The 144,179-nt window shown below is 43.3% G+C and overlaps 1 protein-coding gene across 2 annotated transcripts; it reads right to left on the bottom strand.

The window, feature by feature from the left end:
* Positions 1-1,135: 1,135 nt before the first annotated feature.
* On the bottom strand, positions 1,136-93,145 carry IPPK (inositol-pentakisphosphate 2-kinase). 2 transcript variants are annotated; one of them, XM_075833734.1, is made up of 14 exons: positions 92,859-92,948; positions 69,924-70,025; positions 44,566-44,613; positions 36,571-36,666; positions 35,344-35,410; positions 27,115-27,233; positions 23,986-24,075; positions 15,415-15,473; positions 14,461-14,533; positions 14,076-14,358; positions 12,194-12,344; positions 5,375-5,477; positions 4,454-4,533; positions 1,136-2,875 (listed from the first exon to the last, which is right to left on the bottom strand). In XM_075833734.1, the coding sequence occupies exons 4-14, from the start codon at positions 36,664-36,666 to the stop codon at positions 2,650-2,652; spliced, it is 1,347 nt and encodes a 448-aa protein (XP_075689849.1). In that variant the 5' UTR covers positions 44,566-44,613; positions 69,924-70,025; positions 92,859-92,948; the 3' UTR covers positions 1,136-2,649. The 2 variants fall into 2 exon arrangements, with proteins under 2 accessions (XP_075689849.1, XP_075689847.1); XM_075833732.1 differs by lacking the exon at positions 69,924-70,025 and having other exon boundaries at positions 92,859-93,145.
* Positions 93,146-144,179: the final 51,034 nt, after the last annotated feature.

Below are 144,179 nucleotides of genomic sequence, written 5' to 3' on the forward strand. Positions count from 1 at the left end.
CGAAGCAGGTGTAGTAGCAGTAGTTTATTTGAAGTGACCATCTACAAACCATTAAAGAGGATTTCCATCCAAAACTTAAAATTGGCCATATATTAGTAAATCAGGAGTTAGAGCAGCCGCCAAAGTTTTCTTATTATGATTTATTTACCTATGTTCTGTTCACATCTGCATTCAAAACTTCTCCATCACAGATTCAGTCAAATTGGATATAAAAATAATGCTGCAAGCCAATTTTAGTCAATGAGATCCATCCAGGACCACTGGAATAAGTCGTGAAGCGGACATGGCTATGTGTTGTGGCTTCTGTTGCGGGGTGGTTTACAATAAGTGTGAACAGTAGCAGAGGCCATTTTTCTGTAAACTATCAGTTTGAAAATGACAATACAGCAGTTTCTCAGAAGCCAACTTAAAGGCGATAATCAATATGCCTGTACTTCCTGCTGTCATGTTTACAAAAACGGCTGCCGCAACAAAACGGAGAACTGCAATTGAAAAACATAATTACCAAACATTCTCTCTCATGTCCGATTTGCTAATATATGGCCAAGAAAATGTCAGGTGTCACTGTTCTTTTTAGGCCTCGTTCACATCTGTGTTGGAGGCTCCATTAGAGGCCTCCATCGCAGATCCGGGTGACAATGCCGGAAGAAATAGCGCAGCATGCTGCACTATTGTTTCCGGTAAAACCACAGAGACCCCCGACAAAACGCATTAAAGTCAAGGGATTCAGTTGGCTGTCAACAACGCAACCGGCACTTCCAGTATTTCCGTTGTTCTGTAATGAAGCAGGACAATGGGAACCTGAACACAGGTATGAACCCAGTCTTAGGGTATGTGCACACACACTAATTACGTCCGTAATTGACGGACGTAATTCTGCCGCAAGTACCGGACCGAACACAGTGCAGGGAGCCGGGCTCCTAGCATCATAGTTATGTACGATGCTAGGAGTCCCTGCCTCTCCGTGGAACTACTGTCCCATACTGAAAACATGATTACAGTACGTGACAGTTGTCCTGCAGCGAGGCAGGGACTCCTAGCATCGTACATAAGTATGATGTTAGGAGCCCGGCTCCCTGCACTGTGTTCGGTCCGGGACTTGCGGCCGAAATACGTCCGTCAATTACGGACGTAATTAGTGTGTGTGCACATACCCTTAGGCTTACATAGATTATCCGCTACTTCGTGAACAATATTAGTAAGATTTAATTTTTTTTACACTCGTTCAAGTTAGTGGTTCTTTAATGGCAAACTATGAAAAATACAGACGAGTGCAGCTAAATAGCTTCTTGATTCACCAAGCAAATGAAGGCTATCATTTATGTGTTACCCTGGTGCCTAATGTGTAGACAAAGCAGGGATTAAAAATGGCTTCAAATAGCTACAGATCTATGTATAATACACAGGTGTTATATGAGCAGTCCTCAGGCATTAAAGGGTTTGTCCAAGATTAGAATTTTTTTTCTTTTTTTTTTTTTTTTTAGAAACAGCGCCATGCTTGTCCATGGGCTGTTCCTGGTATTACAGCTTAGCTCTATACACCTCAACGGGGTTAAGCTGCAATAGCAACCATAACCAATGGACAAGAGTGGTGCGGTTTCTAATCCTTGACTAACCCTTTAATATTAGAACCAATGAGCTAAAAATTCAAGTCTTAAAATACAGTTAGCACCTTATTGGGGGCGGCGAGATACAGCACAGATCTATGTTGCATCATGTGAGACTATTTTATGGGTACAGGGATGACGATCAGCAACTACTACAAAGCTCCTTGCTGCCTCCAACATCACATGATCTCAATAGAACATTGCGTAAATGTATTGTTACCACTAACAGCTCACTGATGGGGGGGGGGGGGGGGGGGTTGGGGTTCGGGTTCGAAACTTGAACATTACCTCAGGCTGTTACAAATCTAGGGACTTTCCCGTACACTTTAAAACAGAGGCACCTAATGAATTGTTACACATAGAGAAGGTAAATGAGGACAATTCTCAAGAACAAAACACTTATTGGGACAAGAAGAACAATGGAAGAAGTTATTGGACGCAGTTCTGCTCCTTCACATAATTTATAGGACATCAGCAGACAACCGACCATCTCTGGAACGGATATTAGAAACAATAATGGCTTCTATGGCCTAGAAACATTTCGGAAATCAAACCTGTTTGCATTGCACATTATATAAAACCACAGCCTGTAAAGAGATTCATACACGTCCTTACCCTGATACAGCACAGACCTTTGCATAAGGCTCAGTTAGAGCCTGGACCTCCCCTTAGGCACTCTATATAAAAGCAGCAGAATGAATGCAAAGGACCAGGGTTCGTCTCATTAACGGCAGCTTGTCATTTCTCAGTATACAAAGGTTTGGTAATCTTAAAAAAAATGTATATACAAATATCTTGTAGTTTGTCTTCATGTATCGAACCAACAAGAGAAGCAAAGGCATTATTTACAGTTCACCTCATGCAGCAATGAGTCATTCCCTTATCTGGTTATGGTTCTCAAAAATTCACATGTCAAAATGAATAATCGTTGGTCTCTGCGTTACAAGAATAACGTGTGGTGCTCTGCATGCTGGATCAGCGAGACAAAGTGACAGGATGCGCAACCGCATTCACTGCGAATAAAAAAATCTATCTCTTTAAGCTATACTTGGTGCAGGAGCAGGGTACAGTCTTCACTCTCCGGAAAGATGAGGGACGTACTTGGCTCCTCCCGAGTCTGAATGCTTTTAAGGTAATGGTTAACAATTTTACTGTCCCGCTTGTACTGGTAGGGTATGTTCTCATAGGGCTTTAAGTCCAAGTCCAGGATGGAAACGGAATACATGAAGCTGGATCTTGAGGCTTTTATTATGGGTTTTGAATCAAAGCTGAAACAAGAGACAAGAGATAGAAGTAATACAAGCAGATGAGGGCTTTGTGCTAACAAATACCAATTCAGACATCAAGTATCTGCACACAGTCCAATACACAAGTGCGAGACGTCATTACAGCATTATCTCCCATCGAGCTGCAACCTTCCCAGTACTGCGTTATTCAGACTCCGGTCCAGCCTTTACCATCAGCTTCAGTGTTTTCCATTAAAGGTCTACTGAATGTAACGCTTGACCAGAGGGGATTGGTCCATTTCCACTGCTGTTATCAATAAACCAAGGCCATAAAAACAGCCACTCATACTGTAGGTGAGACAGCCAAAGTGAACCCGACCACTCGAATCTGCTATGCTACCTGTCAGTGGGCAGCTCTCCTGCATCTTATAGGATACCAGTATATAAAGTGCCACTCTCATGACAGGCATTTCCTGCCTATATACACCTTTACCACATGACGTTAAACATCTCATAAAAGCCTGATCGAGTGATTTGACAGCTAAAAACCTTAGCGATCCTAGGATAGGAACCAGATGCAGAAAAGAGTCAAGTGTTTAGTAACTTCTTTATTTTAGTCGGATAATGATATTCAATATGAATCTACTAGACAATTCGCAGTACACTTCCTAAATACGCAGAGAGATTTGACATACGAACAATATTCTGGTAAATCTGTACTATTGTCTACCCAGGTTGACATGGTAATTCTTTGCACCATGGTTAAAAAGGGAATCCGATGTTGTCTTGTATGGTGCTGGCGGTGTAATGTTCACAAGATTTGCCTACTATTTTGCGGCAGATTTTTTTGCGCTAAGGAGAAGTAAAAGTTCACTTCTGGCTTTGGCTCAAAAAATTGCATAAAAACCTGCAACGAATACGCAAGGTGTGAAGCCTAAGGCTGGGTTCACATGGGTCGGATACTCTGCGTAAAAGCCTGCAGCGTATCCAAACTAAAACTCGCAGATTTTTTTATTTATTTTTTCCAAATTTGCGATTTTTGTGTTGGAGTCATAGAGTTTCCATCGCACAAATCACAACATATGCTTTTTGTTGAGGTTTTTACCTCCACATTAAATACAATGGAGAAAATCTGCAACAAAAGAGCAACATTTCTGCAGCATAAATTGACCTGCTGCAGATTTAAAAACCGCACCGCAGGTCAATTTCTGATCATTTGTGCCGCATATTTTTTTTGCAGTGTGTGCATGCTGCCTCTGTAAATGCTGCAGAATTTACGCTACGTGGGAACCCCGCCTTCAGGTAGAGGCACATATGGCAGATTTTACAGACTTTTCTGCTACTGAAAATCTTTTCCATTCATTGGACTGTGGTTGTTTCCTCAACAGGTGCATGGATTTCTGCAAGTTACATTCAGAAGAATAGAACAGATTTCCAGTTGCAGAAAATTCTGCAACAAAATTTGCTTTGTGCAAGTCACTCACATCTTCTGGAAACGTTTATCACAGACGTACTACTGCCCACACAAAAGTGAGAGTAACCAGCTCTGCTATACAACCATGTGGCCTCAGCTAAGCATTAATCTGACTGTCTGTCAAAATGTGAATGCTCCGCTCTTACCATTCTCCCTGAACGGTGGGGGAAAGGGCGATCATTATGGAACAATCCTTGGCTGTCATAGATACTCTGTACTGTTGAATCTGAAAAAAAAAACAAAACAATTTTTGGGTAAAAACAGCTTTATGGGCATGTGCACACAGGTTCACAAAGCACTCTAGTTTTTTTACAATGTTTTTAAGTCCCCCTATCTCAAACTAAAGTACCTCCAAGGCTGTGATCATACACTGTGCTGCACCATCACAGCATGAGCACAGTAGTATAATGTAAGAATTGTAGAGTAGTGGTTGTTAGAGCTTATTCAAGCCGTGTGTCAAAACGGCCGTGAAAAACTGACACTTTGCACACGTGCGGGACCAGTTTTTATGGATCCTTATAGACTGGAGTCTATTGATGGATCTGGGAAAAACGGGCAAACAAAGGACATGTCGTATTTTTTCCCGGTCCGTTAACAAAAACGGCTGTGTGAATAGCCCCATAGACATGCATTCATTTTAATTCAGCCGTGTGACGGCTGTTTAAAAAAAAAGTCTGTCACACAGCAGACTATCCCGGTCGTCTGAATAGGGCCTTAGTCCAACAAATTTAGGGACCTGAAATGCAGACCTTAAAACATGCCCATACATAGATAGGGGCTCTGCACATCAGACACGAGGGCTGTGAGTTGGGCATAACTGTTCTAGAGCCATGGCCTGTACCCTTTTGAGTATATGTGCCACAGGTTGAGAACTGCTTTATAGTAAATTGTTAACACATAGGAAAAGCATGCCCATTACTAGCCATGTATAAAGTCAGATTTTATCTTCTTCCCCCATTAAAAGGGTTTTTCATTCATGGAAGAGATCAATAATACTGATGACTAGCCTCGTAGAGGATGATGCCATTTCCAGTCTAGATTTGAATGCACATACGATATTGTGTTACCTTAGTCACTGCATACTCCACACTGCCATTGTCTTCCAGTGACAGATCCTTTAGCCTCTCAAAGAAGGTTTCATCATAAGGTCCGTCCAGGAGTAGAGTACTTCTGAAAATGAATGCATGGAACAGATTAAAAAAACAAAAAAACTGATGCTCATTCACATGAAGGAGGTTTCAATCTTAACAATGTTTAAAGTCTACCTCGTTGCAGGGCTTACATTGAGCTTTAGGGTGTATTCACACGGTGCATATGTGCCGCAGGGCCAAAAACTGCACTGCAAAGCCACATGTGTTTTTTGCCACAGTTTTCATGGCAACTTCAAAACCAGGGCAAAATCGGTGTAAAAAGACATTCCTTTTTGCAGAGTGTTTTTTAGCCGCGTCGCAAAAAAAAAAGTAGTATAATCGCACCATGTAATTACATCCTAAATGTTGTCTCACGAAGACGATAATCTTATAAAATGAAGCCTGCTTCTTTAACCCCTGGCTAGAAGCCGTTATCGCCAGGGTAGGCCGCCTCAGGCTATACATTTTCCCTGCAGGGAAGATGTAGCATTTTCTGTAGGACGCTGTCCAATCAGCATACAGCTTCTCTGCCCAGCAACACCGCGTGATCATATAGTATACATCTTCCATTCCCGACTGTGTTTTCAACTGGTGATACCTCTGGTTGTGTCACAGTTAGAACTGCGATCCTGGTGTCATATGAAAGATTAGAATCTCCTCTTTCATATGACACCAGTTCTAGGTGGTTATTGTTCTAGGTGGTCCACAGCCGGAGATATGGCTGTTTGAAGTGATCCCCCTTCCCTCGCACTGTGTGATGCAGCTTCATGCTGATAGGACAGCGTCAGAGGCTGTGAGGAGGCGCCACCTCAGGAGAGTCGCTGGTGTTGATACCCACTTGTCTAGTATAGCCGCATTTGCATATTTAGAAAAAAAAGCTCATAACTTTTAATATAATAAATGTTTAGGGAAACAAATTTCACCAGCATTATCAGTGTGACGGCGCCTATTAGATTAGCTAGGAGATGGGGCATTACTAAACTAGTGAGGTTTGAAATGGACACCTGGGCGTGTTTTTTTCCGTATATCCAACTGGGCGTGTATTGTGTTTTTAACTGGGCGTGTTTACTTGTTTTACTAACTGGGCGTTGTGAATAGAAGTGTATGATCCTGACGAATCAGTGACCAATCAGCATCATGCACTCCTCTCCATTCATTTACACAGCAGCATCACGTTCTTGCTAGAACACGATGTGCAGCCACATACACAGACATTAACGTTAATCAAGTGTCCTGATAATGAATACACATGACCTCCAGCCTGGACGTCAGAAAAGATTCAGAAGTGTCAGGAATCTGAATAGACATGACGTCCAGGCTGGAGGTCATGTATATTCATTATCAGAACACTTGTGTATGTGGCTGCACATCGTTCTAGTAAGAACGTGATGCTGCTGTGTAAATGAATGGAGAGAAGTGCATGATGCTGATTGGTCACGGATTCGTCAGCATCATACACTTCTATTCACAACGCCCAGTTAGTAAAACAAGTAAACACGCCCAGTTAAAAATACAATACACGCCCAGTTGGACATACGAAAAAAAACACGCCCAGTTGTCCATTTCAAAGCTCATTTGCATATATATAAAATAGCTCATAACTTGGCCAAAAATTAAAGTTTTTAAAAAAACAAAAACGTTACTGTTATCTACATTGCAGCGCCTATCACATGCAATAGGAGATAGGATGGGGGTTGTCATGGTAAGAAAACACCTTTAAGATAACTTTGTTTGAGAGGTAGAGCAGCAGGACTATTTTACATATTGTAATGGGAAAGGTTTGCCCAGCATTCCCATAGAGCTGTAATTGGCCAGCGTGAATAATGCATTAGGTTTTATTAAAAACGAGATTACCTAGCACTGTTTATACATAACTTCAGGATCTTAATGGTGTCCTCCTTGTTAAAGAGACTCTGTCATCAGTTTATAACTTCCCTATCTCCTACCTAATCTAATAGGCACTTTAACAAAAAAAACGTAATCTACATTAAACTTTTATTTTTGACCAAGTTATGAACATTTTAAGATTTATGCAAATTTGTTCTTAATGCCCAACTGGTCACGCTGTGACGTCACTTCATCCCGTGAGTCCTTCACTGGAGTGATGGAAGACTGAACAGACATCGGCTCCAGCCATGCCAGGACGTTTATCCAAATCTGCAGTGGCTGGAGGCGAAGTCTGTACAGTAGTCTTCCATCGCTCTGGTGAAGGGCTCACGGGATGAAGTGACGTCACAGCATGATCCCGCGAGATCACGCTGTGCTGTGGATCAAGCTGGGCTGGAATGAAGAGAAGTGTATGACGCTGATTGGTCAGCGTTACACATTTTTCTTTACAACGCCAACTTGGTGAAAAGTTAAAAAAAAAAAAACAACACCCAGTTGGGCATTAAGAACAAATTTGCATAAATCTTAACATGTTCATAACTTGGTCAAAAATAAAAGTTTAATGTAGATTACTGTTTTTTTGTTAAAGTGCCTATTAGATTAGGTAGGAGATAGGGAAGTTATAAACTGGTGACAGAGACTCTTTAAGTCTCTCTACCTCCATAGCTTTTCGTATACTTTATTAGACCATGTCGGGTAAAATCATCCAAGCACACCCGAAAGTTTATAGCCTAAATTGATTGGGCTATTTTGGGGGGTGGGTTTTGTTTTTCATACTTTGCCTTGCTTTTCTTAGTCAAGATGGTAAAAAGCTTGTTGTAAAACGATGCTGCGCTGCCATCTTGTGGAAACCTTCATAACTGAAAAGATTTTATATGTGAACTATAAAACTAGTGTATATAGTGTGTACAGTGAAAATATAGGAAAATCCACAAAACATCACAAATATAACCAGATTCCTAGGCAGAAAATATCTAAAAGATATACAGTATGTACTAGATATATAAATCAGACTTGGGAGGTTGAGCGTGTAATGCGTCTGTCAGGCGCCTGCGTATGTGCAATAAGGGTCTATTGACACCTCCGACGTATGCTACTATATAGGCATGCAGTGGCATATGTCACCCTTAAACTTCCATTGTAAAAAATAAATATAGCGCGGTATACATTTTTTTTTTTTTTCACTACTGGATACCTCTGTGGAATAGCGCAGTCGCCTATTATATTCCATACAGAATAAAGAGAAGCTATACAGACATGTCAAATGGACACACTTTGCATCCGGCGGATGAATGAACACTGCAAATGCAGTCTGAATAGGCCCTAATAGATTCACATCTGTTATTCCAGGTTCATTGCTCTTTCCTGCTCTGCTAGGAAAATCCCACACCCATCACTCTCCCATAAACACTGTTGTCTCTCGTCCAAACTCGAATGGGTGTGACAACAAAGGACAAGAAAACTATGCGGCTTTGTCCTGGGAAAAAAATCTTCTGGGTAATCCTTTGAAAGCTATGATGACAATACACACAAGCCAGATCCGGATGATACTCAGACGCCCTCTCCGGAGGACACAAATACTGGAACCATCATCATGAAAAGGATGAGCAGTGAACCTGCCCATTTAACCCCTTCTGTATCGTTTTATTCAACGGTTTCATTGCTGTGTATATGAGGTCCCAGCTCAGGTTAACCCCATCTCCTTTCCATAAAGGTTGTGTGACTGCACAGGGGCTCTATCACTCAACATTTCAAACAAATTTAACAAGTGAAGGGGAAACCACCCTCCTACAAGGGAAGGAGCAAAAAAATCTATGGCTCCTCCTGTCATGAGATGATGAGGCGTGACGCCATAAAACGCGTGCGCACAATATATCATACACACACACACACAATACTTAAAAGTCCTATCTAAATCAATGGTGCTCAGAATAGTGCCACCATTTATTCATTTGTATAGTATATACAAATGAATGAGTATATGGCTGGTTACTCTCCATGTCAGAAATGAGTGCATTTCCCCAAAGGTTTGCTACCCAATCAAGATAATAAAAAAATGTTCCCCAACCAATGACTCAAAAGACATGTGGCATGTGACTCCCCAGCTGTTGGCACTAGTGACACCAATGATGTCACAGCATTACTAGAACTTGGCATTTAGGTCGCTCGTAGTACTTGGTCTTATGTTTAATAGGTTGTTTTTTTTCCCCCCCGTTTTGGGGCCCCATTCACATATTGTTTTTTGGCCAACATTTAACGTATACGCCAAGATAAGCTCTCGACATATATGTTAAATGTAGGCTGTGACGGATGCCCAACAGTGGCATCCATCACCCATAGGCTATAAATCGTATCTATTTAATGGATATGTCCTGAAAAGGTTCATGAGAGTTGAGGTTTACGTTAAACTGACACAATTATAGCCTATGGGTGATGGATGCCACTGATTGGCATCTATCCCCCATAAAATATTATGGTATTCGTTTAACATATGAAAGCCATTGGAAATGCCCATGACGTATAAGTTTAAGAGATGCCTGTGACGTATGCCATACAGTGGCATACACCATCCATAGGACCCCATGTTTAAAGAAAAAGTGTGCAAGATACATTTAGCAGGATCCCCTAAGATGGACGAATTTGGGCCAGTTAGTGGAAGACCCGACTAGAGGTGAAGCTCTGTTGGATCTGGTAATTTCTAATAATGCAGATCTTGTTGGGAATGTCGATGTTCATGAAAACCTCGGTAACAGTGATCACAATATAGTTATATTTTACATATACTGTAAAAAACAAACACTGGCTGGGAGGGCAAAAACACTTAATTTTAAGAAGGCAAGTTTCCCCAGGATGAGGGCTGCAATTCAGGATATAGACTGGGAAGAACCAATGTCGAATAATGGGACAAATGATAAATGGGAGATATTCAAATCTACTTTGGGTAATTATACTGAAAAATGTATTCCTACAGGTAACAAGTATAAACGACTTAAATTAAACCCCACATGGCTTACACCTTCTGTAAAAAGGTCAATACAGGACAAAAAGGGGATTTAAAAATACAAATCTGAGGGTACAGCTGCAGCCTCTGTAAAATATAAAGAGCTTAATAAAATCTGTAAAATGGTAATAAAATCAGCAAAAATACAAAATGAAAGGCAGGTGGCCAAGGATAGTAAAACAAATACCAAAAAATTGATTTGAGTATATAAATGCAAAAAAGCCAAGGTCTGAACATGTAGGACCCCTAGATAGTGGTAATGGGTAGTTGGTCACAGGGGATCAAGGGAAGGCAGAGTTACTAAATTGGTTCTTTAGCTCTGTATATACAACAGAAGAAGAGCAGCTGATGTAGCCGGTGCCAGTGCTGTAAATATATCAGTTGATCTACTGAATTGGATGAATGTAGATATGGTCAAAGCTAAATAAAATAAAAGTGCACAAGGCCCCGGGACCAGATGGGATACACCCTAGAGTTCTTAAAGAGCTTAGTTCAGTTATTTCTGTCCCCCTCTTCATAATATTCAGAGATTCTCTAGTGACTGGTATAGTGCCAAGGGACTGACGCAGGGCAAATGTGGTGCCTAATTTTCAAAAAGGGCTCTAGGTCTTCCCTGGGTAATTATAGACCAGTAAGCTTAACATCCATTGTGGGGAAATGTTTGAGGGGCTATTGAGGGACTATATACAGGATTGTGTGACAAAAAAATAGTATTATAAGTGACAGCCAGCACGGTTTTAGTAAGGACAGAAGCTGTCAAACCAACCTGATTTGTTTTTATGAAGAGGTGAGCAGAAGCCTAGACAGAGGGGCCGCTGTGGATATAGTGGTTTTGGACTTTGCAAAGGCATTTGACACTGTCCCTCATAGACGTCTAATTCCTACTCTGAATGGTCCTCGGTTATAAGTGGTGTACACATGATTAACTTATATAAATATATTAATGGCACATACAAAAAATATGGTGAAATCCTGTTCCATGTAAAACCCCCTCAAAAAACAAGGGCGCGCTCCCTCCGTCTGGAGAAATAAAGGTTCAACCTGCAGAGGCGACAAGCCTTCTTTACTGTGACTCTATGGAATAGCCTACCGCAGGAGCTGGTCACAGCAGGGACAGTGGATGGCTTTAAAAAAGGGTTAGATAATTTCCTAGAACAAAAAAAATATTAGCTCCTATGTGTAGAAATGTTTCCCTTCCCTTTTCCCGTCCCTTGGTTGAACTTGATGGACATGTGTCTTTTTTTCAACCATACTAACAATGTAACAGTCTACTAATGGAGTCTTAAGGAAAAGTTCAGCATGTACTTCGGGAACTTTCCCAAACATACATGGTAAAACGTAGAGTATACTAAAGTGTGGCTCAACATCATCTATAGTATTTGAAAATGGCTCAAGACCTACAAAAAGGTTGGGGACCTCTGATTTATGTGATCTGTATATCACACACCAGCAGATGTTAAAACTTAAGAATCCTAGTTATCATGGCTGCACAAAAGGATTCTGTATTTAAAAGCAAAACAGGTTCCATAAGCCACCTCTATACAGTTATAAGGGCTGCAATGAAATGTGAATTTCACCAACATTCACAATCAGGTCTGACAGGTAATCCGGAGCTCAGTCACCCCACAATACCATCTGATATGACCGGATACGGGTACATTAATTAGGACTGTTCGTTCTATATATTGAAAAGTCTCCTCTTTCAGACACTACTCAATAACGGATTTTTCTAGGCCTGGGGTAGTTTTAATGTCTAGTATTTTTTTTTCCATTTGGCAAATTTGCTTTTATCTACAAAAATGTAAAGACTGTAAGGAACCCAAAACGCAGAACAAAGATGATAGATGAAGGTGAGGAACAATTCTTACCTGTCCTCTGGGCATTCCTCCAGATACTTCTCTACCCTCTTATACAAAGGGTGAAGTCCTTCAATGTCCAGCATGTCCAGCATCTGAGCCTGGAGCATCTTATACAAGATGCATCCTTTAGGCAATCCCGTGCTCTCCGTCTTGTGTTTACCTGCCAGAAAACATTCAATGGTCTCACTCCACAGTAAACCACCTAAATTGCCAACACAAGTGATGGTACATTGCTCTAGGCAGAGGAGAAGTTAGTTGGACAATTTATTGAAGGCTTGGCTCCTTTCTCCTTAGATTACACCCAGTTAACTCCATGGATCGTTTAGCTTTACTGATCTACTAAAAAAGTAAAAAACTGGGACATCTTCTTAGTTTCAATGAAACAGAACCCTGCAAAAATGTTAAAAGGTTCCTGGTTAAACCCTCACGTGACTTACAAGGTCATGAAAATGCCTTGCGAATGTGGAAATATTTAATGCTAATAATTCATATTGAGTCTGCAGATAAACTGCATGCAGATTCCAAGATGGAAACAGCAGTCATTTTTAAGTCCACTTTGGAGGTGAATGGAGAAGAAAATGACATAACTGTCAGTAAGGAAAGTAGTGTTTACAACGATCTGTAGATTTTAACTAAGAATGTTGTCAGGAAGCGTCAGCAGTTCCCTAATAACGTTATAACCTGCAGGGTGTTATTAGAACTGCTGCAAAGAGCATGCAAATCCCAGAATACATATCAAATCAACCTACAACCTGCTGCCTCTTCCTTTTTGTCCCCCACGGAGATCCTTCCATTTTTAATGACTGACGCGTCACATGGTTTAATCACGTTCTGGCCTCTGGGGGAGGAGGTTACGTACTCCCGAGCGCTGGTAACAGCAGCCATGCGCCTTCATATCATCGTCATGATCCAGGTAACTTTACAACAACTTTGATTGGTCGCCCTCCTTTTTTAATACCCCAATTCTTTTTTTATTACGAAGTACGTGTCAGACTGTTTTGTTGGTTCCTGCATTTGGATTAAAATGGCATTAATGGGATTACTTAAACCCCTTACTCTTTCTATTTGTGCAATATTTTTATATGCACTAATGTGAACTTTGGCCTAAAAAAAAAAATAATTCTTTATCCCCACCGATCTAACATTATCACCTAACCAGTGGATGGGGGAACATTTATTTTCCAGAATACCCCTCTGAGCAATTTTCTAATACAGATGACTACATTTTATATTTCATAAATCGCCCACCCTTTCTGACAATAAAAGTTTTACAACATCTCAAAACTGCTCAGTTTAGAGAAAATCGTACTACAGACAGGTTACCTGCTCTAGTCTTACAAGTTTGTTCTTACGACTAAACAGTTCATAAGGGCAAGGAACAGTGCGGATGCAGCAAGACTGCTCCCCCAACTCTAAAGATGGCTGCACACCTTAGATAGCCGAGTGCATAGTTGGCAGATAACTCCCTTCAGATATAGATGGTTGGATCATGGTGGTTTACTGCCATAGGGAGAAAAGGATAAGCCACTGACAGTTGGGCTGCCCCCATACACATTAGATCTTCGGCCAATTTTCTACGACTTGGTTAAAGATGATCGGGTCTTCCCCTCTTTGGGTACCCTCGGCACTTGTACTGGTCCTATTCAGTGTCAGAAAACGAGTTCCAGAACTATTGTAGACATTTATAGACCTGCTAGTCTGTATTTTCTTACACATGTAATAGGACATATTCCATCACTTTTCTGCCGCAACCTCCAACAGTGAGCAGAAACCCCATCATTAAGGGGGAGCCCTTGTAAGAATAGCTTCTGGTACAAGTTTTCCAACTTCTGGCCAATGTATTGAGCCACATTGCTCAATACTAGTACATGACCCCAGCTTTCGTTCTTACCACTTCTCAGATACTCTGCGCAGAAGTGACTAGCCTCGCAATAATTCCTTCCCTGTGATATAGGGATCGGCTTCATGTTTCCAGCTCTTCCAGCGTCTGTGTTGGTACTTAGTAGCGTTGTTGTCAGCACATGAATAAGTTCCTTCAGGACATTTTTTGTGCACGGTGGTCCACCAACCAATCCATTCCCAGGGAAGAAAAATGGCTTCAGCTGGAGAGCGAGCTCATTCAGGTCCGAGAGGTACTCCTGGTCATCCCGACAACCATATATTAATTCTCCATTCTAAAAAAATGTGACAAAACATGGAGGAGAGGGATGAAAACTCATTTTCGAATTCAAATCAAGCAACAATTGTACACAGACCTGGAATAAATGGACTCGTACCTTAAAGACTTTTAAGTTGTTCTGTGACTCCTGAAGTAAACTCATCAAGGCAAAATGCATTCTCTGTTTATGTCTAAACAAAGAAAATTCTTATTATCCTTTAAAGTAAAGATTTAGGTTTTTTTTTCACAGATTGTTATTACAATTGTGGCCTCTACTACTAGAACCAGAAGTCTACTCGGAAAATTTATTGAACTTCAAAACTTTATCCCTAAAAGGCTAGGTACACTTTTGTAAAGAAAAAAAATTGTAATTACTCCTGGAAATGTATGAATAAATTGACAACTGGGCGTCACCATTCCCCTTTTCAATAGCGTTTGTAATGATCATCACTGTGCAGTTTCCCACTGTACAAAGGCTCTGGTAGTAGTGTCAAGGACAACAGAAATGTTGCACCAGATTTCTATCAACTGGAATGGATTGTTTTGGTGTCATAGATAAAAAGATTTCGATTAACAAGAAGGATGACTGATTGTAGCACAAATTAAAATTGGATCTGTTAAGCTGGCAATATATGTAACAGTGATTCATGAATCTTCTGAAACCTATAGGGGGTCTAGTACAGACAACACATTATAAATGCCCTATTAGGGCATTGTGATCTAATAGGAGGGGGAGTCGCTTGGTCGTAAACCCTGCCCCCCCTTTTATTAGTCACAGAGAGCGCTGCTGCAAAGACCGGCCTTCACTCTGGACTACTGCGGTCATTCATTTAACTCATTGATCTCTCTTGCCGACATAAAAAGCTTCACATACGAGCATCAGGCAAGAAGTTCTCAATTCGATAATGCAACGGGTGGCGGAGGCTAAAGCTACCGTTTTACCATAACTTGTCAAAGTAAAGAGAAAAAAAAAATAAATTTAACCATTGTGATGCTGCTGGTGCTAGAATGTCATTAAGTTAAAAAACAGAAAATTAGTTTCAGCTTAAAATCAATAAAAATGGACAAGTACCCAGAGAAAAGATCCAAAGGGCAGTATTTGCTAATTCGCTTCCATTTTCCTTTGGCAACCTATAAAAAGGAAAAGATAGAATTACAAACCAGGTTCTGATCCACTCAAACAATGCCCAGGCTAAATATGTAAGGCTTCGTTCACATCCGCGCTAGGGTCCCGTTTCGATGGAGCTTTCCGCCGGAACGGGACCCAGACTGACACAAACGGAAACAAAAGGTTTCCGTTTCCATCACCATTGATTTCAATGGTGACGGATCCAGTGCCAATGGTTTCTGTTTGTCTCAGTTGTGCAAGGGTTCCCGTCGTTTTGACGGAATAGCGTAGTCGACTAACGAATAGCATAGTTGCACATCGGAGACAAATGGAAACCATTGGCACCGGATCGGTCACCATTGAAATCAATGGCGATAGAAAAGGAAACCTATAACATGCAAAACAAGGTGCCTTTCTGTGCTGCAAACATTTGGCTGTGACAGAACGTGATATTGCTATGTGATGACATCAAATCCTGTGTCGCCATCTAATTCTAGCCTTATTCAATGGTCCAAAGTAATGACCACTCTTGAACACCGTTTTTATTTTATTTTTTTCAAACTAAACTCTGTAGGTCCAAAATTCTGTGTTTGCAAATCAACCCTTTCGCTGCTGCATCAATTTTCACACTCTACATGAACAAATAAAACCTGAATTCCAGAATTTAAAAATAAAAAAAACATATATAAAATATTTTCAAAAATTCCATTTTAGAAATTGTCTAAAAAAATGTAAGAAATAATAATTACTAGATGTATCCTCTATTCATGAGGGGAGAGCAAAACCAGGAAGTAAAACCTTTCATCCTGCTCCCTGACTTTAAACAAGTGCTGGCCCTGAATATCACAGGATATTTTGCAAATAGACCCTGGTATGTTTGAAAGCTCCAATCTGGCCTTTAACCCCTTCCCGCTTTGGTCACTTTTGACCTTCCTGACAGAGCCTCATTTTTCAAATCTGACATGTTTCACTTTATGTGGAAATAATGCTTTTACCTATCCAAGCGATTCTGGGATTGTTTTCTCGTGACACATTGGACTTTATGTTACTGTTAAAATTTGCTTGGTACATTTAGTATTTAAAGGGAAGGTGTCATGATTTTTTTTCATCTCTGTATGTGTCGATTAACGACACATGCAGAGATGGAATACGGCACATACAACCCCATAGAGACTGCGAACGGGAGCCGTTCCATTCTCTGAAGCGTACGCCGTCTGTGTGGGAACTCCCAAACACACCAAAACGAAGCCCGTTTGCAGAGCGAAATCCGGCGCCATTTTCATGTGGACCCGAAGTTGCTGCCGGACAGTAAGACGACAACTTCCAGCCGCAGCTTCTGGCCATATGTTCAAGGAAGCAAAGGCGCAAGGAATGGGAGCGTAGGCGGTGGCAGGAGAAGGTAATTTATGTTTGTGTATGTGATGTGTGTATTATGTTCGTGTGATACTGTCTGCTGAGCCCTGTATCTAATCCTCCTACACTGTGCAGTCGCTCAGAAAATGGCAGCGCTCAGAAAATTGTGTGAGGACACTAGAGAGAGTGTGTCCACCCCAAATTTGCAGCATAAATCAATGACCATGCTGCAATCAATTTTGGGAACGGCTCCCTCTAGTACCCAGCACATGGAAATTTTATAAATTAGAATCTAATTTATAATATTTCCGGACTTGTGAAAAAATTCAAACAATGTGTAATCACTCAAATACTAATTGTTTAACTGAAAAAAAAAACAACATTTCTAGCGACACATTCCCTTTAATTGTGAAAAACACCAACATTTAGTAAAAAATGTCAAAAATTAGCATTTTGTCTAAATTTAAATGTATCTGCTTGTAAGTTAGGCAGTTATACCACACAAAATTGTTACTAATTAACATCCCCTATATGTCTACTTTCGATTGGCATCGTTTTTTTTTTTTAAACATCCTTTTATTTTTCTAGGACGTTACAAGGCTTAGAAACTTAGCAGCAATTTCTTATATTTTCAAGAAAATATCAAAAGGCTATTTTTTAAGGGACCAGTTCAGTTGTGAAGTGGCTTTTAGGACCTTATATATTAGAAACCCCCAATAAGTCACCCCATTGTAAAACCTGCACCACTCAAAGTATTCAAAACAGCATTTAGAAAGTTTATTAACCCTTTAGACGTTTCACAGGAATGAAAGCAATGTAGAGGTGAAATTTACAAATTACATTATTTTTTTTGCAGAAATTAGCTTTTCATTTATTTTTTTTGTAACACAAAGTTTTACCAGAGAAATGCAGCTCAATATTTATTGCCCAGGTTCTGCAGTTTTATGAAATATCCCACATGTGGCCCTAGTGTGGTAATGTACTGAAGCACCGGCCTCAGAAGCAAAAGGAGAAACTAATGGATTTCAAGCCTCTTTTTTATTAGAATATATTTTATATGTCAGGTTTGAAGAGCTCTTGCGGTGCCAAAACAGTGAAAATCCCCGAAAAGTGACCCCATTTGTGAAACTGCACCCACAAGGAAATTATCTAGGGGTATAGTGAACATTTTGACCCTACAGGTTTATTGCAGAAATTATTGGAAGTAGGCCGTGAAAATGAAATCTACACATTCTTTCAAAGAAAATGTAGGTTTAGCTAATATTTTCTCATTTCCACAAGGACTAAAAGGAGAAAAAGAACCACAACATTTGTAAAGCAATTTCTCCCGAGTAAAACAATACCCCACGTGTGGTAATAAACGGCTGTTTGGACACACGGCAGGGCTTAGAAGAAGGGAAAGAGCGCCATTTGGCTTTTGGAGCTCAAATTTAGCAGGAATGGTTTGTGGAGGCCATGTCGCATTTGCAAAGCCCCTGAGGGACCAAGACAGAAAACGCCAAAAAAGTGACTCCATTTAGGAAACTACACCCCTTGCGGAATTAATCTAGGGGAGTGTAGTGAGCATTTTGACCCCACAGGTCAGAGATTTTATTTGAATTGGGCAGTGAAAATAAAAAAAATCCTTCTTCAATAAGACGTAGCTTTAGCTCAAAATTTTTCATTTTCTCAACAAATAAAGGAAAAAAAGAACCACAGCAATTGTAAAGCAACTTTTCTGGAGTACGGCAATACCCCATATGTGGTCATAAACTGCTTTTTGGGAAGACGGCAGGGCTCAGAAGGGAAGGAGCGCCATTTGGCGTGCAGATTTTGCTGGATTGGTTTCTGGTCACTATGTAGCATTTGCAAAGCCCCTGTAGGACCAAAACAGTGGAAACCCCCCAGAAGTGACCCCATTTTGGAAACTACACCCCTCAAGGTTTTCACCTATGGGTGTAGTGAGCATGTTAACCCCACAGGTGTTTTGCAGAAAGGAGTGTGCACTCGATATTGTAGAGTGAAAATGTGATTTTTTTTTTCTATAGATATGCCAATATGTGGTGCCCAGCTTGTGCCACCATAAGACAGCTCTCTAATTATTATGCTGTGCTTCCTGGTTTTGGAATCACTCTACATGGGGCACTAATCTTTTGCCTGGACATTCGACAGGGCTCAGGCGTGAAAGAGTACCATGCGAAATTGAGGCCTAATTTGGCGACTCACAAAGTATTGGTTCACAATTGCAGAGGCTCTGATAGGAAATAATAAAGAGAAACCCCTGAGAAGTGACCCCATTTTGGAAACTACACCCCAAGGCATTTATTAAGGGGCCTCTTGAGCATTTTCACCCCACAGGTCTTTTCCATAAATTAATGCGCTGCAGATGGTGCAAATTAAAAATGACAGTTTTTCCCCAGATATGTAAATTCAGTGGCAAATATGTCGTGCCCAGCTTATGCCACTGGAGACACAAACCCCAAAAATAGTTAAAAGGGTTCTCCTGGGTATAGCGGTGCCATATATGTGGAAGTAAACTGCTGTTTGGGCACGCTGTAGGGTTCAGAGGGAGGGAGCACCATTTGGCTTTTGGAGCGTGGATTTTGCTTGGTAGTAGTTTTCTTTGGAGCATTGCTGGTATTGCAGTTTATAATGTGGGGGCACATGTGAGCTGGGCAGATTACATCAGGGGCATAGTCAGGTGGTATAATAATGGGGTAAACAATAAAATAATCCATAGATGTGTGTTACACTGTGACACAATCCTTTCTGCACAGGCCAGTGTCGCACTGATAAATGGTGTAGTCTCTTATCCCCCTTTTGGTCCACACACCGCACCTTTGCAGTTTGGGGAATTTTGATGGGAAAGTGTTGTCCTGGTATAATACGAGCGCCCTCGCTTCCAGCAGATATGTTTAGACTTTGCCCTTCCTGGTTCCCTAATTTTAGGGCCCCGAAAGAGAATAAATGTTCCCCTCGGGCCTGCACAACCGCATATTTTTATTTCCTGACTTATTGGAGCCTTAAAGAGAACCTTTCACCTCCCCATACATGTGCAACATGTAATGGGCAGGGCTGCACAAACCCTGGGGCACTTTACATTTTTTTTCTACCTCCCACCGTTATTTAGTTATCGGTGCCGTTATATTTGGCGCCCGATATTTAAATAACCCCCTGAACAGTAAACGGGGCGTGTTACTATGGCTGTGACACTGTCCAATCAGATATGAACAGTGCCACAGCATGAGAGAATGTGCGATTGCAGTCTTTTCATCCGAACAGGCAAGGGGGCGTGTCAGTGCTATGGACAGAGCTGTGGAGAACTCATCTCCAGCTCTTGTGAGAGATCAGTCTTGTACTTTGTCTGACGAACTGGCAAGGGTGGCGTGTCACTGTCCGTAGCACTGACACGCCCCCTATAACGGCACCGATATCTAAATAACAGTGGGAGGTAAAAAAATGTAAAGTGCCCCAGGGTTTATGCAGCCCTACCCATTACATGCTGCACATGTATGGGGATGTGAAAGGTTCTCTTTAACTAATTTTATTTTTTCATAGACATAGTGGTATGAGGACTGTTTTTTTTGCGGGACGCGCTGTAGTTTTTATTGGTACCATTTTGGGGTACACGTGACCTTTTTGATCACTTTTTATCCTATTTTTTGAGAGGCAAGGTGACCAAAAAAACAGCAATTCTGGGTTAGTTTTTTAATACAGCGTTAACCATGCGTTATAAATTACATGTTAACTTTATTCTGCGGGTCAGTCCGATTCTAGCGATACAGAATTTATAGCACTTTTTTATGTTTTACAACTTTTTGCACAATAAAATTACTTTTGTAAAAAGAATGTATTTTTTCTGTCGCCATGTTGTGAGAACCATAACTTTTTAAGTCTTTCGTCGATGGAGCTGTAGGGCTTGTTTTTTGCGAGACGAGCTATAGTTTCTATAGGTACCATTTTTGGAAACGTGACTTTTTGATCACTTTTTAAATACATTTTTGTAGGGCAAAGTGACCAAAAAACAGACATTCTGGAATTATTTTTTAAGTTTTTTTTTTACTTTATAGTTTTGGCTGTTACGGTCGTGGCGATACCAAATATGTATGGTTTATTTATTTTTTTCAATAATAAAGGACTTGATAAGGGAAAAAGGGCGATAGTGTTTTATTTTATTACTTGAAAGTTTTATTGTATTTTTTACAACTTTTATTTTTCACTTTCCTTTAGTCCCACTAGGGGACTTGAAGGTCCAACTGTCAGATTTTTTTTCTAATGAATTGCACTACCTATGTAGTGCAATGTATTAGATCTGTCAGTGATTCCTGATAGGCTTCGCCTCCGGGTCGGGCCTAATAGGCTTCCGTAATGGCAGAGCAGGAGGCCATTGTTAGGTCTTCTGTTGTCATAGTAGCAGTTAGCAGCCATGCGATTGCAGGGCACAGCTGCCGATGTGCTGACAACCACAAAGATGCAGCGATCGCGTTCGATCGCTGCATCTAAGGGGTTAATGGCAGGGATCGGAGCTCGCTCCGGTTCCTGCCATTACAGGTGGATGTCAGCTGTAACAAACAGCTGACATCCATCTCTTGAGCCGGCGCCATCTTGCCTGTGACTACGGAAGCCGTTCAGGCCCCGCCTCCGGGCGGGGGCTGTATGTTTTCCGTACTAGGCAGACCGGGAGGCCACTATTAGGCCTCTGGTTGCCATTGCAGCCACCGACAGCCCGGTGATTTCATTGCTGGGTGTCGATGAGCTGCAAACACCTTAAACGCAACGATCACTTTTGACTGCTTTAGTTAAAGGGTTAATGGCGGGGATCGAAGCGAACTGCGGTCCCCGCCATTACAGCAGGGTGTAAGCTGTAAGATACAGTCGACATCCGGGGATGATGGCAGCGACTCAGCTTCTGAGCCGGTGCCTTCAATTTGTCGCAAGTATACGACATTTTGCGGGAAGCACTGGCTTTCCATGATGTATGCTTACGACAAATGTCGGGAAGGGGTTAATATAATACAACACTCTAGCCTTCACATTCTTGTCACGGCAAGTGTTTATAGTCAGGCAAGTGATAAAAAAAAAAAGGGCAGACTACCTGCAGCCACCACTAGGGGGAGCCTAGGAACTTGCTGCATAACGTTATTAACTAGTTCAATGAATAGTTACATATTTAGTACGGCTGAAAAAAGACATGTCCATCAAGTTCAACCAAGGGACGGGAAAAGGGAAGGGAAAAATTTCTACACATAGGAGCTAATATATTTTTTTTATAGGAAATTATCTAAGCCTTTTTTAAAGCCATCTATTGTATCTACTGTAACCAGCTCCTGCGGTGACTATTCCATAGATTCACAGTTCTGACAGTAAAGAAGGCTTGTCGCCTCTGCAGATAGAACCTTTTTTTCTCCTGACGGAGGGAGTGCCCCCTTGTTTTTTGAGGAGGTTTTAAATTTCACCATATTTTTTGTATGTGCCATTAATATATTTATATAAATTAATCATGTCCCCCCTTAGTCGTCTTCTTTCAAAGCTAAATAGGTTTAATTCTTTTAATCTTTCCTCATAACTTAGATTCTCCATGCCCCTTATTCGCTTCGTTGCTCTTCTTTGTATTTTTTCCAACTCCAGGGCATCCTTTTTATGAACTGGAGCCCAGAACTGGACTGCATATTCTAGATGATGCCTCAATAATGCTTTGTAAAGTGGTAATATTACATCCCTGTCCCGTGAGTCCATGCCTCTATTAATACACGACAATATCTTGCTGGCCTTTGAAGCAGCTGATTGACACTGCATGCTGTTATTTAGTTTATGATTTACAAGTACACCCAGATCCTTCTCAACAAGTGACTCCCCCAGTATAGCTCCCCCTAGGACATATGATGCATGCAGATTGTTGGTACCCAGATGCATAACTTTCCATTTATCTACATTAAATTTAATTTGCCAACTGGACGTCCAAACACTTAGTTTGTTTAAATCCTCTTAAATTCACGAACATCTTCCATAGACTGAACTATATTACATAGCTTGGCGTCATCTGTAAAAATAGAAATAGTGCTATTAATCTCATCCTCTATATCATTAATAAATAAGTTGAATAATAGTGGTCCCAGCACTGAACCCTGGGGTACACCACTTATTACCGGGGACCATTCAGAGTAGGAATCATTGACCACAACTCTCTGGATACGGTCCTTGAGCCAATTCTCAATCCAATTACAAACGATACTTTCTAAACCTATAGTCCTTAATTTACCAATTAGACGTCTTTGAGGGACAGTGTCAAATGCCTTTGCAAAGTCCAAAAACACTATATCCACAGCGGCCCCTCTGTCTAGGCTTCTGCTCACCTCTTCATAAAAACAGATCAGGTTGGTTTGACATCTGTCCTTAGTAAAACCGTGCTGGCTGTCACTTATAATACTATTTTTTGTCACATATTCCTGTATATAGTCCCTCAAACATTTTCCCCACGATGGATGTTAAGCTATAATTACCTGGGGAAGACCTAGAGCCCTTTTTTAAAATAGGCACCACATTTGCCCTGCGCCAGTCCCTTGGCACTATACCAGTCACGAGAGAATCTCTGAATATTATGAAAAGGGGGACAGAAATAACTGAACTAAGCTCTTTAAGAACTCTAGGGTGTAACCCATCTGGTCCCGGGGCCTTGTGTACGTTTATATTATTTAGCTTGGACCATATCTACATTCATCCAATTCAGTATATCACCTAATGTGTTAACAGAATTGGCACCGGCTACATCAGCTGCTCTTTCTTCTGTTGTATATACAGAGCTAAAGAACCTAGTGGTGCCAGGTATCCAGGCATACTATTTAAGCAAATTACTCAAATACTTGTATTCATCAAAAGTGATCCTACACTTTAAGTATCTCAGGGTCATCAGTAGTTCAAGTAAAAGTAACTTGGTCGCTTTCATTTCAAGTGCAACAACTAGCAAAATAAAGCTGGGAAATAAAATGCAAATGATCAAAAAGATCCCTTTCCTGTTTGTTAGGAAAATATTTTTGCTCTGCCAAAATATATCTGAGCAAATGAAAATATTTTTTTTCCCTAGGAGCCATTGCCAAACAGTCTGAAAGGATCGTCCACAGTAAGATTAGTAGCGCTGTATCTATTATAGGTCCTTTAGGTTTTGTGACGGATAATAAAGCGGTGTATGGTGTAGAAGCTACTCACCTTCAGGTGCTGGTGCATACAGAACCGACACACCTTCTTCTTAATCTCCTTCGTGATATGTGCGGAGGATGGGATAAATCCACATTTGGGCTAAATGTTAAAGTAAAAAAAAAAAATTGTAAAATTTCAAAATGTGCTTTAGCACAAAGTAAAGACTTAGAAAACATGGTTTTACATTGCACAGAACATGAAAGAGTTAAACACATGTCTGTCTGAGTCTAATGCTGGACGCAGATGAAACAGGAACAGAAATACAGTGCAGCCTATTCAAGGTAACAAACTCAGACGCCTCCAAGTCAGATCACTGTATCACTAGAACATGATACCACTGCGAAGACCTTCACAACGCCATGCTCACTGTATGGGATGAATGCATGTAGTATAAGCTCGTGTTCACATGTAGTATGTTGTGTGTGTATTGAACACCTCCATGCTTCATGACACCTCTGGAAATACTTTTTTTTGTGCTAAACAGAATTATGTGAACTCCATGTTTATTAAACTAAAAGATTTGAAAGAAAACCCGATGCTATGACAGGCCTACTAAAATAAGGCCATTGGTGTAATAAAAAGTGTAGGTCTGTTAAAGAGACTGTCACCACATTATAAGTGCCCTATCTCCTACATAAGGAGATGGGCGCTATATTGTAGGTGACAGCAGTGCTCTTTATTTAAAAAAACGATCTGTTTTCACCACTTTATTAGAGATTTTAGATTTATGCTAATGAGCTGCTTAATGCCCAAGTGGGCGTGTTTTTACTTTGGACCAAGTGGGCATTGTACAGAGGAGTGTATGATGCTGACCAATCAGCGTCATGCACTCCTCTCCATTCATTTCCTCAGCACATAGGGATCCTTTTAGATCCTTATGTGCTGTTTTATACTAACACATTAACAATACTGAAGTGCTTAGACATTCCACAGTGAATAGACATTCCACGGGATGTCTATTCACAATCTCTGCACTTCGCTACTGTTTCTATGGTAGTTACAGCAGAGGAAGCGTAATCTCATTGTAACCTGTCATCAACTGCGCAATCTGGCGAGATTACGGTTCCTCTGCTGTAATTACCACAGAAACAGTAACGAAGTGCAGGGATTGTGAATAGACATCCCGTGGAATGTCTATTCACTGTCTAAACACTTCAGTATTGTTAATGTGTTAGTATAAGACAGCACATAATATCTAAAAGGATCCCTATGCGCTGACTAAATGAATGGAGAAGAGTGCATGACGCTGATTGGTCAGCGTCATACACTCCTCTGTACAACGCCCATTTGGTCTAAAGTAAAAACACGCCCACTTGGCCATTAAGCAACTCATTAGCATAAATCTAAAATCGCTAATAAAGTGGTGAAAACAGATTGTTTTTTTTAAATAAAAAGCACTGCTGTCACCTACATTATAGCGCCCATCTCCTTATGTAGGAGTAGGGCACTTATAATGTGGTGACAGAGTCTATTTAAGTCGGTGTGACTGTACCCAAAGTGCCAACTGCGGGGAGTCACATGGTGTAATCAGGGACACACTGTCCATGAGGTGAGGTGAGCCTCTCGCCTCAGGCGGCGGCCTGCTACCTGAGGGAGCGGCGGCTCCACTGAAACCAACCGCTGCCACCCCGTAACGCCCTAGAATTGTATCTATCGTATGCAGATACAATCACTAGCGCTGGCAGGGCAAGGAACATTAGTCCCTTGCTCTGCCATTCAGTGCCTTTAAATGACGTCATCACGCCGCTTGCGTCGTTCAGCTCCAGTGCACCTGCTCAGGAGAGAGCAGGCCTGCGTTACTAGGACGGTGTAAGAATGGGATCAGGTGAGTATGTCAAGTTTATTTTTTTGGTTAACAGTGTGAGTGGCATTATCTACAGGGGGCTCTATCTATAGGGGGTCCTATATACAGAGGACTCTGGGGGGCAGTATCTTTAGGGGGCTGTTTGTGGGGCACTATCCACAGGGGGATCTATGGGGCCACGATCTACAGGAGGAACTGTGTGGGTGGGACACATTGTATGGTGCTATTATATTCAGAGGTGCAGTGTATAGTTATATTATATTTAGGGGCGGAGCGTGTGGCACCATGAGAATCTTATCTTTGTTTATAGGTGGGGAAATGTTTGAAAAGTAAGAAACTGAAGACATCTGAGCGGCAAACTGAAAAAATGGACCGTGGCCGGGAGCAGTCGGACCGGAAAGAGAAGAAGAAAAAAAAAAGAACGAGTAGAATGTGAGATGTCGTCACTTGTGAGTCACTGAATGTAAATGTTTATTCTGCCTCTAGTCCTAGTCATTATATGATCTGCCGCGAGATGGGTGGTATGTTTTTTTTTTCTAGACAGCAACACCCTGCATATCCTTACCATTGTTCAGGCCATACTGGGAGCTGTAGTTTTACACCGTACATACCCATATGGCAGGGGTAAACAGAATTTGCAAATGATCTCTGTACAGAGCTGTATTTGTGCTGGTGCTGTATAGATCTACTGAGCTTTGTTCGGTTATTGTATTTATTTACGGAGCTTGGTTCTGGTGCTGTATATATGTACTGAGTTTAGTTCTGGCGGCGTCTATATACGTATTGAGCTTTGTTCTGGTGCTGCATTTATGTACTGAGCTTCGTTCTAGTGCTGTATATATGTAGGAGCTTGGTTCTTGTGCTGTAAATATATAGAATATATTTATAATAACAATATTGTAGGACAGATGGAATTATTGCAATTCATTGTATATTTAATGGGAACCGGTCAGGTAGTTTTAACCCCTGGAACCACCCCCATACAGTAATACATAGCCTGACAATATTTCCAAACAATCCCCTGTATGTTTTTTTCAGATGCAGAAAAATCTATAAAATCAACTTGAACAAAACAGTGCACGCTATATGCTAATTTCTCTTTAAAGCCAGGGGAGTGCAAGGCAACGGAGCATCCGCAAGAGTTTGAGGAGGCTGGTGGTGATGTAGAACAGCCAAAGGGATGTCAATTAAGATCTGGGGGCGACATTTAAACTTACGCCTCAGGCAGCAGAAAAGCTAGAATTGCTCCTGGCTGTAATACATGATCTCTCTCTCTGAAAAGGATCATGTGACATATTCCACAATGTATTACAAAACATTACACGTCTGTTCACCTTAATCTCTATGCAAAATATAGGCCTGTGCTCAACGAAAGGGAAAGTCTGCAAACGGGTGAGGTTTGGAAGGCACATGGCATACCCGCTGACATCCATCTCTTTCTCACAACGAGACTCTGCAAGAAAAGGGAAGAAATGTTGTGAGGAATACACATGAAAATCCCACAATATAAACCATTTGCGTAGCTTAAAAGTACAAAAATCACTTTGGAAAGGCTTCATAAAAAAAACAGATCAACAAACCCCCTGGGGAAGCAGGAGGGGCCAACTGTTGTGGCTAATGAGAAAATGAGAGGGGGCACCTATTGCAACTAGTGAGCAAATGGGGGACCTGCTAAGTCTACTGAGAAAGTGAGGCATAGTAAAAAAAACATTGCTGCCACCAGTGGTGTAGCTATAGGGGTCGCAAGAGCAACCGCGCCGAAGCCAGGGGGCCCCGGTCTATTCAGTGTTACTATAATAACTGGGGCCTATGTAATAAACTACACGGGCCCCTGCTACGGTCTGTGGACCCTGTATCTAAGCCTCTCCAGTGGCACAGCTTTAGGGGTCCTAATATATATCTCTATCCATACATATGGGGGGAAAAAATTATAGATTTTTTTTTTTTGGGCTATTGCCCCTGAAATTTTGAGACCTCAGAAATCTGTGGGACGTCGACTATGAAGAGAAGTAAGGGGGGGGCAAGAAGGACTATTACACGGGCCCATGAGCCTTTAGCAACGCCCGTCTGTGACTAGCTCTATTCTGACTACCGGGTGGGGGGATGATTGTGTCAAGACCTCAAGTGACATGTAAGGCACGGCTCAAACATTCCTGGTTGCAGTGCGCTTGCTTGGAAAATAATTTTTCCTAACTTTTTACATTGCCATAAATGGCTCCTCAACCATACTGTGTGGACCCTACAGAGTGTTGTTACTGGCTTTTAAAAGCGGTTGTCCAGTCCCTAAAAATTGATGCCCTATCCTCAGGATATGCCATCAATATCTGATCGATTGGGGTCCGACTGCTGGGACCCCCACCATCAGCTGTTTTGAAGGGGCCACAGCGCTCGTACGAGCGCTGCTTCTCCTTCATTCTGGTCACTGCTCACACTGTGAATCGCCGACACAGCAGTAGCGGCGGTTCACAGTATCACTTCCTTCTCACATACACTTTAATGGAAGAAGGCTTTAATACGGCGATTCACAGTGTGAGCAGTAAAAGAAAATGAAGGGGAAGCAGCACACATACGAGGATATTGTTATTACACACTTAAAGTGACCCCTCCTGACAAAACTTGACTATACATTGCAAATGTATAGTCATCATACCTGGTGCCCTCCTCCTGAATCATCCTGCTACTGTTCCAGTATACCGGTCCCCCATTGTCATCTCTCCAAAATTGCCGAGGTAGTCTCAGACTTTCCTATTCTTAGGAAGTCTGAAACACGCCCTTCCCTTCACTGCCCTTCGTTAGAGCAGCGGCTATGACATCATTAGCGCTGGTCCACCGGAGGGCAGTGGAGAGGCGGGTCTCAGACTTCCTAAGAATAGGAAAGTCTGAGACTACTGCGGCCATTTTGGAAAGACGACAACGGGGGACCGGGACGCTGGAATAGCAAAAGGACTGTTCCGGAGGAGGGCACCAGGTATTACCAGGGCCGCCATCAGGGCAGTACAGATGGTACACCCATCAGGGGCCCGGACTAAACAGGGGTCCACCGCTACCACTGGAGGCGTAGCTATAGGGGTCACAGTGCCCCCCCCCCGCACTACATCTGTTAAAAGTTACTGTAGTAACTGGGGCATATGTAATAAACTACATGGGCCCCTGTTACTATAGTAAAAGAATACTTACCCCCTCATTGCCAGCGCAGTGGAGGTCCTGATGCCTTGGACGTCATGACGTAGCGACGCGCACAACGTCGCTCCGCAGAATGGCGTCAGGACCGTCACTGCACCCAAAGCTGACGTAGAGGAGGATAAGTATAATGTTACTGTCTGCTAAGGGAACTGTATCAAAGCCTACCATGTGTGATCCTTCTGCTGGGCCCTGTATCTACAACTATCTTGTGGCAGGCCTAAATACAGGGCCCAACATAAAGTACCACACATGGGCCCTGCATCTAAGCCTACCACATGGTAGGCTTAGATACATGGCCCATGTGCGATCCTGTTTGCTGGGGCCCTGTATCTAAGCCTACCACAAAGTAGGCTTAGATACAGGGCCCCAGCAGACCGTAAGCTTATCTACACATGGTAGGATTCGATACAAGGCCTCAGCAGACAGTAATCTTATACTTTATAAGATTGTCTGCTGGGACCTGTATCTAAGCCTACCTTGTGGTACTCTTACATACAGGGTACAACAGACAGTATCACACATGGGCCCTGTATCTAAGCACACCACATGTGTTACTATGGGGGGGTTTTTGTGTTTGTGTTTTTTTACAGGTTCGGTTGTTGGACTATATTGGATTCGAGGTCTAGTTCGATGACAGCTTTTTTTTATTTTCAATTAAATGTTTAGCAAGGGTGTGTGTTTTTTTTATTTCAATAAAATATTTTTTCAATCTTTTGGTATTTTTTTAAACTTTATTAGTACCGCCATAGTAATGGCCGTGGGCTGATTGACCGCGTCCATTACTAAGGCGGGGCTTGGTGTTAGCCGATGCAGAGGCCAACACTAACCCCCATTATTACCTCGGTACCAGGGGTACCGGGAAGAGCCGGGTGCAATCCAGTACCCGACTATCTGTAGTGATGGTCGGGCACTGGGACGGCCACAGGATATCAAAATAAATACATACGCACATACATACACACTGTATATGAGAAGGGGTAGGTGAAAGGTGGTTGATGTCGTTCTTTATGATTAAAGGGAACCGGTCACCAGATTTATGCTTCTCTATCTCAGGGCAGGATAAAAGTATTGACAGACAACCTGATTTCAGGGGTCTGTCACTTGTCAATATGGTGTAGTTTTCATAAAATTACTGTTTATCAGTTGCAGCGCATGCGGAGCGCACAGGCTCCTCAAGCCGATTGACAGCTTTCTCCCTATTCAGTGGCGGTGGGTGGGATTAGCCCGCATATAATGAATATGAAGGACTCCAGAATTAGCGCGTGCACATCATTAGGGGGACTCCTGGCTCAGCTCGCGATGAATCTGATAAACTGTGATTTTATGAAAACTACACCATATTGACAAGTGACATCAATGAAATCAGAGTTTCCGGCACAACTTTAAACCAGGTGACAGATACCATTTAAATTCGGTTCAATAGGGCTAGAACTTTAAAAAATAAAAAGGTAATTGTATTTGAGTTTACTGTAAATACTGTGCCGTTCCCACACTCCAGTGCCCTTACTTAGTATGGCGGTTACTGGCTGCCACATTCACGTGACATGAACACATCACGTCATTGTGTAAGCAAGGTAAACAGGGATGACTGGGGACAGGCGGGGTACCTGCGGTGCTGGAATGGCACAGAATTACTAAGATAAGTACATTACATTTTGATCTATTTTCAACTTAATATCCTACTAAACAAATTTTAATATCTCAGAAAACCCCTTTGACAACCTTCCCCAGGAGTCGCTGCTTACTGTGCTTCCCGCTGACCATTCTGCTCACTTCCCTCCCTTTAAAGGCTCAAACGGTAAACCCCCAGGGGCCCTGACCAATCTCACTGTATGGGGCCCCGAAATTTCTTATGGTGGCCTTCGTTATGATGACTATACATTTTCAATATACAGATGTGTCCTCTCTGTTACTTTGTCTCTAAATCCGACATTACATGTAAGGCTCAAGAAAAAAAAAAAACGTTAAACTAAAAACGTATACCTCCGACAGATGCCATCCATCTCCTATGGACTCCCATGTTCAATTTTTAAAAATTTTTTTTTTTTTTAGAACGTATACGTCACAGTCTTCCAGTAAAAAAAAAGTTTTCAAATTCGTTAAATGTAAACTTTCAACTCTAAAAGCCTTTGGGGCGACGTAAGGCATCCGTCAGAGGATAGCGGTGACAAATCCCTCGGAGGCGTGCCAATCATCGCACATAGACTCCCATATTTAACAAAAAAAAAAACACAACAAATTTATACATTTAGTATTTATAAAAAATAAATAAAATATTCCTTCACTGGATGGCGTGATATTCTATTGAGCTGGTATAATAAAATGTATAACAACGCAATTCAAGGAAAATAAATCTCTGTATTGCCCGATTTTAACTTTTGACTGGAGGGTCGCTATAAATTTCTACCATGGATTTATTTATTATGGTAACTGCATTTCCCTGTTCTAATATTATTGTAACTCTTTACAATAATGAGCAATCCAATAAGAAACCGATAGGGATCATTAGCACAATACAGACTCTATTTATGGCAGCCTGTATTCTGTAATGTGCTCTTGATGATCAGCCCTACATGTTACATTACAGTACCTCCTGTGCTCACTCTTACAAGGGGTTTCTCCCAAGTTTTCGCTGCTGCAGTGAATTACCACATGTATGCGATTTTATGACCTTTCTCTTGCACGTTATAGTTAACATTGTGCAAGATGAGGATCCAATATATTTTACTACAACTTTGCATAGAAGAGGCAATAACTCAAAAAATTGTTTACAAGAGTAATGTGTTGTCTGCCAGCTTCATATGCCTGCCCCGAAAACATCTATAACCAGAACAAGTTATTCAAAGAATAGAGAAGCCTGGAAATAAAACCTCCATTTAGTGAGCGGTGGCAATAACCATGTGATCACAAACAAGCGAGCGTTTACTGTACATGGACAAGGGGAATGTGCTATCCGAATTCTACATTTTAAGTAAATTCTCAGATGCTTTATCACCACCACTGGGTTTGTAAAGCAAAAATAAGGATCAGAAATGGACGTAAACAAAGGGTGGGTTATGGGGTTAAATATGGCCCGCCCCTTCCTTACCCACTTACCAGTACCAGACATCCAGGATGCCAGGCTGTGCATTGCCAAACCAGTACACCGGTCATGTCATGCACTGCGCACGAGTCAGGACCGGAGAAAAGGAAGGGAGGTCAGAGGTAAGTGACTGATATGGGGGCTCTGTTATGAGGGCACTAAGCAAGACTATAAAGTGTGTTTGTATGGCTGCATGAGTCCACGAATGTGTGTGCTAACGCTTGTGTGTCTCCACGTACAATCTCCAAACCCCTTAGACAAAATCCTGTGTACGCTCTGGAACGCAATGGTATTATACAGGTGTATGAATAGAAATAACAATACCTTCATATGGGCGAGAAGACTTCTAAGGGAACATGTAAATGTATATTGCATGGATATTTCCCACCATGATCAAGGAGATGCCTCAGAAAATTGCAAATTGCCATGATTAACCCCTTTAGGACACAGCCTGTTTTGGCCTTCAGGACACAGCCGATTTTTTCAAATCGGACATGTGTCACTTTATGTGGTAATAACTCCGGAACGCTTTTACCTATCCAAGCGATTCTGAGATTGTTTTCTCGTGACACATTGTACTTTATGTTAGTGAAAAAATTTGGTCGATAAATTCAATATTTGTGAAAAACTTAGCATTTTTCTAAATTTAAATGTATTTGCTTGTGAAACAGATAGTAATACCACACAAAATAGTTACTAGTTAACATCCCCCATATGTCTGCTTTATGTTTGCATCATTTTTTTTCACGTACTTTTATTTTTCTAGGACGTTACAAGGCTTAGAACTTTAGCAGCAATTTCTCATATTTTCAATAAAATTTCAAAAGGCTATTTTTTCAGGGACCAGTTCAGTTCTGAAGTGGCTTTGAGGGCCTTATATATTAGAAAGTCCCCATAAATCACTCCATTTTGAAAACTGCACCCCTGAAGGTATTCAAAACCACATTCAGAAAGTATTTTAACCCTTTAGGCGTTTCACAGGAATTAAGGCAAAGTAGAGGTGAAATTTACAAATTTCATTTTTTTTGCCGAAATTCATTTGTAATAAAAAAAAAATCTGTAACACAGAAGGTTTTACCAGGGAAACGCAACTCAATACTTATTGCCCAGATTCTGCAGATTTTAGAAATATCCAATATGTGGCCCTAGTGTCCTAATGGACTGAAACACAGGCCTCAGAAGCAAAGGAGCACCTAGTGGATTTTGGGGCCTCCTTTTTTTAGGAATATATTTTAGGCACCATGTCTGGTTTGAGGAGGTCTTGTGGTACCTAAACAGTCGAAACCCCCAAAAAGTGACCCTATTTTGGAAACTACACCCCTCAAGCCATTTTTCTAGGGGTATAGTTAGCATTTTGACCCCACAGTTTTTTTGCAGAATTAGTGGAATTAGTCTGTGAAGAAGAAAATCACCTATTTTTCTGTGGAAACATAGAATTTTTTCATTTTTACAAGGAATAAAAGGAGAAAAAGCCGCCCAACATTTGTAAAGCAATTTCTCCCGATTACGGCAATACCCCATATGTGGTCGTAAACTGATGTTTGGACCCACAGCAGGGCTCAGGAGGGAAGGAGCGCCTTTTGGATTTTGGAGCGCAGATTTTGCTGGATTGATTTTCAGTGCCATGTCGGGTTTGCAACACCCCGGAGGGACCAAAACAGTGGAAACCCCCAAAAGTCACCCTATTTTGGAATCTACACCCCTCAAGGAATTTTTCTAGGGGTATACTGAGCATTTTGGCCCCTCAGGATCTTTTTTAGAGCTAAGGTGACCAAAAAACAGCAATTTTGGCGCTTTAAATTCTTTATTTATTACAGCGTTCACCGTGCGCAATAAATTACGTTTTAATTTATTTTGCCGGTCGGTACGATTACGCCGATACCATATGTGTATAGTTTGTTTTACGTTTTGCAGCGTTTGCACAATAAAATTACGTTTCTATAAAATAATTTATTTTCTGGGACACGCTATTCTGAGCCGTAACTTTTTTATTTTTTCGTCAAAAAAGCTGTGGGAGGTCTTGTTTTTTGCGGGACAGGTTGTAGTTTTTATTGGTACCATTTTGGGGTAAATGCGACTTTTTGATCACTTTTTATTCTATATCTTGGGAGGGGTGGTGACCAAAAAATAGCGATGCTGACAGTTTTCCGTTTATTTTGTTTGCTGCGTTCACCGTGCGGAAAAATTAACATTATAGTTTAATAGTTTGGGCCGTTACGAACACTGTGATACCAAATATGTGTACTTTTTTTTAACGTTTTCATTTTTTCCCTATAATAAATGACTTATTATAGGAAAACAAAACCTTTTATTTTTACACTTTTATAAAACATTTTAATTAACTTTTTTTTACACTTTATATTTTTGTATATTGACTTTTTTTTTACTTTTTACACTTTCTTTTTTTGACAAGCAGCTCTGATCGCTGCTAGAATACATTACACTACCTAGGTAGTGTAATGTATTCCAACTGTCAGTGTGACGTCACAGTCACTCTGACAGTTGGTCTACAAGGATCAGCAGAGGCTGATCCTCATAGGCCGACATACATGGCAGAGTTGGGGGCCGTTGTCTGGCCCCCGGGTGCCATCACAAGCATCAGAAGCCCCCACGATTGCATGGGGGCTGCTGATGCGCTACAAACCCGCTATATGCGGAGATCGCAATCGAGCCCCGCCTGTAACGGGTTAATTGCCGAAATCAGCGACGATGAGCCGCTGATCGGCAACACTGGAGAGTGTCAGCTGTCGGGGACAGCTGATCTCCAAGTTCCCGATGCACACTGTCGCCGACAGTGTGCATCGGGAACGGCACAGTGACTTTCTGTCACTCTGACAGGAAGCCTATCAGGACCAGCCGAAGGTTGGTCCTGATGGGCTTCCGTCCATGGCACACCCGGAAGCCATTGTTTGGCTTCCGTTTGCCATACTAACTATCAGCAGACCCCGCGATTTCGGACGGGGGTCTGCCGATATGCTAGAAACCCCTAAAATTCGGCGATTGCACCCGATCGCCGAATTGAAGGGGTTAATTCGCCAAAATCAGCGGCAAAGGACCGCTGGCCGGCAAGAGGGGAGTGTCAGCTGTCGGCGACAGCTGACCTCCCGGTTCCCGGTACACACTGTTGCCGACAGTCTGCACCGGGATAAACTCAGTAACTATACGTCCTCGTGCGGGAAGTAACCTCCCGCAACGACGGACAGTTACGTCCTGGTGCGGGTAGGGGTTAAGTAAAAGGAAGTCTCTACATGAATAAAACCAATAACAAATGTTTTCATTACTATAATCCGTTACTTGCCTGGTCTTTCAGATTGCACCTTTAAACAGAGGCGTTTCAGAAAATCCAAAGGTAATTTCACCACATCCTGTAAAATATAGAAGAGTGATTGTCACATTACAGTGATCACAAGCCCCATGACAACCCAGTGAATCCACTAATAGACCACACAGGTCAAAATTTGTATTACTGGCTTAAAGGGGTTGTCCACTTCCTGAAAACTGATTGCATATTCACTCGATAGGTCATCAGTATATGATCAGTGCGTGTCCAACATCCGGACCGCACACCGATCTGCAACTCCGACTGCCTCCGTGCACCGGATGTTTGGAACGAGATGCAGTAGTTGGAGCCGGAAGCAGATGGCTCCGACCACTGCATAGCGGCCATTCGGCAGAACTGCAGCTCTGCTCCTATTCAGTTCTACTCAATACCGCAGCTCGGCCGCTATTCTTTGACCGGAGCCATCTGCTTCCGGCAACATTGGCCGGAGTGCCGAATCGGTGCGGGGTCCGGGTGTCGGACACGTACCGATCATATACTGAAGAACGATCCTGTGGATAGGTCATCAGTTTGCAGAAAGTGGAAAACCCCTTTAAGGATAAAAAAAAAAATTTGTGTGTATTTATTGCGGCAACTTAAAATCTCTGCCGCTGCCTGTGAAAAAAAATTTAAATAATTAAAGTTGCAGTAGTCCTGGCTGCACATATTAAGTAGGGCAGACCCCTCCACACCTAGGAAAGGTGTGGCAGATTTTAGGGCATCAAATAGTACAAAATCAGACAACCCACATGCAACCAATTGTCTGATTGGAAGTGGTTCGACTGATGTGTCCCCGCCAACTGCTAGAAAAAAGTGTCAGTGACCTAGGAAAGTGCTGTACCACTTCATCTCCTGTTGACTCTGCTTTTTCACAATGGCCACATGGACAGCCATTGACTATAAAGACTAAAAAGAGATTACTAAACGTTTATAGTACAGTAAAACAACCCAAAATTGCATTGAAAACGGTCTTTCAGAGGGGTGGTCCTCTCAAAGAAGAGGCCAATATACATATAAGGGAATTGAACTTCGCCTTGACTGTACAGGTTGCACTGTATATGTTCTTTAACAAATGTCATTATCTCACCAACATCTAATTGTTATATTAAATGCTGTGGTGGAATTTTCCACATCTATTTCGAGCTGACAAGGTGGTCATGTGGTCAGTATAGCTTGAAAGTTACAGCTTAGTAAGGGTTTACTTACTCCATGGTGAATGTAGTTTTCCCCTAAAAACTGCTTCATTATGTGTTTGCCAAAATCTAGAATATTGTGCAAATGCTGATAAACTTCTTCCGCCATCTGAAATCAGAGAGAAAAGAGACAGACATTAAGGAATATGACGGATAAGAAGAAATATTTTCTCAGCTTAAAAATGGAGCCTAATGGTCAAAAAAAATCGTATTTTCTCATTAAAAGCCTGACTACTGTGGATACAGAGCAATCCCTAAATACAGATCAGAATTCTGCATATATACCTGGTAGCATGAAATCATTTAAGTCTCAATACTTCAAACAAGTAGAAAATATTTCATATGACAGGACACCCACCCATTCCAGAAGGATTGTAGTATCATCAGACAGGAACATTCTACACCCAGTGTCCTACATGTAAGGCTTTATTCAGACGAACGGGAAATACGCGCGTGCAACGCGCGTGATTTTCACGCGCGTTGCACGGACTTATATTAGTCTATGGGGCCGTGCAGACATGTGCGGGAGTTTTGCGCTGCGTTGGTCCGTTGCAAAAAACTCACGACATGTCCGTTGATTCAGCGTTTTCAACGCATCACGCACCCATTGAAGTCAATGGGTGCGTGAAAACCACGCATGCTGCACGGAAGCACTTCCGTGCGAACATGCTTGATTCGCGCAACAGCTGTCAAAAGGATGAATGTAAACAGAAAAGCACCACGTGCTTTTCTGTTTACAAACATCCAAACGGTGTGTCTTTGAGAAGAGCGAACCCTGACAACCGAACCGAACTTCACCGGGTTCGGCCGAACTCGTTTTGGCCGAACCCGGCAAAAAAATATTCGGTACGCGACGTCAGGAGATAGTCACTGTCCAGGGTGCTGAAAGAGTTAAACTGTTTCAGCACCCTGGACAGTGACTTCCGATCACAATATACAAGAACGTGTTAAAAAAAAAAAAGTTCTAACTTACCGATAACTCCCGGCTTCTTCCTCCAGTCTGACCTCCCGGGATGACAATTCAGTCCAAGTGACAGCTCCAGCCAATCACAGGCCAAGCACAGGCTGCAGCGGTCACATGGACTGCTGCGTCATCCAGGGAGGTGGGGCCCGATGTCAAGAGAGGCGCGTCACCAAGGGCGCGTCACCAAGGCAATGGCCGGGAAGTTCTCGGTAAGTACGAACCTCTTTTTTTTTTTTAACAGGTTGCTAGATATGGTGATCGGAATTCACTGTCGAGGGTGCTGAAAGAGTTACTGCCGATCAGTTAACTCTTTCAGCACCCTGGACAGTAACTGACGTCGGCTAGAATCATCTCTATGATGGCGGCTGCGCGAAAATCATACACGGATGACACACGGAGCTGGCAAGTGATTTTTGCGCGCGCAAAACGCCGCGTTATTGCGTCCGCAAAAACGCCACGTTCGTGTGAATCCAGCCTAAGGGTGTTGCAGGATATGGAGTGAGGTTCCAAAAGAGAACACAATAGTAATAGTGGCACCTACTGCTCAGGTCAACTCCTCAATAATAAAAGGAGGTGATGGGAAGCTCTATGAACTTTAATTTATATAAGAATAATAAAAGTGATCAGGCATTACATTAAATGCAATTTAAAAATGCAATAAAATCCTGTAAACACCTTTGACATGAAAAAAAAATATTTGTACATAGGTTAGTGGTTACACTTTCTCTAAACGGCCTTTTACACTGGTCAATATGGGCCATGAAAAGGAGCACCGACCAACGAGAGAGCTCATTGATCGGCGCTCGTTTCCTCCTTTCACAGGCACCTATGATTGCCCTTAAAAATAACTAGAGATCGGAAACAAGTATTCATATGGACGCTCATTTGTCTGGTTAAAAAGAACCTTAAGGCTGTGTTCATATGACCAAGATTTGTTAAAAGGCAAATCCTGACCTGTATTTTAAGGGAGTGGAAGAGTAGTGAGAGCCGTCACAGCCAGGAGTGGAGTGCTATCGAATCTATGTTAGAAGAAGCAGGACAGCCAGCTGGGTGAAGGAGTTAAACAAATTCTTCAGCAGAAAAATGTTAGGAAATGTATAATGAAGATTGAGAAAGTTGCTTAATTTTGCATTCAGGAAGCAAATGAACACTAAAAAACAAATGAAAAAGAAGACGCCAATGCAAAGGTGTCCGTAGCATTCAAACCCAGCACAAAGGAGGCTTCCCAGAAAATGACCTCTTATTCACTAATTCATGTGTAAAGGATTGCCTTAAGACATTAAATGGGTTGTCTCATGACAGACAATTAATGCATATCCACAGAATATGTATAAATGTCCGATAGATGCGGGTCCCCCCTCTGGGACCTGCACCAAACTACCGAACTCTCGCACCGAACTCCCTCTCGCGTCAATGGGAGTTACGGAAACAGTGGAGCTCGGCGAGTATGGCTGTTTAAGGAATCCCATCCTGCTCTGCGACGATTCTCCACCTGGATGCAGCGGCCAGCAGTCGATTTTCCACCAGGATGCGGTAGCTAGCGGCCGCCTCTTCAGACGGGAAAGGGTCAGGAGAACCCAAACCTATTAGACTTAAATGTCCTATCTTGTGGATATGCCAGAATTGTCTGTCATGATACAACTCCTTGTTGCAAGTTTTGCAGGGTTTTTCTGGATTGCTTTAAAGAGAATGTGTCATCAGAAAATGACCTATTATTTAATTTACCGTAATATTTATGTTAAAACAAAAATATAAAAGCTTCTATATAGCGAATATAATGGAAGAGGCATTTAGAGGCAGAAAACCCGGCCTGTTGTAGTCCTGCTCTTATGGCCGTTTACGGACATCTTGCCTATAGATGGACAAAATAGAACTGGTCCATGGTTTTGGAGGACATTATATAGACCAGCACCAACAGCCCCCTCCTCCGTAGTGCCCCTCAATATCAGTATTTGGGGAGTACACTGTAACAGAGGTTACGACAAAATTAGTGGAAGTATAAATTCCGTCATACAACGGAAACCGGCGCTTCGGGCATTTTCGTTGTTCTGCTCCTCTGATGGAGCAGAACAACAGAAGTCCGAACGCATGTGTGAACCCAGCCCTAGCAAGTTAGCTAGGAGTTACGTCACAATATAAAAAGCAAGAGGCCACGGGCAGTACAGGTCATGGAAAAAAAAAAGGAAGGTATTTTATCTACATCACAGCTGCTCCAGAACATCTTTTTAAAGAGTTCTGGAGATATTCACTATTGTTTGATTGAACTACTGGGGCATGGAACTGTATAATACACACTGCAGCTGCTGAAGAATCTCTTGTTAGATAGTCAACTCATTTAATCAGTAGTTGGCACAGGAGTAGGAATGTAAGAACCAAAGTAAATGTTCAGGAAAAGATAAGCAGCATCTAAATAGCACCGCTCATCTCTGTAAAATCGTCAGGTTCTGGCATCAGAATGTGATGTTTATGCAAATAATATTTACAGATACATCAAAGAAATCTTGTGTGTGTATATTGCACAGATCAGTAAACCTATGCAATGTACAGCAGTTTGGTACGGGATAAGGGTACGTAAAAAAGTCATGCAAGAAATCACTCAGTCTGCTGCATGTTATGAATGAATTCTAGCCCTAGTACTAATAGTAGATCATGGCCACGATCTCCAAAAATCCAAGTACCTTAACCGAGACTATAAAATGTCATTCTGCTTCTGCCACGTTCACTCTACAAGATTTATTGTGCAAGATTCTGCGGCATTTGTCAACTAGAGAGGAAGCAACGAGTTACTGGGCTTGTTTAATGCAAATACCGGCTCGGCCACCTCCATGTGCGAACCTGTAACATGACTCGAGGGAACAGAAACAGTCACGTAGATTAGTCCCCAAAACAACATTCATATGAAAAGTTTTGCAAGTCCGCCAGTCCTCTGGTCTAGACAGACCATACAATCTCCTGACAGAGGAAATGAGGGACTTATGTGACAGGTTCCTTAAATCAAGTGCTTTATGAATAATGAGCGACAGATTCTGATGTAACATGTAAGATATCCGCCCAGTTACAGTGACACAAAGTTAGTCACGGGCAGTCAGGATCGGAAGCGCTCGCTACTACACAAGATGGTGCTAACCAGGGTCGCCAACCATCCAGAAATTCCTGCACAGTCTGTAAAATTAAAGCACTTTTATTCCAGCGTCCATAAAAAAAATAAAAAAACAACAATCTATATATAAAAAATGCTTAAAAAAAAAAAGCAGCACTGTTGTCAGACGATCAGTTGGGTGCAAATAAGCCTCGATAGGACATGTGACCAGTGACCCAAACTTCCCGTAGATACTTCCGAAAAAAAATCAAGGCAACACTTCCATAGATAGTGAAAAAGTGAATAGTTTTATTCACCACATGCAACGTTTTTAGCCCGTGGCTAGAACATCACGTGTGGTGAATAAACTTATCCACTTTTTCCTCTATCTATGGAGGTGTTGCCTTGATTTTTTTGTAAAAAAAAAATAAAATAAAAAAATAATAATAATAATAATAATAATAATAATAATAATAATAATAATATAAATATATATATATATATATATATACACACACACACACACGTATATATTCGCATATCGCTTATCACTTAGGCTTCGTTCACACCTGCAACAGGGCTCCATTCATGGGTTTCGTCTGAGCTTTCCTTCAGGGGAACCCATGTACGGAACCCTGACAAATGGAAACCATAGGTTTTCGTTTGCATAACCATGGATTTCAATGGCGACGGATCCAGTGCAAATGGTTTACGTTTGTCTCTATTCTGCAAGTGTTCCGTCGTTTTGACGGAATGAATAGCGCAGTTGACTACAGTATTGATTCCGTCAAAACGACGGAACCCTTAAACAATGGAGACAAACGGAAACCATTTGCACCGGATCCATCACCACTGAAATTTAATGGCGATGCAAAAGGAAACCTACAGTTTCCGTTTGGATTCTGTTCATGGGTTTCCCTGACGGAAAGCTCAGACGGATGCCTGATCGGAGCCCTGACACAGGTGTGAACGAAGTCTTATCGTAATCAATCATTTTGGTTTTGCAATTTGTCCACAAAATAAATAAAAATGTTGGGGAGACATATAGTGGTCTATGGCCATCTTTAGTGACCTTAGGAATTATGAACTAAACTCTGGTTATTTGCTTCTCATCTCTTTAGCTATACGGGGCATGTAACATGCAGCAGAGATAGAACATCATTAGTAATCAGGAAGGAGAGCTATAGCCTTGGTCACGCATTGCTGGGACTATGGGAGAGTGACGATGGTTATGGAGTTGTACAAGTCACATAGTGCTGTACCACAATCTAATTAACTTTGTTTTTATACCATATCTTTGCTTGTTTCTTTCCTTCAACTATCCTTAGGCTACATTGACACGATCGTGACAGATTTCCGCACATAAAAAGAGCGCGCGGAATTTCGAGGCAGAATTTCAGACTGCAAAAAACTCAGTGTGAACATAGCCTTTTCATACCGTGTCTCACCTGCATGTTTGACATATGCACATTTTGTAGACTTGGGAGAGCTTTTTTTGGTCGCTTAATCACAGAGTACACATACGGTTCTTGCTCTTTCCAGGTGGGGTTTTACACAATTAAAAAAATCTTGGCTCCTTTCTTTTAGAAAAAAACAACACTTATCCATAGTTGTGTCCGACATTGGAAGGTCCACTTAAAGGTCCAGGGCTACAAAAAAAACAGGACTGCTCTTTTTATATAAAAATAAAAGAACTTAAATAGTTTCCATTACCAAAGATTGGGTTTTTAGAAAGCTGTGAAGTGTCGTCATATCGACACATCACAGGTAGTTGTCTCCGCTTTTGAATATGTGCCGGCACGTCACTGGTAAGGGGTAGGGCAACAAACTACAGAGGTGGTGGAAGTGCGGGGAAAACAGAGCTGTGCACACATGGGAGGGGAGGTAGCTCCCGGTGACTACGCGTCACAGCTTTCTGAAGACCCCCTAAGGCCCTGTTCACACAGAGTTTTTTTGACGCGAAAAGCGCAACAAAAAACGTCCTAAATAGCCGCCTATTGATTTCAATGGGAGGTGGAAGCGTTTTTTTCCCACGAGCAAAAAAAACAAAAAAAAAAAGCTCGCAGGAAAAAGAAGCGACATGCCCTATCTTGAGGCGTTTTCCACCTCAAAAACCCCATTGAAATCAATGGGAGACGGAAATAAACGCGTTTTTTTTACCGCAATTTTTTGACGCATTTTTTGGGAAAAAAGCGCTCGCGGTAATTCCCTCTTTCTGTTGAAGAAATAGCTAAAAAGAAACGCCTAAAAAAACACTTAAAAAAAACGGAGCGGATTTTTCCAGGCAGTTTTCTGCCTGTTAAAGACCTCGTTGTGAACAGGGCCTAAACCTCCGGGATCACGTGACCGCTTCTACGTTCAGGCAGTCAGTGCATCTTATTTTTTTTTCCCTTAGCCCCCTTCAGTTTGAAAATGTGCTGAGGTGCAAGTTATTCAGGTGTATTGACTTATACCTGGTGCTGTACTCCTCGGGCAGCCGCTCCGTTCCGGGCTGCCGTTGGGTAACATGATCTCCACTCTGACTCCCTGAATCCTACAGTGTCTGCTCTACAAACTGGAGGTCAGTTTCTCAATGCAAGTCTATGAGAGCCTCAATGTGAGTTTTATAGAATTGCATTGAGACACGGATCACCGGTCCCTACAGCCCTAGGGAGTCACAGTGCAAATCATGTGACCCAGCGGCGGCCCGGAACAGAGCAGCTACCCGTGAAATACAGAACCAGGTAAGCCAATACACTTGACTACCTTGCGTTTCATCACATTTTTAAACAGGGGCGGAAAAATAAAGATGGAATGCGTGTCTTAAAAAGTGAAGTATCATGTTTTTTGTGGCTCCGAGCAACCCCTTTACGTGAATAGGGCTGAGCTGCAATACTACAACTCAACCTGTTGATAGGTGTGGAGCAGTTTTCCGAAGAAAGAGGTCATGAAGGAGATATATCAAAACTGGTGCAATGAAAAAGTGGAGTATTTGCCCATATCAACCAATCAGACTCCACCTATTTTTTCAGAGGCCTTTTGGAAAGTGAAAGAGGCAACCTGACTGGTTGTCATGGGCAACTACTCCACTTTTTCTTTGCACCAGTTTTGTTATACCTCCCCCATGTTTTTTCTAGTCCTGTACAACCCCTTTAATCTCAGGCCATGTTCAGACGTCAATTTTATTTTTTATTTTTTGGAAAGTACAGAATAGCTGAGTATTTAAATACTCTATTTCTCACATCAGACCTATGTATACAAGTTATTCCTTTTACTATAGAAGTCAATAAGCAGACTGACCCAAATGTATATCACCCTGTTTCGAGTCTATCTGGAAAAGGGGGAAAAAAATTGTGGATCCAAAATGACAGGTTTATGGGGAACCCATCAACTCTTAAGATTTTCTCATTGAAGGCACAGCCTGGCAGAACATCTATTTAAAAATAAAATAAAAAAATCCTGTTGTATGTATAGCACCGACATGAACAAAACAGCACTGTCAACTGGAAGAGGTAGTGAACAACCATACTCAGCTATTCTTTCCTGCAACTTCTTTATATACATTGTTCAATTGCATTAAAAAAAAAATGCCTAATCTATGCTCACCACAAGCAACTTCCCTGATGATGGCCGGACCTGTGGCGATCAGCTGATCACTGGGGTGGGTTCCCTTTGGGGCGGAGTGTCCAATTAGTCTTTGACACTAGTTATGTGGTAGGAAGTCTGCAACATACACTCCCATAAGGCTGAAGGTAATCTCAGGTCAATAAACAATTAACAAGTACAAAGGTATAGAAACCATAAAAGGCCTATCTAGTGTACCTTTATACTGCACGTTTCCCCTATATCCATAAAAGTATATTCTTTAGTTGGTGCTATAGGAAAATGTAATAGCTGCAAATGCACGATTTCTCAATTGAGGCCAAAAGTGTTCTCTCGGGAGGTCTCCCATACATGTCAAAGGTCCAGAAGAAAGATTTTCTTACCAGATTTCTGTTTGGAATGAACTTCAGAAACCTTAGGACGACACATCTCTGAAAGAAGAAAGAAAACGGCATTACAAGAGGCAACGGTGATATTATAGCGCCAACATACCCTGCAGCTTTTTACACAGTCCCCCGAGCCCAAATGGGACTCACAAAGGGCAGAGATATATCATAACTGTCTTTACATATCCTCCTCAGTTTACATTCTGTCTTATGTTGTAATATTGTATTAGGAGAGTACATGGCTTCCATTTACTACTGCACCACAAATAGTCATATGGAAGCCCAGAAATCCCGTCTTTATAGTACTGTACAAACGTGGTTCTAATAGAGCGTGTTGCACTGCAGAGATTGTCTGCATGAACGGGATTTGGCTTTATTGAAACCAGGTATCAAAGTCAATTTTTCAAGAAAAACGAGGAATAGGACAACCAGAAACCGGATGAATTGATACCATCTAAGAAATCAAACCTTAACCTGAAGGCCCACGTAGAAGACAAAAACATGTGGACAAACACCAGGCATCAAAATTGACTGGAGACTGAACAATTAAAAATTATTCTGAATTGTGGCCACAACATAGACACATACAGCCCAAGATACCCTGATAGCGAGTCATGGTTTTCCCCGCAATAAAAGGGGGTTGTAAATGAATAACAACCATTTTTGATGACTACAACCGCACACTAGAGGAGGCACATGGAAAGTTTAACAACTAAAAGGGTTTATAAATCAATACAATGTATGCGCACCATGTTTACAGGGCTTATGACCCAGTGCCTATAAAGCATTCGTCTATCAGAATAGCCTATGTATTTGTACATTGCACCGAAATATGTAAATGAATCAAGTGTGCCGATACAGCAGGAAGTAAGCCCTTTGGCATCTTTCAGATTTCAGCGTAGGATCTAATGTGTAAAGTGCTGCGTAATATGTTGGCGCTATATAAATAAAGATTATTAATTACAGTTCTAATGCTTTCAATGGGAGAATGCACAAAGACATTTAAATGGCATAGATTCGCACCTGCCAAACACTTTAAATAATGATTGGCCAAACGATCATTCGGCCAACAGCTATTCCTCCTGACTCCCCCATACAGGTTTTCAATAGGGAGAAAGCCACTGCCGGACTCCTCTGGCAGCAGCTTATCTATTATTAAACAAAAGGATCGGGCATGCCAAAATAAGCCTGTTCAGCTGGCATACAATTATGGCCAGCTTAATAGCACCTGGACCCTATGGGCAGCAGCCCCTTGGTTATTGAAAATGGTGGAAAATGAATAATTGCTGACCCAGGGTTCTGAGTAAACAGGTTGCTCAAATTATTACAACACCCAGGTACCCTCTTACATATATTATGGAGTTGCCCTAAGATCCAACCCTTATGGAAAGATGCCCACAATAGAATTCAGAACATTACGGATATGGCGTTCTCAATAACTCCTGAACTAGCCCTACTATTCATTGGCCTGGACAGGTTCCCACCTCCCTATATCACAGTAGTCTCCCATGTACTCATGGCCACTAAATTGGTGATTACAAGACATTGGAAGAAACTGTCCCCTCCCCTTATCCTAGAAGTAGTGACTCTGGTCAATACTACCTATATGTATGAACAATTGTTGGCCAATCAGGACCTGCAACAATCCAAATTCAGGAACAAATGGGAGTGTTGGTTATATAGTTCATACTTCAAGAGCTGATCCTTCACGATTATCTTTCTGGTCCTGGTATGGGCCTGTAGTCCTCCTATGGGGTGCTGACAACTGTCTTTGGGAGGTTTGCCTGATTTGGAAGGGTTTATATATTACTTTATTTCCTGACTACTTCCTTGGTATGATACTTGTAATATCGGTTTCATCTTTACAGGCCATGCACGGTTGTAGAGGAATGATAACTGTACAAGAAACTCATTTAAATCTAAGGTTGCTATGTTACCTTCAGCTTTTGTACAATGTACGAATATTATGTTTGATGTTAATTTGGAAAATTTCAATAAAAGTCTATTGATTTAAAAAAAAAAAAAAAAAAAAAAAAAGTTAATACAAAACCAAAAGACTAAAGTGAGTTTTACACTGGGCAATTATCGGGCAGACAAGCGTTCATAGAATGCTCGTTGCCAATAATTGCCCTGTGTAACAGGGCAGCAAGCAGCAGATGAACGAGCAAACGCTCAATCATTGGCTGATCATATAGTTTTAAAAAAGTTACAAATTATCGTTGTCGGCAGCACATCTCCCTGTGTAAACGGGGAGACGTGCTGCCGACAGAATATATGGTGAGGAGTGATCGGAGTAACGAGCGCTCGTCCACATACTAGCTCCTTGTGACAGGAGCAAACGAGCGCCGATCAACGAGCTGTCTCGTTGATCGGCACTCACTGCACCGGCCAAAATTAGCCGCTGTAATAAGGCCTTAAGGGTGCCCATACACATTATAGGAAGCTTTGGCAAACACGCCAATTTCGGCTAACTGTCTAACGTGTATGGGCATGTTCTAACTCTCCTCCGACAGCAGATGTCTAGGGGAAAATAAGTATTGTGCATGTTAGATGTTCCCCCTGTGAGATAAGCGGCTGTCAGTTCTGAGGTGTGTATCCCTTGTCCTATCTACCCCCAAGGACACCAAAGAGACTATAAGGCCGGATTCACACCAGCGTGTTCGGTCCGTGATATACGGCCTGTACTTCGGCCGCATTTCCCGGACCGAACACACTGCAGGGAGCCGGGCTCCTAGTATCATAGTTATCTATGACGCTAGGTGTCACTGCCTCTCCGCGGCACTACTGTCCCGTACTGAAAACATGATTACAGTATGGGACAGTTGTCCCGCAGCGAGGCAGTGTCACCTAGCGTCATAGATAACTATGATGCTAGGAGCCCAGCTCCCTGCAGTGTGTTCGGTCCGGAAAATGCGGACATACGGACCGTGTATCACAAACCAAACACGCTCGTGTGTGGGAGGCCTTAGAGTTGTAAGTGTTTAGGTCTTTCTGCGCTCTAGCAGTCAAAGCGTTAACACACTCTCTAAAAAAGGCTATGAATCAAGGACCAAAACTTATTAAAGTTCTAAGCTTTAAAGGGGGTTGTGAGGTAAACTAAAATTGGTGGCCTATCCTCAATATCTGATCGGTGGAGGGTCAGACTATGGCCACTCCCGTCGATCAGCTGTTTGAAGGGTCCGCATCGCTCTAAGCAGCGGAGCAGAGTATTACAGCTACCTCCTATTCAACGTCCTGCTGCTTACAGATCTACTTCATTCACTCTACACCCCTATACTGATGTCCGCCCATCATCTCCGCAGTGTATGTCAGTAGCAGTAGCTCCACCACACTGCATAGTCTCCTTATGCATGCTCGTGACAGGGGGATGATGGGAAATGTAGAAACGGCGGCGCAGCGTGAATAGGCGTCAGGACACAAGAGGGAGCCGTTCTGTGAGAGAACAAACAAGGGAGGAAGATGCTGCTGGAAAATGGCTGCCGATGCCGCTAGGCATACCATTAGACACTATTGCGCAATTAGGACGTAATGGTACGCCAGTTTGTGAGAACAGGCTAATTATATAGATGCAAAGAGTAATTATACACTATATACTACACAGCCCAGTTTTCCAATTTATTATATAATACACAGTTTTCCAATATACTTTCTGCATAAATTATATGCAGTTTCCAAGATCTCTGCTTGCAGTCATTCAATATGAACCTTCATTGTTTACTTTCAAAGGAGGAAACTCTGTCCTGGTCATGTGATCGGTACAAAAAGACAGCTTTGATACATTTACTTACTTTTAACAATAAGTTTACTTACCGTGCACCTGTGTATCCATCACATGACCAGGACAAATTTTGATCGCCCTGAAGTAAACAATGATGGTCGAATGACTGCGAGCAGAGATCGTAAAAATCAAGTGTAATGTATAATTATACAAAAAAAACTTTTCATTCTACAATGTAAATTATTAAGAAATTCTAATTTGGAAAAATTTTATTTTGCTACTATAGGAACAAATTTTCACCGGAAAACATGACTCCTCCTATTACTGTAAAAGTAGAGCTCGAATAATTGCCAAAAAAAGAAACTATTGCGACACAGAACTCAACAAAATCTGCGTCCAACAATATAGGGCAACTGGTAAGTAAAAGGTCTGGTACAGATCAAATAGGGAAGATTAGAAAGGAATGCAATGCTTTTACAGCAACGTGGGGCACTAGCCTCTGCCTATCACAACATGGCACCGGTGGGTGGAAGGAGATAACCCGTGGTAATCAGTAACGTGAGAAAGCAAATACAGGAGGGAGGCTGCCGCACATTCCTCATCTAAGAACCACCATCATTAGAAGGGAAAGGGATGTTTCCTGTATTGTGTTACAGTAAACATAGTGCAGACTACACAGGAGATCATTTTCCGCAAGTATTTCAGTCAGCCATGACAGGGCGACCAGCAGCACGTGGAATGCCAGACAAACCCTCAAAAGCGTAACATAATTACAGCAAGCAATTTATCCATGGACTTCAATGAGACAACACCAGGATCCAGTTTGATCTGAAGGGGGAAATCAGGGCAACAACTACATTTTCCGTTATTGTCTAGAATTTCACTTTGATGGTTTATGTGATTAGAAACAAAAAAAAACAAAAAAAAAAAAAAAAGTTACAACAAAATAGTGAAGAGCTAAATGATCAGTAAGGGTGCAGGTCACGGATGGAAAGGGCAGAGGCCCAGCAGGCTAGAAGAGCATGTTCACACGGCTTATGCGTGACGCAGAAAAAAAAATGGGCGGATTTCAAGAGAAAACAGTCTCTGAAAACTAGACGTTTATAAAGCAGACTTGCTGGTTATTTAAGCTGGGTTAGTACTCGGATCTATATACTTTTGGAAACATTAATCGTATTACAAATAGAAAACAATGAAATTGTGGGAATGCCCCTTTAAGAATCTGCTTAAAAAAATTGCATCGAAAAGTGACGTCACTTTTTAAGAGGGTTTTTTTTTTTTTTTTTTTTTAAATAGTGGTGTCAAATTATGGCTTGTATAAACTTCCATTGTTTGCAATGGTAAAAAGTTGTGTAAGCAGTTTCGGCTCCGACATACGGCGGAATATGAGCCATGTGAACATGCCCCAGAAGAAGCCAAGTGGTTCATGCAGTCTAAATTTTTTAACCTTGCTAGAAAAGTTAGACACTTTCTCCTCCTTAAACCACCTTTGATTTGGCTTATTTTGGGACAGCATTTTAGAGCATTTTAAGCTATGCCTCCTTTAAGGACACTTTATTAAAAAAAAAAAAAGTGCCTAGTGAGGCGCGAACATCTGCTCTAAAATGAAACGTGCCACATTGCACATTTCCCGACACATTGTAGACGCAGACACAGTAGTAAATCTATTTATCTCATATAGGCTGGTTTTCAGAACATTTATGAATTGTACTCCTTGTGCAAAAGAAGTCATGGTGTAAAGTTTATATCTGTATGTTACAGCTGACACCCTGCAGTAATGGCAGGTGCCGATGTTAGCTCTGACCCCCACCATTAACCCCTTAGTGACCACTAATACGCCTTTTTACGTCGGTCACTAATGGGCTTTAGGCTAGGCTGACGCCTTTTCACGTCAGCCTAGTCTAAGTCCTGCACGGGTCTCCCGTGCAGGCAGGAGCCGGGGCTCTGCTGTCTGATGAATGTTAAATGCCGCCGTCAATAGCGACCGCGGCATTTAACTTTGTTTACAGAGGGAGTGCGCTCCCTCTGTCACCCATCGGCGGCCCGCGAATGAAATCGCGGGTCTCCGATGGGGTGTCATGGCAGCCGGGGGCTTAATAAAAGCCCCCAGGTCTGCCCTGGACATATTCCTGTTAGGACGCGCCGGAGGCACGTCCTAACAGATTGCCTGTCAGACTTACACTGACAGGCAATAATGCTCTGGTATACGAAGTATATCAGAGCATTATAGCAGCGATCGGAATATCGCACAGTAAAGTCCCCTAGTGGGACTAATAAAATAAGTCATCAAAGTGAAATAAAGATTATTAATAAAAAGTACAGTAAAAAAATAAATAAAACCATTTTTTTCCATAAAAAGTGGTTTTATTTAGTAAAAGTGTAAAAAAAAAAAAAAAGTACACATATGTGGTATCGCCGCGACCGTAATGACTCCATTAATAAAGTTAATATGTAATTTAAACCGCAAAGTGAACACCGTAAAAAAAACCGCAAAAAACCATGGCGAAATTGCAATTTTTTTCCATTGCCCCCCAACAAAGTCATAATAAAAATGAATCAATAAGTCCCATGCACCCCAAAACAGTACCATTCAAAACTACGTCTCGTCCCGCAGAAAACAAGCCCAAAAAATCACTACATTGATGGAAAAATAAAAAAATTACAGCTCTTGGAAAGCGACGATGCAAAAACAAATAATTTTAGTTCAAAAGTGTTTTTATTGTGCAAAAGTCGTAAAACATAAAAAAACCTCTACATATGTGGTATCGCCGTAATCGTACCGACCCATAGAATAAAGGTAACATGTTATTTACGTCGCATAGTGAACGGCGTCAATTTAAAAACGCATAGAACAATGGCGGAATTTCATTTTTTTTTATAATCCCCCCCAAAAGGGTTAATAAAAGTTAATATAAAAATTATATGTACCCAAAAATGGTGCTATTAAAAAGCACAACTAATCCCGCAAAAAACAAGTCCTCATACAGCTATGTAGACGAAAAAATAAAAACGTTATAGCTCTTTGAATGCGACTATAGAAAAACGAATAAAATAGCTTGGTCATTAGGGCCTAAAATGGGCTGGTCACTAAGGGGTTAAAGGGGTTGTCCGAGATACCAACATTTTTTCAAAAACTCTGTCATACATTACCCCTTATACAGACAACCTAAATAAAGCATTATTTTTAAAAAAAATTCTACTTACCACATTTCTTCTTTGAATTTAGCACAGTTTGTTTACAAGCAGTTCAGGTCTGGTTTGTTGATCTTTCCTTGTTATGAAACTTTTTTCCCGTGCACGCTCATTGCAGGCTGCAATGAGCGTGCACGTACCTTCCAAGAGTTCACGTGAGCTGTCCTTGCTCCTCCCCGCTGACATCCTTCACTGGACTTGTCTTCTTGCTGACATTCTTGAAGGATGATGAGCAAATGTTCTCCCCCTCATTATGTTTTTCACATTTATGTTTTCTTTCTCTTTTCAGGTCTATAAACCTCTTCGTGTCTCCCCTCACCCTCGTCCACCCTCACCCTCGCCCACCCTAACCCTCGTCCACCCTCTTCTATCTCATGTCTCTCTCCACTAAGGCTATGTTCACACAGAGTTTTTTTGCAGGAAGAATATCTGCCTCAAAATTCCGTCTTGAAGTTTGTGGCAGATTTACCTCTCCCTGCACGTTGATTTTTGCGTCGTTTTTACCCGTTTTTTGTGCGCTGTTTGCGTATTTGTTTGCTGCTTTGTTCGGGGCGTTTTTCGCTTCGTTTATCGTGGCGTTTTTTGCTTGTTTGTTTGCGTCTTTTTTTGCGATGTTTTTTGCTGTGTTTTCCATTGCGTTTATCGTAGCCTTTTTCACGTCGTTTATCATTTCTTTTTTTGCGTCGTTGTTTGCGCCTATTTTTGCTGCGTTTTTCGTTGCGTCTTTCGTGGCGTTTTCCCAGTTGATTTTCGCTGCGTTCTTTGCCTCTGTTTGCGGCGTTTCTCGCGTCTTTTTCCGCTATGTTTTTCGCAGCTTTTTCCGTGGCGTTTATCGTAGCCATTTTTGCGTTGTTTTTCGCGTTTTTTTTGCGTTTTTTTTTCTGCGTTTTTCATTGCGTCTTTCGTGTCGTTTTCCCTGTCGTTTTTCGTGGCGTTCTTTGCCTCTTTGTTCGCGGCTTTATTTGTGATGTTTTTCGCGGCATTTATCGTAGCCTTTTCAGCGTTTTTTTTTTGCGTCTGTTTTTTGCGGCATTGTTTGTGGCTTTTTTTGCTGCGTTTTTTGCGTTGTTTTCCGTGGCGTTTTTCGCCCACGGCAATTGAGCGCCGCAGGCATAAAACAACGCGAAATACGCTTTCTCTGCCTCCCATTGAAGTCAATGGGAGGTCAGAGGCGTAAACGCCCGAAGATGGAGCATGTCGCTTCTTTTTCCCGCAAGGCAGTTTTAATGCTCGATTTTAATGCTTGTTACAACAAATTGCAGCATAAATCACGCACCAAACACGCTTGTTTGGTGCGTGGTTTTCACGCATGCATCTACTGGAGTGTAGGTGCATGATAACGCACCAATAGAGGACATGCAGTATGTTTCACGCAGCGGACTCTCGCTGCGTGAAAACGGCCCCATTGAAATAAATGGGTCGCGTGTGCTGTGCGTGGTTTCGACGTGGTGTGAATGGGGCCTTATGCGCGATTTACACTAGCGTGAATCAAGTCTGTGTGCTGTGCTTTGAAAAAACGCACAACACACGCAACCCATTTATTTCAATGGGGCCGTTGACACATGTGTGACTTTTCACGCAGCGAGAGTCCGCTGCGTGAAACATACTGCATGTCCTCTATTGGTGCGTTATCATGCACCTACACTCACATTGAAGTCAATGCATGCGTGAAAACCACAAACAGCACACACGTGTTTGGTGCGTGATTTACACAGCAATTTGTTGTAAAAAAGAAGGTAAAAATGGGCTGGCTTTGTGAGTGCGTGAATAACACATGACAATCGAAAAGCACACTGATGCATAAGGGCGGATTTAAACGAGCGTGTGCGTTTTGCGCACACAAATACGGTGGCGTTTTGCGTGCGCAAAATGCACTTGACAGCTCCGTGTCATGTTCATACGGATGCGCGGCTGCGGTTTTCGCGCAGCCGCCGTCATTATGACACTCTGGATGTTTGTAGCACGTGGTGCTTTTCTGTTTACATTCATTATTTTACTGCTGTTGCGCGAATCACGCTCGTCCCACGGAAGTGCTTCCATGGGATGCGCCTGATTTTCACGCACCTATTGACTTCAATGGGTGCGTGATGCTCGAAAAACGCAGAAATATAGAACATGTCGCGAGTTTACGCAGCGGACTCACGCTGCGTAAAACTCACGAACTGTCTGCACTGCCCCATAGACTTGCATAGGTCTGTGCGACCCGCGTGAATACCACGTGTGTTGCACGGACGTATAGCACGTTCGTGTTAATCCGCCCTAACGCAAACACACGGATGGGATTGACGCAAGTTTTTCACGCGCGGAAAATACACACGCTAGTGTGGATGAAGCCTTACTAATGGACGCTGTTAGACAGTGGTCATTAATAATGAACTAATAATAAATTTTTAAATAAATGAGAAGGACATAGAAAAAATATTGTAATAAAATAACACACAACACTGGTTAACGATTTTATTAAAAATAAAAAAGGTGTCATTGAAGTAGTCCTTGAACTTGATGTAGTACCAAGGACCCAACCTGTAAAAAACACCTAATAACTAAAAAAAAAAAAAGAGGGATGCTTAGATACACTGCTCATGTGTGATACTGTTAGACCATGTATCTAAGCCTACCACAAGGTAGCCTTAGTAACATTACCCAAGCAGACAGTGTCACACATGGGCCATGTATCTAAGAATACCACATGTTAGGCTTAGATACAGGGCCCCAAAACACTAATCTTAGGGTATGTTCACACGGCAGCGTCCATAACGGCCGAAATTACGGGGCTGTTTTCAGGAGAAAACAGCCCTGTCGTTTCAGCCGTAACGGCATGTGCAGGCGCTTGAACGCCGCGTCCATTACGGACGTAACTGTAGCTGGTTTTCCATGTAGTCCATGGAAAACGGCTCCATTTACGTCTGAAGAAGTGACATGACACTTCTTTGGCGCGGGCGTCTATTTACGCACCGTCTTTTGACAGCGACGCGTAAATATACGCCTCGTGTGAACAGACAAACATCAGCCCATTGCTTTCAATGGGCAGATGTTTGCCAACGATTTCAAGCCGTAATTTCGGACGTAATTCGGGGGTTAATACGCCCGAATTACGTCCGTAAATAGGCCGTGTGAACATACCCTAATACAGGAATAAAAAGAATGTCATCTGGGGTCCTGTATCTAAGCCTACATTGTGTTAGGCTTAGATACAAGCTCCATGTGTGACACTGTTTGTTAGACCCTGTATCTAAGCCTAACAATGTAGGCTTAGATACAGGACCCCAGAAGATCTTATCTAGTTCAGGACGGGGCACCGTTTAGCCATTTTTAGCACGTGTTAGTTAAATGGCTATAACTTTTTTATTTGTTGCGCTAACGACAATTTTTGCGGCGTTTTTTCCGTAGACAATGCAGGTTTATTTTTTTATCGTTTTTATACACACCTTTTTTGCCATTTTAGAATTTTCATTCATAAAGTTTGAAAATAATAGTAAAAAAATAAGCTTTTTTACGTTTCAGCTATTTTTTTGGGTAATAACATAGTTTTACCCTAAAATAGACCTTTTATTTGTGATCGTCATTGTCTACCGTAAATTTCTATATATTACATGTCTATATTAGGGTAATTGGGTCAGCGCTAGCGTTACAACAATGATTGACAGGGGGAACGGTATTTTTTTGGGGTGGGTATTTTATGTGTATTTATTATTTAATTTTTTTTTGTACTTTACTATTTTTTTATTATTATTGTCTGTCCCTCAAAGGTCAAAAAAGACCTTTGGGGAACATTATATATTTTTTTTCTTTTTTTTTTACACCATCTTTTCCACTGTAACTGGAGCTGCACAGCAGCCCCAGTTACAGGGGAAATCAGCCCTCTCATAGTGACGATTGTCACTAATAGGGCTGTGCTGGGTCTGATTAGACCCAGCAGCAGTCTGCCACTAACGGTACCCGGTGATCATGTGACCAGTCACATGATCACCGGGAGGAATAGAGACAGCGCCGCTGCTGCTGTCTCTATTCCTATACACAGCGTTCATTGAGCACTGTGTAAAAAGACATCGGAGAAGACAGAAGCAGCGAAAGCTGCTTCTATCTTCTCCTCCGGGTCCCCGGCAGTCACTGACAGCCGGAGACCCGACATTCCCGCATGTGCCGTCCCTCTTCACTTTTTTCACTGTGAACACGCATAGGCGCGCTCACAGTGAAAAAAAGCTGCATAGGCTGGGCGGGCACCCGCAGAAACGACACGTCTCCAGTGACGTGTCGTGTCCCATCCGAGGTCTCGCTGGGGCGAGACCATGTGATCGGGACACGACACGACAGTGGAGGAGGAAGAAAACGTGACGTCAGAAGGCAGGTGATCGGAAGAAAAGAGCTGCCAGAACGGAGAACAGAAGCAAGATTGCACAGGTAAGTATATTAGGGAATATTTAATGTGTGTATTGTGTGTTTAACTTTTAAATAAAAATTTATCTCGGACAACCCCTTTAACACCTTAAATGCAGCGGTCAAAAGCGAAAGCTGCATTTAAGTGGTTTTCAGCTAATCGCCACCAAGGCAACGAAAACCGACAGGGTGCCGATAGCTGCAATGGCAATCGAAGGCCTAATACTGGCCTCCCAGTGGGGCCTAAAAGGCTTCCGGTGCCGACTGCAAGATGGCACGGGTAGTGCAATGTATTAGAAAATAAATTTAGTCCTCTAGTAGGATTATAAAAAAAAAAAAAAAGCTGTAAAAAAAATAATAAAAGTTTCAAGTAATAAAAACCCTTTTCCGCTTATCAAGTCCTTTATTATTGAAAAATATAAATAAACCATACATATATTGTATCGCCATGACCATAATGACCTGAAAATATTAGGTTATTTATTCCCACGCGGTGAACACCGTAAAAAAAACAAAAAACCTAAAGAAAACCGCCAGAATGTCTGTCTTTTGCTCACTTTGTGTGGTATTAGCATCTGTTTTACAAGCAGATACATTTAAATGTAAGAAATGCTAATTTTTGCAATTTTTCTCAAAATTTGGGTGTTTTTCACAATTTAATTCTGAATGTATCAACCAAATTTTACCACTAACTTAAAGTACAATGTGTCACGAGAAAACAATCTCGGAATCGTTTGGATAGGTAAAAGCATTCCAAAGTTTTTACCACATAGTTACTACAGTGTATGCTGTTCCTATTACGAACTGTATTGTTATTACTTGTTGTACGCTGTCCGCTGTTTGTAGACAATTATTCCTCTACCCGTTTTGTTCTGAAAACGTAATAAAAACCAGTGAAAAACAAAGTTATTACCATATAAAAGGGACATGTCAGATTTGAAAAATAAGGCTCTGTCAGGAAGGACAAAAGTGGCTGCAGCCGGAAGGGGTTAAGAATAATAGCATTAAAGAAAAACAAATATGGCAGCCTTTGATGTATACAAAATGTTTCCGTCCTATACATTAGGATGTGACGGATGCCCTAACAATGGCATCTGTCATAGACTATAATAGTATACGTTAAACGAATAAGTCATGAACTGGGAAAATGAGAGTTCATGACGTATCCATTAAACGGATACCATTATAGTCTATGGGTGACGGATACCACGATCAGACATCCGTCACCCATAGACTAAAACGGCATCAGTTTAAAAATCCATGAGGTATACGCCTCTGACATACGCCACCTATAGACTCCCATGGTAAACACCGCGCAGCATTGTTTTTTTATGTGGGATACCGCAGGATGAAATAGCGAAGTCAAGTACACTATTCCATACCTAGAAAGAGAAACATGCAGATCAGCTGAACAGAGGCCAAAGGGACACTCTTTTAGACACAGTTTGGCTAATGAAGCAATACGGACATGCTTTGCGCGTGCACTGGGTGCTTGCCTGACATGCACGCTATACATAGGGACAAAATGTGATGTGAACTAGGTGTTATCCGTACAAGAAAATATCTGTTTCTTTGGTCAGCTGTAAAAGTACAAACTAGCGTCACAGATTTGTTTTTCGGTTTGGTTTTTTTATATGGGTCATGGAGTCTTTTGTTGTTCTCATATTGTAGGCCAATAAACAATCTGAATGGGGCCTAATCTGTTTGAATATGATAACAAAATAGTTTCCACAAGTCTGAAAAAATCAGTTATCGTTTGTTTCTATTGTTACTATCACATCGATATGCTTCTATGGGAAAACAGAATGAGATTTTACAAGGAGTCTCTGCCACGTCGTGTCTCGTATTAAAGTCACCATGGATGTGGCATGCTGAATGTCGTACTAAGTGAACAAACTATTTAAATGGGATTTAAAGAGGCTCTGTCACCACATTATAAGTGGCCTATATTGTACATGATGTGATCGGCGCTGTAATGTAGATTACAGCAGTGTTTTTATTTAGAAAAACTATCATTTTTGGACGGAGTTATGACCTATTTTAGCTTTATTGACTATTTACTTTTTGACCAAGTGGGCGTTGTAGAGTAGTGTATGACTCTGACCAATCAGCAGCTTACACTTTTCTCCATTCATTTACTCTGCACATAGTGATCTTGCTAGATCATGATGTGCAGTCACATACTCACACATTAACGTTACTAAAGTGTCTTGACAGTAAAGACATCACTTCCAGCCAGGACGCGATGTCTATTCACAATGCCGACACTTCGGTTAAGTTTGTGTGGGACTTACAGCACAGCAAGCGTGATCTAACGAGATCACGCTGTAAATGACAGCTTACAGCGAGATCACGCTTGCTGTGCTGGAAGTCCCACACAAAAGTTACCGAAGTGCCGGGATTGTGAATAGACATCGCGTCCTGGCTGGAGGTGATGTATATTTACTGTCAAGGCACTTCACGAACGTTAAATGTGTGAGTATGTGACTGCACATCATGATCTAACAAGATCACTGTGTGATCCATCATTACCAGGACTAGGGCGAGATAGAACACTAACTAGAAGCTGCTGATGCAGCATCTATCTCCCTCCTCTGTGTCTCTCATTTTCTCATGCCTTCTCCTCCCTCCCTTCTCCAAAGATTTCTATGGGCAGAATGTAACAGGATTCCTCAGTGAGTCTCATCTAAATTCAGAGTGAGTAAACCATTTGGCTGGGGCTAGATCTAGACTTTTTTTTTTTTGTTGCGAGCGATAAAAGCCCCAAAAAAAAAACCATGCCCATATAACGCATTAGGTTAGAACGAATAGTCTTCCTACAAGAAAATAAAAAAAATTGAGGCGATAAAACTGCTGTCTATCGGAATAAATTGAGTATTTTTAAAATTGCTTCAGTCAAGTGATTTGCTGGCAATTCCTTTTTTCTTTTTTAATCCATACATGCTGGGATATCAGAGATCCTACCAAAAAAAAAAAAAAAAAAAAAAAAAAGCATCAGGTGTAGCCCCAGCCTTAGGAGACGGGGGCTGATGAAGAAAGAGGCACTTTATTTCTAACAAAATATTTACTTGTACTCTTGATTTAGCAAAGTTTGTTGAAAAGTTAGTGACCTTTTAAGTGTTAAACAATAAATGGAGCGGCAGAAAATTTTATCCGATTTGCAAGTCAGTCGTAATTCACTAATGTGTTTGTATTATATCAGACACGGGTCACAAACTACAAGATCAGCTGCTGGAACATGAATGTACACACGAAGGAAATGACTTGGGGCACAGTTACCGATTAGCAAGCCCAAGAATTTTACCCCTTGCAGCACAATTCCTAGAAGTATCGCCAGGATCAGTCACTCTAACTAACGTCATGTTTAGTTTTCCGAATCATGGGATTTACACTGTACCTGAATTCTTAGTCACATCAGACAATTTTATTGGAATTAAATAAAACTGCATTGCAATATTTTTAAATGAAAGACACTTAGGTCATATCAATTTGATATACCCTACATGTCCGATTGGTGGAGGTAGTGATGTAGTGGTCATGGAGGCTGACGTTTATTCCTGTCTGTAAGGGCTCATTCACACGAACGGGAAACTCGTCCGTGTGACGGCCGTAAAACAACAGCCGTCACACGGACACATGTATTTCAATGGGGCTGTTCACACGACCGCTGTCTCAACGGCGCGTGTGAACGGTCCGTTGAAAAATAGGACATGTCCTATTTTACTGCGTGTTACGCATCCCTCCATAGACTCTGGTCTGTGGGGGATCCATGACAACGCGTCTTGCACAAGTCCACGTCGGACGTGGAAGACTGCAGTTTCACGCCCGAGGTGGGCTACGTTCGTGTGAACGTAGCGTAAAACTATTGAAGAATACGATTGTCCTCAGCGTATCCCCAGTGAATTATCAGGCCCGGATAATGAGTAACTAGCTGCATTAGAATTCAGAACTGCATTCACAATTCTACTGGTTGTTACTGGAAACAGTCTACAATCTTGTCGACCGGCACACCTTTCAACAGCTTTTAACGCAGAGATTTCAGCTCTGAGGACTGCAGAAATGTAAGTATAAGTTTTTTAAAGTTTACGAAACTACGCAACTTTTTATGCATTGTACGTTAATTCTATACTTTAACACTAGAAGTGTCTGCAGGAGAACATACATTATAACAAGTATTTCCAGTTACAAAAGTATTTTTAAAGGGATACAATAAAAATTCCTGGATTACTATAGCACAAGATGCAATATATAAAACTGCTCTTACGTTTTTCCATAGTCTGATTCAATAAAAGGGATCATGATTCAGCTCTGTAAAGTGCCAAAATAAAATAGCTGGGCAGTTCTAGGTGAAACTAGTCTGTAAAGTGAATGTCCACCCTTGAAAACCATTTTTTTTCTAAATAAATTAAAAATTCTGTGATCAATTTCTTAGAATATATCTCGATAGCACTTGAAGCTTTCATATATTGATAGATACAAAGCTCCAAATCCCATGAATGGACAATGCAACCTCAATGCTCTCCTATGGAAACAAGGTCATAAGCAACCGTGCAGCCATTGCAAAAAGTCCAATAAGGTGGGAGCCCCAGCCTACGTTTCAACCTATGTGGCGGGTTTACACTGGCCATAACTGATCGTTTTACTACCGCAGACATAATCTGAAGAAAATGACGATCAATAATGATTATTCTTGTCTAATGTTCTTTTGTCTTAGGAATGGGTTATCTTTGTATTATATGTAAACTATTTATCATTCATGTATCACAGGTTATAAAAAATATGTCATAGCTGCTACTATTCCTAAACATAGTTGTCCCCCTTTATTAAAGAGGCTCTGTCACCAGATTCTCAAATCCCTATCTCCTATTGCATGTGATCGGTGCTGCAATGTAGATAATAGTAACTTTTTTTTTTTTTTTAAACGTTCATTTTTGGCCAAGTTATGAGCTATTTTAGATATATGCAAATTAGCTTTGAAATGGACAACTGGGCGTTTTTTTTTCGTTATGTCCAACTGGGCGTGTATTGTGTTTTTAACTGGGCGTGTTTACGTGTATGACGCTGACCAATCAGTGACCAGTCAGCATCATACACTCATCTCCATTGATTTACAAAGCAGCGATGTACAGCCACATAAACAGAGATTAACGTTAATCAAGTGTCCTGATAATGAATACACATGATCATCCAGCCTGGACGTCATGTGTATTCTGACTCTTTTCTTTGAGACTTTTAGCAAGTGAAACGAAATCTCGCGAGATTACAGAGGTAAACAAGATTTCGTTTCCCTTGCTGGAAATCTCACAGAAAAGATTCAGAAGTGTGCTGTGTAAATCAATGGAGATGAGTGTATGATGCTGACTGGTCACTGATTGGTCAGCGTCATACACGTAAACACGCCCAGTTAAAAACACAATACACGCCCAGTTGGACATAACGGGGAAAAAAAACGCCCAGTTGTCCATTTCAAACCTCATTTGCATAAATATAAAATTGCTCATAACTTGGCCAAAAATTAACGTTTTTTAAAAAAACTAAAAAAACTTTACTGTTATCTACATTGCAGCGCCGATCACATGCAATAGGAGATAGGGATTTGGGAATCTGGTGACAGAGCCTCTTTAATAACACAGTTCCTTATGAACGGCCATGTGAAAGAGTTGTGTCACACCGAGAAGGTGCAAATCTCTGACAGGATGTCATATTTGTCAATACGGCCTGCAGGGACTGTAAGAACAAGTCTATGCTCTGGTTATTAAAAGGGTTTTTCCCAGCTTAAACATTTATGGCATACCCACAGGATATACCATAGATGTCTGATAGATGCGGGTTGCTCTAGTTATCGAGAACGGGGGGTCACCCGACTCATGCTTCGCCCAGTGCGCCGGCCTGCAGATTCCTATCGGGGGTTAGTGGAGGGAGGGCCGCGCATGTGCCCAGCTCTCTCCATTCTGTTATATGGGGGTTACGGAAACAGCCATGCAGCGCTTGTTAAGCGGTTTCCGTAACTCCCATACAACAAAATGGAGAGAGGTGCACGCACTAGTCCCTGTCTGGAATCTGCAGACAGTGGCCGCCGCACCAGGAGAAACGGGGTGGGGTCGGGTGACCACGTTCTCTATATACAGTTAGGGCCAGAATTATTTGGACAGTGACACAATCTTCATGATTTGGGCTCTGCATGCCACCACATTGGATTTGAAATGAAACAACTGAGATGCAATTGCAGTGTAGACTTTCAAGTTTAACTCAAGGGGTTGAACAAAAATATCCTGTGAAACGTTTAGGAATTGCAACCATTTTTCTACACAGCCGCCTCATTTCAAATGTAATTGGACAAATTAACATTACCATAAATAAAATGGTTTTTTTTTTAATACTTTGTAGAGAATCCTTTGCAGGCAATGACTGCCTGAAGTCTGGAACCCATGGACATCACCAAACGCTGGGTTTCCTCCTTTGTGATGTTTGCCCGGCCTTTACTGCAGTGTCTTCAGTTGTTGCTTGTTTGTGGGTCTTTTGCCTTAAGTTTTGTCTTAAGCAAGTGAAATGTGTGCTCGATCGGGTTGAGATCTGGTGATTGACTTGGCCATTGTAAAATATTCCAATTCTTTGCCTTAAAAAATAACTCCTGGGTTGCTTTCACAGTATGTTTTGGGTCATTGTCCATCTGTACTGTGAAGCGACGTCCAATCAACCTTGCAGCATTTGGTTGAATCTGAGCAGAAAGTAAATCCCTGAACACTTCAGAATTCATCCGGCTGCTTCTGTCTTCAGTCACATCATCAATAAACACTAGTGACCCAGTGCCTTTGGCAGCCATGCATGCCCATGCCATCACACTGCCTCCACCATGTTTTACAGAGGGTGTGGTGTGCTTTGGATCATGAGATGTTCCAAGCCTTCTCCATACTTTCCTTTTCCCATCATTCTGGTACAGGTTGATCTTAGTTTCATGCTGTTCCAGAACTGGGCTGGCTTCTTTACATGTTATTTGGCAAAGTCTAATCTGGCCTTTCTATTTTTGAGGCTGATTAATGGTTTGCACCTTGTGGTGAACCCTCTGTATTTGCTCTCATGAAGTCTTCTCTTTATGGTAGACTTAGATACTGATACACCTACTTCCAGGAGAGCGTTCTTCACTTGGGAAAATGTTGTGAAGGGGTTTTTCTTCACCATGGAAAGGATTCTGCGATCATCCACCTCTGTTGTCTTCCCTGGACGTCCAGGCCTTTTGGAGTTCGTGAGATCACCAGTGCGCTCTTTTTTTTTTTCCCAAGTATGTACCAAACTGTTGATTTGGCTGCTCCTGACATTTGTGCTATCTCTCGGATGGATTTCTTCATTTTTTTCAGCCTAATGATGGGCTCTTTCACTTGCATTGAGAGCTTCTTTCACCTCATGTTGTGGGTTCACATCAACAGCTTCCAAATGCAAATGCCACACCTGGAATCAACTCCAGACCTTTCACCTGCTTAATTGATGATGGATTAGCGAGGGAATAGCTCATGCAGCCCATTAAATAGCTTTTGAGATAATTGTCCAATTACCTTTGGTCCCTTGAAAAAGAGGCAGTTACATATTAAAGAGCTGTAATTCCTAAACCCTTCCTCACATTAGGATGTGAATACCCTCAAATTAAAGCGGAGTCTGCATTTTAAGACCATATTGATTATATAACTGTATATTCAATATGTTTTGGTAAACCGCTAAAATGCCAAAACTTCTGTCACTGTCCAAATAATTATGGACCTAACAGTAGGTGCCTGTCACAAATATTTATCAGACATTTATGGCATAGGCTGCGGATATGTTAGATCTAAAGTTGTGAATTCCCATTTAATCATCGGGTTGTCAATGGTCTTCTCAATAAATAAAAAAATAAATTTTTTACTGAGCATTCCTGAATCAGGAAATTATGTAGAAGGTCTCATGTGCACGGCCGTGATTTTCGGGTCAGCCGGCCACGGAGTGTCAGCCGCGAGCCACCCGCAAATCGCGGGCTGTGCACATGGCCGCGGCCATTATTCTCAATGAGCCCGGAAAGGATGGTCGTGTGCATGGCCCCATAGGAATGAATGGGGCCCCAATTCTCCCGTGGATTTTCGGGGGAATTGCGGCCGCAAAAGCACGTTCGTGTGCATGGGGCTTAATCGACGAAAATATTTATACTATTATACTGTGTGGGTGCTTTAACCAAGTTACTGCGGCACAACGTAGTGTTACAGCGTTGCTGCCGGTGCTAACTGTCACAACCGACAGTGTCCAGGGAATGGGAGATCAACTGTACCTGACAGCCAAGATTCACTGGTAGCCAGTGAGGGACCAATCACACTGGTCCTCCGACGATTATTGCAGACACTCCAATCACATTGCGGTTTAGTAAAAAAAAAAGCTGGTTGCAGGCTCTGATCTCTTCAGTTGGCGAAGTATAAAAGATGAGAACGGTTAGAGTTTGCTACAGTTGTCACAGAGCTAGGTCTATACACATACGATACATATAAATCTAAAAAAATAAATAAAAATGGCAGAGAGACTTTATACTGCTGAAGAGGCATACACGATGATCTGTTCGGCTAAGTTCAGATAGCGTAAACACTGCAGAAATTACCACCAGATTTACAGTGCCCAAATTTCGCCACATTTTCACTACAAAAATTGACATGCTGCAGTTTGAAAATCTGAAGTCAGATTCTACACTTTTTTAGGCCAAATTTTGCCGAAAGCGTGTGAATGAGGTTTGTTTAATCTTATCCACTTATACCGAACAGAAAATCAGATTGGATATTTAGCAGTGTTTAGGCTACCTATGAGCATACCCATATAGTAAGCCCTTATTCACACGACAGTGAAAAACGGCCGCGTGATGGCCGTCCTTTTAACGGCCTTCACATGGCAGTTTCCAGAGCAATGATATTCTATGGGTGCATTCACACGGCCGTTTTTTTAACGGCCCGTGAATAATAGCCGTCAAAAAATAGGACATGTCCTATTTTTGGGCCGTTTTAATCGCCTGACGGACCCCATAGAAGTCAATGGATCCGTTTTTAACGGCTGTCAATACATGTAGGAACCGTTAAAAACGGATCTGTTACATGGGGATTGGCAAGCGAACTACTAGTACCCTTGCTGGCTATCGTTGGGATACTCACGGTTGCAGCGCTTCTTCAGGTGTGGTCACTCGTCTACACGGGTTTGAAGGCACCTCGTTTAAGTCATCGACCCGTCGCGCTGCCTTGCCCGATCCCGTGCAGACCAGTGACCACTCCTGAAGACAAGAGACGGCGCTGCACCCATGAGTATGTGGCACCATCTACAGGGAGGCTGGTGTGGCACCATCTACAGGGAGGCTGGTGTGGCACCATCTACAGGGAGGTTGTAAATAGTGTCTAGGTGAACATGTGACCTTCCTTTGGGTGTTTTCATGGGACTGGGACAAAAAAAACCTGACCAATGAAATTCATCAGTTTTTTTTTGTTTTTTTTAACGGCCATGAAAAACTGATGCAAAATGGATGTCAAACGGCCATTAAAAACGGACAGACGGACAGGAAATGGATGAAAATTTAGAGACACACTGATGCAAAATGGCCATGAAAAACTGACAGTTGATCAGTTTTTAATGGACATTTTTTTTCACTGTCGTGTGAATAAGGGCTAAGAGTTTATTCACTTGTCCTCAAGTGATCATGAAAAACGTGCTTGCAGTCACACAGAGGTAAGTATCCAGGTTCTGCCGGACACCATGTCCGTTCCCCCGTGAATGGATGAATTTTATCCACACCCCGTTAAAAAATATAGGGAAAAAAGCACAAAAAATTAGATCTAGCCGTATGAGCGTTGTTTGCGGGATGAGTTAGGCTGGGTTCACACGGAGTGTTTTGCAGGCAGAAAATACGCTTCTTCTGCCTCCCATTGATGTCAATGGGAGGTCAGAAGCGTAAAACGCCCAAAGATAGGGCATGTCCCTTTTTCCCGCGAGCCGGTTTTTCTGCTCGCAGGAAAAAAACACCTCCGCCTCCAATTGAAATCAATGGGAGGAGTTTTCTGCCTTTTTTTGCACTTTTTCCGACGTAGTTTATGCGTCAAAAAAAAAGCGTCAAACAACTCTGTGTGAACTGGCTCTTATAGTTTTTATGGTACCATATAAATGTACTGGGAAATTGGAAAAAGTTTCTTTGTGGGTTAGATTTTTACGCCCGATATTTAACTGGTTCCCGACCGCTGGCTGTGTTTTTACGGCCAGCGGTCAGGGTCCTTAAAACCCGAGCCATAGACTTTTTTATGGCTTGGGTTTTAACTTGCTGCCCGCGCGATCAGGCAGCTGAATGTCGGGTCTCCGGCTGTCAGCGACTGCCGGGGACCCTGAGGAGAGGATAGAAGCAGCTTTCGCTGCTTCTGTCTTCTCTGATCTCTTTTACTCAGCGCTCAATGAACGCTGTGTATAGGAATAGAGGCAGCGGCCGCGCCACTGTCTCTATTCCTCCCGGTGATCATGTGACTGGTCACATGATCGCCGGGTGCCGTTAGTGACAGACTGCTGCTGGGTCTTACTAGACCCAGCACAGCCCTATTAGTGACATTCGTAGGGGGCTGCTGTGAAGCTTCAGTTACAGTGGAAAAGATGGTGTAAAAGAAAGAAAAAAAATATATATAAAAAGTTCCCCAAAGGTCTTTTTTGACCTTTGAGGGACAGACCATAGTAATAAAAAAAATAGTAAAGTGCAAAAAATTTTTTATAATAGATACACATAAAATACCCACGCCAAAAAAAAAGTCCCCCCCCGCCCCCCCCCCCCCCGCCAATCATAGTTGTAACGCTAGCGCTGACCCAATTACCCCAATATAGACATGTAGTATATTACATTTACGGTAGACAATGACGATCACAAATAAAAGGTCTATTTTAGGGTAAAACTGTTCTTACCAAAGAAAAATAGCTGAAACGTAAAAAAGCTTATGTTTTTACTATTATTTTCAAACTTTATGAATAAAAATTTCTAAAAATAGCAAAAAGGATGTGTATAAAAACGATTAAAAAAAAGAAACCTGCATTGTCAACGGAAAAAACAATCGCAAAAATCACGTCGTTAGCCCAACAAATAAAAAAGTTAGAACCATTTAACAAACGCGTGCTAAAAATGGCTAAACGGTGTCTGGTCGTGAAGGATCAGAATAGCCCGGTACTGAACTGGTTAAATAACCCCCTGAATGGTCAATCGGGCATGTAATAGAAAGGGGGGGGGGGGGAGTGTTACTATGGCTGTGCTAGAGCTAGAGAGAGGGGAGCGCATGGGCGTACACGCTCTCACTCTTCAGCTTTCGGCAGATCACAAGAGATCACAGTCTTGTACTCATCTGCCGAGAGCTGAGGAGTGAGTGAGCGCATGAGCGCGCATGCGCGCTCTCCTCTCTCCAGCTCTTGCACTGTCCGTAGCAATGACACACCCCATTGCCATTGCCCGCCCCCATGCCAGTTCGGCAGACAAATACAGGACTGTGAAGAGTGAGAGCTTGCATGCGCTCTCCTCTCTCCAGCTCTAGCACAGCCATAGTAACACGCCCCATTGCCATTACACGCCCCATTGACAGTTCAGGGGGTTATTTAAATATCGGGCGTAAAATCTAACGGCACAGATATCTAAATAACGGAGGAGTGTAGGGAAAAATGTAAAGTGCCCCAGGGTTTGTGCAGCACTGCCCATGCTGGGCAGGTGAAAGGTTCTCTTCAACTTTAGTCTGCTTGACAATACAAATCACAGCGATACCAATTTTTTTTTATTTATGTCTTACTACTTTTACAAGGAAAAAAGGAACGGTTACAAATATTTTGTCGCCATATTCTGAGAGCCAGAACTTTATTTTTCCATTGATCATGCGACATGAGGGCTCACCTTTTGCAGGGGGCGAGATATAGTTTGGTACCATATTGGAATACATGAGAGGTTTTGTTCACCTCTTATTGAAGTTTTTGTGAAGATGAGGGGACCAAAAAACAGCAATTCTGACATTAACATTTTTCTTTTACGCCAATCACCGTGCGGTTTAAATAATGTTATATTGTAGTAGTTCTGACATTTTTTTTTGGATGCTCTGACACCAGTTATGGCAACCTAATTTTTTTTAGAAAAAAAACATTGCTTTTCGGTGGGGGGAGATGGGAAAAGTTTTTTTTTGTTTTTTTAAAACGTAATATTTTTATTATTTATATATTTAACTTTTTTTTATTAGTCTCACGAGGTGACTTGAACAAGTACTAACGTATTGCAGTATATTGTGATTTTGACAGGCTTTTATTAAGCCCGCCAGAGGGCTTAAAGGCTTGTCCGACAAAAATAATTTATTATTTTTATTTTCCGAAATGAAGAAACTTTGTAATATACTTTCCAAACCTGCATGGATCGTATGTTTTAAATCCGTCACATGGACGCGGAATTTCGGAGCTGCTATTCCTGTAGCTAAGCCAGCCCCCTCCTTTGTCACAGCTGATTCAGAGACAGAGAAGGGGGCTGGTTTAGCAGATAAATTGAGCCAGGCAGCCTGCCCCTTCATCGACACAGAAAGTATGGGGGTGAGCGACTCCTTCCCCCGAAACCTGCGTTGACGTGTTACTACAAGAACGGCGGCTCCAAGCTTCCGGGACCATGTGACGGAGACTGAAAAACTGCAATTCGTGCTGGTTTGGAAAATAAAGTATATTACAAAGTTTCCTTGTTACAGAAAAGACAAATAAGTCATTCTTATTATCGTAGGGTAACCCCGTTAATGGGAGTACAAAGGCCCTGACAACCATCAGCACCCTGAAATCGCATCACGAGGGGGCCGCTCCCGTGTTTCTAAAAGCGCAGATGCAGTGGTTGCTATTGACCATGGAATTCCGCTCATTACATTGAAGTGTCGGCTGTAACATAAAGATGACATTCTCATATTATGGAGCAGGCTCAGTCCGCTCCATACTCACACCCACCCCCCCCCCCCCCGACCTAGGAGAGGGGGGTTAAAAGGTTTACATATCCATTAAAGTGTAGCTAAACGTTTGACAAAATTCTGAGATGTCATAATGACATGTCAGAAGTTTGGATTGGTGGGGGTCCGAGCATTGGTGCATTTGGATTGGTGGGGGTTTAGGCTATGTTCACATGGGGTATTTTGCAGGAGGAATATTTGCCTCAAAATTCTGTTTGGAAGTTTGAGGCAGATATTCCTCTCCCTGTACGCCGATTTTCGCCCGCGGCCATTGAGCGCTGCGGGCATAAAACAGAGCGAAATACGCTTTCTCGGCCTCCCATTGAAGTCAATGGGAGGTCAGAGGCGGAAGCGCCCGAAGATAGGGCATGTCACTTCTTTTTCCCGTGAGGCAGTTTTACTGCTCGCGGGAAAAAGACGCCGACGCCTCCCATTGAAATCAATGGGAAGCGTTTTCGGGCCGTTTTTGCCGAGTTTTGCGACGCGGTTTCCGCGTCAAAAAACTCGGCAAAATACTCTGTGTGAACATAGCCTTATGGTGCTAAATATAATCCAACTGATGGAAACCTCCTTGACTATGCATCAGGCATTTGGACTGAAAACTCAGGGAGCGAACTTGACTTTATGGGTATGTTCCCACATTGCGGGGGACAAATGCGAATGAAACTGCGTCCATATGGTCAATGGTTGCACGATTTTGGGAAGATACCCAGTAATAACTCTTATAGACTAAATTTAAAAAAAAAGATAACCCAAATATGTGGGCACCAGTAGGAAATTTCCAAACACACAGGCTACCTGGCCCCTGGGTTTTGTCGAGTCACGAGATGAAGGGATTAATTCTAATAACATTATGTCACTTACTAGATTTGCTTTCTATACAGAGTATTACGCACACTCACCCCTTCTAAGAGGTGTATTAAGCAACGCTCATTAATATATGCATACGTCTACTAAAAAGATTCCGGAGAATTAATAGAAGGTAAGCAGATTAAATATAAACCTTTCAGTAAAATCCCCATTACTAATCTCAAGTGGTTTAACTATCCAACTGCATAATAGTTTGAAACTTAGCACTGACGGGTTTTGGCTTTTTCTTTTACCTTATCCCAGTCATGCTGTAAAGGACAAAACTAGAAAAGGACACGAGTGAGCCGGAAACAACGTTTTTTCCAATCTATAGGAGGACTTGAAAGCCAATCAATCTGCAAAACAATGTAACTTCTGAGGTTAGAAGCTCATTTTTCAAACCTCATCATAGACACTTTAAGGGCCTGTCCACACGTAACAGAATATTTGCAGAAAGTTTCTGCAGCACTTCTGTTGAAAGTAGCAGACATTCCGCTGCAGAAAAAAAACGGCACTATTTCCTGTGTTCTTTACTGCAGAAAATGGTGCGTATTTTGCTGCCTTCTTCTCAATGCTGGGAGATGGTGACATCTTGTCTGAAAAACGCAGCAATTCAGTCCACTTTCCGCACGAAAAATACTTACCGCAGGTCAATTTCTGCTCTGCATTTTTACGCAGCGTGTGGATGAGATTTGTTAAAACTCAGCCACTTTGCTGCTACTGTATTCTGCTGCATATTTGCCATCCGCAATTCCAGAAGGAAAATACGCAGCAATTCCACTACGCGTGGACAAGCCCTAAAGATGATAAAGCAGTTTTCTTTGACCCCCTTCCTGCAAAAAACACACTTATCGCATATCAACAGTCAAACAACCACCAAGAATAGGGGTGCTTGTCCCCGTATAAGGTAGCTAAGCCAGCGTGCTCAGCTCTTTCTGTATACATCAGAACCTAAAACTGACACTAAAGGGGGTTTTACACTGGACGATTATCGGGCAGACGAGCGTTCTAGTTACGCTCATTGCTGATAATTGCCCAGTGTAAACAGGGAAACAATCAGCAGATGAACGAGCACGATGTAAACAGGGAGACGCACTGCCGACATAATGTATGGGGACAAGCGATCAGAGTAACGGCCGCTCGTCCCCATCCACAGCTCCGTGTGACAGGAGCAAACGAGCGACGATCAACAATGTCTCGTTGATCGGCGCTCGCTGCACCGGCCACTTGACGGTCGGTGTAAAAGGGCCTTAACTGTTCAAACAACTTATGCGGATCTAATAGTATACCTATAAAAAGGGAGAATCTTCGTTCACTACTGAATCTATCTGAGCTCAGTACAAATTGTACGGTGCCAACCTGGAAATTTCGATCATGTATATGTAAGAATCATACAGGAAATTGGAAATATACATAAATCCTGTGTGGCAACGGAAAAAAGGGGCTAATAGCCTATTGAATATAATAGCATATGGACTAAAATTACAAAGTAACACCCGTAGACCTAAAGATTATCGCTAAATATCAGATATAACCTATGCACAGATGCAAAATAGTTAACTTGTTGAATATAATGTAGGATACTAGAGAGTATTTTTAGCCACCGAGGACTAGAACATTGGCAGGAATTACATTTTATAGGACATACGCTGAAAAAAATATTTTGTGTGATGTGTGTGTAGAATATATAAGTTATATATTAACATATCATCTGCTGTAAACGCTGCCAAAATGTTATGCCACGCTGAATGCACTTGGGCACGCAACTCAAAGATTGGCTGCTGGCAGCTCCCTTTGCAATTGCCAACCAATGACGTCCCAGATGTGCTCGATGGGAGACAAGTCCAGAGACAATGCAGATCATGGTAGCACATTTAGGCCACGCAGACTGCTCTTGGTAGCCAGTGCAACATGCGTTCTGGCGTTGTCATGCTGAAAAACAGTTTCTGGGACACTTTGGATAAATGGCCGTACCACTGGTTCCACGACCGAATCAATGTAACGCTGAGCTGTTAGTGTCCTGAAACGAAGACTAGAGGGGTTCGGCTACAGTACATTATGCCACCTCAAACCATACCCTGGAGTAGTTCCCTTGTGAAGGCCTCTTCATGGCGTTGCCCTCGTGGTCTCCAGACCAATCTCTGGCGGTCATTGTGTCCGAGAAAAAAGCGGGACTCATCACTGAAGAGGATAGACCTCCATTCCAGCCTCCATTGCCGTCTTGCTGTGCACCATGATAGCCTTCGAGAGCGGTGGTGTGTGGTCAATGGAACACCTATAGATCGACGTCACGCCTTCTGATGGTTTGTGCCGATGCGGGTTGCCGCCCTAGGCTTGGGGGGGTGACGTCCAATTTCACCTGCCGTACAGAATGGATCACTACAAGCCATTCTTCCAATCAGACTATGCGTCCATGCAGAGGTTCGCCTCAACGCACCACTTGCTGTCATTTCCGTTTATTGTTGGTCTCCCAACCTCAGGGACACGCAACGTTTAACAGTGCAACGACATCTTGGCCTAGCCACGTAGCGGTCTGCCGGAGTGATAAACCAAGGTCTTTCAGTTAAAGGATTCTGTCCCTCTCAGGTTGTGACAAGTGTCGATAACTGGCACGTCGGCAAACAGGAGGCATCGCAAAATCATCCCACACCACTTGACCCGATTTTTGACGTTTCATGGGGCTGAAAAAAACTTTGCTTTCAATCTGGCTTTTATGCCCTCCCACGTGCCACAGATTGGAGCGAGGTGCTTAAATATTTTATCATTTACAGATCATAGTGACACCTGATACTTCCTCAATTTGCATAACCTTACGGCTTGCCCTTCTTGGTGTTGCAATTTCAATGTTGAGGCGTGTGTACACACATTTTTATACATACATGACCCACAATGGTCACTGAAATAACTTGAAACTGACAAAATAATAATAGAATGTAATTGACTGAAAAAAAGTAATGTAATTCAGACATTGCTTTTGAATTGTGGTTCAAAAAAAAAACATTTTAAAAAACAAACTAATGAAACTGGCCTGGACAAAAATGATGGTATTCTTAACTTAATATTTTGCTGCACGACAATCACTGCAAACAAACAATTTCTGTAACTCTCAATAAAACTTCTGCACCTGTCCACGGGTATTTTGGCCCACTCCTCATGAGGACACTGCTCCAGCTCTCAGGTTTGATGGGTGCCTTCTCCAGACTGCTGGTTTTAGCTCCTTCCACAGATGTTCAATAGGATTTAGATCAGAGCTCATAGAAGCCACTTCAGAATAGTCCAATGGTTAGCCATTCTTGTATGTTTTTAGCTGTGTTTTGGGTCATTATCCTGTTGGAGGACCTGTGACCCACGACTGAGACCAAGCTTTCTGACACTGGGCAGCACATTTCGCTCCAGAATGCCTTGATAGTCTTGACATTTCATTTTGCCCTGTACAGATTCAAGACACCCTGCTGCAGATGCAGCAAAGCAGCCCGAAAACATAACCGAGCCTCCTCCATGTTTCATAGTAGGTACAATGCTCTTTTCTTTGTATGCTTCATTTTTTCGTCTGTGAACACAGAGCTGATGGGACTTACCAAAAAGCTCCAGTTTTGTCTCATCTGTCCAAAATACATTCTCTTTGAACAGACGTCTTCCATTAAGTCCACTTTCGCAAAGACAGCGACGGATGGTGCGATCTGACACAGATTTACCTTGACCTTAAAGAGACTCTGTCACCACATTATAAGTGCCCTGTCTCCTACATAATGTGATCGGCGCTGTAATGTAGGTGACAGCAGTGCTTTTTATTTATAAAAACAATCTATTTTTACCACGTTAGGAGCGATTTTAGCTTTATGCTAATTAGTTTCTTATTGCCCAAGTGGGCGTGTTTTTACTTTAGACCAAGTGGGCGTTGTACAGAGGAGTGTATGACGCTGACCAATCAGCGTCATGCACTTCTCTCCATTCATTTAGTCAGCGCATAGTGAGACTGCGTTGTTCACTATGTGCTGTCTTATACTGACATATTAACGTTACTGAAGTGTTTAGACAGTGAATAACATTCCTTGCAGCCAGGACGGGACGTCTATTCACAATCCCGACACTTCGGTAACGTTTGTGTGGGACTTACAGCAGGTGCAGGTGTTTTTCGCAGCGTCCATTACGGACGTAATTGGAGCAGTTTTTCTATGGAGTCAATGGAAAACGGCTCCAATTACGTCCCATGAAGTGACAGGCACTTCTTTGACGCGTGCGTCTTTTTTACGCGCCGTCTTTTGATAGCGGCGCGTAAAAAAAATTACCGTCGGCACAGTACAGCGTAAAACCCATTCGAATGAATGGGCAGATGTTTGCCGACGCTTTGGAGCCGTATTTTCGGACGCAATTCGAGGTTAAAACGCCCGAATTACGTCCGTAAATAGGGTGTGTGAACCCAGCCTTAGAAGAAATGGTAGTAGAAAGCTCCACACACCACGAAGACCCTTTTATGACTTCTGACAAAACGCTCACTTTGGCCTTCACTACTGAAGCTAAAAGCCTAGCCATACAATATGGGATCTGTGGAAGTGCCACCCCGTGGCTTTTAAAAAGATTGAAATGACTAACACGAAATGTAATCGCTTTGTAATTTTAAGGTTTTTGCCATTTCCTATGATCGGTAGTTTTTCATATTGATGAGTATAACAGATTTCATTATCACATGGTAACATACCACACAGTCTCGGTTCACATCGGCGTCAAGGTTTTCCATTGTTCCGCTCAGTCATAGGAGCAGAACAACAAAAAACCCTAGTCATCAGTTGTCCGATCAAGGAAAACCCCTTTTAGGGTAGGAACGCACATGGCGTAAACACTGCGGATTTTCCGCAACGGATTCATTGTGGAAAATCCGTAGCGTACTACAGTAGCAGCAGTGTGGGCGAGAGTTCAACAAATCTCGTCCCCACACAGTGGAAAAAAAGCCACCGAAAAAAAAAAGGCACATAAATTGGCCCGCAGCATGTCAGTTAATGCTGCAAAATTACTGCTCTTCTGGTGCGGGTTTTCCCCATTGAATTCAATAGGGTGCTTAAACCCGCAACAAAGTAGTGTGTTGCGATATTTGCGGTGGAATCCCAGACTTACCCGGAGTTCCCTACTTCTTCTGCAGCGCTCACATTGCCCGCAACGTCATCCCAGGAGGCCAGACCATGCGCAGAAGAAAGGGAGGGGGCAAGTATGAACGGTTTTGGGTTTTTTCCGGCTCTGATTTCCACAGCAGAAATTCCACCCGCATAAACGTGCCACAAGGTGGTGTGGATTTTCGGACAGCATTCCCCACGGTGCGCGGATACGCTGTGCGGCTTAATGCAGTGTAACGCCCTAAACACGCGGAGTGTGTTCCTACCCTTAACAGAGCCCGATACAGATGTGAACAGAGCCTTATTCTAAGTATATAGTTCCCTCATCTATATAGGAAGAGCAAAGAACGTTGTTTTTTTTAGACTAGTTAGTAGTTGAAAATATCATTGGAGGTTTAGATATACAGGATTACTACAACATGGCTACCTTCTTCCAAAACAGCACCACACCTGTCCACAGGTTGTGTGTGGTATTGCAGCTCAGTTCCATAGTAGTCTATGGAACTATGCTGCAATACCACGTAGGGATGCACGATGCATCGAAACTTCGATACTGTTTCGATACTGTGCATCCCCAAACGGTTCGATACCGTTATTTCATGTATTTTGATACTTAGCTGTGCGGCAGCACAGCTCAGTATAGTAACACATTAATGTATGAGAGCGGGGCTGCAGCTGTGTAATACAGTCATTGCCGCGCTCCTGAGTCCTGGTAACAAGTGCGCGGGGTCAGGATGATGCGATGCGGCTGGCGCTGCACTAATGAGGGGCGGCGCTGAAAACAGAACATGGCGGGCGCACTGCAAAACACCCCCATGTTCTGTCCTCCGTGCCTGAACTGCCGCTCATTAGTGCAGCGCCGCCGCATCTCCTCATGCTGACCGCGCACGCACTTCCTGTCAGGAGCAGGGCAATGACTGTATTACGCAGCCCCGCTATATAACGGCGGAGATCAGAGAAACCTCTCATCTCCGCCGTTATTCCCATGAATGCTGCAATCAAAGCGGACTGCAGCATTCAAGAGGAAAGTGAGAAGAGGGGATGCCCCTTGGATCGCGTCACAGGGAATTCCTGTGACGCGATTGAGGGCCATACCATATATGGGCAGACAGCCCAGGGTCCATTCAAGGCCCCCAGTGCTGTACTACAATATTTCCTGTTAGGGCATACTTAGGTATGTCCTAACAACTGCCTGTGTACTATCCGTACACAGGCTAATGTACTGTAATATAGATATATGCCAGTACATTAAAGTTTAAAAATAAAGTAAAAACAAAGTAATGTTAAATAAAAAATACACATACACCTTTTTTACAATAAACATTAAAATAAGTCTCAATACATAAAATATACACACATTCAGTATTATCGCGGCCGTAATAACCTGCACAACAATTTTTTGCATCATTTATGATGTGTACGCTGTAAAAAAATAAAATAAAAACTGCTTTCCATCACTTATTATTGTGGGGCACGAGGTGCGATGAATTTAACCTCCATGTGCCTCACATTAATAGTAATTAACCCCATTATGTACCTTACGCATTAACCCATTATGACTGAGAAACATGATGGGGTTAATTACTATTAATATGAGGCACGTGGAGGTTAAATTCATCATCACACCCCGCGCCCCACATCAGAAAATGGAAGAACTTTTTTTTTTTTTATTACGGTTGGAAAAGTATCGAATTGGTATCGAAATTGCAATACTAAACGAAGTGTCGGTATCGAAGTCCAAATTCTGGTATCGTGACATCCCTAATACCATGTATAGCCTGTGGACAGGTGCGGCGCTGTTTTTGGAAGAAGGTAGCCATGTTTTTATATAAATTGTTATATTATCAGTGGCAGTCTGCAGTCCGTAGTAGATCTGTGGCTTTCTCTACAGAAATATATAAAAATGCACTAAAAAACGAATTTAAAATAAAGTATTAAACATCTCCTGTAGGACATCAAACTTACCAGGTACTCAGCACTGAGAAACGTGTGAATATCAAACAGTGTGCTGTATGTTTTCATGAAGCCACAGACAGATGTTTGGCTAAATTTAACCTGTACACTTATTTTAGGCCTGTAACGACTTTACACCTTGAATAAATGAGACATGTGGTGCAGCTGCAATGGGGAGAACTAGTGTATTAAACAGCGGGTGAGAACTCATTTTACCAGCTTAGACCATACATACTAGAAAATCTGCAGCAAATACAGTAGTAGCAGAGTGGATGAGATAGAACAAATCTCCCCACGCTGCATAAATACGGAGTGGGAAAAAACCGCTCAGAAATTGACCTGCGGTGCGAAGATTTATTCCGCAGCATGTCAATTGTATTTGCGTAAGCGCTGCTTATTTGTTGCGGATTTTCCCCATTGAACTCATTGCGGCGGGTTTGCAGCGAATCCGCCGCAAAAAACGCAACTCAGGAAAAAAAAAAAATAAATCGTATAATTACCCAGAAGTCTGTGTTCCTCCCTCCAGCACGGCCTCCTGGGATGACGTTTCATCTAATGTGACTGCTGCAGGAAACAACAGGCTGTAGTAGCGGTCACATGGGATGGCCGGCCTGGATGATGTCAGAAGGCCAGCCTCCTGGGATGACGCTTTATCCCGTGTGACCGCCACTGCAGCTAATCACATGAAACGTCATCCCAGGAGGCCGGACTGCTAACAGGCCGACTAGGTGCTGCAGTTTTTCGAAGTGGACATTCTGGGCGAAAATCTGCACCAGTTTGCTGTGGTTGTTTTGCCCGGAATTCCCTGCGGCGCAGAGGGCGGATACGATGCGTGCTTTTACTAAGCGCATCCGCCCTGTGTGAACTCAGCGTAAGAGTATATTCGCACACTGTGTTTTCAGGCATATTTATGCTCCGAAATACGCCTGAAAAAACCGGTAGCTAAACGCCTACAAACATCTGCTCCTTGAATTCAATGGGTAAAACAGTGTTTTGTTCAGACAGGCCGTAAAAAGAAGGAGCAGGTTACTTCTTGAGATGTTTTTAATTGTGTGGGGGAAAAAAAAAACCCCAAACAAAAACGTTTTCAGCTTCAAAAACAGCTAAAAATCAGAGGCGGTTTACTCTGAAAGCAGCCCCGTCATTTTCAGCCATTTTCGACTCAGAGTGTGAACGCATCCTGTGGGTGGCTTTACACGCAGAGTTTTAAGGGGGAAAAAATTGGAATAAATCATGTGTTGCAAAGACGACTATTTGCAGTCACATCATCTTTTAATTACATGATTTTCAATGTGGGAAAACTATATAAAAAAAAATGCAGGTAGTAAAATACACTGTTTGGAAAAAACAAGCACCAAAATTTTTTTTAATACGTTTCTTACAGAACTGTATTCATTTTTAAGCTGAACATGAAGCTTTTGTTTTTTTATTTATTTGAAGCTTGAGGCGGTTTTTATAGGGTCAATGGAAAATCAGCGGCAAAAACGCCTTGAAGGAATTTTGAGGCAGATTTTTACCTGCCTGCAAAATCTTGTCGCAGTTTTTGCCGCATTTTTCGGCCACGGCCATCGAGCACCCCGGGTAAAAAGGCTTTCTCTGCCTCCCGTTGATTTCAATGGCAAGCAGGAGACGGGACAGCAGCAAAAAGAGCATGTCGCTTATTTTTCCCCGGTAAAAGCCACCCCGGGAAAAAAAGGCCTCCGCCCCCCATTGAAATCAATGGGAGGCGGTTTCGGCCATTTTTTGAGCGCCGATTCCGACAGAGTTTCGGTATCAAAATCCGCACAAAAAAAACCTGTGTGAACTGACATGCTACTTATTTTTAAAAAGACTTACGAAACGTATTTTTTAACCCATTAATACCGAAGGTATTTTAAACCTTAATGACCAAACTTTTTTTTACGTTTTTCCATCGCCGTTTAAAGTTTATCGCTGTATAAGGACTTTTTTTTTTTTGCTGGGAAAGTTGTATTTTTAGTAGCACCATTTTGGGGTGCATGTAACTTATTGATTAACTTTTTATTGATTTTTTTGGTGGGATAGTGTAAAAAAAAAAAAAAAAAAAAAAAAAACACGGAAATTTCACCATTCGTTTTTGCGTCTTAAATTTACGCAGTTTACCATATGGTATAAATAACTTTATTCAGCGGGTCGTTACGATTGTGTCGATACCATATTTATATAAAAAAAATTATGTTTTACTACTTTTACACAGTAAAAACATATTTTTTTTCAAAATTGTTTGTTTTTGTGTCGCCATATTTTAGGAGTCATAACTTTTTTATTTTTCCGCCGATGCAGCTGTATGAGGGCTTTTTTTCTGCAGGACGACTCGTAGTTTTTATTGGTACCATTTGACTTATCAATTTTATTTAAGGCAGGATGAACAGAAAACAGCAATTCTGGCATTGTTCTTTTTATGTAACCTATAATGATCTTCTAAGTAGGCTCTGTACCTCCTTGAGTATTAGGTTTTTTAATGTTTCCGTGCCGTATGCTAATTATTCAAATGAATCAAATCTTCGTTTGAAAAGAATCATAACTTCATTCCGCAAGCCTTTCCAAGTTAACCCCTCCATCCTTACTTTTGATTGACAGCTCCTCACTCCCCCCTCCCCAGCGCATGTGCATCGATGTTCTGTACTGGCGCGTGCGCACAACGAGACACCATAGCGGCGCATGCGCAGTAATTACATTTGAGCCAGGAAAGAGTATCGGACCATACATGATGGGCACACTATCTCAGACAAGATTTTGGCATTCAGGGCAGGAACGTTTATGGCGGTGGGCAAGCAAAAAACGAGGAACAAACGAGACCGCCGGGTTATTACCATAAAAGGCGCAAAATGTTTGAAGACCATTATTTACAGGCGGAGGAGGCTTTTAGGAGAGAGGATATCGGCAATAAACTTTTGACAGCAGTGGCCAGCATGTTGTTAGGAGAGTTCAATAGGTGAAATGCTGGTGACAGGTTCCCTTTAAGGACTTTTCAAAAATTGGTAGCAGGGAAAAGGATGTTGGCTGATCGTTGAACGTCCCGTGACTGCTGCAGGAGCTTCCAGGACCGCAAACTGCGGAGAACGGGGCACCAGCACTGCAGCAACATGTATCTGCTAGGTTATTATTTTACTCCATCCCTTGCCCTGCTGACGATTTTAAAAGACCTGGAAAGCCCCTTTTACCCCCTCCCGCTCCTTGACGTACTATTCCATCATGGTAAGCACATCATTCACGCTCCATCACGGAATGGTACGTCGCGGGAGGAATGGCCATTTCGGCCGTCCTCCCGTCACATACAGGAGCTGTGACAACTGCTGTCTCGTACAGCAGTGGCCGCAGCGCCTTCAGCAGGGACCGATCGCGGTGTCCCCGCTGATTAACCCCTTAGAAGCCACGTTCAATAGTGATCGCGACTTCTTAGGGGTTAAACCACCACCATCGACATGATAGCGGGCGGCGATGGTTGCTACGGCAACCGAAGGCCTAACAATAGCCTCCGGCTAAGAGCTGACCACAAGCATAATGGGTCCTGACTTTGTCAGGACCCACTAGGCTTCCGTAGACGTATGTAATGCAGTGTATTAGAATTGAGATCAGGGCCTTTTGCCTTCATGTCCCCAAGTGGGACAAAATAAAAGTTAAAAAATAAGTGTAAAAATAAAAAAAAGAAATGTTTATAATGTTATCGCCGTAATCGTATTGCCCCACAGAATAATGTGATTATGTCATTTATAGCGCACGGTTAACGCTGTTAAAAAAAAAAAAAAAAAAAAAAGAAGGAACAAAAACAAATAGTAGAATTGCTATTTTTTTTTGTCACCTCGTCTCTTAAAAACTAGAATAAAAACTGATCAAAAAGTCGCAGCACCCCATGAAAACTACATATAATGCCTCAAGGGGTCTAGTTTCCAAAATGGGGTCACTTTTAAGGGGTTTTCCCTGTAATGGTACCTCAGAAGCTCTGCAAATGTGACATGGCACACAGAAACCAATCCAACAAAATCTACATGCCAAATAGCTCTCTTGCCTTTCTGAGCTCTGCCGTTAGTCCAACCAGCAGTTTGACCACATATGTGGCATTGCCGTAATCGGGAGAAATTGCTTTACCAACGTTGGGGTGCTTTTTCTCCTTTATTCCTTGTCAAAATTAAAAATGTGTACCTTTTATCTGAAAAATTTGATTTTCAATTAGAAAAGCCTAATTCCACAAAATGCAGCAAAAAAAACCTGTGGGGTCTAAATGGCCAGTATACCCCTCGATGAGTTGCTTGAGGCGTGTAGTTTGCCAAATAAGGTCACTTTTGGGGGGTTTCCACTGTTTTGGCACCACAAGACCTCTTCAAACCGGACATGGTGCCTAATAAAAAAAGGAGGCCTCAAAATCCTCTAGGTGCTCCTTTGCTTCTGAGGCCGATGCTTCAGTCCATTACCGCACTAGGGCCACATGTGGGATATTTCTCAAAAACAGCAGAATCTGGGCAATAAACATGGAGTTGTGTTTCTATAGTAAAACCTTCTGTTTTACAGAAAAAAAAATGGAATAAAAAGGATTTTCTGACAAAAAAAAATAAAAAATAAGTTGTAAATTTCACCTCTACTTTAAATTCCTATGAAACACCTAGAGGGTTAAATAAACTTTCTAAATGCTGTTTTGAATACTTTGAGGGGGTCTAGTTTCTAAAATGGGGTGTTTTATGGGGGTTTCTAATATATGGGCCACTCAAAGCCATTTCAGAACTGAACAGGTACCTAAAAAAATAAATTTTTATTCAAAACATGAGAAATTGCTGCTTATGTTCAAAGCCTTGTAACGTCCAAGAAAAATAAAAGAATGTTCAAAAATGATGCCAACATACAGTAGACATATGAGAAATGTGAACTAGTAACCATTTTGGGTGGCATATCCATCTGTCTTACAAGCAGATGCATTTAAATTCAGAAAAATGCTATTTTTTTAACATTTTCCCTAAATTTTGCTATTTTTCACAAATAAACACTGAATAAATTGACCAAATTTTACCACTAACCTAAATCCCAATGTCTCACGAGAAAACAATCTCAGAATCACTAGGATAGGTATAAGCATTCCGAAGTTATTACCACATAAAATTAAATCTGTCAGATTTGAAAAATGGGCTCTGAGCCTTAAGGCCAAAACTAGGCTGTGTCCTTAAGGGGTTAAAGGGGTGTTCCAGTTATAGGCCTCCAGGATAGATCATAAATATCTGATCGGTGGAGATCCGACTCACCCCGCCAATCAGCTGTTTTGAAGGGGCCGCAACACTCATGCAAGCGCTGCTTCCCTTCATTCCTTACCTGCTCCATACTGTGAATTGCCGACACACTTGTAGTGGCCATTTACAGTATTACAGCCTTCTCCTGTTCAAGTGAATGGAAGCAGGCTGTAATACTATTAATGCCGATACAAGCGTGTTGGCGACTTATAGTACGAGCAGAGGCAGGAGTTCATGGGAAGCAGCGCTGCGAACCCTTTAAAACAGATGATTGTCGGGGGTGCCGAGAGTTGAATCCACACCAATCAGATATCAATTTTTTCGACTGAAAAACCCCTTTTATCACGCAGGTTACAGAAGTTCGATTAAATCTCCAAGTCAATCTGTCACTACAAGGGTGGAGGAGGACTGAGTGCTGCTGCCGTTTTCTGGGGGAACAGTAGCCACATGTTATACAGTAAACGGTCAACCTTAGTCTATTGAATACTCTAAAGGGCCTTTTACACCAGCAGACACTTGGCCGATGCAGCAAGCATCGATCAACGAGACATCGCTGATCAGCGGTCGTTTGCTCCTGTCACACGGAGCTATGGATGGGGACGAGCGAGGGAGATGTGCTGCCAACAACGATAATATATATATTTTTAAAAACGATATGGTCAGCAGATGATCGAGCGTTTGCTCGTTCATCTGCTGATCGTTGCCCTGTTTACACAGGGGAATTATCGGCAACGAGCGTTATATGAACGCTCGCCTGCACGATAATCACTCAGTGTAAAACCCCCTTAAGACAATGGATGACCGACAAAGAAAACAGTGATCTCAGTAATACTATTATAGACTAGAACATGGTCACAGGTTCCCCATAGCCGGTAGTTAAAAGATGTGTTCAAAAAAGATAACCCACTATTCCATATGCCCTTTTATTAGAGAGATATATTATAATAAAAGGGGACTCTTCTCGAATCATGTAGCGTTGAGTCGGTAGAACCCGCTCTGGAGGGCTCCAATCAGCCATGTGTTATTATATGGCCACCATGTAATACTGCAAGGAGAGAATAAGGAGTCATCTGCAGTTACGACCTATGACAACAGCCGATTCCGGGCATCACCCATAAGCCGGGCAACTGCATGTTGAAAGGCAAGTTCAAGTTTGTGTGAAATGTAAATGCCGAAGGGCAATGATTTCGGTAGCATGTTAATTTTTCGAAAAAAATAAATAAAAAGAAAAAAAAAAAAAAAACTCACCCCGGTAGTTTAGACCTGGTGTGGGCTGCAGAAACTAACAGTTATGCCACTATTTCTTTTTTAAATCAGATATATTTTCATTGAAATTTTACAGTTTACAACCAGAAACACAAAAAAAAAAGTTACTCTCTCCTCCTCCTAGTCCTTTAACAGGGGCGTAGCTAGGGGGGTGCCGGCGGGGCTAGTGCCCTGGGCGAAACTTAGAGGGGGGTGCCAGGGCCGCACCGTCCACGACGGCGGCCTGCTGCCTCTCTGAGAGGTCAGCGGCGCCACTGAAATCAGCCGCAGCTACACCCTCCTGCACTATAATTGTACCTGCGTCTATAGGACACAGGTACAATTAGAAGCAATGAATGAAGCGGCACGATACTTTGCGCCGCTTGCGTCGTTGAAAGGCGCTGATTGACAGGGACAGTCATTCTGCCTTGCCAATCAGCGCCTTTTATAGACGCAAGCGGCGCGATCACATCATCGCGCTGCTTGCGTCGTTCAACCCTAGGAGACCTGCACAGAAGAGAGCAGGTCTCCATTGCCACTGGATGGCGTGGGAAAAGGATTAAGAGGAGTTTGTATAGTTTTTCTTTTATCATAATATAAAAAAAAAAAAATAAATAAAGTCTGTGGCATTATCTACGGCCGTTGGCTATATACTGGGGTGGGCTATGTGTGGAGCACTATAGCGGGAGCTATATGTGGGACACTATATACAGGGGGCATGGGGTGTGTGTGTGTGTGTGTGTGTGTTGCTATTATAATTAGGGGCATAGTGTGTGGTATAATGAGAACTTTATCTTTGTTTATAGGTGTAGAAATGTTTGAAAAGTGAAAAGCTGAAGACATCTGAGCGGAAAACTGCAGAAATGGGCTGTGACCGGGAGAAGTCATCAGAGGTGTCTGGACCGGATGGAGAAGAAAAGAACTAGAATCTGAGACGCCACCGGTGAGTCACTTAATGTAAATGTTTATTCTGCCTCTAATCAGTACTGTAGTCACTGTATGAACTGCAGCGAGATGATGGGTGGTATGATTATGATATGATTTTTTTTTTTGTGAAACAGCAACTTCCAGCATATCCTTACCATTGTTCGGGCAATGCTGGGAGCTGGAAACAATTTAGTGCAAACCTATATGGCAGGGGTTGCACTATATTGAGCTGCATTTGTGCTGGTGTTGCATATATGTACTGAGCTTGGTTCTGGTACTATATATATGTACTGAGCTTGGTTCTGGAGCTGTATATATGTAATGAGCTTGGTTCTGATGTTGTATATATGTAATGAGCTTTGTTCTGGTGCTGTATATATGTACAGAGCTTGGTACTGGAGCTGTATTTATGTAATGAGCTTGGTTCTGGTGCTGTATATATGTAATGAGCTTCGTTCTGGTGCTGTATATATGTAATGAGCTTAGTTCTGGTGCTGTATATATGTACAGAGCTTGGTACTGGTGCTGTATATATGTAATGAGCTTTGTTCTGGTGCTGTATATATGTAATGAGCTTTGTTCTGGTGCTGTATATATGTAATGAGCTTTGTTCTGGTGCTGTATATATGTAATGAGCTTAGTTCTGGTGCTGTATATATGTAATGAGCTTAGTTCTGGTGCTGTATATATGTAATGAGCTTAGTTCTGGTGCTGTATATATGTAATGAGCTTGGTTCTGGTGTTGTGTATAGAACTATATTGCTTGTAAACTGTACAAATGTTTGTATGGTCGAGTTACATTAAAAAAACGTGGAAAATAAATGACACGTCATTGATTGGTAGCGAAAACAAAGGGGGAAGGAGATGTCGGGAAAGAGGTTGGGGGGGGGGGGGGAGGCAAACAATCTTTGCCCCAGGTGCTGGAGAACTTAGATACGCCTCTGCCTTTAATGAAACGACACTGATCAAGTTCCACTATAAAATTACACAATCCCATGTGACAATCCCAGAAATATGCAGAAGTATAAGCCACATTGCAGATAGCATTGTTAATATGTTATTTACACATAGCATTCAGTCATGCAAAATTTGCAGTGGGCAATTCAGGTGTGGCCCCATGAAACGCCCTACAAGCCCCCCAAATCCTCTTGAATCTTAGAAAAGCATTACGCTTCCTGTATACACCATGTTTTAGACGCACTATGATTCATTCTAGTACGAAATTCCTGCAACGTTGGCACTGTACTATTGATCCAATAAGTCGCTATCAACTAACACAATAATGGAGCTGCAGGAACCCGAACTTTGTGACCCGTTCCTGTGCCAGTGATCACAGCCACTAGTGCAATATTCCAAGGAGAAGAATGGGTGAGGGTCACTGCTCAGTGTAAATTAACTCCTTAATGACACCATCAATTGTGGCCTGAGGGACCAGAAGAATGTTTGTTATTTTCGACCCACCACCCCAGCAGTTAGAACTTATTATCCTACCATAATTTTAGGAGACAAAGACTTCAGCAACTATTTAGAACAGAAACAGGACAAAAAAATAAATAAAATAAGTGCTTTATTATTTTACCAAATATGTGCATGTCATTTGCGGCTATACCTAACAATTGAAACTATTTCCCTACATTTTATGCCTATACTAGTGAAGGATTTTTATGTTAGATCTTTACTTCTCATTTACCTCTGTATACTACAGATCTAAAATAATCATAACAGACAATATGGTAGGTTCTGCTGCTTGTCTATATAGGGAAACTCTGGTGACCGAGTCACTGAGGTCCCCACTATGACAACAGGGAAGAACTCGCCCACCCCCACTCGCTTTACACATTAGGCTGGGTTCACACCTGCGTTCAAGCGTTCTGTTGTTCTGCTCCGTCAGAGGAGCAGAACAAGGGAATAACAGAACCGACGGTTCAGTTACACAACGGATACCGCCGGTTGCCGATGGAACCCATTGACTTTAATGGGTTCAATCAGCTTTCCATCAGCGTGTCTGTGATTTTATCTGACACAATAGCGCGGCATGCTGCTCTATTGTCTCCGGTAAACTCTGGTAAAAACCGCCGGATCTGCAACGGAGGACCCTAACGGAGCCTCCGACACAGAAGTGAACATAGCCTTAGTGACTACAAGGGTAACATGACAAGAGAGATTAGAGGCTGAAACACGCATGTGTGAATAGCCCCATTGAAACCAATGGGTCGGTGTGCTGTGGACGATGACATTGACACGTGTGAATGAGCCCTAATATCTATGATCTGCACTGATGTCAAAAACACAGCCAGTACTAAATCTATAGGAGATACCAAGAGGAGGTCTGGGGGGGGGGGGGGGGTATGGAGTGGGCTTATGGGCTGAGCCTGCGCAATAAAACGAGCGGGTCAGTTGTATGAAACAGCCGACACTTCAGTATAAGAAGCGGGATCCTGCTAGTTTAACCCCTTAGATTCCACAGTCAAAAGCGACCGTGGCTTCTAAGCCATTAGAAACAGGGGGCAGCCCCCTGTGACGTTGCATTGGTCCCCCACAATGCGATCGCGAGGTGATAATGGTTGACATGGCAGCCTGGGGGCCTACTGAAGGCCTCCAAATCTGCCATCTTTGTACTCCTATAAAGCCCTGCCTCCGGAAGGGCTTCGTAGCGGACTGTCAGTATCACAATATACATTAGTATTGCAGTGTACCATGCATGCGATACAATGATCACTGGTTCAAGTCCCCTAGGGGTACTAAAATCCAACGTAAATAAAAATATATAAGTTAACAGAGCTGGTATCGCCGCGCCCGTAGAAGTACAAAATATTACAATAAAACATAAAAAAAAATAAAAAAAAAAAATCAACCACCAGTATCTCTGGTTTTGGTAACCTCATCTCCTACGATATTTTTTTTTTTTTTTTTTAATAAAAAGTGATCAAAAAGTCTCAAGTACCCCAAAACGGTAGCAATGGTACCTCCGGAAAAAAAAAAAAAATCAGACCTCACACCGCTCAACAGACAGCAAAATGAAAAAGTTATGGCTCTCCGAATATGGCGACACAAAACATATTTTATTTTTAACAATCAGTTGTTTCCCTGTAAAAGCAAAAAAACATTAAAAAAAATAAAAAAAATTTTTGTTATCGTCGTAATTGTATTTACCCGCAAAATAAGGTTGACACGTCATTTTTACTACACGGTGAACAAGCTAAATACGAAACCCCCCCCCCCCCAAAAAAAAAGGAGGAAGAATTTATGTTTTTTTCCCATTCCACCCTACAAAGAATTTTTTGGGCACGCTTCCTAGTATATCATATGGTACAATAAATAGTGTAATGAAAAACTACAACTCATCAAGAAAGAACGAACGAACGAACGATCATACGACTACGTGAACAAAAAAAAAAAGTTATGGCTTTTAAAGGGTGGGCAGGAAAGAACTAAAGTGGCTATCCAAAAAATGGCTTAGATGGGAAAGGGTTAATCTACATTGTATACCATACTGATAAGGAAACACATGAGCGTCCCAGAAGCGGCTTCCATTCTCTTGAGACGCATAGGAGCCAAGTGAACCCCCGATATAAAAGCCCAGTAGATATCTGTGTACCCCCTATAGATATGCCTATACAATGACAGGCAAGTGTTTTGTTTTTTAAGTTATGGTGGATGTCCCAGCCGCGTGGATGAGATCTGAACAAACACGATCCACACGCGGCAGAACATCTTCCGCATGGAAATCAGAGCACGCTGAGGATTTTTAAATCAATTCTGCTCGGGATGCTCACGGCGGATTTAACCCTTTCCAATGTAGAAGGGAGGAAATCCTCAACAGATTTTTTATGTGCAGATTTTGCTACGAAAATAACGGGCACATGTCTGAGTACCCTAAGGCTAGGCGCACACATCGCATAAAAAATTGACACTTTGGAACCGGCTTAAAAATTATTTTGTGTGGTTGTCGATTCCGGTGCGGAATATAGCCGCGGATTTCACTTATTGCATTACAATGAATGAAGTCCACAGTGAAAATAAATGGCATTTCCACAACACAAAGCATGCAGTAGATTTTAAAAACTGCGGTAAATATTTTACGTTGTAAGTGTATGTTCACACACAGTGTTTTCAGACGTAAGTCAGGCGTTTTACGCCTCGAATTACGCCTGAAAAAAAACACCCCTAATACGCCTACAAACGTCTGCTTATTGCTTTCAATGGGTTTTACGATGTTCTGTTATCACGAGCCTTAATTTTACGCGTCGCTGTCAAAATACAGCGGGTAAAAAGACACCCGCGAAATGCATGTCACTTCTTGGGACCTTTTTTGGAGGCGTTTTTCATTGACTCCATTGAAAAACAGCTCCAAAAACGGCCGTAAAATACGCAGCGAAAAACGCGAGTTGTTACAAAAATGTCTGAAAATCAGGAGCCGTTTTCGCCTGAAAACAGCTCCGTATTTTCATACGTTTTTGGTCACTGCGTGTGAACATACACTAATTAGGTTTGGTAAAACTATTCACTAACATTGTACTATACTTTATTGCAGACTTTTTACAGATTAAATTGTCAGCAACTCGCAGCAGGTTGCTAAAATAAGGCCCAATTCAGACATGCGTTGTCCGTGCGCTGTCAGAGTGAAGAACAAGTCAATGGGTCAGTGAGAAAAAAAAAAAAAAGAAAAAGGGACAGCACACGGACGATATGCGAGTGTGGGTCAGTTTTTCACGGTTGGGTTGCTTGGAGATGCTGAAAAGAAAGCGGGAACAAATGTGAAAAACCTAGAATATCTGATGCTTTAGGCCATGTTCACACGCAAACTCAAAAACACGGAGCAGTTTTGAAGGGAAAACAGCTCCTGATTTTCAGATTTTTTTTAAGCCACTCGTGTATTTCGCTGCGTTTTTGGAGCGCTTTTCAATAGAGTCTATGAAAAACAGCTCCAAAAACACAAAGAAGTGACCTGGCCTTCTATTTCGCGGCCGTTTTTTTTTACGCGGCCGTTTTTCAAAAACGGCCCGTCGGAACAGAACGTCATTTTTCCCATTGCAATCAATGGGCAGATGTTTGGAGGCGTTCTGCTTCCAATTTTTCGGCCCGAAAATAGCCTGTGGGAACATACCCGTACAGACTTAAAAAAAAAAAAAAAAAGACGAATGGAATGCACTCGGACACAATACAGATTTATCTCAGATTGAAAGATCGGCAGTTTTTTCCTGATGAAGCACAGATAACTTTTACAACACTCGCCTGAAAGGGGCCTAAAAGGCATAGGAGACAAAGTGATGATAGCACATCCATCAAATGCAATATACAGAAACAACATCATCATCATCATCATCATCATACACCCTAAACCACAAGATGCATTAACCCTCCTCATCTACATCCTTTATGGTAATGCAGGACAATCACCCTAATAGAGAAGAGTCCACCAGAATGCGACATACTAATAGCAGAACACACTGTGTAATGACGTTTAAATACCCTGTGGTTGCCCAGCACTATGAGGGTATGTTCACACGGCCTATTTTCGGGCCGTAAACGGGCGAAAAATCGGAAGCAGAACGCCTCCAAACATCTTCCCATTGATTGCAAAGGGAAAAACAGCATTCTGTTCCGACGGGCCGTATTTTACACGGGCATTTTGAAAAACGGCTGCGGAAAAAAAACGCTGCGGAAAAGAAGTGCAGGTCACTTCTTGAGACGTTTTTCATTGATTCTATAGAAAACAGCTCCAAAAACGGCCGCAAAAAAACGCAGCGAAAATCGCGAGTGGCTTAAAAAAAGTCTGAAAATCAGGAGCTGTTTTCAAGGGAAAACAGCTCCTGATTTTCAGACGTTTTTAAGTTTGCGTGTGAACATACCCTTAGTCAGATAGCAAAATCAGGAAATATATACAGTTCAGATTTCCTAAAATATTCATGGTATATAAAGGGTCCAACTGTATTGACAGAATCACATCAGCCCTATAGAGCAGGGGGTGGACAAGTTACTGTAGACTACGGGAGCCGTCAGATTTTATTTTTACTAGCCAAACAATAAGAACTCCTATAGCCGAGCGCTATCTCTGCCAGTCCCATAGAAAGTGAATGGAGCGAGGGGCCGAGCATATGCAGTACCGCTCTATTCACATATGGCACTTGGGGATCGCTCTTTTTAGAATCGGTGGGAGTCCCAGCAGTCGGACCCCCACTGATCAGACATTTATCATCTATCCTGTGGATAGGTGATAAATGAGGATTATGGGAAAACCCCTGGGTATGTTCACACGTGGCAGATTTGTTGCAAAAATTTCTGACATTCAGTTCCATACATGTGAATGGGATTATATCTGCAGCAAGAACATGGATTTCTACTAACTTTATTTAGATGAATTTTCTGCAACAAATCTGCTGCGTGTGAACATACCTCAATGTGTGCCAGCAGAAAAGTCATCATGGAATTGGTGCCTTACTACTATTACACGCCCCGATTTGGGCCGTGAAAACGAGCGACGAACGCCCAGAGGGCTCATTGATCGGCACTCTTCACTCCTATGATCAGTGGTGTACGGGGACAAGTGCTTGTTACTACGATCGTTTGTCATACATTTCCATCATGTCGGCAGCACATCTCCCTGTTTACCCAAGGCGGCGAGCTCCCGACAACGATAATATTTCATGCTGCATAAGCGATACCATCAGCCAATGAACGTGCGTTTGCCCAATCATTGGATGGTGTAAAAGGGCTTTTGGGATTCGTCCAGCCCGGAGATCGATTCTACTGACAGCACAACAATGTAAAAACCGAACACCATCACTGCAAACAGCCGTAATCCTATTATAACATTATAGCCCAGCTTCCCGCAGTATTGGGGTCATTCGCAGGTGTGACCTATAAGACGCATGCGCCATTCTTTATAGTAATAACTGGCTGATAATTTCACATGTAGGGCGATGTAAACACTCAACTACATTATAGACAATGATATAGCAGTAGTGGGAAACTATGTACCATAGCAAAGTCTAAAGGGGTGCTCCAGGGGGAGGAAGAGATGCTTGTTTACATACAGTAGGTCACGTCCATATAGACAACACATAGGTACATATCCCACGTCCATGGATGACACATGTGCGTACACAGCCCACGTCCATGGATGACACATGTGCGTACACAGCCCACGTCCATGGATGACACATGTGCGTACACAGCCCACGTCCATGGATGACACATGTGCGTACACAGCCCACGTCCATGGATGACACATGTGCGCACACAGCCCACGTCCATGGATGACACATGTGCGCACACAGCCCACGTCCATGGATGACACATGTGCGCACACAGCCCACGTCCATGGATGACACATGTGCGCACACAGCCCACGTCCATGGATGACACATGTGCGCACACAGCCCACGTCCATGGATGACACATGTGCGTACACAGCCCACGTCCATGGATGACACATGTGCGTACACAGCCCACGTCCATGGATGACACATGTGCGTACACAGCCCACGTCCATGGATGACACATGTGCGTACACAGCCCACGTCCATGGATGACACATGTGCGTACACAGCCCACGTCCATGGATGACACATGTGCGTACACAGCCCACGTCCATGGATGACACATGTGCGTACACAGCCCACGTCCATGGATGACACATGTGCGTACACAGCCCACGTCCATGGATGACACATGTGCGTACACAGCCCACGTCCATGGATGACACATATGCGTACACAGCCCACGTCCATGGATGACACATATGCGTACACAGCCCACATCCATGGATGACACATATGTGTACACAGCCCACGTCCATGGATGACACATATGTGTAGACAACCCACGTCCATGGACGATCAACATAAACGTCTGAGAAGTCCCATATGCGTACACAGCCCACGTCCATGGATGACACATATGCGTACACAGCCCACGTCCATGGATGACACATGCGTACACAGCCCACGTCCATGGATGACACACATGCGTACACAGCCCACGTCCATGGATGACACATATGCGTACACAGCCCACGTCCATGGATGACACATATGCGTACACAGCCCACGTCCATGGATGACACATATGCGTACACAGCCCACGTCCATGGATGACACATATGCGTACACAGACCACGTCCATGGATGACACATATGCGTACACAGCCCACGTCCATGGATGACACATATGTGTAGACAACCCACGTCCATGGACGATCAACATAAACGTCTGAGAAGTCCCATATGCGTACACAGCCCACGTCCATGGATGACACATATGCGTACACAGCCCACGTCCATGGATGACACATGCGTACACAGCCCACGTCCATGGATGACACACATGCGTACACAGCCCACGTCCATGGATGACACATATGCGTACACAGCCCACGTCCATGGATGACACATATGCGTACACAGCCCACGTCCATGGATGACACATATGCGTACACAGCCCACGTCCATGGATGACACATATGCGTACACAGACCACGTCCATGGATGACACATATGCGTACACAGCCCACGTCCATGGATGACACATATGTGTAGACAACCCACGTCCATGGACGATCAACATAAACGTCTGAGAAGTCCCAGGGCTCTCATTACAGACATATACACAGGAGGGGCGGCAGACACACACTATGGAGCGCAGTCATTCTCTGCAGTGGCGCTCAGTACAGGGAACCATCGCCCTCCAGGCCCCTCGTCCGCCCTGGTCTCCCCCTCACCTGTGAGTGAGCCACCACCAGGCTTTTGTTCCCCTCGCCGTGGTAACTCCATTCATTCTCGTCCATCTTCTCTGCTTCCATTCCCGGAGCACAGCCCGAGTGAGGGTGCCTGGTGCTGTCTGTATACACGGGCAGTCCGGAGGTGGTCAGGCCGCGCCTGGAACCGCCGAGTCAGGTGCCCGCTGTGTCCAGCATGGACGGTACACCCGGTGTGTCACACTCTGTACCCAGATAACGACACAGCCAAAACTAGACCTGCTACGTCACGCCAGCCCCGCCCACTGTCACAAGCCACGCCCGCTGAGGGGGTCACTAATCTCTGATTGGACGATGCACAAAGTTCATGACCAGACAGCGGAAGCGACTGAACGGCAGTGTGGCCATGGAGCTGTAGGGGTCGCCGACGAGGGGAGAGCGTGTCACTTCAGGGGGACAGATTTTAAGGGGTTTTATAGGTTTATTAACTCAAGAACATATCACAGGGGACATGTAGTGTTGTCACTTCATAATATAGTCTCTGCTAAAATTATTTCCCTGAGAGCTGATACTAAGGATGTAAAGGAGGAAGCTTTTTCGGTCATGCAGAGAAATCGGTTAAATCTGCATGTGTTAGGCCGGATTCACACGCAGCATAAACACTCCCGATTTTTCGCAACGGATTTAATTGAAGAAAATCCGCAACATATTACACTAGCAGCAAATCTCATCCACATGCTGGGTAAAAAAACAGCCGAAACACCGTTCATAAATTGATCTGTGATGCGTTTTTTTAATCCGCAGCATGTCAATTTATGTTACAGAATCGCTGCTTTTCTGTTGCGGGTTTTCCCCATTAAATTCAGTAGGAGGTAAAATACGCAACAAACAGGAGATGTTGCCATTTTTGCAGAGGAAAAGCTGCATTTTCACCACAAAAATCGCTACTCAGAAAAAATAAAAAATATATTATACTTGCCCAGAACTTTGTGCTCCTTCATCCAGCCCGGCCTCCAGGGATGACATTTCCACCCCATGTGACTGCTGCAGCCAATCCCATGGCACTGCTGCAGGACATCAGAGGAACGCGTCGCAATGGGTAAGTATAGACATTCCGCCCGAAAAACTGCACTAAAATATGGTGCGGTTTTTCGGACAGAATGTGCTTCGGGTTCTAGGTCAGATACGCTGCGTATTTTCACACAGCATATCCGACCCGTGTGAACCCAGCCGTACAAGCACGTTTTGGTGCGGATTTCACCCTATGCTTTACAAAGGGTAAAAATTCATTAAAAAATCTGCAACAGAATTGAATTACTGAGGAATAGTTAGAAAATCCCCAGCATGCCCTCAATTCTGGGCAGATTTTTTTACGCTACATGTGGAGGGAGTTTTTAAAACCACATCTACATGTATTGTACTGTAAATTGCTGCAGATTTCTAGTGCGGATTCCACACTGAATTCACACACCGTTTTACTGCAGTTTTTGGTGCAGTTTTTTTTTTTTGCCAAAATTAGAACTGGATCCAAGAGGAAGGAAAGGTATAAAAAAAAAACTGATACATCTCCTTTCTTTTGTGCCCACTTCTGTGTTTGGCTCATAAAACTGCATCAAAACTGTGTGACCTCATAGGGGTTATCCGGGTTCTTAAAGAGAACCTTTCACCTCCCCATACATGTGCAGCATGTAATGGGCAGGGCTGCACAAACCCTGGGGCCAGTGGTGTAGCTATAGGGGTCGCAGTTGCAACCGAGCCCCTAAGCCTGGGGGGCCCCCGTTGCCATACAGCATGCTTGTTAAATAAATTTTCTGTGCCGTGAAGCTGGCACTTCCTGGGTATGGTCACAAAGTACCATGTGACCGTGTTGTCACGTGACACGTCTTCCAGCCAGTGCAGTGGAAGAGCCGGTGCAGATGACACCAGGTGAGCTGCAGAGTCTGTAATGTATTGTGTTGTGTTGGCTTGTAATGTATTGTGCTGTTTGCGGTGGAGAGGGGGGACCCGTTAATTTACAGCCCCCCCCCCTGCCTCTCTCCACCGCAAACTGCACAATACATTACACACTGTGGGTCGCCTCCCCCTGAGGGTTCGTGTGAAGTGTCACTCACCGAGGTCCCAGTTCCATTCAATGCTGGAGCAAGGAGCTGACGTCTCGTTGTTCCAGCATTCACTGTGCCCTGAGCGGCTCGACGCAGGCTGGCGGGATGTAGCGACATAATCGCGCCTGTCTGCACCGAGTCACTCATAGCACACACCAGAGGAGGCGAAGGATCCTCCACCCGACGTGGGAACGAGGATAGGTAAGTAATTGTGCCACTTTTCTGTTATGCACGTATGGGGGCATTATACTGTAAGGGGGGCTGATATGGCATGGGGACTGATAAGATGGGGGGCATTATACTGCATGGGGGCTGATATGGGGGAATTATACTGTATGGGGGCATTATACTGCATGGGGGCTGCTATGGGGGAATTATACTGTATTGGGAGCTGATATGGGGGGGCATTATACTGTATGGGTAGCTCATATGGGGGGCATTATACTGTATGGGGAGCTCATATGGGGGGCATTATACTGTATGGGAAGCTCATATGGGGGGCATTATACTGTATGGGGAGCTCATATGGGGGCATTATACTGTATGGGGCTGATATGGGGGGCATTATACTGTAGGGAGCTGAAATGGAGGGGCATTATACTGTATGGGGGCATTATACTGTATGGGGAGCTCATATGGGGGGCATTATACTGTATGGGAAGCTCATATGGGGGGCATTTTACTGTATGGGGAGCTGATATGGGGGCATTATACTGTATGGGGGGCATTATACTATATGGGGGCACTATACTGTATGGGGGCAGCTATGTGGGGCATTATACTGTGGGGGCTGATATGGGGAGCATTATACGGTATGGGGCTGTTATGGGGGGGCATTATACGTTATGGTGCATTATACTGTGTGGGGACAGCTATGGGAACATTATACTGTGTGGGGGCATTATACTATGGGGGCTGTTGGGCAAGGCGTCTGGGCATAGGCGCGCGCAGGGGTCTGATGTTGGTGGTGTTGGGGAGGGGTAGGGGGGCACAAGCTGAATACTTGCACCCAGGCCCATGAGCCTTTAGCTACGCCCCTGCATGGGGCACTTGACATTTTTTTCTACCCGCCTCCGTTATTTAGATATCGGTGTCGTTATATTTGGCGCCCGATATTTAAATAACCCACTGAACTGTCAATGAGGTGTGTAATTGCAAGGGGGGGTGTAACATGGCTGTGACACTGTCCAATCAGCTACAGACAGTATCACAGCAAGAGCTGGAGAGAGGAGAGTGTGTGCGCGCGCACGCTCTCACTCTTCAGTTCTCGGCAGACAAAGAGAAGACTGATCTCTCTCGAGAGATCACACAGTCTTGTATTTGTCTGCCGAACTGGCAAGAGGGCGTGTCACTGCTGCGGACAGTGCAAGAGCTGGAAAGAGGAGAGCGTGTGCACGCGCACACTCTCACTCTTCAGCTCTCGGGAGACAAGGACAAGACTGATCTCTTGCGAGTGATCACACAGTCTTGTACTTGTCTGCGGAACTGGCAAGGGTGCGTGTCTCTGCTACGGCCAGAGGAGAGCAGTCCTGCCCATTACATGCTGCACATGTATGGGCAGGTGAATGGTTCTCTAACAATTTTTTACTGATGGCTGCAAACTTCCTGAAATAAAAGAAAAATCAGTGCTTGCCTATCCCTTCCCTCTGTCGATCTAGCGCTGATGCTCCAGCGGCCCTCCCAGTGATTATTTACATACAGGTAGCATGTGACCACTGCAGCGAATCAGAGCGCTCACGAATAGTATTTCTGGCATCATGCCCTCTGATTGGCTGCAGCGGTCACATGCCTGCATGTAAACAATCTGTGACTGAGTTATGTCAGTGCCATACATATACAATTGATATGAACTAGGTGACAGTCTTTTATTGTCTGTATCATGAATTTTGATTATATTAATTGACGTTTATTATGTCCTCATTGCTGTCGCACATTGGATCTCTTTTAGGAAAAAACATGTTTTTAATATTTAAATTTATGTCTAATAAAGTTAATATTTTTTTCTATGAGTATTGATGGTGTGTAACTCCATTCATTTGGTATAAATATGTTGTGGAGTAGCTATCAGGTTACCTAGTCACATATGTGCTGTTATTATGATATATCCAGTCCGTTTTTCAAATGGATGCTTTGTGATACCGATAATATTGGTAAATATTAGTGAATATGTTAAGCTATGGGTGGCCCCGCCCCCTTATGCTAAGTCCTGCCCAGTTTTTTTAATTATTGCGCAAATAGGGTGTACTGCTTTTGAGAAATTCTCCCCAAAGAGTCGGTTAAAGCTATGACCAAGTGATACGTTTCTTATCCTAGTGTGTTACCAGTAATATGGTTTTGTGCCAAGTTCTAATGTTACGCAGTATCGAATGCTGAGATGCGCTAGGATATTCTGAGTTAAAGGTGGCGAAAAATCACCCTTTACGAAGGCACTCTTCCCTTTGCGTTATTAAAGATGATCCTTTGGAGTCATGTAAATGTTAACCTTTTATTAATTTCGTAACATGCAATTACTTTCAAAGCCAGACCGGCTCGTTCATCAGGCATTTACATTGATGTAAGACTGCCTTATGAAGGAGCCGGTGCTGCTTATTCTTTGTCTGGGACAAGCTATTCACCCAAAAAGACCCATGGATAGCAGTCTCCCGAACCAGCACTTGGACTATATATACAACATTTTGACTACCAGGTTGTCGTGCCCACAGCACGACACTGCCAGTTGAGTGTACAACTCTCACTTTCCTGCCTCTCCTATTTATTGTGAGATGATGCCCTATGTTGCGCAATCGTGTGCTTTTTTTTTCTTTAAAGTAAGTTCTAGTGTTACATCACTGGTGCCACTAGTGCTTAAAGCCATGTTCACAATTCGTATACCTAATATATATAGACACAATAGATCTAGAATATAAATTACAAATAGTACAAATATAGCATTATCCAATATATAAAAAAATATCTTTATAACCTTAAATAGGAGGAACAGGAGCTTATGCTCCAATCAGAGCATGTCATCCATCACATAAGCAGGTGTGGTATAAACGGATACATAACAGTTGGTTCACGCACCTTGTAAATAGTTTCCATGTCACCATTTTCCGCCACCATGATCCCACCATCCAGGAGCGGTGGGGGGCCGATACCACATATTCATGCGTACCCGTGTCACCACACGGCGCCGGAAGGGAGGGAGCAGGACGGCGCATACACATCGCATAGATGCGTGCGGCCATCTTACAGTAGGGCAAAGTTGCCAGGAGTCTATATATTTATTAATTAACACATCCGTGATGGACGCGAAACACCAGCCACTCCAGACCAAAGGAGGGACCGAGGGTTCAAATGCGTCACAGACGAGTAGAAACAGGATTTTATAAGATATTTAAAAGAGTCATATAGAGCGTGAGCCAAGTATATCAGCTCAAAGCCCACTGAAGAACCATCATTTATATCAGTATAGCATTTTTATATAGGAGTATATCATCATAGCTTTATATGGCGTTTCAGATGCCTCCTGCGTCCTTACTCATGGCTTATGCATAAGCCATGAGTAAGGACGCAGGAGGCGTCTGAAACGCGTAGGCTATCAATTCCATTGAACCTCCCTCTCTACTAAGAAATTATCCTGCCGATTTTGTTTTTAAACAATTGAATAAAAATTGGAAAAAGTTTCCTTTTTATCCGCACCAGCGCTGGATCCAATTTCTGTTCTCTGCATATATTAGTAAAGTTAGGTTTTTTCTCTTATCATAATGTTATCTAACAAACATGTGTAAAGTATAAAATTAGTGTATGTGTGTATATTTTAGTGTTAGACATATATCAATCTCCTCTATATGAACAGTATATATATATATATATATATATGTATATATCAGATTAAATAGCCATAAGTGAGTGAGCCATTAAGAAATTTGAATTATAAATAAATGTATTAAGTTCACATAAATAAGAGTAATACGTAACCATACATACTACATGAAAAAAGAACCCCCGAAAAAGCTGACGATGGAAATATTTTCAATACAACATATATTGCAACACCACAGGTCCAAATAGGAATTCAATAACCACACAGGCTAGTCAGCACCCATCTGCTGAAACTTATCGAGTATAAAGACATCCATTTCAAATTCTGAACTGTATTCAACGAAAACCATCCAAGGTATCGAGAATCAAATAACGCCAATATCGGCCCGACCTATGATCAAAGATGGAAACTAATTTCTTTTAGATGGGCCAGTAACCCAAAATTCACCCATAAGGATACTCAAAAGAAATTTTGAAAACCACAAGGGCTGCAGACCTGTACCTCAAAACATATTCCTCACTGACATTTAAAATAATTGTATAGACAGGACATTTACAGATACTGCAGGAACCCATCATTAAAGAAATTATAGAAAGGACATCTTTTCGTTCAATCCACAAAAAGAACTGGTCTTTAATTTGGTAATCCACTTACATTTAATACGTTCCAATTTTCGAAAGGTGTCACCACCATGAGATCCAATGATGATCTTGTCTATACTGCAAACTTTTAGGTCTTGCCATCTGTTGGTGTGTTGTTCTCGAAAATGTCTAGGAATAGGTTTCAGTTTATCAATCTTCTCCCAATTATTACAGTCAATCATTACATCACTGGTGCCACTAGTGCTTAAGGCCATGTTCACAATTACAATGGGGATAATCCACTTGTGGATTCGATGTTTCAGTTTTCGGATTTCTGCCACAGATTGCAAATCTAACGTGTGAACATAATCTAATAGTACCTACAGCTGGGGAGCCCTTAAGAATGGGGCTCAGATAGGTTGGGGAACACGGCTATAAGTATGCCACTAACCAGTATTGAGTGAGGTCTGTGTCTGACCTCATTGTGGTGAGGAAATCCACCGCTTTTACATTGCACGAGTTTAGACCACTTTCACACGGTAGTAATTTAGTCAGTATCTTACATCAGTATTTGGAAGCCAGAACCAGGAGTGGAACCTACACAGTGAAAAAGGATAATGGAAATATTTTCACCTCTTCCGTGTTCCTAACCTGGTTTTGGCTTTGCAAAATACTGACCAAATACTGATTAAAATACTGCCATGTGAAAAGGGCCTTATATAAATGTCTGCCCGTGTATAGAAAAGTGGTGGAACAGAATTAATTTTGGGGAGACAGTTAGGGTATGTGCACACGTAAACTGCATTTACGTCTGAAATTACGGAGCTGTTTTCAGGAGAAAACAGCTCCGTAATTGCAGATGTAATTGCTCGTCCTCGCATTTTGCGAGGCGTCATTGACGGCCGTAATTTAGAGCTGTTCTTCATTGAATTCAATGAAAAACGGCTCAAATTACGTCGAAAGAAGTGTCCTGCACTTCTCTGACGAGGCAGTCATTTTACGCGTCGTCGTTTGACAGCTGTCAAACGACGACGTGTAAATTACAGGTCGTCGGCACAGTACGTCGGCAAACCCATTCAAATGAATGGGCAGATGTTTGCCGACGTATTGGAAACGTATTTTCAGGCATAAATCGAGGCATAATACACCTCATTTACGCCTGAAAATAGGTAGTGTGAACCCAGCCTAAAAGTAAACTCTACATTTTGAGGAACCAAGGCAAAATAAAAAGCAAAAACAAGAAACACAACACAAGGCCAGGAAATAGCAGAAGCAAAAGTCTCACACATACACAACTTGAAAATATACATACCAATCAAGGGCTGAGGGCAGGGGCTTCATGAACATTTTACACAGAGGAAACTGGCATGCATTTTCTAAGCTTTGTGGTTGTGATAATAGCATAACACATAAAAAACACAAGAATAATGTTTGGGCCATAATGCAGATGTTTGGGTTAAACGTCTTGAAATACGCCTTAGAAGACGCTAGCTAAATGCCTACAAACATTTGCCCAATGGGAAAAACTGCATTTAGTTCAGACTGGGCATATTTTTTTACGCTGCTGTTTTATAAAACGGCATGTAAAATTAAGGCGCATGTGACTTGAGCCGTTTTTGTAGCTGTTTTTCATCGTGTCAATGGAAAAACAGCTGCAAACACGGCTCAAAAAAATGTTTTCGGCTACAAAAACGGCTTAAAATCAGAGGCTGTTTTCGGTTGAAAACAGCTCCGTAATTTTCAGCCGTTTTTGATTTTGTGTGTGAACATACCCTAAAGCCGTAAGATAAACATGTGCCACAGCCCAAAACTCAAGTTCCTACTTTTACCTACATGAGTGAAAGTAAATAATCTTTGAGGTTAAATACAATTAGTATTGTCCATGAACATCAAAATACCGTGATCCACCAGCTCGAAGTTATTGTGCAAACCTACAATGACTTGTTTACATATCTGATGTGCTCCTCTTTTATTAAAAGTTTCATTTTGGCATGTCCCTGTCCATACAGGAGGTGTCTGATTCTTCCCTTGTGTATGAGAAAATAGAAGGTTTGTGTAATTAGATTTAGGAAAATCGAGCAATATGGAGCTGGTCATTTCAGATGTTTGATACCAGACCATTCACCAGCCAATTATAAGCTAGATTGTTACATAAGGCTAAAAAATTTCACTGGGCAGGGTCGTTTATACAGAATTAAAGAGAACTAAATCTTGGCACAATGGAGAGGAAAAATATTCCCTAATGTTTCCTTTGCAAATGTTTCCTCTCTTACTTGTGCCGAGATTTGATCCATATTTTGATACAAATAATAGACGTACAGGAGAGACGGTCTCCTAAATTTGAAGTTCAAGGGCCCTAACGTAGTTCATCTAGTTCATTTTAGAATTAAAGAACAACCCGGAGTACTTTAATTCTACAGGGTGGGCCATTTATATGGATACACCTAAATAAAATGGGAATGGTTGGTGATATTAACTTCCTGTTTGTGACACATTAGTATATGGGAGGGGGGAAACTTTTCAAGCTGGGTGTTGACCATGGCGGCCATTTTGAAGTCGGCCATTTTGTATCCAACTTTAGTTTTTTCAATGGGAAGAGGGTCATGTGACACATCAAACTTATCGAGAATTTCACAAGAAAAACAATGGTGTGCTTGGTTTTAACGTTACTTTATTCTTTCATGAGTTATTTACAAGTTTCTGACCACTTATAAAATGTGTTCAAAGTGCTGCCCATTGTGTTGGATTGTCAATGCAACCCTCTTCTCCCACTCTTCACACACTGATAGCAACACCGCAGAAGAAATGCCTCCCGATCTGACCCCCTTAGACTTTTATCTTTGGGGTCATCTGAAGGCAATTGTCTATGCTGTGAAGATACGAGATGTGCAGCAACTGAAACTACGGATACTGGAAGCCTGTGCTAGCATTTCTTCTGCGGTGTTGCTATCAGTGTGTGAAGAGTGGGAGAAGAGGGTTGCATTGACAATCCAACACAATGGGCAGCACTTTGAACACATTTTATAAGTGGTCAGAAACTTGTAAATAACTCATGAAAGAATAAAGTAACGTTAAAACCAAGCACACCATTGTTTTTCTTGTGAAATTCTCGATAAGTTTGATGTGTCACATGACCCTCTTCCCATTGAAAAAACTAAAGTTGGATACAAAATGGCCGACTTCAAAATGGCCACCATGGTCAACACCCAGCTTGAAAAGTTTCCCCCCTCCCATATACTAATGTGCCACAAACAGGAAGTTAATATCACCAACCATTCCCATTTTATTTAGGTGTATCCATATAAATGGCCCACCCTGTATAATGAAGTGAGGGATTTTAGTGTGAATTTATTAGAGTGCATCAAGGTTAAACTCCTTTTTACTGGTTGATAACGCTTGACGTGTATGCTCGTCATGAGCAGCAGGGCGTTGCCGCATCATGACGAGCATACATATGAACAATTGTAATACACAGCCGCAGCCCCGCTCTAACGGCTGAGATCAGAGAAACCTCTGATCTCCACCGTTAACCGCTTGAATTCCGCGATCGAAGATGAAAGGGGAAAATTAGAAGAAAGGAGTCCCCTTTGATTGCATCACAGGGAATCCCTGTTGAGACACTGGTTAGGTATGGGCACCACCAAACCAAAATAGATGGCAGAGAAGGTATGCTACAAATGTGCAAAAAAAAGCACAAACTATACTGAGAATCAAGAAGCACATTATGGACAGGAGCACCGGTGCTTTTGTCCATAATTTGCTTCTTGATTCTCAATATCGAGGGACATACCTTATATGGACAGACAGCCCAGGGACCATTGAAGGACCCCAGGGCTGTCCGATCATATTTCCTGTTGTTAAGGCATACTTAGATATGCCCTAACCACCGCCTATGTACTATTAGTACACAGGCTAATATACTGGTATATAGATATATGCCAATACATTAAAGTTAAAAAATCCATGTATGCGATTAAAAAAAAAAGTTTCCAAAAAAATAAAATGTTAAATAAAAAATTATATAAAAAAATACACACAAATACAAATTTTTTGCAATAAATAAACTTTTTTAACTATAAGTCCAAAAACAACTCACGCAAAATAATATGGTATCGTCATGACCGTAACAACCTGCACAACAAATAGCGTTATTTATGATGATCAGTGTATGCTGTAAAAAAAATTACAACTGAAGCGGAACTGCTTTTTTTTTTGCATTTTTGCCTAAAGAAAAATGTATATAAATTAAACAATTATGTAAATGTACCAAAAAATGGCATGTACATAAAGTGCAACTCCTCCCAGCAATAAACAAAGTTTCATACAGCTACGTTGAACACAAAAATAGAAAAGTTATAAACGCCGGGATGCAAAGAGGAAAAAAAAATAACTGTACTGTCCTAAAGGCCAAAATTAGCCATGTTAACAAATCCAATACTGAAAGAAGAAGCAATGATCTTCAGACTGGAGCAATATCAAAATCATCAATTAATGGACTACTAGAAACATTTCCTTCTATTCTTCTTGTTCATGTATGTCCTGTTATTCCCTTGGATTCTCGTCCTGCAGTTAAACTGTGACTGCATGTAAACACACGGTGACAGGACAGTGACATCAGCTGTCACAGACAGCTGGTTGTCACAGCCATCGGCAGCGGGACCAATCACAGCGCTCCCCGCCCTGCGATCACTGTGATTGGTCAGTCACTCCAGACTGACCAATCACAGCAGAAAACTGAATGTACCGCATTCCTCTATGACGATCTCCTCATTTGGGTCACAGTTGTGACGAGATCTGAGGAGATAGGACCTGTACGAATTTAGTGTCCCCACACAAGTGTAAAACACAGCACACAAAGCCCTTTTCTAAGCCCATAAAGCTCCCTGATTCCCACCCCCCTGTTCTTTTGGGGACCTGTCAAAAGTTTTTAGTTTGTTAAAAATCGAAAGAAAAAAATCAACAAAAATATATAGGTAGTAGCGTAGGATATATATATATATATATATATATATATATATATATATATATATATATGTGTGTGTGTGTTTATATGTGTATATATTGCCACGACACGGGGTGTGGACCCACTGGGCCGTACCGCGTAGTGGAATAGCAGCTGGCCAAACAGGTACAATACAAAGTCTATAGTCCAGGAAAGGTACCTGAGGCAATGTAGACAGTAGCGGTGATTCAGGCTGAAGATAAGGCTCCGGCAGTAGACAGACACCCGGCAGGGTGTGACGCAGTAGAGGCAGCGGAAGACACAACTCGACTTCAACTCTAGATGGCACAGAGGCACGGTAGCACGGGATGCAGGGTACAGGCAACAGGAATGGGTAACTCTGGGTACTGGAAAACACTAGGAGAACATTTGCAAGACAAACTTTAGGTACACAACAACGCTCAGGCGAAGATCAAGAGGGCAGAGCCCTTTTTATAGTCCAGCAGCATTCTGGACTGATTGCAGACTTCCTGCAATTATGCGCGCACTGCCCGTTTAAGGCCGTGCGGCAGACAGTCACAGAACCAGGAAGTGAGTGCCAGCGTCTCTCAGGAGGGAGATGCCGCCGAGCACTCACACGTCCATGGCCGCGGCCATCAGAGGGTAAGTCAGAACAACGGGCCACGGCCATAGACGTTACAGTATCTCCCCTCTTACGCCCCCTCTTCTTGGGACCAGAGCGGGAGAGAAACTTCCTCACAAGGACAGGAGCATCGATGTTCTCCTCTGGCTCCCAAGACCTCTCTTCTGGACCAAATTCCCTCCAATCCACCAAGTAAAACGTCCTTCCTCCCACTTTCTTGGTGGCCAGTATCTCCCTTACTTCGAAAGTCCCTGACGAGTCGCCAGGAGCCACTGCGGAACTAGGAGTCCTGGAGTAGCGGTTCAGGACCACAGGCTTCAGCAGGGAGACATGGAAGGAGTTAGGGATCTTGAGGGTAGGAGGCAGCCGAAGTTTGTAAGACACAGGGTTAATTTTCTAGCAGAATCTCGAAGAGTCCGAGGAAACTGGGAGCAAATTTGCAAGACGGCACCCTCAGCCGGATATTCCTGGAAGACAGCCAGACCTTCATACCTGGAAGAAACTGAGGAGGCTCTCGTCTTCTAGTGTCTGCCTTTCTCTTCATGCGGTCCACCGCCAGCAGAATAGAAGATCAGGTTTGTTGCCATATCTGCAGAAAGTCCCTGAAGGTAGAGTCAGCTGCAGGCACCTGGGACATAGTAGAGACAGGAAGAGGTATTCGAGGATGTTGGCCGTAAACAATGAAGAACGGAGTGGAAGTGGTGCACTCACTGGTATGGTTATTATAGGAGAACTCAGCCCATGGGAGCAGCTGCACCCAGTCATCATGTCGCCTGGAGACAAAGTGCTGCAGATAGTTCTCCATAATCTGGTTAACCCTCTTGACTTGACCATTGGACTGGGGATGGTAGGCCGAGGAGAAGTCCAACTTTACACCGAGGTGACCGCAGAGTGCTCTCCAGATACGAGACAATGTGCGGAGGCAAGCCGTGCAGACGGAAGATGTGTTGAACGAAGAGGTCGGCCAGTCGAGTAGCAGAAGGCAAGCCAGTCAGGGGAACAAAATGAGCCATTCTTGAAAATCGATTCACCACCACCCAGATCACGCTGCATCCAGCAGAGAGATGCAGATCCGTGACAAAGTCCATTGCAACATGTTGCCAGGGGGCATCGGGCACAGGCAGTGGTTGAAGGAGACCAGCTGGTCTGGAGTGGGCAACTTTATTTGCTGTGCATACCATACAAGAGGAGACAAAGTCCATGCGTCTTTGGACAACATGGGCCACCAGAACTGACGGGCAATTAGGTCTCGTCAGGTCTCGTCAGAGGGTAAGTCAGAACGACGGGCCGTGGCCATAGACGTTACATATATATATATACGTACCTATACAGTGAAGGAAATAAGTATTTGATCCCTTGCTGATTTTGTAAGTTTGCCCACTGTCAAAGACATGAACAGTCTAGAATTTTTAGGCTAGGCTAATTTTACCAGTGAGAGACAGATTATAAAAAAAAAAAAAACAGAAAATCACATTGTCAAAATAATATATATTTATTTGCATTGTGCACAGAGAAATAAGTATTTGATCCCTTTGGCAAACAAGACTTAAGGGCATGGCCACACGTGGCGGATTTCCTCCGCAACTGTCCGCATCAATGCCGCACCTAATCCGGGTTGCGGATTACGGCTGCGGATCTGCCCAAAATGTGTAGAAAATTGATGCGGACTAGCTGCTGCGGACTGCGGGAAAAGTGCTTCCCTTCTCCCTATCAGTGCAGGATAGAGAGAAGGGACAGCACTTTCCCTAGTGAAAGTAAACGAATTTCATACTTACCGGCCGTTGTCTTGGTGACGCGTCCCTCTTTCGGCATCCAGCCCGACCTCCCTGGATGACGCGCCAGTCCATGTGACCGCTGCAGCCTGTGCTTGGCCTGTGATTGGCTGCAGCCGTCACTTAGACTGAAACGTCATCCTGGGAGGCCGGACTGGAGACAGAAGCAGGGAGTTCTCGGTAAGTATGAACTTATATTTTTTTACAGGTTGCTGTATATTGGGATCGGTAGTCACTGTCCCGGGTGCAGAAACAGTTACTGCCGATCGCTTAACTCTTTCAGCACCCTGGACAGTGACTATTTACAGACGTCTCCTAGCAACGCTCCCGTCATTACGGGAGCCCCATTGACTTCCTCAGTCTGGCTGTAGACCTAGAAATACATAGGTCCAGCCAGAATGAAGAAATGTCAAGTAAAAAGCAAGACGCATCCGCAGCACACATAACATGTGCATGACAGCTGCGGACTTCATTGCGGAAATTAGAATCTCCATTGAAGTCAATGGAGAAATTCCGCCATGAGTCCGCCACTGCTCCGCAACAGACAGAGCATGCTGCGGACACCAAATTCCGCTCCGCAGCCTATGCTCCACAGCGGAATTTTACGCATCGTCTAAACGAACACTGCTAAATTAAAGTGGAAGTCAATGGACAAACGGCTCCGCTGCGGATTAACGCTGCGGAGTGTCCGCAGCGGAATTTAAGTGAAATTCCGCCACGTGTGAACCCAGCCTAATAGTGCATTCTTAAAGCAGGTTTTATGCTGCAGATTTTTTCTTTTTTCATTTTTTAAACTGGTCAGATACAATTTGCAAGCGGAAACGCAAAATAAATTGACATGCTGCAGATTTTAAAATACGCACCGCAGGTAAATTTATATGCAGAAAAAATCTGCGACGTGTAGATGAGATTTCTTGAGCTCTCATTTACTTTGCTGGTACTGTATTACGCTGCGGATCTGCCGCATGAAAATACATGCGGCAAATCCGCACGTAATATGCATCGTGTGCATTTGGCCTAACAGAGTTTTTTTTTAACTCATCCTAAGGCCCCGTTCACACGTGTTGGATTTGATACGGATGTCAAAGACAATCTGCATCCCATGTATATGAGGTTTTCGCAACCCGGTTCACATGCTACGAAAATTTTTTCCACGTGTATATTTGTCCGCACCATAAAAATAAATCCACCACAGCAATAAGAAGCATGCTACTTATTTTGCACAGAAAAGCCGAGGATAAGCAACTTTGAATGACAATGGGACTAATTCTCTTGCGGATCTGCTTCACGCTTGTGGCACATCTGCGGCAGAAATCCAAGTGTAATCCCTGATTTTTGCTGCATAAAAACACATTGGACTTTAATGGCAACGTAAGAAAGTTAGTGCTCCTTATATCCTCACAAGTGCTTCCCCCTCTCTTAACGCCCCCTTCACATCGTGTTATTGCCCTACATTTATTGTAGAGAAAATCTCCTAGCGTACACTATAAACAACGTAAACAAAAATTCATAGGGCTCCATTATGTCCTTTTAGCCTCCGTCGGGCTGGTAGCCGTCGGTTTACCTTATTTTTGAAGGATGGAATAGTGTAGTAGACTTTGCTATTCCATCCTGAGAGATTCCACAAGAAACCGTATACCGCTCCTGACATTACTATATGGACAGTGACGTCAGGAGCTCCCCAATGCTGGAGTCCCCAGACAGAGCATCACAAGTGCTCTACCAAAGTTTATATATGTAAAGTGACGTCAGGGGTTTCTCCAGGGCTGGAATCCCTGGCCAGAGCATTGCCGACTCTCTGGCCGTGGACTCAGTCTTTGAAAAGCCAGAGTCCCTGGGCAGAGCGCTAGTAGAAGCTCTGCCCGGGGACTCCAGTCCTGGGAAAGCTCCTGACAACACAGTCCATTTATGGACAGTGACTTCAGGATTTTCCACAGGGCCATTCACCGGGCGACGTATCCCACTGTATGCCATACTGTATTGGCGAGGTAGGGAGACAGACAGGTGAGCCCTAATCTACCCGCCACTCAGTCCCTGCCTACTTGCAACGGCAATTCCTAAGCGACGGCGTACAACTGGGCGACGGTCCCTACGCTCACTAAGTGCACGACAGACAAACAGACAAGGGTAACAGAAGCTAAGGGAAATGGGGCTGTTGCCCACGGCAACCTCGTGAGTAACAAGAGTAGTGAACGAGCTGAGTCAAACCAGGAGTGGACGAGGTACAAAACGCAGAGCAGGAGAATAGTGAACGAGCCAAGTCAAACCAGGAGTGGACGAGGTACAAATCGCAGAGCAGGAGAATAGTCAGTCAAGCCAGGGTCAATATGAAGCAGAAGACAAGTAGTAAGCAGCAGCAGCAGGGCCAGGAAACAGACTGAAAGAATCACATGCAAAGGAGAAGCAGGAAGTGAAGGTATAATTAGACAGAGGGCGGGAGCTAGCTCCGTCTGGCCAGGCTGTGATAGGCTCTCCCACTCCTCAGCCTCCCAGGCTGATTGGTGGAAGAAGGGGTCACTCGACCAGACTTAGGAGCAGGTGCAGAGTGAGTAACCACGGGCGTCGACACAGAAGCTGTGTCAGGCAGATCCTTTACACATACAGTGCGATACGTTTTGGCTAAATAAAATCAAATCCAGAGCATTGACCGGTCACTGGCTGCTCCATGGTTTCATTCACTGTAATTGACATCGGCACCAAAATCAGTTAATGCGTATAATGTACAAACGTGAGCGCCACACTTTCGATTGCCCACCCCTGGTAATGGAGGGGGGGCAGACATCTTGGCTGTATAGGGCCCAGAAATTCCTCATGGCGGCCCTGATCCTAATGGTCACACAAACAAATTTATATGCCAAATTGTTTCTGGCCAGTCACCCCACATCGTATTACGCTAGAGGCCAGATGTACTGTAGCATCCAACAATTGCCGCAGAAATTCAAACATTCTGGGGGCTCCTTCTTAATATGGGGCTTATTAAGAAACCAACCATATGGTCCTACCGATCGACCGACGTTTTATACGCTACCCCAATGTACAGCACTGTAATAGTGAGAACTCGCTTTGAGGCAATAATAAAGTTCCTCCATTAAAATTATAACAGCCAGTGCCCTTCGCCTGGTGACCCCTACCAGGACAGGTTATTTAAAATGAAGCCGCTTATTAACCCTTCTGAGTGAATGATTTTCAGAGACATACACCCCAAATAAAAACATTGCCATAGATGAGTCTCTTGTGCTCTTCAAAGGAATGCTACGATTTAGGCAATATTTGCCAAGTGAAAGGGCAAAATATGGAATTAAAAATTGTAAGCACTGTGAGAGTGAAAGTGGGTACACTCACAGATTTAGAATTTAAGAAGAAAAAGACTCCCAAATCTGCCCAAATGAGAGCCCCCTCCCCTGTTCTAAATTCAAGCGCCAAAATTGTGTGGGACCTTTTATACCCCCTGCTAGATAAAGGTTATCACCTTTATATAGACAATTTCTATACAAGCATCCCACGTTTCCACAGTTTATTTGAAAAAAAATACAGTCGCATGTGGCACAATACAGATGAATCAAAAAGACCTCCCAAAAAATCTAGTCGACCAAAAATTGAGACCTGGTCATTGTGTAACGGGACTGTGATGGTGACCCCAAATTTAGTGATAAAAAAGATCCACGTCCATTAATTTGGACAGCAGCACCACTGTTACAGTAAGAGGGCGTAATACCACAGCTCTCAAGCCTGTGTGCATACAGGAATATAACCAACACATGGGTGGCGTGGACCTGGCTGATCAAATGCTACAGCCGTACAGCGCAAAATGTCCTATAAATGACTTATGGTTTCCAAAATGGGGTAACTTTTTGGGGGTTTCCATTGTACTGGCACCTCAGTGGCTCTGTAAACCCGACATGGCACCCGAAAACCATTCTAGCAAAATCTGCGCTGCAAAATCCAAATGGCGCTCCTTCTCTTCTGAGCCCTGCCTTGGGTCAAAACAGCAGTTTATTACCATATATTGGGTATTGCTGTAATTCCTTGAGGGGTGTAGTTTCCAAAATGGGGACCTCTTCAAGCCTGACATGTTGCCTAAAATATACTCTAAAAAATAGGAGGCCCCAAAATCCACTAGGTGCTCCTTTGTTTCTGAGGCCAGTCTTTCAGTCCATTAGCGCACTAACGCCACATGTGGGTTATTTATAAAAACTGCAGGATCTGGGCAATACATATTGAGTTGCATTTCTCTGGTTAAAATCTTCTGTGGTACAAAAAAAATGTATTACAAATAAATTTTGGCCCAAAAAAAATAAATTTGTACATTTTACCTCTTCTTTCCTTTAAATCTTGTGAAACGCCTATTTATGGGGACTTTCTAATATATATGGCCCTCAAAGCCACTTCGAAACTGAAGTGGTCCCTGAAAAAAATTACCTTTTGAAATTTTCTTGATAATGTGAGTAATTCCTGCTTAAGTTCTAAGCCTTGTAATGTCCTAGAAAAAAAAAATTCCAACATAAAACGATGCCAACATAAAGTAGACATATCAGAAATGTTAACTAATAACTAGTTTAGTGGTATTAGTTTCTGTTTTACAAGCAGATACATTTAAATTTAGAAAAATGCTAATTTTTGCAACATTTTGTGTTTTACACGAATAAATACTGAATTCATTGAACAAATTTTTTCACTAACACAAAGTACAATATGTCAAGAGAAAACAGTCTCAGAATCGCTTGGATATGTAAAAGCATTCGAAAGTTATTACCACATAAAGGGAGATATGACAGATTTGAAAAAATCGTCTGTGTCCTGAAGGCCAAAACAGGCTGTGTCCTTAAGGGGTTACAGTGAATGTGTCATGCATTTATTTTTAGTTTCCTTAATTGGACTGAAGTTTATAGATGATAAATAATGTGTTTGGTCTTTTTTTAAAGGGGTTTATGGCATATCCGCAGGATATGCGATAAATGTCCAATAGATGTGGGTCCTATCTCTGGGACCAGCACCTATCTCTAGAACGGGGCCCCCTAATCCCTTCAACCTTTCTCGTTTCCTGCTGCCACTTTCCGACCACGGAATCAGAAAACAGAATAGCTCATGTGCTATGATGCTTCCGTAACTGCCATTCACTTCCATGGGAGTTACGAAAACAGCGTAACTCAGCAAGCTACACTGTTTTCTGATTACATAGTCGGAAATTACAAGTGGCAGCGGGAGCTGAGAAAGGTAGAACGGGGTTTAGGGGACCCCGTTCTAGAAAGAGGTGCGTGTCCCAGACGTGGGACCCACATCTATCTGACATTTATGGTATATCCTGTGGATATGCCATAAATGCCCCTGATGGGCAAACCCCTTTAATGTTGGAGATATTTATTTTTTATGTGTAAATCCTTCCCTGGGGCGGGTATATTGGAGACACACACTTCCTGTGTAGTCAGTACAGCAGGGTGTGTGTGCTTTATGGCAGTTTGAATAAATGGGACTCAATTGACAGGGGAATCTCATAAATTGTTACAGTCTCCAGGTTGTGATGGAGTATACCCCCTTCCGCAGAGACCAGTGAAGCTACATACAGAGCCCTATCTCTGTATACTGACATACACGGTATACGTGTACGTCAGACTGGTATATGTCAGTATAAATTTTTTTTTAAACATGAAATAGCGTAGTAGACCGCGCAGTATACTTTTTTTTAACATTAGTGGCCTGTGGGTGACTTATGCCTTGGCATTTCAACCATCACAGGCCTTCGTAAAACGTATGTGTCAGGCAACTCTAGTGATGTAACTGACATGGTGCTCTCCCAATGTTCACAAAAAAAACCATTTGGTATAGTCAGCTGAAGATCATTCCTCAAATGAGTTTACAAGGAAGCCAATGGAGTATGAAAGAATCTTTGTTTACCAAGTAGATTAGTGGAGGGCATGTATCATTTGGGGATAGAACTTGTAATGTGAATGATTACTCTGTACAACACCACAATTTTAAATGCAGTTTTCGTACAGGCATATGTGCTTTATATAGAGAAAACATGTTTCCATTAGCAGGGCAAGTGATTGTAACGGCAGGGGGTAGGGAGACGGACAAGTGAGCCCTAATCTACCCGCCACTCTGTCCCTGCCTACTTGCAACGACCCGCCCTAGGCGACGGGGTACAACTGGGCGGCGGTCCCTGCGCTCAGTAAGTGCACGACAAACACGACAAACATACAAGGAACACAAGCAAGGAAAAGGGGCCGTTGCCCACGGCAACACCGTGAGCAACCAGAGTGGTGAACGAGCCGAGTCAAGCCAGGAGTGTGCGAGGTACAAAACGAACAGCAGAAGAGTAGTCGGTAAGCCAGGGTCGGTATGGAGCAGGATCAAAAATAGCAGGAGCTGTAGCTGGGCCAGGAACCACAAGGAAGGAAACCAAAGCAATAACAAGCACCGAGGGACAGGAAGTGCAGGCTTAAATAGACCGAGGGCGGGAGCTAGCTGAGTCTGGCCAGGTTACGATAGGCTCTCCCACTCCTAAGCCTGCCAGCCTGAATGGTGGAAGCAGGAGTCAGTCTCAGGGATGTATTCTCAGGTGCTGACTGATTAGTTCTGGGAGTTAACCCAGCAGTGCCTGGCAGATCCTTTACAGTACCCCCCCTTTTATGAGGGGCCACCGGACCCTTTCTAAGTGGACCTGGCTTACTGGGGAAACGCAGGTGGAACCTCCTGACCAATACCCCAGCGTGAACATCCCGGGCGGGTACCCAAGTCCTCTCCTCGGGCCCGTATCCTCTCCAATGGACCAGGTACTGGAGGGAGCCTTGGACCATCTTGCTGTCCACAATCCTGGCCACCTCGAATTCCACCCCCTCAGGGGTGAGGATGGGAACAGGAGGTCTCCTCGAGGGAGCCAAGGACGGGGAGCAGCGTTTGAGGAGGGAGGCATGAAACACGTCGTGTATCCGAAAAGACGGGGGTAACTCCAGCCGGAAGGAGACAGGATTGAGGACCTCAATGACCTTATACGGCCCAATAAACCGGGGAGCAAACTTCTTGGACGGAACCTTGAGACGCAAGTTCCTAGACGACAACCACACCAGATCCCCGACCATAAACAGGGGGTTAGCAGAACGTTTTTTATCAGCCTGAGTTTTTTGTACGCTCTGGGACACCTCTAGGTTTTTCTGAACCTGGGCCCAGACTGTGCACAGTTCCCGATGAACGACCTCTACCTCAGGATTGTTGGAACTACCAGGTGAAACGGAGGAGAACCGTGGATTAAACCCAAAATTACAAAAAAAAGGAGAGACCCCAGACGAGTTACTGACCCGGTTATTAAGGGAAAATTCGGCGAGGGGAATGAAAGAGACCCAATCAAATTGACAGTCAGAGACAAAACACCTTAAGTATTGTTCTAGGGACTGATTAGTCCTCTCCGTTTGGCCATTGGTTTCAGGATGGAAGGCAGAGGAGAAGGACAGATCAATCCCCAACTTCATACAGAAGGCTCTCCAAAACAATGAAACAAATTGTACCCCTCTGTCCGAAACAATATTGACAGGGACCCCATGGAGACGCAGGATGTGTTTGACAAACAAGGTAGCCAACGTTTTGGCGTTGGGTAGTTTCTTGAGGGGCACAAAGTGGCACATCTTACTGAAGCGGTCCACCACCACCCACACCACCGACTTGCCTTGGGATGGAGGCAAATCGGTGATAAAATCCATGGAGATATGTGTCCAAGGTCTCTGGGGAATGGGCAACGAACGCAGTAAGCCCGCTGGTCGGGACCTGGGAGTCTTGGACCTAGCACAAACCTCACAAGCGGCGACGTAGGCCTTAACGTCTTTAGGCAACCCAGGCCACCAATAATTTCTGGTAATGAGGTGTTTGGTACCCAGGATGCCTGGATGGCCAGATAGTGCGGAGTCATGATTTTCCCTAAGTACTCTTAGCCGGAATTGCAGGGGAACAAACAGCTTGTTCTCAGGAAGGTTCCCGGGAGCTGCACCTTGATCAGCAGCAATTTCAGAAACTAAATCAGAATCGATCGAGGAAATGATTATACCTGGAGGCAAAATACAAGCAGGATCTTCCTCCGAAGGAGGGCTGGCCATGAAGCTACGCGACAGTGCATCAGCCTTAATATTTTTAGACCCAGCCCTATAGGTAACCAAAAAATTGAATCTGGTAAAAAATAACGCCCATCGAGCTTGTCTCGGGTTTAGCCTCCGGGCAGATTCTAGGAACACCAGATTCTTGTGGTCGGTAAGGACCGTTACCTGGTGCCTAGCCCCCTCCAGGAAGTGGCGCCACTCTTCAAATGCCCATTTAATGGCTAAGAGTTCGCGGTTGCCAATATCATAGTTACTTTCAGTTGGCGAAAACTTCCTGGAGAAGTAGGCACAGGGGCGGAGATGGGTGAGGGACCTGGTACCCTGGGACAAGACAGCCCCCACTCCCACCTCAGATGCGTCAACTTCCACGATAAATGGCTCCATTTGGTTGGGCTGAACCAGCACCGGGGCCGAGACAAAGCACTTCTTAAGGACCTCAAAAGCCTGGACAGCCTCAGGAGGCCAGTGGAGGAGATCAGCACCTTTGCGAGTGAGGTCCGTAAGGGGCTTAGCGATGACCGAGAAGTTAGCAATAAATCTCCTGTAATAATTAGCAAATCCCAAAAAACACTGTAACGCCTTCAGGGAGGCAGGTTGGACCCATTCCGCCACAGCCTGAACCTTGGCGGGGTCCATGCGGAATTCATGAGGAGTGAGGATTTGACCCAAAAATGGAATCTCCTGTACCCCAAACACACATTTTTCGGTTTTGGCAAACAGTTTATTTTCCCGAAGGACCTGGAGCACCTTCCTGACATGCTCCACGTGGGAGGACCAGTCCTTGGAAAACACCAGTATGTCATCAAGGTACACTACCAGAAAAATCCCCAGGTAATTTCTCAAAATCTCATTTATGAAATTCTGGAAGACCGCAGGGGCATTACACAACCCAAAGGGCATGACGAGGTATTCGAAATGGCCTTCGGGCGTGTTAAACGCAGTCTTCCACTCATCCCCCTCTTTGATGCGAATAAGGTTATACGCCCCCCGTAGATCCAATTTAGAAAACCATTGGGCCCCCTGAACCTGATTAAAGAGATCAGGAATCAAAGGAAGGGGATACTGGTTCCTTACCGTGACCTTATTCAGGCTACGGTAGTCAATGCATGGCCTAAGACCACCATCCTTCTTCCCCACGAAGAAGAAGCCAGCACCTACCGGAGAAGAAGAGGGACGAATGTAACCCTTGGCCAGGGATTCCTGGATATACACTCTCATAGCTTCACGTTCGGGACAAGAAAGATTAAATATCCTACCCTTAGGAAGCTTAGCTCCTGGTACCAATTCGATAGCGCAATCGTATTCTCTATGAGGAGGTAACACTTCGGAGGCCTCCCTAGAGAAAACATCAGCGAAGTCCTGAACAAACTCGGGTAGCGTATTCGCCTCCTTAGGGGGAGAAATAGAATTAACAGAAAAACATGACGTACAACATTCATTACCCCATTTGGTTAGCTCCCCAGTATTCCAGTCAAACGTAGGATTATGCAACTGCAACCAGGGAAGACCTAGCACCAAATCGTACGATAATCCCTGCATCAACAGTACAGAGCATTGCTCCAAATGCATGGAGCCAACAAGGAGTTCAAAAACAGGGGTATGCTGTGTAAAATAACCATTAGCAAGAGGAGTGGCGTCGATACCCACTACCGGGACAGGTTTAGGCAAATCAATAAGAGGCATAGCAAGGGACATAGCAAATTCCACAGACATGATATTAGTAGAGGACCCTGAATCCACGAAAGCACTGCCGGTAGCAGACCTACCACCAAAAGAGACCTGAAAGGGAAGCAAGATCTTAGTACGTTTCATATTTACGGGAAATACCTGTGCGCCCAAGTGACCTCCCCGATGATCACTTAGACGCGGAAGTTCTCTGGCTGCAACCTTACGCTTAGGACAGTTGTTCACTTGATGCTTGTCGTCCCCACAGTAGAAGCAGAGACCATTCTTCCTGCGGAATTCTCTACGTTGTTGGGGGGACACGGAGGCCCCGAGTTGCATAGGTATCTCTGAATCTTTCGGGGAGGAACGAAGCAACGGAGCTTCGGGAGGCATCATGGGGGAGTCGGAGGAGAAAACACATAAACGTTCACGTTGTCGTTCCCTGAGACGTCGGTCAAGTCGTATCGCTAAAGCCATAACCTGGTCTAGGGAGTCACAAGAGGGATAGCTAACTAGCAGGTCTTTCAGGGCATTCGACAGACCCAACCTAAACTGGCACCTTAAGGCAGGGTCATTCCACCGAGAAGCTACGCACCACTTCCGAAAGTCAGAGCAATACTCCTCAACAGGTCTCTTACCCTGACTTAAGGTCACCAGCTGACTCTCGGCAAAGGCAGTCCTGTCAGTCTCGTCATAAATAAGTCCGAGAGCAGAAAAGAAACAATCAACGGAGGAAAGTTCAGGGGCGTCAGGAGCCAAGGAGAAGGCCCACTCTTGGGGCCCTTCCTGGAGCCGGGACATAATTATACCCACCCGCTGGCTCTCAGAACCTGAGGAATGAGGCTTTAAACGAAAGTAAAGCCTACAACTCTCCCGAAAGGAGAGAAAAGTCCTCCGGTCCCCTGAGAACCGGTCGGGCAACTTGAGGTGGGGTTCAAGAGGTGCGGTGCGGGGAACTACCAGGGTAGCATCAGGCTGGTTGACCCTCTGAGCCAGGGCCTGGACCTGTAGGGAGAGACCCTGCATTTGCTGAGCCAGGGTCTCACGGGGATCCATAGTGGTGTCAGGGACCAGGGGTAGACTAGGTATGGGCTTGTTATTATGTAACGGCAGGGGGTAGGGAGACGGACAAGTGAGCCCTAATCTACCCGCCACTCTGTCCCTGCCTACTTGCAACGACCCGCCCTAGGCGATGGGGTACAACTGGGCGGCGGTCCCTGCGCTTAGTAAGTGCACGACAAACACGACAAACATACAAGGAACACAAGCAAGGAAAAGGGGCCGTTGCCCACGGCAACACCGTGAGCAACCAGAGTGGTGAACGAGCCGAGTCAAGCCAGGAGTGTGCGAGGTACAAAACGAACAGCAGAAGAGTAGTCGGTAAGCCAGGGTCGGTATGGAGCAGGATCAAAAATAGCAGGAGCTGTAGCTGGGCCAGGAACCACAAGGAAGGAAACCAAAGCAATAACAAGCACCGAGGGACAGGAAGTGCAGGCTTAAATAGACCGAGGGCGGGAGCTAGCTGAGTCTGGCCAGGTTACGATAGGCTCTCCCACTCCTAAGCCTGCCAGCCTGAATGGTGAAGCAGGAGTCAGTCTCAGGGATGTATTCTCAGGTGCTGACTGATTAGTTCTGGGAGTTAACCCAGCAGTGCCTGGCAGATCCTTTACAGTGATGCTGGTATCAGACAAAGGTGGCAAAATCACCCTCCCCGCCTCATCTTGAGCATTCCCCCCTACCCATTAAAATATTACACACACACCATTACCGCTTTATACCTACAGTACAGAGAATTCCACTTTCTCTTTTAGTATACACTGCAGATTTAAGTCCAATGTACTATAGACTGTGACAATGGTCCAGATTTCCGTACTACCAGGAAGTGATACCAGTTATTGTGGACTATTTTGATTTTATATAGAATTAGTGTAAAATGCAGACTAACGGGTTCTACCCCAGATTAACTCAGTTTACCGTAACGTGAAAGGATTTTTTTAAACATAGCATACCATTAATGAGAACAACCAGAGCAAGTATTTAACATAAAACAACAAGAGGACATGCATGTAATAGAGACAAGGCGGTAAACATTAAGCTCTAGCATTCATCAAACTAGCCTGTACTTGCATGCTGTAACAATAGCTGAGTGCATTACTATAGGCCCTTATTAGAATTATTAGCTATTTTAGAATTTTTGTAAATGTGTCTTTGAAGAATAAATACACTTTCAAACTACTTTTGATATGTCATAGAGACATATCAGAAGTTTTGATCGGGGGGTGTCCGGGTCCTGCTCGGCCTCCTCGTTAGACTGAAGACTGGCTCATAGACATTCTATGTCAGCTGTTTTCAGCCTAACAAGGAGTGCTGATCACAGTCAAAAAATAAAGTTCAGAACATGAAATTATTATTTTGGCTTCCCTAATGCACAGGGGTAGTGCACAGTGTGAAGTAACAATAATGGGATAATGTACACAGTGATGTGACAGTATAGGGATAAGAGGGATAATGCACACAGCAGGGGTAACCATCTGTCTCCGTAGTAAAATATAGAATGGGACCACATTCAGTTTTCCATGCACTTTCCATCTTCTACAGTCTTTACTTACTGCACTTTACCTCTTTGTAGTGATGGCACCCCTCAGATGTTAGGCAGTACAGCAGGTGCTTTGCCTGCTACTCTGCTAGTTACAGTATGCCCATGATTTATATAGCATACCCTCTAAGTGTAGACATTTTGTTTATATAGTACAGAATTTCTTTGGTCGCTGCCAAAATGCTGGTGCCTCTAATGCAAATTTCTTTAATTTAGCAGAATCAATTGGCTGAAATGAAAAATAAGCTTACTGTGTCTAACATGTGGAGATAATTCAGATAGAAACCCAATCTGGCGTATCCGGTAAGCATGGGCTGTGTGCTTTTGGGGAACAACTGTGCTTTTGGGGAACAACTGTGGCCAGCACTGCAAGGGCATCTGTGGAAGGCATTGGGGAGGGCTTCTGTTGCTGGCAATCTAGGGGACATAAGTGGTAAGGACTGTTGGGGGCAGCGGATGCATAGAATGTCAAGTAAACATTTATCGCGGGCTCTCAGTAATGTTGGGCTAATAGAAACAGAAATGCAAAAATTAGCATGGTGAGCCCCATTATTTACTGCTTTAGTTTTTAGGTTTCCCCATTCTCTCAGTGTAGAGGTGGGATTGTATCTAATTTATGAGGGGGTGAGTGATAAATACTAAATTCCTTGCTCCTAATTCCAGCCTGCTTTATTTCCAGGTGGTACCATGGAATCCACATTTTTTACTTGGGTGCGTTTCGCTATCCTACTAACAGATTAGAGTGACTATATTAATAACATGCTCAAACAGTAAAATAAACATACCACTAAGGGAGAAAAAAATGTAGTGTACAGCAAACTGTGAAAGCACCAAATCCTTTTTTTTGTTGTTGTAAGTATCTGGACGTATTGATGGATCCTAAGAAAACTCCATGCTCCTGGGCTAGAGCAATGTGTGTTTAGCAGATTGCTTTTTTCCAGGTGGACATCCATTTCTCTTGCAGAGACATGCTTGGTCGAATGCCAAATAGCTACACTAGTAATTCATTTCCCTGCATGTACACACACACACACACACACACACACACGTTCATATAGCATAGTGTATGAAAACAAACGGCATTCATAGACTTTAATGGTCCATCGGTTCTGCTGTATGGCGGTCCATCGGTAAGTAAACACAGCTGTAAAGGATCTGCCAGGCACAGCTTCTGTGTCGACGCCCGTGATTAGTCGGTCTGCACCTGCTCCTAAGTCTGATCGAGTGACCCCTTCTTCTACCAATCAGGCTGGGAGGCTAGGAGTGGGAGAGCCTATCACAGCCTGGCCAGACGGAGCTAGATCCCGCCCTCTGTCTATTTATACTTTCACTTCCTGCTCCTCCTTTGCCTGTGATTCTGTCTGTTTCCTGGCTCTGCTGCTGCTGCTTGTACTTTTGTCCTATGCTCCATATAGACCCTGGCTTACTGACTACTCTCCTGCTCTGCGTTTGGTACCTCGTACACTCCTGGTTTGACTCGGCTCGTTCACTACTCTCCTGCTTTGCGTTTGGTACCTCGTACACTCCTGGTTTGACTTGGCTCGTTCACTACTCTCCTGCTCTGCGTTTGGTACCTCGTACACTCCTGGTTTGACTCGGGTCGTTCACTACTCTTGTTGCTCACGGTGTTGCCGTGGGCAACTGCCCCGTTCCCCGAGTTTCTGTGTACCCTTGTCTGTTTGTCTGTCGTGCATATAGTGAGCGTAGGGACCGTCCCCCAGTTGTACGCCGTCGCCTAGGACGGGCCGTTGCAAGTAGGCAGGGAATGAGTGGCGGGTAGATTAGGGCTCACCTCTCTGTCTCCCTACCCCGGCATTACATAATCACAGGCCCATATACCTTTTCTACCCTGGTCCCTGACATAACTATGGACCCCCTTGAGACCCTGGCGTAGCAAATGCAGGGCCTCTCCCTACAGGTCCAAGCCCTGGCTCAGAGGGGCAACCAGCATGATGCTACCCTGGTAGTGTCCCCCACCTCACCTCTTGAACCCCACCTAAAGTTGCCTGACCGGTTCTCAGGGGACCGGAAGACTTTTTTATCCTTTCGGGAGAGTTGTAAGCTCTATTTTCGTCTAAAGCCCCACTCCTCAGGTTCTGAGAACCAGCGAGTGGGTATAATTATGTCCCAGCTCCAGGACGGGCCCCAAGAATGGGCCTTCTCCTTGGCTCCTGACGCCTCTGAACTTTCCTCTGTTGACCTTTATTTTTCTGCTCTCGGGCTCATATATGACGAGACTGACATGACTGCCTTTGCCGAGAGTCAGCTGGTGACCTTACGTCAGGGTAAGAGACCCGTTTAGGAGTACTGTTCGGACTTTAGGAAGTGGTGTGTAGCTTTTCGGTGGAATGACCCTGCCTTGAGGTGCCAGCTTAGATTGGGTCTGTCGAACGCCCTGAAGGACCAGTTAATTAGCTATCCCTCTTCTGACTCTCGGGTTATGGCTTTAGCGGTACGTCTTGACCGACGTCTCAGGGAACGACGACTTGAACGACGACTTGAACGTTTTTGTGCCTTCTCCTCTGGCTCCCCCATGATGGCTCCCGAGGTTCCGTTGCTTCGTTCTTCCACGGAAAACTCGGATGAACCTATGCAACTTGGGGCCTCCGTGTCTCCCCAACAACGTAGAGAGTTTCGCAGGAAGAATGGTCTCTGCTTCTACTGTGGGGATGACAGGCATCAAGTGAACAACTGTCCTAGGCGTAAGAATAAGCAGCCGGAAAACTTCCGCTCCTAAGTGACCATCGGGGAGGTCACTTGGGCGCACAGGTATTTCCCGTGAATATGAAACCTAATAAGATCTTGCTTCCCTTTCAGGTCTCTTTTGGTGGTAGGTCTGCTACCGGCAGTGCCTTTGTGGATTCAGGGTCTTCTGCTAATATTATGTCGGTGGAATTTGCTATGTCTCTAGCTATGCCATTGATTCATTTGCCTAAACCTGTCCCGGTAGTTGGTATCAACTCCACTCCTCTTGCTAATGGTTATTTTATGCAGCATGCCCCTGTTTTTGAACTCCTTGTTGGCTCCATGCATTTGGAGCAGTGCTCTGTACTGGCGATGCAGGGATTATCGTCCGATTTGGTTTTAGGCCTTCCCTGGTTGCAGATGCATAATCCCACGTTTAACTGGAATACTGGGGATCTTACCAAATGGGGTAATGAATGCATGACGTCATGTTTTTCTGTTAATTTTATTTCTCTCCCTGAGGAGGTGAACACTCTACCTGAGTTTATTCAGGACTACGCTGATGTTTTTTCTAAAAAGGCCTCCGAAGTGTTACCTCCTCATAGAGAATACGATTGCGCAATCGATTTGGTACCAGGAGCTAAGCTCCCTAAGGGTAGGATATTTAATCTCTCTTGTCCCGAACGTGAAGCCATGAGAGAGTATATCCAGGAATTCCTGGCCAAGTGTTACATTCGCTCCTCTACTTCTCCGGTAGGTGGTGGCTTCTTCTTCGTAGGGAAGAAGGATGGTGGTCTTAGGCCGTGCATCGATTACCGAAACTTGAATAAGGTCACTGTAAGGAACCAGTATCCCCTTCGTTTGATTCCTGATCTCTTCAATCAGGTTCAGGGGGCCCAATGGTTCTCTAAGTGTGATCTACGGGGGGCTTATAACCTTATCCGCATCAAAAAGGGGGATGAGTGGAAGACTGCGTTTAACACGCCCGAAGGTCATTTCGAATACCTCGTCATGCCCTTTGGGTTGTGTAATGCTCCCGCGGTCTTCCAGAATTTCATAAATGAGATCTTAAGAGACTACCTGGGGGTATTTCTTGTAGTGTACCTTGATGACATACTTGTGTTTTCCAAGGACTGGTCCTCCCACATTGAGCATGTCAGGAAGGTGCTCCAGGTCCTTCGGGAAAACAAACTGTTTGCGAAGACCGGGAAAACAAACTGTTTGCGAAGACCGAAAAATGTGTGTTTGGAGTGCAGGAGATACCATTTTTGGGTCAAATCCTCACTCATGAATTCCGCATGGACCCTGCCAAGGTTCAGGCTGTGGCTGAATGGGTCCAACCTGCCTCCCTGAAGGCGTTGCAGTGCTTCCTGGGGTTTGCTAATTATTACAGGAGATTTATTGCTAACTTCTCGGTCATCGCTAAGCCTCTTACGGATCTCACTCGCAAAGGTGCTGATCTCCTCCACTGGCCTCCTGAGGCGGTCCAGGCTGTTGAGGTCCTTAAGAAGTGCTTTATCTCGGCCCCAGTGCTGATTCAGCCTAACCAAATGGAGCCATTTATCGTGGAGGTTGACGCCTCCGAGGTGGGAGTGGGTGCTGTCTTGTCCCAGGGTACCAGGTCTCTCACCCATCTCTGTCCCTGTGCCTACTTCTCCAGGAAATTCTCACCCACTGAGAGTAACTATGACATTGGCAACCGCAAACTCTTAGCCATTAAATGGGCATTTGAAAAGTGGCGTCACTTCCTGGAGGGGGCTAGGCACCAGGTTACGGTCCTTACCGACCGCAAGAATATGGTTTTCCTAGAATCTGCCCAGAGGCTAAACCCGCGACAAGCTCGATGGGCGTTATTTTTTACTAGATTCAACTTTTTGGTCACCTATAGGGCTGGGTCTAAAAATATTAAGGCTGATGCACTGTCACACAGCTTCATGGCCAGCCCTCTTGAGGAGGAAGATCCTGCTTGTGTTTTGCCCCCAGGTATAATCATTTCTTCTGTTGATTCTGATTTAGTCTCCGAAATTGCGGCTGATGAAGGTTCAGCTCCCGGGAACCTTCCTGAGAACAAGCTGTTTGTTCCCCTGCAATTCCGGCTAAGGGTACTCAGGGAAAATCATGACTCTGCACTATCTGGCCATCCAGGCATCCTGGGTACCAAGCACCTCATTGCAAGAAACTATTGGTGGCCTGGGTTGCTTAAAGACGTTAAGGCCTACGTCGCCGCTTGAGAAATTTGTGCTAGGTCCAAGACTCCCAGGTCCCGACCAGCGGGCTTACTATGTTCTTTGCCCATTCCCCAGAGACCTTGGACCCATATCTCCATGGATTTTATCACCGATCTGCCTCCATCTCAAGGCAAGTCGGTGGTGTGGGTTGTAGTAGACCGCTTCAGTAAGATGTGCCACTTTGTGCCCCTCAAGAAACTACCCAATGCTAAGACGTTAGCTACCTTGTTTCTCAAACACATCCTGCGTCTCCATGGGGTTCTTGTCAATATTGTTTCTGACAGAGGGGTACAATTTGTTTCATTGTTTTGGAGAGCCTTCTGTAAAAAGTTGCAGATTGATCTGTCCTTCTCCTCGGCCTTCCATCCTGAAACTAATGGCCAAACCGAGAGGACTAATCAGTCTCAAGAACAATATTTAAGGTGTTTTATCTCTGACTGTCAATATGATTGGGTCTCCTTCATTTCCCATTTCCCTCGCTGAATTTTCCCTTAATAACCGGGTCAGTAACTCGTCAAGGGTCTCCCCCTTTTTCTGTAATTTTGGGTTTAATCCACGGTTCTCCTCCGTTTCACCTGGTGGTTCCAACAATCCTGAGGCAGATGTCGTTCATCGGGAACTGTGCACAGTCTGGACCCAGGTTCAGAAGAACCTAGAGGCGTCCCAGAGCATACAAAAGACTCAGGGAGATAGAAGACGTTCTGCTAACCCCTTGTTTGTGGTCGGGGACCTGGTGTGGCTGTCTTCTAAAAATGTGCGCCTTAAAGTCCCGTCCAAAAAATTTGCTCCCCGGTATATAGGGCCGTACAAGATCATTGAAGTCTTTAACCCTGTCTCCTTCCGACTGGAGTTACCCCCGTCTTTTCGAATACACGACGTGTTTCATGCCTCCCTCCTGAAACGCTGCTCCCCGTCCTTGGCTCCCTTGAGGAAACCTCCGGTCCCTGTTCTCACCCCTGAAGGGGTAGAATTTGAGGTGGCCAAGATTGTGGACAGCACGATGGTCAGCAGGATGGTCCAAGGCTCCCTCCAGTACCTGGTCCATTGGAGAGGATACGGGCCTGAGGAGAGGACTTGGGTACCGCCCGGAATGTTCACGCTGCAGTATTGCTCAGGAGGTTCCATCTTCGGTTCCCCAATAAGCCTAGAAAGGGTCCAGTGGCCCCTCATAAAAGGGGGGGTACTGTAAAGGATCTGCCAGACACAGCTTCTGTGTCGACGCCCGTGGTTAGTCAGTCTGCACCTGCTCCTAAGTCTGATCGAGTGACCCCTTCTTCTACCAATCAGGCTGGGAGGCTAGGAGTGGGAGAGCCTATCACAGCCTGGCCAGACGGAGCTAGCTCCCGCCCTCTGTCTATTTATACCTTCACTTCCTGCTCCTCCTTTGCCTGTGATTCTGTCTGTTTCCTGGCTCTGCTGCTGCTTGTACTTTTGTCCTCTGCTCCATATAGACCCCGGCTTACTGACTACGCTCCTGCTCTGCGTTTGGTACCTCGTACACATCCTGGTTTGACTCGGCTCGTTCACTACTCTCCTGCTCTGCGTTTGGTACCTCGTACACTCCTGGTTTGACTCGGCTCGTTCACTACTCTTGTTACTCACAGTGTTGCCGTGGCAACTGCCCCGCTCCCCGAGCGTCTGTGTACCCTTGTCTATTTGTCTGTCGTGCACATAGTGAGCATAGGGACTGTCGCCCAGTTGTACGCCGTCGCCTAGGACGGGCCGTTGCATGTAGGCAGGGACTGAGTGGCGGGTAGATTAGGGCTCACCTTTCTGCCTCCCTACCCCGGCATTACAACAGCATTCTCATACAGTTGCAGTCCCTGAGGCGTCAGCTCAAGCATCAATTTGAGAATTCATGTAAATTATAAATTAGCATATGTATTTCTGCACATAAAACATAAAGCCCCATTAAACAGCAGTCTGTACTGATAGGACCTGAGGACGGCCTCTTGGAATATATTACCCTGGCCTGCTCTATATTTGGATCACTACAGCAGCAATAGTTATGCAATAGGGAATTTCTGATATAATATTATGATATAATATGTCTGAAATATTATAAAACTGCATTATCTTCGAATTGGAGACATGCTTTAAAATTGGACAAATTCATATAAGGCCTTATTCACACGGACGTGTCCGTTTTGCGCGTGCAAAAAATGCTGCATTTTGCGAGTGCAAAAGGTCCGTGTGGCATCAGCATATGGTGCGTGGCTGCATGATTTTCGCGCAGCCGGCATCATTATGACACTCTGTTTTTATGTTTACGAGGTGCTTTTCTGTTTTCATTCATTTCTATTACTATTGTTGCGCGAATTACGCGCGGCACCTGGAACTGCTTCCTTGTGCCGAGCGCGATTTGCACACGCCCATTGACTTCAATGGGTGCGTGCTACGCGAAACATAGGCAAGTATAGGACATGACGTGAGTTTCACGCAGCGCACATATGCTGCGTGAAATTCACTGACAGTCTGAACGGCCACATTCACTAACATAGGTCCGCGCGACGCGCGTGAAAATCATGCGCGTAGCACGGACGTATAACACGTTCGTGTGAGTAAGGCCTAACCCTTATATTCTTTCATTAGGCCACTTTGCCAAATATAGCCCACACATTAAAGATGTGTGCAGTAACCTCTATGATCCCCAGGTTAACATTAATGACTGCGCGGCTATTTTTGCAAAGTTTGTGAGTTATTTCTTGCAGTGAGAATAATTTAACTCTCAGGAAAAGATTGCAAACACTTTTACATGAAAATAAAGTATAGAAGATGCTGCTACTCTTGAAAACAACATAAACATGATACACAACTGAAGTTTACTGCAGATCACCCAGGCGTAGAAGAACTTCTCTAGTACAATGTGCTCTATACTGATAAATGACAGTTGGATTTACTTGGCTGTAATGCAAGCGCTACTGCTAGAGAGAACATCTTCACACTTCCTATAAAGTGAATGGTATTATACAGGGCTGCGCCCATAGATACTGTGACCACAGGAAGTATAAAAGTTTGATCCCCACTGTTAAAGGGACAGGTCTTCTCGCCAGGGCCGCCATCAGGGGGGTATTAGGGGTACTGGTGTGAGGGGCCCGGCCAAACCTAATTGAAAGGGGGGCCCGGCAACTGCCGCGACTTGCCATTGGTAGAAAAAAACGGGCCCCTGCAATGGGGCCCATTTTTTTCACCACAGAATGTCGTGAGCTGCGGGCCCCCCTCTCGTCATGGGGGCCGTCGAACCGCGCGCGCGACCGATCGCGCGCACAAGGAAACTCCTGCGCATGCGCACTCGCGAGCGTCTGCGAGCACGCACCCACGAAAGCCCGCACTCGAGACCGCCCGCGCGCGCACCCGCGAAAGCCCAGAAGCGCGCACCCGCGGAAGCGCGCTCCCGCGAACGAAGCACGTGCAGCCGCGGACACACACATGGACACAACTTACCTGGAGCCTGGCTGGAGGTGAAGGACTGGACGTCTGGACCGAAGACATCGCCTGAAGAGGACTAGAGTGGGAGCAGCAGCTCTTCTGACACAGTGAGTAAAGTGTCTGAAAGTGCTGTTTATGTATGGCCCTGTTCACACAGAGTATTTTGCAGGCAGAAAAAAATCTGACTCAAAATTCCTTACAGAATTTTGAGGCAGATTTTGACCTGCCCACACTATCTTGCCGCGTTTTTTTGCTGCGTTTTTTGCCCGTGGCGATTGAGGACAGCAGACAAAAAACACAGCGAAAAATGCATTTTCTGCCTCCCATTGATTTCGATGGGAGGTCAGAGGCGGAACCGCGGCAAGAAAGGACGTGCTGCTTTTTCTTTTTTCCACGACTGGCTCCCATTGATTTCAGATTAAGTCAATGGGAGGCGGTTTTGGAAGTTGTTTGGTGCTGATTCTGACGCAGTGTCCGAGTCAATATCAAGGCCCAAAAACTCTGTGAACTGGGCCTTATTGTTAGGGCTTATTCAGACGAACGTGTAATACGTCCGTGCAACGCGTCTGATTTTCACGCGCCTCGCACGGACCTATGTTACTCTATGGGGCCGTGCGGACTGTCAGTGATTTTCATGCAGCGTGTGTCCGCTGCGTAAAACTCACGACATGTCCAATATTTGTGCATTGTTCGCGCATCACACACCCATTGGAGTCAATGGGTGGGTGAAAATCACACCAAGCACTTCCGCAGCCGTATAAACTATGAATGAAAACAGAAAAGCACCACGTGCTACAAACATAGAAACAGAGTGTCATAATGATGGCGGCTGCGCGAAAATCACGCAGCCACGCATCATACGCTGCTGAGACACGGAGCTGTTATGGACCTTTTGCATGCACAAAACGCTACGGATTTTATGCAACACATTTTATACGCTGAGTAAAACTACACAGCTTATCCGCCCCAGTAGCCGCAGAGAATTCCGACAGCAAAACCGCACCAAATAGTGGTGCAGGTTTCGTCAGGCATGTCCGCTGCGGGAATCCTGCAGGGAAAAAAAAGTTTAGACTTGCCCCGGCCGTAGTCCTGGTGACGCATCTCTCTCTTCTAAACGTAGCCCCGCCTCCTGGGATGATGCTGTAGACCATGTGACCGCTGCAGCAGTCACATGGGATGAAACGTCATGACATGAGGCCGACCTGCGCTAAGAATAGAGGATCGCGTCACCAGGACTACGGCCGGGGTAAGTCTAAACTTTGTTATCAATTTAAAAAAGTACCTTTTTTTTTTCTCATTTGTGATTTTTGCGGCAGAACTGCAGCATTTCCGCAACAGAGGAGCAGCGATTCCACAGAATACATTGACATGCTGCGGCTTAGAAAGCCAAAAGCCACACTGCAGGTTAATTTTTTTTGCAGCGTGTGGATGAGATTTGTTCAAATCTCATTCACTCTGCTGCGACTGTAATACACTGCGGATTTTCCGCAATAAAATGTGTTGCATAAAATCTGCAGTGTTCATGCCTAGTGTGTTCCTACCCTAAGGCCGGATTTACACAAGCGTGTGCTTTTTGCGTACACAAAAAACGTGGTATTTTGCGCATGCAAAAGGTCCATAACAGCTCCGTGTGGCAGCAGCGTATGATGCGTGGCTGCGTGATTTTCGCGCAGCCGCCATCATTATGACACTCTGTTTGTATGTTTGTAGCACGTGGTGCTTTTCTGTTTTCATTCATAGTTTATACTGCTGCGGAAGTGCTGGGCGTGATTTTCATGCACCCATTGACTTCAATGGGTGCGTGATGCGCCAACAACGCACAAATATCGGACATGTCGCGAGTTTTACGCAGCGGACACACGCTGCATGAAAATCACTGACAGTCTGCACGGCCCCATAGAGTAACATAGGTCCGTGCGAGGCGCGTGAAAATCACGCACGTTGCACGGACATATTACACGTTCGTCTGAATAAGCCCTAACAATAAGGCCCAGTTCACAGAGTTTTTGGGCCTTGATATTGACTCGGACACTGCGTCAGAATCAGCACCAAACAACTTCCAAAACCGCCTCCCATTGATTTAATCTGAAATCAATGGGAGCCAGTCGCGGAAAAAAGAAAAAGCAGCACGTCCTTTCTTGCCGCGGTTCCGCCTCTGACCTCCCATCGAAATCATTTGGAGGCAGAAAATGCATTTTTCGCGGCATTTTTTGTCTGCTGTCCTCCATCGCCGCGGGTAAAAAACGCAGCAAGATAGTGTGGGCAGGTCAAAATCTGCCTCAAAATTCGGTGCGTGGTTCGAGTCGGTCGTCGGTGCGCGGGCGGGCAGTCGCGGGTGCGCGCTCGCGGACGCATGCGCTGTCGGTCGCGGGTGCGTGCGGTCGCCGGTGCACGCTCGCGGACGCTCGCGAGTGCACACGTTCGGGAGTTTGCAAGTGCGCACGCGTGGGAGTTTGCGGGTGCGCACGATCGGTTGCGCAGGCGGTCTTTGACGGCCCCCATGACAAGAGGGGGGCCCCGCAGCTCATGACATTCTCTTGGTGAAAAAAACGGGCCCCATTGCAGGGGCCTGTTTTTTTTTCTACCAAAGGCAAGTCGCGGCAGTTGCTGGGCCCCCCTTTCAATTAGGTTTGGCCGGGCCCCTCACATCAGTACCCCTAACACCCCCCTGATGGCGGCCCTGGGTAGCATGATATAGTGCTGGACGGAGTACCATTAACAGGCGGTGCCACGCTAGGGGGGGCCCAGAAAATTTAGCTGTATGGGGCCCTGAAATTCCTGATGGCGGCCCTGCTTCTCGCTACTGTCTTTAGGGGAACCTTGACCAGATTCCAAGGAATCCTGGTTGCCAAACACTGGAATACAGAGACTATGTTAATAATATGTTAATTTCATACAGAAAATATTAGGGTCATATTCAGCATAAGATTTTCCAACGTTTTGGAGTGTTTTGTGAGATATGAAGCTGCTCCAAACAACCGACGTCATGGATATCTCCCTTGATTCTCAGGCCGACTATTTTACTGGGCTGTAAGATGTTATCATGCATTGCCAGCTAATATATAGGCTTTACACAATATACCAGCCTCATTTCTATATCCCGTAGGATGGAAGATCTTAAGATGCATGTATAATAAGATTAACTAATTATAAAAGATCATCATTACTTGGAGACCAAAAAATATATATATTTCAAACATCCGCTAATAACGTCAGATAGAAAACAGACATTTTATAAATTGAATTCATTAAAACATATCCGGGGTCATCGACAGTTGGAGAACATGTGTGTTGGATGTTTTGTTATAATTTAACCCCTACTGCAAGTAGACGTATACGTATATCCTAAAAATGGGACTAGTCCCTGCTACAGGATATAAATGTATATAGGTTTATACACAATTGAGTCACGTTATTATGTCGACCTCCTACTTTCAACGTCGGCAGCGCGTAGCCCATGAAGGAAGTGATGTGTCATGGGCTGGCTTGGTGGGTATATAAGGTGTGCGATAGTCTGCTTGAACACATATCACTCGTTGTTGCCATGGGCAAAAGGGGCGATTTATCAGAGTTGCAAATAGGGATGATTATTGGCTTTCGGGCCAAGGGTAGCAGTATTTTTCAAACAGCACAGTAGGTGAACTGTTTGCGCGCTGCTATGGTGAAAGTGTATCGTGAGTGGACAAATGGCACCATTGGGATTAACCAACATGGAAACTTTGGAGCACCAAGTGCCATTGATGTGAGAGGTGAACGTCGGCTACGAAGGTGCGCGAGGGCCTAACGACACGCTACAGTGGAGCAGCTCACCGTGAAAATCAACCAGGGAGCTGCCAGACATGTGCCTAGAACAACAGTTCAGCGAACCCTACTGCGTATGGGGCTCCGATGCAGGCGGATAGTCACTGCTCCTATGCTAAGAAAGGTGAATCGGAAAAAAAGGCTTAAATTTGCAAGGCAGTGTAGGAATTGAACCACCGATGATTGGCAAAGGGTTGCCTTCTCCGATGAGTCACGCTTTCTGCTTCATCGAATGGATGGACGTTGGCATGTCAGACGAGAAACATCAGAGAACAAATACCCTGCAACCATTGCTGGAAGAATACAAGCTAGTGGTGGCAGTGTTATGGTATCGGGAAATTTTTCATGGCATTCTCTGGGACCAGTCATCCATGTGGAAGACACTCTGAACCGATTTTGGTATGAATCCATCGTTACAAATCACACCCACCCATACATGCTGTTTGTCTTCCCTGGGGCAGATGGAATCTTCCAGCAAGACAATGCGACATGTCACACGGCTAGTAATGTCTGACAGTGGTTGAAAGAGCACGACCAAGACTTCCAAGTACTTCCCTGGCCTCCTAATTTGCCAGACTTTGACCCAATTAGTCATTTGTGGGACCACCTCGATCGTCTTGTTCGCTCTATGGATCCTCCCGCCCACGCACCCTCCAGCAAATGTGGGATGCACTGTAGTCAGCATGGCTTCATATACCGGAGACAACCTACCAGCACATTATTGAGTCACTCCCAGCCTGTCTAGCTGGTGTCCGTGCTGCTCATGGCGGGTACTCTGGATATTAGCTGGTGGTCATAATAATGTCACTCGCCTGTGTATTGTCCATTCTTGGCATTGGCACCGTCTTGGTGCTTGTGCCATCATGACTGGAAGTTTATCGGTCAGCAACAGCAAAATTCTGCTGTCTTCTCTTGGAAACACTGTGATCAGTGCTGACCATGTGTTTACGCAATCCTGGCCAAAATATGTTAGACAAAAGGTTTGATGGGTGTGTCAACTGACACCCTTCCGTCACTTATCCAGTTCCAAATCTATTAGTTATATCGACATATCGGAGAGAAGTAAAACACAAAGAGATAATGCTTTGTTTACCCCAAATCCTTCTCTGGTTTATTGATAGAATGCAATTACAATAGTATCAAAGGGGAGTATGCTTGAGCTCAGCCAATCACATGAAAGAAAGGCATCTTATGGAAACTTACTGTAAGACAGAATCTTCTCTCAAGAAATAATGAGTAAGACAAGATTCATAACAACCTTGCTGCAAGGCCAATATGTACATTCTCCTACAGGCACAGATAAAGAATGATAAACATACCTAAGAATGTTTAACATTATGAATGTCCGGATAATCCCAGGATAAATTTTAATTTTACAGAGAAACAGATGATTCTTCGAAGCACAAAATGAATTCTTCAAAACACAAAATGGATTCTTCATACAAGATGGAGTCACATAACCACGCTTACAAAATGAAGTCACATAAACATATTTTAATCACTTTCACACCATGGTAAACAATTAATGTTCTTTGACATGACCAAAGAAATCCTGCTGATGTAATTACTGGGGTTAAAGATAGCAGTAAGGCCCAAAATGATGTCTGATAATATGGAATGATGTTAGAACATATGTTGTCCTTGCGTACTTCAATAGGTAAAGAAAAATTGGCTAGTGCCAACCTCCCTGACTTCTTATCTCTTGTGGGAATAATGGATTGGACATGTTGAAACATGCCAATTTTTCTTTCCCCCAGTGGCAGATGTTGAGGGGCCATGTGCCCCAATACATTTTAGGCTACATTCATGCATGCGGTTTTGATGTAGATTTTTGTGCAGTTTTCAATGCAGTTTTTTGAGCCAGTGCCAGGAGTGGATCCAACAAGAAGGAAAAGTATAAAGAAAAGACTGAAACTTCTTTCTTTTGTATCCACTCCTGTGTTTGGCTAAAAAAAAACAACATGAAAAACTCAGGGGCAGATTTAATAAGACTGCCGTTTACTAAGACTGCTCTTAATAAATCTGTCAAATCTTCCCCCTGGCCGTGACCGCAGCCGTGCGCCATAATTGTGGCACAATGATCGTGGCGATGTGCTATCCATTCTTCTCCCAATGGGACATAAAATAAAACAATTTTATTCACCTCATCGCTCCATTTCGCTTCTCCCCTCCGGGTCTCCTCTGCATGCTGCGGCTTATACAAGGTGACGCAGCACTCAACATCATCTGTGTCACGTACAACGTTCTGACACTGCCCGGCGTCAGTACGTTGTGAGAGCCTGAGGGCAGAAGAGGAGTGGTGAGGTAAGCATAATTATTTTTATTTTTTATTTTATTTAATTGTCCAAAGGTAGGGGGTTAGGCCAATAGGGGGGCACGGGCCTCTACCTTGCTACGCCCCACAGAGTGAAACCTAGCTGATGTAGATTTCCAGTATCATTTAGGTCAGTTTTCTGGCGTAAATTCAAATTTATTTTTTCATGCGGCCCCGTCCCCTTTTGTAAAGCCACGCCCCTTTCCACAAACTGGTTACAGGAAGGTTAATAAATTTACGCCTTAGAGTTTCAAATGATTCCACTAAAGTCATGGGATTAGGAAAACATTTATCTAATGTTTATAGCCAGACTCAGAAACGTAATGCTTAGGAGGGACTGGACATCTGAATACTTGTTATACTTTTGATCTTGCTTGATTTGCATACACCAGTCTTAATATAAAGATCGCTAGAGTAAGATGCGTGCCACTCCTAATAATTTAGGTAGATCTCGGGCTGTTCATGCACCTTAAAGACAAGCCAGCGTAGGTTTCCTCTGTAAATTACGCTACTTTCCAGCATAAATTATAGTACATTTGTCTGGCTGTGACAGGCTACGCCCTTTCACTAAGACCCACCCACTTTTCAGCAAATTAGTGGGGGCAGCGTAAAAAGACAAAGGCCCCTTGCACACGAACGTGCTTTTGCGGCCGCAATTCCCTTGAAAATCCATGGGAGAATTGCGGCCCCATTCATTCCTATGGGACTATGCACACAACCGTGGTTTCCACAGTCCGTGCATAGCCCAGGAACCTAGCAATAGCCCAGGAACCTAACTCATAGCAAATAATGGCTGCGGCCATGTGCACAGCCCGCGATTTGCGGGCGGCTTGCGGGTGACACTCCGACCCCGGCCGACCCGAAAATCACGGCCATGCACATGGCTACGGTTGTGTGCATGAGGCCTTAGTTGCAAAAATTTTGCGCAAATTGCAACTTTTCTACGGAGTAGGTGGCTTAATAAATCTGCCTGCTAACTAAACTTTACAAATGCAAAGAGTGGATTTGTATTTATGAATATCTTACTGAAGATCCATTACCTGTTAGTATAAGCCTTGGAAATGCAAAACAGAAAACCATGTCACCATGCATTTGTGTGCATCTTCTCATATTTCATTTCTATATGTGAGTAGGATGTAAACAGATTTTGGAGTGGAATGAACAACATAAAGAGGTTTTGTTGGAAAACTGTACACATAAACTTGTTAAAAAAGCAACTGTTGGTCATCTCCGGGTTTCTCTCGTTTCCTCCCACATTCTAAAAACATACTGATACGCTTCCTATGAAATTGGCCACAGTGTACGTGTGGTCTGAGATAGGGAAATTAGATTGGAGCACCATTGGGGACAGGGAGTGACGTGAATGGTGACAACCTCTGTACAGAGCTGTGGAATATGTCAGTGCTAAATAAGCAATGATAAATAAATAAGTATACATATAATAAATATCCTTAAGGTTCAAGCACATGGCAGAGAAATGTGCATGGAGCCTGCTGCTCACAGCCTGAATGCGGCTGTGAGCAGCGCTCGAGGCATTAACGCGTTGCTCACTTTGAGTTTCCATGGCAACCGGCTCACACTGATGAAGTCACACCTGGTGGCACTTAAAGAGTAATTTTAGCATTGGATCAAGTGCCTGTGTATCAAGATACATTTCCTTGCCAGTAGGTTGTCTATATTCTGCATTTGGTCCTGTTTACTGACTTTCATTTGGTTCTTGGAATTCGGCTTTGTCCTGCTCAATCTGGTTTGTTGCCTGGTACTTGTCCAACTTTCTGGTTATTGATTTCTGGCTATGTCCTCGCTCATTGCTCTCCTAGTATCGACCTCTGGCTTATTTCCTAACTGCGCTACTGCATCTGGTCCAAACATCCGTAGCAACGCAACAGCCACCAACAATAAATGTGAAAAAAAAAATGAAATAGCTGTATTCCATTAGGAGATAAATTCTGTAGAAATTGTGCTTCACTGGTTAGTGTTGTCATAGGGAAGAATGCGTAGATTAAGATCATGAGCCAAATCTATGTACATATTCTAATGGTCGCTGTGAATCAGCATATAGACATTGATTTAGATCCAAACAGTGTCCTCTTTGAACATGCAGACCAGCAGAATCACAGCATCGGATGGCACCTGGACCATCGCTTCTCATAGGCAACCTGCAACTTCAAGATATGCTATCTGGTCAAATTAAAACAAGAAAACGAAAAATCACATTTATAGATCACACTGAAAAGGCTTTAACCCTTTAATGACCCCTATTATGCCTTTTTATGGTGGGCATTAAAGATAGTTATGCCACAGCGCCGCCTTTTCATGGTGCTGTGTCATAAATCTGGCACTGGTGTCCCGTGCCATGTAGAGCGAGTACTGGGTTGTCCAATGACGGCCGGGCTCCTGTTCTTATGGCCAGGATTAGAGTTACCTCCAATCCTGCCCATTTAACCCTTTAGATGCTGTGGTCAAAAGCGACTGTGGCATCTAAGTGGTTTCAGAGAGAGGAGGCTGCCTCTGTCACCCCCCCCCCCAAAATGCGATTGCAAGGTGCCAAAGGATTCCATGGCACTCGGGAGCCTGACAAAGGCCTCGGGTCTGCCAACAGTGTATGCCTAATGGCAGGGCCTAATAAAATGTCTGTCAGTTTTACACTGACAGGCATAATACACTGCAATAAAGAAGTATTGCAGTGTATTATAAAAGTGATTAAACGATCGCATAGAGAAGTCCTGTAGTCTTATTAATAAAAAATGAATCCATCCCAAGTAGAAAAAATTTAACACTATTTTTTCCCCTTACAAAATGCTTTATTATGAAAAAATATGAAAAAAAAGCTACACATAATGTGGTATTGCCATATCTGTAATGACCTGAACTATAAAACTATTATGTTATTTAACCCACACGATGAACACTGTAAAAAACATAATTAAAAAACAATGCCATATTTGCTGTGTTCTGTTCTGTACAAAAAATGTAATAAATAGCGATCAAAAAGTTGGATATAAAATGGTACCAATAAAAACTATAAGTCATCTCGCAAAAAATAAGCTCTAAGACACCTATGTCTACAGAAAAATAAAAATGTTATGGCTCTTAGAATATGCCCAGACAAAAACAAAAAGTGTTTTTATTGTGCAAAAGTAGTAACCCAGAGAATAAAGTTATTACTGTATATGTCGGCGTATAAGACGACTGGGCGTATAAGACGACCCCCAACTTTTACCCTTAAAATATAGAATTTAAGATATACTTGCCATTTCGTGCAGGAGCGCTTCACTATGGCCATCGGCGGCAGGACCCAGGACTCTCTGTCTCTTTGAACTCGCGCATGCGCAGATAGGCTGCTTCATCGCGCGAGATCTGAGAGGCAGGGAATGAGAGGAAAGGGAGATCTACGGAGGCTTACAGAGATGTTCCCTGGCGGCTAATACCGGCTTCCCTCAGATCCGTGGCGGATTCCGTGCATCCCGGGAGCCTGTGTACCGGACTGCAGGCTCACAAGGTAAGACACAACCTGTGTACAAGACAATATCCGGCATATAAGATGACCCCACACTTTTGACATTTTTTTAAGGGTGTAAAAAGTCGTCTTGTACGCCGATATATACGGTATGTCATTTATACCCCACAGTAAATTTAAAACGCAAAAATGAATGGCGGAATTGCAGTTTTTTTTCTATTCCCCTTTAAAAAAAAAAAAAAAAAATGTTAATAAAAGTCAATTAACAAATTATAAGTAGCACAAAATGGTGCCATTAAAATAAAAAACTTATCCCACACAAAAAAATCCCTTATATAGCTAAAATAAAAAACTATGGCTCTTGCAATGTGATGATGAAAACACGGAGAAAAAAAAGTCGCTTGTCATTAATGCCCAAAATAGACGGGACACTAAAGGGTTATTATGCTCCTTGGTTCCATTACATTTGGTGATACATTCCATGGCAATAGTCACAAATAGAATCTGTATCTTGAAAATCTAGACGACAATGACAAGATATAGAGACACAAAAGACCAGGTCATTATATTAGCTAACTTGTTCCCTCGCGTACAGTGTATCACCGCAGGCGTAAATCGTGTTTACATTTCTTACTGCTTTATTAAGACTCACAGATCACATTTTATAAACACTACCACCTCATCGTCCATTAAGGTATTTGTTAATGTACCCGTGAAAGCTCTGGAACATAGTTCACTGTGTTTATTAGGAAGGAGCTCAGGAAGTATGGCTGACATGTCTCTATCACAGGATTTGTATATAGTAGGAACACTGGCCAGAACATGGTGTTTTACAGCCGTGTCAAACTAGTCTGACTCAACAAGGATGACCTCATTTTGCCTTATGTCTACTTCATTCTACTGTACGCAGGAGTTAAGATGCAAAGTTCATACAGGATATGAGTCTTTATTGAGAGGAACAATAAAATTAGATCACACCTGCAAACAGACATTACTGCAACGTGGTATTATTTAGCACTACAACACATAGGGCAGATTTATTAAGATTGGTGTTTCATACACCAGTTTTAATAAAAAGATAGGTGAAGTAAGATGTGCCTAACTTATTACGAATTAATAATAATATGAAGAAGATATTAATTTATTAAGAATGAATTAGGCGCATCTCTGGCCGTTCATGCTCTTGGAAGGAAAATATACGCCAGCTACAAGCTGCGTAAATTTCCGCTATAATTTAGGCCAGTTTTTAGCTTAAATAATAGTAAATGTATCGGGCTGCGGAGGCCACGTCACCTTTCACTAAGCCCCGTCGACATTTTGGAAAAGTGGTGAAGGCAGCATAAAAGGACAAAACTGGAAACATTTCTGTGCAAAAATTACGTTTTTGCGCCAATTACGACTTTTCTATGCCAAAAATCTGGCGTAGACTGCTTAATAAATTTGCCCCAAAGCACCTACACTGACCTGAATCAGCAATAGATTGCCATTAGTCAGCTTTGTTGCCTTGCCATCTGGAATAAGTTATGAAAATTCATCATTCACTTCCACTCCCTTGTCATTGGAGATCACGTGATTTAGCTTGACATGCCTTTGATGTAATTAAATATACAAAACTTTTCCTCCCACTTTATAAGTGCTTTTAGAAATGATGATGAATATCCCCAATATTAAAATATGTGATCATGTTATCACCACTTAAATAGAGTATAGTCATCTTATAACTGCAAATCAGCAAACCTGAAGAACTAGTCCAAGATGAATTTCTTATTGTAGCACACTCTGTTACTAACAGAAGTCATCAGTCAATTTTTGTGATTCCTCAATACTCACTTGAAAATAAGGCCCTGTTAACACTAGTATTTGTCCTACATTTTGTAACGGATTGGTTTTTAATGGACTGACGGTCTCAGTATTTTCAGTAGAGGACCTATCATTTGTTGGGAAACCTAATGAAGTAATAAGAGACCAAAATATAATGAGGAACGTCATGTCTGCTCCTCTAGCAGATTAACCCTTTACAAGCATCTGTCTCTTCCCTATCAGGTCTGAGTTTTTCTCAGAACTGGTAGTAAGTGCATAGAGGGGGGCTACTAATATAATACACACCCGTCCTTTCCCTGACCTCCTGTGTGCCAGATTACTCGTTCCTAGCTCTACCAGGTTCCAGACCATTCCTACACTAGCTCTCCTGTGTACCAGACCACTCATCCAAGACCTATTTTGTGTTCATTGAAGTTTTATTAGAACATCTGCACAACAAATTATACATACAGGTTATAGCAATGCAGATCACAAATCCACTTATGAAATAAAAACAAACCAATAGTGTTGGAGATCTACAGGTCTATGTCTACGCAGAGTCAGAGTCTACGCAATGTCAGAAACTAACAATTGAGGAAGAAAGGTAGAGAGGATCACTTGACGGTGGGTCTTTATTACCCTACATCAACCTAGCATGAGACCTTGCCAGTAGCTAGCCAGATATTAAGCTGGGTAGTCCCAAAATCGGGTCCATGGGAACAACAGCGAAAAGCAGAAGAAGTGCAATTGCCTGAAGCTCTGATCTCCTCCATGCACATGAGAGAATCGATCACTTTAATCCAAAATAGATGGATGACAGCCATAGTCTCGGGAATATTTGTCTCCCATCCAGTATAAAGTAACGAAGTAGCCCCTTCTTCATCTTAGACATGGGACCTGGAAACATAGACAATAATTAGGGTTATCTTGGGGGAGTTATGTGTGTTTGCCCTGCACAAGGCTCTGTAAAGAGAAGAGATATTCTGCCAGAGTGGAACAATCCCCGCGCAGTCCCACCATATATAAATCTTCGTGTCGGGCACCATAACACGTCTCCAACAGGCAGTCGGTACCGAATGGAAAATTTTATGTAACTGAATAGCAGTTCTATATCATTATGAGAGAATATTATAATTTAATTATAATTAGTATATTACTTGTGGATGCGTTGTTGATCCAAGGATTTATTCTAATTGCCATATTGGAATTTTTCCCTAATGGGGGTTTTGCTTTCCTCTGGATCAACATTGCAGAATAATAGGCTCAACTGGATGGACATATGTATTTTTTTGACCTTACATACTACAGTATGATACTATGATGAATTAGCCAATAAAGGTATCATACCTATTATACTTTTGTCTTTTTTGACACAAAAGTATTTAACATTTCATATTGTCTCTGGCTAACACGGTACTACACAATTTTTTACTGTACTTCGTGAAGCCTACAAGAAAGAGAGCTGATGGGTAAGGGCAAAGAACTAATCCCAAAGTTCTCCCATGAAGCTCTGACCTAACTTCCTCTTCCATTCAGAGATAAATGAGGGTTTAGAACTGTTTGTTTCTTCAGACACCAGTATAGACCAAAGAGATTGGTGTGTGTAGAAGATGCTGATACTAGGCATATTTTTTTTATAGTAGTTAGTGAAGCTGTGAGTTGAAAGAGGGGTGCCAGAGATCTTAAAGAGGCTCTGTCACCACATTATTAGTGCCCTATCTCCTACATAATCGGACTGGCGCTGTAATGTAGATAACAACAATGGTTTTTATTTTGAAAAACGATAATTTTTTTGCAAGTTATGAGCAATGTTAGATTTATGCTAATTAGTTTCTTAAAGCCCAACTGGGCATTTTTTTACTTTGGTCAGCATCATACACTCCTCTTCACAACGCCCACTTGGTCAAAAGTAAAAAAACGCCCAGTTGGGCATTAAGAAACTAATTAGCATAAATCTAAAATTGCTCATAACGTGCTAAAAAATCATCGTTTTTTAAAATAAAAACCACTGTTGTTATCTACATTACAGCGCCGATCAGATTATGTAGGAGATCAGGCATTTATAATCTGGTGACAGAGCCTCTTTAAAGCTATGTAATTTATGATAGGTAAGCCATGACCCCACGTGCAACCCCGAATGTCCCAGCAAATAATTAAGGGGTTTTATTGCTGTGGGCGTCTTCAGGTCTTTGGAGTCTGGTGATTGGGTCCCTCGTAAGCATAGAAAGGAAGGGCTATTTACCGCTGTAAGAAATTGTGCATTCATATGGGATGCACAGAGATGGCAAGGTAAGCACATTTTCGGGATCACTGGGGATACCAGTGGTTTGATCCCTACCGATCTATATTTATCACCTATCCACAGGGTAGGTGATAAATATCTGATTACAGCAAAACCCATTTAAAGCCTAAACTAGCCCACAAGCTAAAGTTATAACACCACTGTTATGCGCACTTGGAAACTGATTGGAGGAGACCCGTTGACTGACAGGCACTCCTCCAGAAGCAGCGCCCACGTGTCTTTTTTTTTTTTTTACCTCAAATGCATAGGAGTGGTCCAAAATTGAACAATCCCTGAGGTTTTTTTGCTAGAGATAAATATATTTTTTATGCTACTTCAGTACTAAAATTTACTTTCATAGAATCGCATAAAAAGGATACAACTATATGGACCTTTGAAAATCATCCATGTAACAGTTTTCATTTAGCAGGAAAAACACTTTAACATAGTTTTTTCATCGTCTATACAGGCTTACATGGACACATTACCGCTCTGTACAACCTCTGAGTTGTATGGAACTATAATAATTCTATATAGATTCTATAAACCATATTGTACTTCCATATGCAGTGTCGTAACTACCGCCTGGGCCTGTGGCATGAGGGGGCCCATGTCGCCCGCCGGCATGGCCCCTCCCATGCCCAGTGGCGCCACTAGCAGCTGCTATGAATGCTACAGCGGTAGCGATGCCACATTCCATAGTATCTTAGATTAAAATCCTCCATAATCCGAACCTCCCACTACCGTCTCCAGGATTTCTCTTGTGCTGCACCAGTCCTCTGGAATGCGCTACCCCAGACAATCAGATTAATTCCCAATATCCACAGTTTTAAACGTGCCCTGAAAACACATCTATTTAGACAGGCCTATAACATTCCCTAATCTGACTCCTTTCCATGGCCCTCCTTTTAGATTAGTCATCAGAATAAGATTCCCTCTCACTCCTCTTCATGTCCGTCATACACGGATACTGGCTAGTGACCGGCTCATGCAGCTTTATGTTACCACCGCATGTGTATAAAAATGGCCGGACCATTGTACAGAACAAACACTGTTACACTTTGTGTCTCCCTTATGTCCTCATAGATTGTAAGCTCTTGCGAGCAGGGTCCTCACTCCCCAGGTTTGAATTGTAAATGAACTTTGTCACTATGTAATGTCTGATATTGTTTGTTTCATGTCCCCTCTAAATTGTAAAGTGCTGCGTAATATGTTGGCGCTATATAAATAAAGATTATTATTATTATTATATTATTATTATCTGCATCCTTAGGACACAGACACTGTTGAACACTATGGCAGAGCAGGGAGGTATCTCCTTGCTCTGTCATTTACTAGGCAACAGGCCACGTTCATGACATCACTGGATCACGCTGGCCTACACAAGGATCCCGTCAGCGTTGATGCTTTGGAGCAGCTCTGTTCGTCGCAGGAACGGGGCCTAGGTGAGTATAACGTTTTTTAAATTATTTATTTGGGGGGCTCTATCTACAGGGGGTGCTGTATGGCGCTATCTACAGGTGGGGCTGTATGGCACTATCTACAAGGGGGCTGTATGGCACTATCTACAGGGGGCTATATAATGCTATCTACAAGGGGGCTGTATGGCACTATCTACAGGGGGGCTGTATGGCACTATCTACAAGGGGGGTTGTATGGCGCTATCTACAGGGGGGCTGTATGGAAGAATCTACCAGGGGGCTGTATGGCACAATCTACATGGGGCACTATCTACAAGGTGGGGCTGGGTGGCACCCAGGGGAGGGGGGTCCCAGTCAAAAGTTTGCTATGGGGACCAGTCTTTCCTAGTTACGCCTCTGTCCATATGTCTCCGATTTCACATGGAGGCCTTATACTTGACAACAATTATATGTTGATTTGCTGCTTAAGGGTGCCTGTACAAGATGTGGGCAGACCCTATAAGGAGCGCGGTCAAGAGCCACATGGCAAAACCATGTGCTGCACCTGTACTTGCTTACAACCTGCATCGCAAAACTACAGCAATTCACAACAAACTGCGTGCATTTTTTGCTTGACCATGCAGCAAAAAAACTTACGTGTAAGGGCACTCTAATTACCAGAATTTAATTTCATTTTATAATAGACACAAAAATGTCAGTACTTGTGCACTAAATATTCGAGGTGGTATATATAGAGGACAAGGCGGACATCATTAGATAAACCATTTCTGGAAAATACTCAAGTGAAAGAGTGCTGAGGTTATAATTTATAATACATTTTCCTTACAGGGCTACACTGTCGCAAATTTGTCCGCTGCATGCATGCAACTTCTGTACAACTTTATTTCACTCCATGTCTTCGCTTGATATGTCTCTTACAGCACAGCAAGCATAATCTCGCGAGATCACCCTCTAAGTGACAGTTTACAGCGAGATTACACTTGCTGTGCAGTAAATCCCACACAAACGTTAGCGAAGTTTCGGGATTGTGAATAGACATCCCGTCCTGGCCGTTGAGGGGTTCCATCTAAGGTTTCCGTCGTGGAACCCCCGCAACGGAAAGTCAAATGGAAACCACAGCTTTCGCTTGCATCACCATTGATATCAATGGTGATGGAAACATTGCTAATGGTTTCCATTTGTCACTGTTTCCGACGGAAAAATGGAAACCTGCCGGAGCGGTGACAGACGGAAACCATTAGCAGTGTTTCCGCCGTCACCATTGATATCAATGGTGATGTAAACAGAAGCTGTGGTTTCCGTTTGATTTTCCGTTCCGGGGTCCACGACGGAAACCTCAGACGGAACCCCTCAACAGAAAGCGAACGCTGATGTGAACCGGCCCCTACTGTTTTTATTGCGTCCTGCAAATCAGTTCGAAAATGGGGTGGAGTGTTTGCAAATGTACATGAAAATAGGTGTTTTGGGGACGTACTCAGTTTTTTTTATTTACAGGTACACTTACGCTAATATGAATTTGGCCTATTATTTTGCTTAGTAGGACAGTGCTTAATCTATATCCTGTCATTGAACACCATTCTCTCTGCCAGAGGCAGGATGATGTCATCTATATACTGTGCAGTCACAATATCACTACATTGCTATATGTCTAGCCGAAAAGTTGCATGAAAATCACTTATACCTGCAACACTGTGGTGGCAATTTATTAAGACTGGCGTTTTATACGCCAGCTTTAA

Source organism: Rhinoderma darwinii, chromosome 7, assembly GCF_050947455.1.
Source record: "Rhinoderma darwinii isolate aRhiDar2 chromosome 7, aRhiDar2.hap1, whole genome shotgun sequence".
In the NCBI taxonomy this organism is placed as follows: domain Eukaryota; kingdom Metazoa; phylum Chordata; class Amphibia; order Anura; family Rhinodermatidae; genus Rhinoderma; species Rhinoderma darwinii.

Coding starts and splice junctions, on each gene's coding strand:
- IPPK (XM_075833732.1), bottom strand. CDS start 92,939: ATGGAAGCAGAGAAGATGGACGAGAATGAATGGAGTTACCACGGCGAG. Junction 15,474..23,985: donor GTATGCACCAGCACCTGAAG/GTGAGTAGCTTC, acceptor TCCTTTTTATAG/GTTGCCAAAGGAAAATGGAA. Junction 14,359..14,460: donor ACAACTTAAAAGTCTTTAAG/GTACGAGTCCAT, acceptor ACATTTTTTTAG/AATGGAGAATTAATATATGG.